The sequence below is a fragment of the Macaca nemestrina genome, chromosome 12 (assembly GCF_043159975.1).
Source record: "Macaca nemestrina isolate mMacNem1 chromosome 12, mMacNem.hap1, whole genome shotgun sequence".
Classification (NCBI taxonomy): domain Eukaryota; kingdom Metazoa; phylum Chordata; class Mammalia; order Primates; family Cercopithecidae; genus Macaca; species Macaca nemestrina.
Genome location: NC_092136.1, coordinates 82,270,429 through 82,414,607, shown reverse-complemented (window position 1 = coordinate 82,414,607; position 144,179 = coordinate 82,270,429). Strand labels below are relative to the sequence as shown.

The 144,179-nt window shown below is 41.4% G+C and overlaps 1 protein-coding gene, 1 long non-coding RNA gene and 1 other non-coding gene across 13 annotated transcripts; 2 read left to right on the top strand and 1 right to left on the bottom strand.

Annotated features, from left to right (window-relative positions):
* Nucleotides 1–41,588: 41,588 nt before the first annotated feature.
* On the bottom strand, nt 41,589–45,125 carry LOC105468832 (uncharacterized). The gene is made up of 2 exons (XR_979630.2): nt 44,985–45,125; nt 41,589–44,508 (listed from the first exon to the last, which is right to left on the bottom strand). It is a non-coding gene; the product is annotated as an uncharacterized lncRNA (long non-coding RNA).
* Nucleotides 45,126–45,233: 108 nt separating this feature from the next.
* Nucleotides 45,234–139,625, top strand: LOC105468830 (RAB30, member RAS oncogene family). Of its 11 annotated transcripts, XM_024788813.2 has the most exons (8): nt 45,234–45,440; nt 116,142–116,224; nt 117,482–117,737; nt 120,941–121,041; nt 124,407–124,490; nt 131,513–131,696; nt 134,035–134,091; nt 137,822–139,625. In XM_024788813.2, exons 4-8 carry the CDS (start codon nt 120,949–120,951, stop codon nt 138,070–138,072), a joined length of 669 nt encoding a protein of 222 aa, XP_024644581.1. In that variant the 5' UTR covers nt 45,234–45,440; nt 116,142–116,224; nt 117,482–117,737; nt 120,941–120,948; the 3' UTR covers nt 138,073–139,625. The 11 variants fall into 11 exon arrangements, with proteins under 11 accessions (XP_024644581.1, XP_070931468.1, XP_011717526.1 ...); XM_071075367.1 differs by lacking the exon at nt 117,482–117,737; XM_071075368.1 differs by lacking the exons at nt 45,234–45,440; nt 117,482–117,737 and adding an exon at nt 83,495–84,518.
* Nucleotides 77,100–77,234, top strand: LOC112424480 (small nucleolar RNA SNORA70). The gene has a single exon (XR_003015232.1). It is a non-coding gene; the product is annotated as a small nucleolar RNA SNORA70 (small nucleolar RNA).
* Nucleotides 139,626–144,179: the final 4,554 nt, after the last annotated feature.

Sequence of the window (144,179 nt, the reverse complement as noted above, 5' to 3'; positions counted from 1 at the left end):
GCCACTATTATAGACTTTCATTTTCTTCCTTCTAATGTTTCTCTCACAAACATGCTTTCATGTTTAAATTTTAAAATTTCTTTCCTATATGTTTTCTTCTGTCACAAATATAAAACAGTTCAAAACTATGATCCCTAAGAGGCCTCTCAAATTTATTTTACAAAATAAAGTCCAAACCTAAGGGTTCTATTGGGGATCATAGTTTTGTACTCTTCTATGTCTGTGGCCAAGAAAATCATTTGCAAATGTGTTTTTAGGGTCATGTTTATATTTCTGTTGTAGGTCAAGATATGTTTGTTTAAACTAAGGTCTCCAAAGCTTAACCATTGATTTATTCAGACTTTAAACTGTTTCTTTCTAAAGCAATATGAGACCTGCTCATCCCCAAGACTGTTACAGTCTTTCTAGTCCCTAACTTTAATAGTCTACCACAGTTTCTCAATTAGATGTGGGTGGCACATTTTTTTGAACTTTGGATATAATTTTCAGGGTTGAAATCTCAAGGAAGGCTCAGGTTTTTGTTTACATCCTCTCATCTTCCAATGAAGACCTTCTGTGGATTTTCCTGAAACTTTAAGGTGAGGAATGAAGTAGCAATGAAGATAGCGGGACTGCAGCAGAAATGAGTGCGGGTGCAGCTCCTGACTGGGAACATCCAGACCAGAGCTCCTGTGTGCTCACCCCTCCATTTATTTGATTAACAAGTACTTACTGAACAACTGCAGTGCCTACATACTAGCTGTACAGGAACTCTGACCATTTCCTCCTAACATATAAGGATAGACAGACAAGTCAACAGGCTGTTTTCAGTTTCTTCTTCCTACACAAAATGCCTGCAAAGAATAGAGGGTCAATACTCCTGATCTCCAGGCTGGAGACTGTTGATTTTTTTATTTTTAAGCTCACCTATGGGTTGTTACTATTTGCTTGGTGATGTACTAAACATTTTTATGTTTTTTGTGTGTTCATTTGTTTGTTTGTTTGTTTGTTTTGAGACGGAGTCTTGCTCTGTCACCCAGGCTAGGGTACAGTGGCACAATCTTGGCTCACTGCAACCTCCGCCCTCATGTTCAAATGATTCTCCTGCCTCAGCCTCCCAAATAGCTGGGACTACAGGCGCATGCCACCACGCCTGGCTAATTTTTGTATTTTTAGTAGAGACAGGGTTTCGCCATGTTGGTCAGGCTGGTCTCAAACTCCTGACCTCAAGTGATCCACCTGTCTTGGCCTCCCAAAGTGCTGGGATTACAGGCGTGAGTCACCGCCTCCTGCTGTACTAAATATTTTTATATTCATCATCCAAGATTCTGTTTCTTTCCCTGTAAAATAGAAGTAGCTCCCTCGCCGGGCGCGGTGGCTCAAGCCTGTAATCCCAGCACTTTGGGAGGCCGAGACGGGCGGATCACGAGGTCAGGAGATCGAGACCATCCTGGCTGACACGGTGAAACCCCGTCTCTACTAAAAAATACAAAAAAAAAAAACTAGCCGGGCGAGGTGGCGGGCGCCTGTAATCCCAGCTACTCGGGAGGCTGAGGCAGGAGAATGGCGTGAACCCGGGAGGCGGAGCTTGCAGTGAGCTGAGATCCGGCCACTGCACTCCAGCCTGGGCGGCAGAGAGACTCCGTCTCAAAAAAAAAAAAAAAAAAAAAAAAAAGAAGAAGTAGCTCCCTCATGGGTTTATATTAATGAGATGATGATAACAATAGCTACAATTAGTTGACAGGAACCTTGCGTCAGACACCATAGTAGGCATGGCAATTATTTCATCTAATCCTTATAAAAATCATGAGGTGGGTACCCTTGTTAGCCACATTTTGCAGATGAGCACACTGAGGGTCAGACAAATTAAGAAAATTGCCCAAGCCCATAAGGAAAATAAGTGACAAGTTTGGACTCTAATCTAGGTTGGTCAGAGGTTGAAGTCACATACTGAACTACTGAGCCATGGTGACTACATAAGAAAAGTACAAAGAGTTTCGAATGCACTGTTTGGCAATGGCTGCTGTCTGTTGTTTATCTGAAACCCATTTTGTAACACTATAGATAAATGGGTTTTAAAATCAAAATTAAACTTTTTCTCTGTTAAACAACATGGATAGGTCCGTTCTTGACCAAACAAACAGAAAATCAAGGCCATTTTTAGGGACTTAGAAACCGAAAGTGAATACATTTCCACTTCATGTTTCCTCTTTGCTTTCAATAATTCTTTTTTTTTTTTTGAGACAGAGTCTCGCTGCCACCCAGGCTGGAGTGCAGTGGCACGATTTCAGCTCACTGCAACCTCCGCCTCCCGGGTTCAAGTGATTCTCCTGCCTCAGCCTTCCGAGTAGCTGGGATTACAGTTGCGCGCCACCACGCCCAGCTAGTTTTTGTATTTTGAGTAGAGACGAGGTTTTGCCATGTTGGCCAGGCTGGTGTTTCATTAATTCTTGTTTATTTATTTATTTTTTTTCTGGTTAAAAATAGGTCTTGGTGACCTTTGGAAGTGGCCTTGAAGGGGAAAAATTCACTGAAGGGCTACGTATAGCCTGAACTGAAGGTAAGAAGGGCAGAGAGTGGGAAGATAATGAATATTTATTTATTTATGTATTTATTTTGAAATTCTGGCCTTTATCCAGATGAAGAATTAATATTTATTAAGGTCCTCTATATGCTTGTCATCTTAAGTATGTTATTCACTCATTTTGCTCAACAAGATTTATTGTTGGTGGAGGCTAGGTGTGGTGGTTCATGTCTGTAATTTCAGCACTTTGGGAGACTGAGGTGAGAGGATCACTTGAGACCAGTCCTCGAGACCAGCCAGGGCAACACAGTAAGACCCTATCTGTACAAAAAAAAATTTTTTTTTTTTTTGAGACAAGAGTCTCACTCTGTTGCCGAGGCTGGAGTGCAGTGGCACGATCTCTGCTCACTGCAACCTCTGCCTCCAGTTCAAGCGATACTCCTGTCTCAGTCTCCCAACTGGCTGGGACTACAGGCACGCACCACCACACCTAGCTATTTTTTGTACTTTTAGTAGTGGGGTTTCACTATGTTGGTCAGGCTGGTCTCGAACTCCCAACCTCAGGTGATCTGCCCACCTTTGCCTCCCAAAGTGCTGGGATTACAGACATGAGCCACCATGCCCGGCCAATAATTTTTTAAAAAAGTAGTCGAGCATGGTGACCCATGCCTGTAGTTACAGGAGGATGAGGTGGGGGGATGGCTTGAACCCAGGAGTTTGAGGCTGCAATAAGCCATGATTGTGCCACTACATCCCAGCCTGGGCAACAGAGCAAGACCCTATCTCTAAAAAAAAAAAAGAAAAAAAAGGTTTCTTGTCCCTGGAACTGTGCTGATGATGACCTATCACATTTCCACAAGAATATTGCAAAATGGTGACCCAAAGCCTTGAAGAAGTGAAGTAACTTGCCCAAGGTCACATGACTGGTTGTTGACAGAAGCTAGTTTTAAACTCAGGTTAATCTGCTTTCTATCTGCGCTATTTCCATTACACCATTCTGCTTTGTCCCAGTGATCCTAGCGAAGGAATTCTCTGAGATTCTAAGTTAATAATCCCAAAGGTTGAGTCTAAATTGATAGACTCACCTCCCCACTGTTCTTCCATTGGCTGACTCATGCTTTCAGAGAAGCTGGGAAATTAGGGGAGACCAATAAAAGAGTGTCTTTCTTACAGATTCAAGAAACTAAATATTGCTTTAAGCACTGTTCTAGAAAATTCCCAGTAACTTTAGAGTGCCCCTTAAGAGCTTTTAATGCTCTGGTAGTCTCTCAATACCAGTTTTCCAGAGGCTGGACACTGCCGTTGAGTGTAGTATTTGCAGCACATCGCAGGGGCAGGTCACTAGAGCTAGTGGGGACACGTACATCACTGACATGTGATGGGAATCCTCCAGGGGCAAACAGGCTGGGGCCAACTTCTGCTCTGAGCAGTCTAAATGGAGCTAGAAACAAGAGCTCTCTAATAAAACCTTTCACAGGATAAAGTGCAGAGTCTGTTTCACACTTAGCCTTGTCAGTTCTGTGGAGAGGCAAGTGTTTGTAGAAAGTTTTGAATTATTCTCTCATGCCCTGGAAAACCAAACACCATCAAAGAAAACAACCTGCTCCTGAATTCTGCAGCTGTAGTTTTTACACTCACGATCCTGTTTTTTCTTTCTTAAATTGCTTGGTGTGATGAGGACACAAATCAAAATAGTCTACCTTTTAGAAAAGATGGCAGATTGTGGCATTTATATCTCATAAATATCTGATTGCTTAAAGAAAATCATCTAACTGTTCAAGTCAATAAACTTTTACTGAACACTTGTCACATGCCAGTCATTGTGATAGTGGCTGATGATGAAGTGATGGGTGGCTCTTCTGCTCAAGAAGCTCTCAGTCTAATGGGGAAAGAGCATACACATGAGTGATACTTGGAATACAATGGGATATCTTTTACAGCTGAGATACTTTCCAGCCAGGCTGCAGGGAGCTGGTGCCAGATAGGCCTGGATTCATAATCCCTATTGCTTCTAACAATACATGGACCTCAACCAGACACTCAATCTCATCCATCATCAATTTGCCTCTCTGTTAGAGATAAACAATGCCATCCCACAGGACTGCTTTGAGATGCAATAGACATCGGATTGATATATGAGATTTAACAGACTCATTGTCAAGGTGATCTACCATAACTTGCTTAACCATTGCTCTGTGCCTGATGAAAAAACTTTGCCAGAGTGGTCTCTCTACCACTCTGAATCCCTTGTCCCTCACTCACATCCTCAATGGCAACCACTCCCTTTAACCCCTGTATATCACTCCAGAGATATTTTAATACTTAATATATATGTACATATTTTTTAAAATTTTATAAAAATTATAACATACTACATACACTGCTCTGCACTTCACTTTTCAACTTTATTTCAGAGCTCTTTCCATATCACTTTTTTTTCAAGACAGTTTCCTTCTGATGCCCAGGCTGGAGTGCAGTGGCGCGATCTCAGCTCACTGCAATCTCTGTCACTTGGACTCAACTGAGTCTTGTGTCTCAAGACTCCTGAGTAGCTGGGATCACAGGCGTGCATCACCACGTCCAGCTAATTTTTGTATTTTTAGTAGAGACAGGGTTTCACCATATTGCCCAGGCTGTTCTTGGAACTCCTGGCCTCAAGTGATCCACTTGCCTCGGCCTCCCAAAGTGCTGGGATTACAGATGTGAAGCAGTGCACGCAGCCTGCATTATTCTTTTTAATGGCTCTGTAGGATTACATTTTATGGATACACTGCAGTTTACATAACCATCACCCTGTTGATAGGCATTTTGGCTATTTCCCATCTTTTGGGATGCTTATGTTATGATACTGCAATGAATATTCTTTGTATATATCTTTGCATGTGTATTTCTGTAGGATAAATTAAAATGCTGAGTCAAAATTTTGGTCATGCTTGATAAATATTAAGAAATTATTCTCTAGGCCAAATGTGGTGGCTCATGCCTATAATCCCAGCACTTTGGGAGGCTGAAGCGAGGGCAGATGGCTTGAGGCCAGGAGTTTGAGGCCAGTCTGGCCAACATGGCAAAACCTTGTCTCAACTAAAAATACAAAAATTAGCCAGGTGTGGTGGTATGCACATGTGATCCCAGCTACTCGGGAGGTTGAAGCACGAGAATTGCTTGAAACTGGGAGGCAGAGGTTGCAGTGAGGTGAGATCAGGCCACTGCACTAAACCTGGGTGACAGAATGAGACCCTGTCTCAAAAAAAAAAAAAAAAAAAAAAAAAGACAAAAAAATCTGTTATCTAAAACGATGGTACCAATTTGTCTTCCTATAAACTTTGAGAATGTTTCTCCACATCCTGGCCAAAATATTTATGGTTAAACTTGTTGATCTTTGCCAAACTGATGAAAGCCAATATCTTAGTTTTAATTTGCAGATCCCTCATTTTAAGTGAACATCTTTTTCATGCGTTTTAAAGTCAGTTATAGGCTGGGCACGGTGGCTCATGCCTGTAATGCCAGCACTTTGGGAGAGCAAGGTGGGTGGATCACTTAAGGCTGGGAACTCGAAACCGGCCTGGCCAACATGGTGAAACCCATCTCTACTAAAAATATAAAAATTAGCTAGGTGTGGTGGCACACGTCTGTAATCCCAGCTCCTTGGGAAGCTGAGGCACGAGAATCTCTTGAACCTGGGAGGCAGAGGCTGCAGCAACCCAATATTGCGCCACTGTACTCCAGCCTGGGTGACAGTGCGAGACTCTGTCTCAAATAAAATAAAAAGTCAGTTATAGATCTTTTGTTCAGAAAGTTTGCTATAACCTAATCCAATCACAGAAAACATCAGAAGCTGATAGAAGGGGGTGGTAAACGTGGAACATGCTGTTTGACTATGGAGATGTAAAATGAAGGAGACAAGATCCCTGCAATATAAAGATTGGTCATTAAAATTATTTAGGCAAGAAATGTTGACTGATAATCAGAACTGTGTTTTGAGAAGGTCTGGACAGTTCGGAAGACGAATTGGAAGTGGCAAGACTAGGGGGAGTGAGAAAAATTAGTTAAAATGTCATTGCAATCCTGAACTGAGGATTCAGGAAAGAATGAAAATTATGAAACCAATATGAAAGGCATTGCAGAAGCCAAATCAAAAGAACTTGATGACACAATAAATGTCGGGTAAAGAGAGAGAGAAATTACTCATGCAGATGAATGGCTTAAAAAGAAAGGGAATACATGGTAGGGAATTTGCTCTGTGACATTACTAAACACCTACTAAGTAAGGGTTCATGTTAGTTATATATACATTTATGTATATGAAAATCAAATGAGTGAAAATAAACACATTGCATTTATCCGATTTCACAGCATCTTTATTAGGGAAATATTATTATCTATTTAAGTATGAAAAAATTAGAGAAGTAACATGTGCATAGTAAAAAACTATTAGATTTCTCCAAAACATTCATATCAGAATTCAAAGTCAGACATCTCTGATAGGATAACCAATGATTTTTATTTATTTTATTTTATTTTATTTTAGAGGCAGGGTCTCACTATGTTGCCCAGGCTGGTCTTGAATTCCTAGGCTCAAGTGATTCTCTCACCTCAGCCTCCTAAAGTGCTGAGACTATAGGTATAAGCCACCACACCTGGCCACCAATGCTCTTTATACTAGTTCAAATTACCTAGATTTAAAGAAGACATTCGGGGAGAAAAATTATATTACATCATGCGGGGAAGCAAAATGCCCACAACACTTGCACCAGGAATTATTCCCTGAGCTATCAGATCATCAGTTTAATTTAAATATGACAATTCTCAGAGGAATCCATTATAACTCACAGCAGTCTCCAATTCTGAATTGACCAGGGCTACCCTCTTTATAGAAAAATCACTCTTCTCCCCTTGTCATTTTTCTGCAACTCATTTGGGAAAACATGTCAAATTGTATTAAGACTCTTGATACTGTAAATTTAGTCCTATTCAAGTGTTTCATTAAAATGCCTCATCAAGAAGATAATATTTTCATTAAATATATTGACTGTTAAATAGGATGAGGATTTTGAACACATGATTAACATAACTATTAATACTTTGGAAGAGTAGTGGACTGTTGTCCATTTTAAAAAAGGTTGATTATTTGGAAATGGATGTTACAGTTGTGTCTGTAAAAGCAGACTTTGTATTATTGCCTATCTTGGATAAATCATATATTTCTATCTCACTTGTAACATTTATCAACATTTATCAACTTCCTTCCATATGTGTTATTACTTTTATTCTCAGACTTTTCAGTGGACAAATACTTTTGTAATGGTAACCAGCTAGTGTTTGCTGAACCTAGCAAGGTAATTGATTACATAGTTGTTTAGTATATTGTTTCCAAAGCTAGTCACACCTTGATATAATAAATTCCTAAAAAGACAGTTTGTTTTTAGTTTGGGCCTGGTGGCTCATGCCTGTAATCCTATTTGGGAAGCTGAGATGGGAAGATCGCTTGAGCTCAGGAGTTCCGTGCTGCAGAAGGCCACAATCCCACCACTGCACTTCAGCGGGAACAGAGCGAAACCTTGTCTCTAATAAAAAAATAAATAAATAAATAAACAATAACCAAAACGAAAGTATGAATTGATACCATCATTGCTCGGCCGCTTTCTGGCAGACTGGAGTTGAAGGCTGTGAGTCAGTCATTAAGGCAGATGAAGAAATTAATGAAGACTATCCAGTAGAAATTCATGAATATATGTCAATGCTTGAGAATTACATCGTTGCTGTGGATGATATGCTAAAGACTATGATGTCTGTTTCTTGAAATGAGTTGTTGCAGAAGTTGGACCCACTTAAGCAAGTGAAAGTGGATTTAGTTTCTACATACACATTAAATTTAAAGTTTTGGGTTTATTTGACAACTCAAGGAATTAATACTGAGAAACAGCTAGTAAAGCAGGAAGGAATTGGAAATAATCAGAATATATATGAACACAGTCAAGGAAATAACAGAAAAAGGCTGGCAGGCTGGACAGACGTACGTCTTCAAGATTTGTAAAAAATGTCCTTTGGGAACTGAAACCTAAAAATGCATCATAAAACTGTAGGGACAAAACTCTCCAGTTACTTAATAAGTTAGCAAAAGCTGGGTACAGTGGCTCCTACCTGTAATCCTAGCATTTTGGGAGGCTGTGATCCCAGCACTTTGGGATTGCTTTAGCCCAGGAGTTTCAGACCAGCCTGGTTAACATGATGAGACTCTGTCTCTACAAAAATTAGCTGGGCATGGTGGTGCATGCCTGTAATTCCAGCTACTTGGGAGGCCGAGGCACAACGGTTGCTTGAACCTGGAGGTTGCAGTGAGTGGAGACTGTGCCACTACATTCCAGCCTGGGTAACAGAGTGAGACCCTGTCTCAAAACAAAAAAAAAAAGTTGTCAATAGAGGCCTAGCACAGTGGCTCACACCTGTAATCCCAGTCTTTGGGAGGCTGAGGCAGGAGAATCGCTTGAGCCCAGGAGTTCAAAACTAGCCTGGACAACATAAGGAGATCCTGTCTCTACAAAAAATGGAAAAAATTAGCCAGGCATAATGGCACGTGCCTGTAGTCCCAGCTGCTGGAGAGGCTGAGGCAGGAGGATCAGTTGAGCCTGGGAAATCAAGGCTGCAGTGAGCTTTGATGGTGCCATTGCACTGTAGCCTGGGAAACAGAGTGAGACCCTGTCTCAAAAGACAAAACAAAAAACAAGAAACAAGCAAAAAGTTGTCAATAAACGAAAAAGTAAACATTTAATTTTTGGTTTTGATGTATACATATTCAAAAAGTATGTCTTTTTTTATAAAATAAATAAATAATTGTGTGGCAGTGCAAGGTTTAAATGTCTTCTATGTTGAATTCATATGGAAATTTGCAGTTTAAATTTTTGTTTGTTTTTGAGACATAGTCTGGTTCTGTCACCCAGGCTAGAGAGCAGTGGCATGAGTATACCTCACTGCAACCTTGACCTCCTTGGTTTAATTAATCCTCCTATCTCAGCCTCCCAGATAGCTTGGGCTACAGGCACATGCCACCAGGCCCAGCTAATTTTTGTATTTATGTATTTAATTCTTTTCTAGAGATGGGGGTTTCACCATGTGTTGCCCAGTCTGGTCTCCAACTCCTGGACTCAAGCGATCCGCCTGCCTTGGCCTCCCAAAGTGCTAGGATTACAGACATGAGTCACTGGTCCCAGTTACTTGAGAGGCTGAAATGGGAGGATCTCTTGAGCCCAGGAGGTTAAGGCTGCATTCTTCCATGTTTGTGCCACTGCACTTCAGTCTGGGCAACAGAGTGAGATCCTGTCTCAAGAAAACAAACAAACAAACAAAAACCACACACACAAAAACAAAAGGAAAAATAAAAACAAACCAAAACAAACAAACAAAAAACCCCAAATTAACTCACAGAAAAGTTAATAAGTAACATTCAAGCAAACAATGACCAGTTTGGAAACATAATGAAGAAAATAACTTCATCAACAATACCAACAAAAAAGATGAATGTCTAGAAATAAATTGATAAGAAGTGTACAAGATCTATATTAAAGTATTAAGTGACACAAATAATTTAAACCATTAGAAAGGTAGCCAAGCCTGAGCCACGTTGCCCAGCCAGGAAAGAGACTTTCCAAAAGAGTTGTCCCCTTCTCTGAGCTTCCCCAGAGAAGGGAGTGAATGTTCATTATCCATGTTTCCTAGGGTCCCTCACAGTACCTGACAAAGAGCAGGGTTTGTGGAGTGAATTGAATAAATGGAGTGGCTGCCATGGGAGGTAGTGAGTTCTCTACCACTGGAAGTAACCAGGAAATTGTAGTGAAACTGAGAATGCATCGGGCTAGAGACTCTTGATTATATTTATGATGTCTTCTAATAAACTATGATACTTACATTCTAAGATTTCCAAGAAGTTTCCAAATCTTTAGAATAACATGATTAACCTGTTCTCTGCCACATATTTGACCTCCAAAATATATCTCCAGTCTCTCTACTTCTCTCTACCTCTACTGCCAATCTCTCAGCCCAGGACATCATCTTTTGTTACTGGACACCTAAATGATTTTCTAGATTCCACCTTTGCAGCCAGTGTAATCTTTTGATGTTGTAATCAGATTAGATTTAAGCAAAGGAGGGCAAAAATCTCTTAACAGAAATCAGTGAAATAAAAAACAGGCAGGAAGAAGTAAATTACATGTTGTTTAAAAATTATATAAATTGCTTACCTGAGAAAAACAAGAGAATCAACTGAAAAACTATTACAAACAAGGAGAAAATTTAGTTCAGTGGTTGGATTACAGAATTAACTCACAGAATGACTGGTCACAGTGACTCATGCCTGTAATCCCAGCACTTTGGGAGGCCAAGGCAGGAGGATTGCTTGAGCCCAGGAACTTGAGACTAGCTTGGGCAATACAGTGAGACCTCATCTTTACACAAGTAAAACAAAAAAATTTGCTAGGCATGGTGGTGCACGCCTGTGGTCCCAGCTACTTGGGAGGCTGAAAAGAGAGGATCTCTTGAGCCCAGGAGGTTAAAGGCTGCATTTAGCCATTTTTGTGCCACTATACTTCAGTCTGGGCAACAGAGTGAGATCCTGTTTCAAAAAAAAAAAAAAAAAGCAAAAGCAAAAACAAAAACCAAAACAAACAAAAAACCCAAAATTAACTCACAGAAAAGTTAATAAGCAACATTCAAGCAAACAATGACCAGTTTGGAAACATAATGAAGAAAATAACTTTATCAACAGTACCAACAAAAAAGATAAACGTCTAGAAATAAATTGATATATGCACAAGATCTATATTGAAGTATTAAGTGACACAAACAATTTGAACCATTAAAAAAGTAGCCCTTGGCCAGGTACAGTGGCTCATGCCAATAATCCCAGCACTTTGGGAGGCCGAGACAGGCAGATCACCTGAGGTCCAGAGTTCGAGATCAGCTTGCCCAACATGGCAAAACTGTCTCTACTAAAAATATAAAAATTAGCCAGACATGGTGGTGCATGCCTGTAGTCCCAGCTACTCAGGAGGCTGAGGCAGGAGAATCACTTGAACCCAGGAGGCGGAGGTTTCAGTGAGCTGAGATTGTACCACTGCACTCCAGCCTGGGTAACAGAGTGAGACTCTGCTAAACAAAAACAAAAAAAAAGAAAAGAAAAAAGAAACAGAGAAAAAGATAGGAAGGCTCACCTTTTTTTTTTTTTTTTTTTTTTCTGAGACAGGGTTTCACTTTGTCACCCAGGCTGGAGTGCAATGGCACAATCTCAGTTCACTGCAGCCTTGACCTTCTGGGCTCAAGGGATCCCCCTGCCTTGGCCTCCCAAAGTGCTAGGATTACAGGTGTGAGTCACTGGACCTGTCTGGAAAGCTCAACTTTAGAAATACAATCTATAACTTAAAGCTCTCCTAATAAAAATCTAAATAGAATTTTACTTTGGAATTAGATAAGCTGATTGTCAAATTTATATGAAAAATTAAATAAGAATAGAAATATATATTCCAGAAATAAATAAGAAGATCTACCAAATATTAAAACATTTTAAAGTTACAATAACAAAACAGAAGAAAGTTCAGTGATCCAAAAAAAAAAAAAAAAAAACCCTCAAAAATGAAATCAAGGCCGGGCGCGGTGGCTCACGCCTGTAATCCCAGCACTTTGGGAGGCCGAGGCGGGTGGATCACAAGGTCAGGAGATCGAGACCATGGTGAAATCCCGTCTCTACTAAAAATACAAAAAATTAGTGGGGCGTGGTGGCAGGTGCCTGTAGTCCCAGCTACTCAGGAGGCTGAGGCAGGAGAATGGCGTGAACCCGGGAGGCAGAGCTTGCAGTGAGCGGAGATCACGCCACTGCACTCCAGCCTGGGGTACAGAGCAAGACTCCGTCTCAAAAAAAAAAAGAAAAAGAAAAAAAAAGAAATCAAATACATATAGGAATTTAATCTATTATAATGGTCTCATTTCAAATTATTGAGGAAAGATGGCTTATTTAATAACTGTTACACAAAAATCAGGATATCCATCTGGGAAAAATGTTAGCTTAGAGCTGCACTTCATACTCAGTGCTCAAAATAAACTCCAGATAAATAAATTATTTAATCATTATTTTTAAAGTACTTATAGAAAAGAAGAGACATTTTGGAATGTCAGAGTAAGGAAGAGGAAGAAATAAGCTGTCATTATTTACAAATGATATAGTTACATACATAGAAAATCCAAAAGAATCTACAGATAAATTATTAGAATTACAAAGTGAATTTAAGAAGGTTGCTGGATAAAGGACTAATAGGCAAATCAGTTATATTTCTACATACCAACAATAAACAGTTAGAACATTTTAAAAAAAGATACAATTTCCACAGCATCTGAAGTTTCAAATAGGAATAAATTCACACAAAGAAAAAGTACACAACCTGTACATAGAAAACTATAAACCCTACTGAGAGAAATTAAGGAAGAACTCAAGCTGTCTCTGCAGTGTGTTCCCAGAAGTGCTGCTGCTTGTCGTGAGCATATGGCTTCAAGGCTATGCTACAGAGCTGGAGTGCTGGCTTTGCAGACTCTGAGGGCCGATGGTTCCAGTGGGGTGGCCTTGATGTGCTCCATGGCATGTGAAGGTGGTGTTCCTACTGATGATGATGTGTCTGGACTAGAGATGTAGGTTATAATGGCTGCATGAAAGGGAATGGACCCATACAATACACTACTCCAAAAGGAAGCTTCTGGCACCAAAGAAGACGCTAATTTAGTCTCCTCCATCACCAACAAGTAAATAGTGGGCTGCATCTGTGAAGAGTACAACAGTGCTGTCCTCTAGTTTTTGCCTGCACAAAGGTGAGATCCCGCAACGCCCTAACTGTGAAATTCATTACCATCTGGTGCCCCACCAGTTGATCCACTAAGCTTCTGCACTTAGTTGCTCAAAATGTGCTGTCAAGTTTCTTCTTTCCAATAAAGACTAGACATTGAATTGGCTCCTTCTCCCCCAACCCACCTGAAAAAAAAAGAACAAATAAATAAAGGAGAGGCTATACTATATTCATGGATTGGAAGACCCAATGACACTAAAGATACTGATTCATCCCAAATTATCTATAGATGCAATGCAATTCCAATCCAAATCCCAAGAGAACTTGGTTTACGAGACTCCATAAGGTGATTCTAAAATTTATAGAAACATGGAAAGGACCTAGAATGGCAAAGAAACTTTTGAAAGGGAACAAGGTAGGAGTAATTGTCCTATTGAATATCAAGACTTACAAAGCTATAGCAATTAAGTCAGTATGGTAATGTGCAAGGTTAGAAAATAGAGCCATAGAATAGAATACTAAGCCCAGAAATGAACTTCCATAAGGACATCTAATTTATGACAAAAATAACACTTCAGAACAGTAGGAAAAACACAGTTTTTCGATAAATGATGCTGGGTCATTAGATATCCAAATGCTAAAAAAGAAAAGACAATATAAAAACCCCAGGTGTAGTATATTCCTAAATATGGAGGATAGAACAATACACCTTATAGGAGATCACATAGGAGAGTATCCACCTTGAGACAGATGATAAGTTCCTAAACATAACCCAAAAAAGCACAATACAGGAAAAGACTGATAACCTGACTACATGAAAATGAAGAGCTTTATTCATCAAGAGATAGCATTAGGAAAATGAAAAAGCAAACCAGAGTGAGAGAAGATATATGCAACACATATAATCTACTAGGACTCATATCCCTAGTATACAAGAAAAACAGTTACAAATCAATAAGAAAAAGTCTAAAAAGTCTAATTTTATAAGTGGGCAAATGTCTTGAACAGGCACTTTATAAAAGAAGATATCCAAATGGCCAATGAATGTCAGTATTCAGGGAAATGTTAATTAAAGCCACAATGAAATATGACTGTGCACCCACTCAAGAGGACAGACAATCCCAACTGCTGGAGAAGACATGGAGCAATAGTTCTCATACATTGCTAATGGGAATGTAAATTGGTATAACCAATCAGGAAAACTCTCTGTATTAGCTATGGAAGTTGAATATATACATTTCTACAACCCAGCAATTCTACTCCTAGGAATGTACTGGATAAGAATGCATGAATATGTGCATCAGGAGACATAAACAAGCATATTTATAGCAGCACTCAGCATTATTCATAGGAGCAAAAACCTGGAAACAACTAACATCATTATAAACGTAGAATGAATAAATAAAAGCTGGCATATTTTCACAACAGAACACTACAGTGGAACAATAAATACACAACAACATATTGAGCTAAAGAAGTCAAATGTAAAATAATATTACTACATGAATGATTCGATTTTTAAAATTCAAAAGCAAAAATTAAACTGTCATGTTTAGGAACTTACGTAGTAAAATTAGAAAGAAAAGCAAGAAGTTATTATCATGAAATTCAGGATGGCGGTTATGTGCTGATGGGAGTCAGGGGGCACAAGGGGACTATGAGGATGCCACCAGTTTTTTGTTTGTTTGTTTGTTTGTTTGTTTTACAAATCCTTGTGTTGAGGGCTGACTTTGAATAGATCGCAATGAGGGAGCTACTCAGCTATGTATGAAACCCCAACCCAAAAGCACATTTCTTGATATTGGTGGTGGTTACATGTGCTTGTTTTTGATCATTTATTGAGTTATATATTTTTGTCTTGTGGATTTTTCTGTATATGCATTACACTTAGCAATTTGAAAAAAGATTTTAAAAATCCTCTCTCTAGAGAGAAAGCAAATATGGCAAAATGTCAACAATTGCTGCAATAAGATGAAGGGTATATGAGTATTCTACTATTCTTCAACTTTTCTGTATGTTTGAACATTTTTTTTAAAGTTGGAGAAAAACCTCTTTTGATCTAAATTCTCCTGCGGCCGGTGACCCATTTCAAATCCCTTACCCTTACAGCACATTCCTTGAAAGTGTTGTCTATACTCTGAATCTCCAGTTTCTTTTCTCCAACTCTCTCCTGAACATATTCCTACCCAGGTTTCGTCTCCACTATAGCAGTGAAACTGCTCTTCTCAAGGTCATTGATAACTTCCCCATGGCTAAATCAAATGAACATGTGTTGGGCCAGGCACTGTGGCTCATGCTTGTAATCCCAGCAGTTTGGGAGGTCAAATGTAAAATTGAGGTGGGTGGATCACTTGAGGTCAGGAGTTGGAGACCAGCCTGGCCAACATGTCAAAACCCCGTCTCTACAAAAAAATACAAAAATTAGCTGGGCGTGGTGGCACACACCTGTAATCCCAGCTACCTGGGAAGCTGAGGCAAGAGAATTGCTTGAACCTGGTAGGTGGAGGTTGCAGTGAGCTGAGATCATGCCACTGCACTCCAGCCTGGGTGACAGAGTGAGACTCTGTCTCAACAAACAAACAAATAAAAAACAAATGATCATGTTTCAGTCCTCATGTTTATTTGCCACCTGCAGCATTTTACACAGTTGCTCTTTCTTCTCCCTGAAATATTTTCCAGCTTTCTGGACATGTGCCTAATTTTTCTTTTACTTTTTCCAATGGTCCTTGTCGTTCTCCTTTCCTGATCTTCTCCCTGACCTTTAAATACTGAAGTGGCCCAGGATTTTGCTCCTGGGCAGCACATGGACACTTCAAACCTTTACTTAAATGTAAGTTTTTCAGTGAAGCCTTATCTGGCCACTCATATCTAAAATTATAGTCCTACACTACTTAACTCCTTTCCTTGGTTTGTTATAGTCTCCTTAACACTATCTAAAATTGCTATCTATTTTACTTATTTACTTTGTTTATTATTTATCTTCCCCACTATAACTTTCAAGAGGGAAAGATTTTTATATTTTGTTACTGCTCCATGTCCAGCATCTAGAACAGTGCCTGGCATACATTAGGCACTTAATTAGTGTTTGTTGTATGCGTGATGACTTGTACTTAAAGTAAAATCTACAGTCCTAGTTTACAAAACCCTGCTTAACTTGTCTTCTGCCAACCTCTTTACTCTTCTTTCATTTCTCTAAACGTATCAAGCTCTTCTCCAACTCAGAGGCCTTGCATTTAACCTTTCCCCTGCTGAGAAACCTCTTTCCTGGCTCTTCACATAACTGGCTTCTCATTCTTCAGGACTCAGTTGAAATATTCTCTCCTCAGAAGGGTCCACTCTGACCACCCATCTCTGTCTCCCTCTCTTCCCAATTACACTATGCAGATACAGTTTCTTTATAGTACTTATCACAATTTTCTTGTTAACTTATTCGATGACGTGTTTTTTTGTCTGCCTACCATGGTGGAATGTAAGTCTGCTGGTCTTTCTCAGCGATGTATCCCCAAGATCTATCACAGGCCTGGAACATAGTTGTTGCTCAATAAACGGCTATTGAATGAATAAAGGCATATGTAAATAAATGAGCAAAACAACTTTCTCAGTGCTTAGGGCAGGGTTTGAATATACATAAAGAACCAATGCCATCACTCACTATCCAGAAGAAGACAAAGGGGATTTGTTCGGATGCATCAAGAGCCCAAGAATGAAATATTCAGCATTCCTTTAGAGCCAACTGCCTTGCAAGATTCTTTTTCTCTCTAAATAGTCTGACCAGTTACTGAAGTATAAAGAGCAAATGTGGCAATAGTCCACCTGCACCAAATGGATGCGTTTGATGTACTAATCAGAAATGGCCTGAAACGCTTGGTTATGGACAATTAAGGACAGCTGGCCTTTGAGATCCTGTAATGTGTGCTTGAAGCAATAATGGCTGTGTGGGAAGAGAAGTGGGAAGGTGGCTTCCTAGTTAGGGAGAAAGTACACTGTGTATTCTACCCACTTCTCCATTTATTTGATGATGATGATGATGATGATGATCACGATGTGTACAAGAGCAAGTTTTACAGCAAATTAAGGTCAAGCTTAAAAGGAAAAAGAAGACACGAAAGATAAAAATGCAATGTGGAGGCGGGGCGTGGTGGCTCATGCCTGTAATTCCAGCACTTTGGGAAGCCAAGCTGGGCAGATCACCTGAGGTCAGGAGTTTGAGACCACCCTGACCAACATGGAGAAACCCCACCTCTACTAAAAATACAGAATTAGCCGGGCGTGGTGGCACATGCCTGTCATCCCAGCTACTCAGGAGGCTGAAGCAAGAGAATTGCTTGAACCCGGGAAGTGGAGGTTACAGTGAGCCAAGATCACACCATTGCACTCCAGCCTGGGCAGGAGTGAAACTCCATCTAAAAAAAAAAAAAAAAAAAAAAATTCAATGTGGAGTGCAGAAGTTGTAGAGGCAGAGCACCGTATTGCTTTTGTGAGAAGAAGGCTCCATTAGGGGCCAGGTATTTCACTTATATGAACCCACTGAATCTTTATAATAACCCATCATAGAACGTATGTGTGTCATTCCTATTTAACAGATGAGAGAATGGAGGTTTAGAGATGTGAAGGATTTGTTCAAGTTCACACAGAAAGTTAGTAGCACCCTTTTTGAAATCCTGATCTCTCTGATGCCAAAGACTGTGCTTTTTCACCATACCTGATACTCTGCCCCCTCCTCCTCCCAATGAACAGTCCAGAACCCCCATACTATGAAGCCTAAGATGATTGCCACAGTTTCCTCTGCAATGCCATCTTGTGACATATTTCTTTCCATACTAGCATAGTGCCTGGAACATAGCTGGCTCTTCAATAAAAGAGTATATTGAATAAAATAATGAAAGAATGAACAAATGAACAAAGAGAAGATATTTTAAACAATATGATTTTCTTTGTGAATCATGTACTGAAAGTCAAAACACTTAGTTCCCGGGGGTCTTTCTCCCCACTGCAGTTCACCAGGAATGGGATGTGTCTTCAAGAATAGCACAAAGACCTGGCAAAAGAAGGCTATAGTCAGTCTGGTGTTGTGTCTCCTCTGCCCTGCTTTGTGGAGCACTCTGGTTGTAAAGCTCACAGGGTTATCTTCTGATGGTGTAGTAGTTGTCAATAGCAATAGCTAGCACTTATTGAACACATGCTATGGGCTAAGCACAGTGGTGAACGCTTTTTTAAAATGTTTCTTTCTTTTTTTTTTGAGACGGAGTCTTGCTCTGTTGCCCAGGCTGTAGTGCAGTGGTGCGATCTTGGCTCACTGCAATCTTCGCCTCCTGGGTTCAAGCAATTCTCTTGCCTCAGCCTCCCAAGTAGCTGGGACTACAGGTGCACACCACCACACCCAGCTAACTTTTTGTATTTTAGTAGAGACAAAGTTTCACTGTTTTGCCCAGGGTGGTCTCAAACTCCTGAGCTCAGGCAATCCACCTGCCTCTGCCTCCCAAAGTGCTGGGATTACAGTCATGAGCCACTGTACCTGGCTAATTCTCTTTTTCTTTATATTATTTAATCCTCCAAAGCCTGAGAGAGAGGCACATCTATTGTCTCAGTTTCACAGGTAAGAGAAGGGAGGTTTTGGCTTGCCTAAAAGTAGCAACTGCCAATTTGTAAGACAAATACTGTAAAGTCTCTTCTCTCTTTTTTCTCTTCTTTCCTTTCCTTCTTAAGACGTAAAAATATAATCCCTACAGAAACTCGTTTGAAAATAGAGGCACCAGCAAAAGGTTTGTGCAGTCATCCAAAATTCAGGAATCCATAAGACATTGTATTTTCCCTGGTGAATGTGGTAGGACAGGGCTGCTCTCAAAAAGAAATATTGCTTTTATAGATGAGAATGCATTGAATTTTATATCAAAGAGCCTAGTCTGAGTCCTAGCTCCATGAGTGACTGTGGGTACTGGCTGGCATTAACCTGGAAGAGTCTTAGTTTTCTCGCATATGAAATGGAGATAATACAAATTCTTTCCCCATAAGGTTGTACTAAGGGTCAAAAGAAATAATATGATTTGGATAGAGTGAACCAGTCTACAAATGCGGCCTATTCTTCTTCTGTCTGGAGAACACTCTAAGATCAGGGTCCACCATGCAGCCCCAGTAGAGTGTTCCTTGCCATCCCCGCTACTAAAAGTAACCTCGTGTCCAGGACTGGATAAAACAGTGCTGAGACTATCAGGAGCTGTTTCTGAACAGTTTTTAGTTCTTCCTTTTTTTTTTTTTGAGACGGAGTCTCGCCCTGTCGCCCAGGCTGGAGTGCAGTGGCACAATCTCAGCTCACTGCAAGCTCCGCCCCCTGGGTTCACACCATTCTCCTGCCCCAGCCTCTGGAGTAGCTGGGACTACAGGCACCCACCACCACACTCAGCTAATTTTTGTATTTTTAGTAGAGATGGGGTTTCACCGCATTAACCAGGATGGTCTCGATCTCCTGACTTTGTGATCCACCTGCCTCAGCCTCCGAAAGTGCTGGGATTACAGGTGTGAGCCACCGAGTTCTTCCTTCTTATACTGACATTTGTTTGTAGCTGACTGATCCTCCACATGGAAGAACTGGAGGCAGGAAGTTTTCTGAAGCACAGGACTTGAGTTCCAGGTAGGGTACTATACCCAGAGCAATAAAAAGCAGGGTGAAGGAGACAGTGAGTCTGAAGATGGTATATTTCCATTGACTTACTTTTTCTTTAATGTCTCTGAACAAAGTTTTAGTCTTCCATCTAGAGATATATACGTCATTTGTTAGAGTCCTAGGTACTTGATATTTTTAATGCTATGATAAATTTTCTATCTTTAAAACTTTAAAAAACTATTTGTAACTGGTATATAAAAATGCAATTGATTTTTGCATATTATCCTTGTATTCAATAAACTTTCTAAGTTTCTAATAAGTCTAATAACTTAGTTGTTTTTAGATTTCGTTTCCTCCCTTTCAATCCTTAATACCTTTTATTTATATGTATTTTGCTTTACTGAGCTGGCTAGGACCTCCAGGACAATGGTAAATAAAGAAGTCTCTTATTCTTGGTCTCAAAAGGATTTTTTTTTTCTTTTTTTCTTTTTTTTTTGAGACGGAGTCTCACTGTGTCGCCCAGGCTGGAGCGCAGAGGCGCAATCTCAGCTCACTGCAACCTCCGCCTCTTGAGTTCAAGCGATTCTCGTGCCTCAGCCTCCTGGGTAGCCGGGGTTAGAGGCATGCACCACTATGCCTGCCTGAGTTTGGTGTCAAAAGGAAATTTTTCATTCTTAAGTATAATGATATAGTTTTAATAGATACTCTATCAGTTAATAAAGGTCTGCTTTTTTTGCCATATTCTTATAGATACCCATTATCAGTTTAAGAAATCTACACTCAATTTGCCAAGAGTTTTGTTTTTAATGAACAAATGTCAAACAATTTTTTTTCTGCATCTATTGAAATGACCCTATATGTTTATGCCTTCAATCAGTTAAAGTGTAAATTACATTTTTTTTTTTTTTTTGAGACGTAGTCTCGTTCTCTCGCCCAGGCTGGAATGCAGTGGCACGATCTTGGCTCCCTGCAACCTCCTCCTCCCTGGGTTCAAGCGATTCTCTTGCCTCAGCCACCCGGTTAGCTGGGACTACAGGCGACCACCACCACGACCGGCTAATTTTTTGTATTTTTAGTAGAGATGGGGTTTCGCCATGTTGGCCAGGCTGGTCTCCAACTCCTGACCCCAGGTGATCTGCCCGCCTCGATCTCTCAAAGTGCTGGGATTACAGGTGTGAGCCACAGTGCCTGGCTGTAAATTACATTTTTAATTTTTAAAAATATTAAATGAAACTTGTATTTCTGATATACTTGGTTATGATACATACTTTGAATTTGGTTTGCTAGTATTTTATTTATGACCTTTGTACCCAGGTTCAAAAGTGACAGCAGTCTATATATCTCATTTACCTTGCAAAGTGGGTTTTACCATCTCCATTGTATTTGTGACTCCAAAGAGGTTGAATCAACTTGCCAAGGTCATGTATACCTAATTGGTGCTATGCCGGGACTGGAAGTCAGGTCTGTCTAAACATGAAGTCTGCTTGTTTCCTCTTAATGAAAAAATGGCAAACAATTTTTTTTTTCTGTGTCTGTTGAAATGACCCTATGTGTTTATGCCTTCCATCAGTTAAGGTGTAAATTACATTTTTCTGTTGTTGTTGAGATGGAGTCTCCCTCTGTCACCCAGGCTGGAGTGCAGTGGCACCATCTTGGCTCCCTGCAACCTCCATATAGCTTCCATGAACATTTATATTTATCAAGGCTTCAAAACTCACTGCCCAGGTCCTGAACGTTTCCAAAGCATAGGATTGTGGCTGCAGGTGGTAGCTAACACCTCTAATCCCAGCACTTTTGGAGACCAAGGCAGGTGGAGTCCTTAAGGCCAGGAGTTCAAGTTCAAGACCAGCCTGGGCAACATAGTGAAATCCTGTCTCTAAAGAAAAAAAAAAAAAAGTCATAGGATTGAGGGAAGTAGCATGATAAGCATGATAGCAACAGATAGTCTGGAAAGGCTGTGTTGATGTTCTGATTCATCAAAGTCAACAATAAATAATTCATCTGCATTTGAGCAAAAAATATGAACCAAGAGCCTAATTAGCTATCCAGGCAATTCCATAGAAATCAATTTTGCAAGTAAGTACGAAAAAGAGAAAAACATAGCAATATATTCTAGTTGAAAAATACGCCATGAGATCATTTAGTTTACCAAAGGTAATCCAAATAACAGGAATACAATGATTCAAGCTCAAAATATGACTCCAGCTAAGTACTGTAATGTCCTGAAAATTTGTTAGAGTAAAGGAAACTATGGGTTACGTCCAGGCCGACTTGAGGAAAAAATCTTAAACACACTTCAGCTCTTCAATCTGAATAAACACAAAACATTATTAAGGTAGAGGAAGGATTCCCAAAATTCCCAGTATAAAAAAATGCATTTATATTTGTTATTCTTTAAAAAAAAAAAAAAACCTCAGAGGAATGTGTTGAACTGATTTAGTAGGCTGTAGAGCATGAGATACTAAAGGGATCGTGTTTCCATTCATTGAGGAGTCCCCAGTGTCTGCAAAAAGCTTTGGAAAGCAGAGTGTAAATCTGTGATTCTTGACATTTTTCCACACTTTACCCAAAGGACTTTTACAGACACTTGCTCTTATCTCATGAAGGTAATCTTCATCTTCCTTAAGTTAATGATGCTTATCGCCCGTTTTATTTTACATTATCTAGCAGACACTGTAAACAATTTCTCTCTCCCTTTTCTGGGTTCTTGTCAAACCTTGCTGTATTAGTCAGTGTACGCTAACTCTTGCAACAAACAATTCTCACATCTTAATGATTTACCACAATAAAAGTTTATTTCTGGCTCACATCACAGTTCAATGCACGTTGGAAGTAGTGGGAGGAGGGAAGAGCTCTGTGCACCGAATGGTTCTGCTGAATCCTCTGGCAGATGAAGGAAGAATGAGAGCATGAAGAATGGCAAGGAAAGTTTTATGGGTCAGGGCCAGAGGTGGTATTGATCATTTCTTTCCATATTTCCATGGCTAGAACATAGTAATGTGGCTGCACTTAACTGCAAAGGAGGCCAGGAAATATAGTCCTGTGTGCTCAGGAGGAAAAGGAAAATGCTTTGGTAAACTACTTAGCCTCTACTCACTAGTATATTGAGGATTAAATAAACGCTTGTAAAGAGTTTTGCTCAGCATCTCTATGCACATAGTGAGGGGTCAATATGACCATGATACACTCTTCTTCTCAGTAAGGTAGGCATAGCGTTAATCATTCTCACTTCCAAGATGAGAAACAGGCTCCAATTGGTTGTTACTTTCCCAAAATTGCATGGCTAGTAAATAGCAGAGCTGGGATTAAATCTAAGTCAATTTTCTTAAAAACTAGAATGTATTTTGTGTGTGTGTGATTTTTTTAAAATAAAATTTTTAAATCTTTTTTTTTAATTTTTCTTACTTTTGTGGAGATGCATATCTGGGTAGAATGTTTCTTGAAGGCACGTGGACAAATGTAGATTCTGCCTTTGTATGGATAGGCCATACTCTCAAAGACTCAGATACACTTAGCTCTTCTGATTTCCTGGAAAATCATGTTGTACCTTTCTCATTTGTCACTCATAAGTGAATCCAGGCCAACCATTGCTAAAAATGGCATTATTTCCACTTTATGGCCACAAGTCTTGTTGCTGAGACTATTGATCTCCAAAGTGCAATATGCTCACTCTAGAGGTATACAAGGCAATTCACTGAAGTGTGATAAGAATTTTCATAGCTTTTACTTACGTTTATCATGAGAAAATTAAGCCCTATTAATCCATATGGATTGAGGTTGGCATCCCCACACTGTCTCTATATTTGATGCTCATGTCAGATGAGGTACAAATGGAGTTTCTTTCTTTGAGCATTAGTGACCTATTGTGGTTCAAAAGGGAATTTATGGATTTTTAAAATCTAACAAAATGAAATCTTACGAAGTGAATAATTGGTTTAAAAAATTGCTGGGAAAAAGAAAACCCTGTGAATTGAAGATGATACATAGGATCCCCCACTCTCAAATGGCAAAACTGACACTTTTACTTAGTATGATCCCTTCATCAGTCACATTATGAAGTTAAATACAATGATTATCTAACAAAATCTGACCAGCTGACCCAAAACATCCAAAACTATTAAAAAGTCTATTTGAAATATAGTATTAATTTGTATCCACTTAATAACAAGATACAGAAACCTAAGTATATATTTTCCCTGAGATAAAAGTTTATTCATTTTCATTTTATTCCTTCAAAATTTTTGTCTACATTTCATAATGTATATTTTATTTATTATTTATTTATTTATTTATTTTTTGAGATGGAGTCTCACTTTGTCACCCAGGCTGGAGTGCAGTGGCACAATTTAGGCTCACTGCAACTTCTGTCTCCCTGGGTTCAGCGATTCTCCTGCCTCAGCCTTCCAAGTGGCTGGGATTACAGGCACATGTCACCATGCCCGGCTAATTTTTGTATTTTTAGTAGAAACGGGGTTTCACCATATTGGCCAGGCTGGTCTCGAACTCCTGACCTTGTGGTCCACCTGCTTCGGCTTCCCAAAGTGCTGGGATTACAAGCTTGAGCCACCATGCCCGGCCTAATGTATATTTTATATTAGCCCAGTAGTGGATGTGTATAACTTATAAAGTAATATACATATATTGGGAGTATATACTCAAATCTGATATTTGAGATTACTGATTTAGACAAATCATTTCCACATTTCTCCAGTTAAGAGTTCTAGCCTGTGAACACAACAGTGATTAGTACCTAATGATCATGCAGTTAAGAATTGGTTGCTACTATTACTATTAGGTTTGGTTCTAAAGCCCAAGAAGGCACAGATGATTTGGATGCAGACATATCATTTATATAGAACCCCCAGCATTTTGCCTGAAGCAAACAACATAATCTCTCTCTCTGGAGACAGTTTCTTTGTCTGCAGCTATAAAATGTGCTGCAATTGTAATGCTGGATCTAAAAGGCTGTCATATTGACTTGAGGAATTCCAGAAAGGCCTCCCTGTAACCCTTTTCTTCTAGTGTGACTTAGGGAAACCCAGAAAGAACTCCCTTAACTCCTCCACCAGCAAAGGCTTCCTTCCTCATTCCCACCTGCAGCCGCATTATTATTTATTCCTGTGAATGGGACTACCTTCGCTTCACCCCTAGAGTTCACCTATTCTGTTCCATTCTCCCAAGCACCTAGTGTAAACCTCAACAACAGCACTTTGAACGTAGGTACAGTCCTTCCTCCATAACTGCAGGGAACTGGTTCCAGCACTTCACTCCCCTACTTTTAGGTACCAAAATCTGCAGTTAATCAAGTCCTATATATAAAATGGCGTAACAGCCTGGGCACCATAGTGAGACCCCATCTCTACAAAAAAATTAAAAATAAAAAATCAGCTGGATGTGATGGCACATGCCTGTAGTCTCAGCTACTTGGGAGGCTGAAGCAGGAGGATCATTCAAGTTTAGGAAAGAGTTTGAGGTTACAATCAGCTATGATAGCACTACTGTACTCCAGCCTGGGCAAAAGAGCAAGAGACTGCCTCAAAAAAAAAAAAAAAAAAAAAAAAGTATAATATTTGCATATAACATATGAACATCCTCTTGTATACTTTATTATTATTATTATTTTATTTATTTTTTTTTTTGAGACAGAGTCTCGCTCTGCCGCCCAGGCTGGAGTGCAGTGGCGTGATCTTGGCTCACTGCAAGCTCTGCCTCCCGGGTTCACGCCATTCTCCTGCCTCAGCCTCCCGAGTAGCTGGGACTACAGGCGCCCGCCACCTCGCCCGGCTAGTTTTTTTTTTGTATTTTTTAGTAGAGACGGGGTTTCACTGTGTCAGCCAGGATGGTCTCGATCTCCTGACCTCGTGATCCGCCCGTCTCGGCCTCCCAAAGTGCTGGGATTACAGGCTTGAGCCACCGCGCCCGGCCTACTTTATTATTATTTTTGAGATGGGGTCTTACTCTGTCACCCAGGCTGGAGTGCAGTGATGTGATTACAGCTCACTGCAGCCTCAATCTCTGAGGCTCAAGTGATTCTCCCACCTCACTCTCCTGAGTAGCTGGGACCACAGGCACGCACCAACACATCTGGCTAATTTTTGTATTTTTTGTGGAGACAGGGTTTCGCCTTGTTGCTCAGGCTGGTCTTAAACTCCTGGGCTCAAGGGATCCACCCACCTTGGCCTCCCAAAAAGCTGGGATTACAGGCATAAGCCACTGTGTCCAGACTCTCTTGTATACTTTAAATCATCTCTACATTACTTATAATACCTAACACAATGTAAAAGCTATGTAAGTAGTTGTTACGCTATATTTTAAAATTTGTATTTTTTAATCGTTTTGTTTTTTCCCCAAATATTTTTAATCCATTTTTGGTTGAATCCATGGATGCAGAACCTGAGGCTAGAGGGGCCAGCTGTACTTGTTTATGTGTCTGCCTGCCTGCTGTATACCATGCTTCCGTGGGGATAAATGCTACCTTATTCATAGGCTTCAGAATTAGACAGTGCTGACTATATGATCTTAGGCATGTTGCTAATCTTCTCTTGGCCCATGATCTCATCTATAACATAGGAAAATACTTCATAGAGCTGTTGTGAACATAAAATGAGACAATGTTTTTTAAAGAGTTTGGCTCATTTAAGGTGTTCAACAAAAATTATTGCTATTTTCTCCATCTGTCTACCCAACACAATAATAAATGCCTTTTGAATGTCTGGTAAAACATGATGAATCAATTTATTTTGTTTAAGTGCTGAGATCCTCTTATAAAATAGAAGTTTTCAATGAATAGTGACTATTGGATAGGAAAGTATTTGAAGGAAAAATTTAAAAAATGAGTAATGACTAATGTTTCAAGAGTGTTTACCACATCTCAGGTACTGTGGTATACATTTTTGTTTAATCCTCATGACAACCATATGAAGTAGGTACTCTACAACTAAAATCCCCATTTATGAACAAGAAAACTGAGGTCTAGTAATTTATCTACAGCTGAGTGGTGAAGTCAAGATTAGATTCCAGTTCTATCTGACTCTAGGACCCATATACTTAACTTTTGTTGTACTGCAGAATACTCGAGGTTTAAATACTCAATTTTCAGCCCTGCTTAGGGCTGGCTCTGTGTTTTATTGCCAAACTTAAAACAAGCTGTATATATTTGGATTAGAGCAAACATTGCCTAGGGCTTTCACAAACACCTCATGAAGACCATCCTGTTCCTTCCCCCATAAGACTGTGCCTTCCAATGTGCTTAGTAGCACCAGGAATCAGATCCTTTGAAGTATACAGCCCATGAAATCAACCTGCCTGGACTTTGGCCCATCTGCCAGCTCTGACTGAGTCAGTTGGCAGGAAAAAGGGCCAGAGGCTCAGAAGTAATCAATTCCTAAACAGGCCCAACCATGCCACCTCCACCTTCTTCAACTTCTCTTATCCTTCCCATCTGATTTCACCACAAGAAACCTGTTTGTGAGGGACGGCACCATATCTCTCAGAAGTGGCCCAGTGATTCCCCATTAATGCCTCCCTCACTGACTCCCTGCCATGGACAGCCATACTGAGATCATAAACAACAGAAAAGATTAATGCTCATTAATTCTGGAGGCACTGGCAGTCTACTGGAATAGAGTGCAGACTTTGGAGTCAAATCAATCAGGGTTCAAAGTCCCAGCTTTCCAATATTGATGGGCAAATTCTATAATCTCTAAATTTCAGTTTTCTTATTGACAAATTAGGGAACAAGAATATTAACAGTATTTTAAGGAGTTGTTATAAAGATTAAATGAGAAATATGAATGATGTGCACGTAATGCCCTTGGAACAGTGCCTTTGCTTATAGTAGCATTCAAATGTTAGCTACAAATGGTGTGGCTTGCGGCAAGTGAACAATGGAGATTCTATCACTCTCCATCCAGAAAGTTTATGTAAAAATTTAAGAGCCCCTGGTGTATAGTAAGTACTCAAAACATCAATCCATTTGATCAATGAACTCCCTGTTTCCCACTTTAATAATAATAGTAAACAACTGGAGTTTCTAACATCACAAACCTAGGTGAGTCAGTTTTGCAGTCATGTATAAAAGGGAAAACAAATAGCTGTTCTGGCTAGACTATATTAGGCCCTAAGGATTCTATAGCAAGGTAGGCCGGGTGCAGGGGCTCACGCCTGTAATCCCAGCACTTTGGGAGGCAGAGGCGAGCGGATCACAAGGTCAGAAGATCAAGGCCATCCTGGCTAACATGGTGAAACCCCATCTCTATTAAAAATACAAAAAAAAAAAAAAAAAAATTAGAGTGGTGGCAGGCGCCTGTACTCCCAGATACTCGGGAGGCTGAGGCAGGAGAATGGTGTGAACCCGGGAGGCAGAACTTGCAGTGAGCAGAGATTGTGCCACTGTACTCCAGCCTGGGCGACAGAGTGAGACTCTGTCTCATAAAAAAAAAAAATAAGATTCTATAGCAAGGTAAGGACCAGGTGGGTACTTAGAAAACTTTATAGTTTACACAGCACTTAGTTTTCCTTTCACCAATTTGACCTTCACAACTTTATGGGGTAGTTCTCATACCATATTTGGAATTCTTTTAGAATACTTGTTTTACATGTCATCTTCCTCCACTAAAAAAAAGGCAAGACAATTTTTTCCCTCATCTTCTTCTATCTAGATAAAATTTCACATACAAGGACAATGGCCTAGCAGAGTTCAAAGTGAGGTTTTTTTCCTTCTTCTTGAGACGGAGACTCACTCTATTGCCCAGGCTGGAGTGCAGTGGTGTGATCTCGACTCAGTGCAACCTCGGCTCACTGCAACCTCTGCCTCCCAGGTTCAAGTGATTCTCGTGCTTCAGCCTCCCGAGCAGCTAGAATTACAGGTGTGCCACCAAGCCAGGCCAATTTTTGTATTTTTAGTAGAGACGGGGTTTCGTCGTGTTGGCCAGGCTGGTCTCCAACTCCTGACCTCAGGTGATCCACTTGCCTCGGCTTCCCAAAGTGCTGGGATTACAGGTCTGATCAACCATGCTTGGCCTCAAAATGAGTTTCTGAATGGGGAGAAGTACAAAAAGAAATAGGAATCATTCTGTCTAGAAAGCCAGACATATGCTACCCATGAGATAATTTCTTTATCTGTAAAACTGCATAATTTGTACTTCAAAAAACTAAAAAAGATAAAGTATATAATGCTGATCTTTTGGTTGTAGTACATATTAATGAACCTGAAAGCAAATTGGATGCAATTTCCACTCATAAAAAGGAAGACGGAACATGACCATTTGTTAATGGTCAGGAGGCATGGTGTGATTTTCTCAAGTCTATAAAGGACCAATAAAGCATGGCAGAACCATATAGCACTATAAATTTTTTTTTTTTTTTTTTTTTTTTTTTTTGAGACGGAGTCTCGCTCTGTCACCCAGGCTAGAGTGCAGTGGCCGCATCTCAGCTCACTGCAAGCTCCACCTCCCGGGTCTACGCCATTCTCCTGCCTCAGCCTCCCGAGTAGCTGGGACTACAGGCGCCCGCCACCTCACCCAGCTAGTTTTTTGTATTTTTTAGTAGAGACGGGGTTTCACCGTATTAGCCAGGCTGGTCTCAATCTCCTGACCTTGTGATCCGCCCGTCTCGGCCTCCCAAAGTGCTGGGATTACAGGCTTGAGCCACCGCGCCCGGCCTAGCACTATAAATTAATGGAACTATGCTTTTAGTTTACCTGGATACCCAGAGATGTTTCCAGGTCTGAGTTCCTGGGTCATGTGAATGGATTACAGAGGGGCTGCAAACAGTTTAAAACCATGGGTTTTACACAAATATAGATGTGGGAATGGTTAGAGTGAGGGGAGGGACTTGGCTGTTTCCTTTTGTGTGTGGCAGGGCGGGGAGGTAACATTCTGGATGTAGTCATAGCTTTTATAAAATTTTTATAGGTCCATGGATCCAAAACATTAAGAAACACTACTATACGCATGAGAAAAATCCCTATTCAATAAACATTCACCAAATACTACATAGAGAAATTATGTTCTTTGTCCTCATAATGGAGGATAACATGCAAAACAAATATTCTGAATAATTCCAGTGATTTATGGCATGAAGTCATTTTTTTCTTCTTGTTATCAGTACAAGTGGACTCCCTATGTGATGTCTTTCTACCTGCTTATCTCAATGATCTAAAGAAGATCCATGTTATAAAGTGTCTAACATGTACTAGATCCTCAAATGTTAGTTCCTTGCCTTTCACTTATCAATTTAAAGCCACATTTATCTTCTCCCCTGCTTCCTCTCTCTAGTGTTTAATTTTTATTGAAATGAGATCCTGCTGGAGGAATATGTTATCCAGAGTCAGAGCAGGAGGCATGGTGTGATTTTACCATATCTATGCATCTATAAAGTACAGCAGCAGTACAAAAGCCCTTAAATAATGTAGGTTAAATATCAAACGTTTTGGCATATAGAAGGTACTGAATGAATAGTGGCTAATAAAAATAAACAACAAAAAAATCAAATCAGAAGAACAGCAGCTGCAGACTCGAAGTGTGAATAGAAAAAACACTGATAAGTTTTCATAGGTTTCATACTCATAAAATATGAAACTACAAGGAAGTTTAGAGTACATAAGTCATTCTATACATGAGAAGACTGAGGGTCACACAGCTCTATCCACTTGAAGCCAATTTAGATCAGCCTTAACTTTGCTATGCAACTTCTGACATCAAACTACATGAAATCTGAAGAGATCATAATGCTTGCTAGAATTCAGTTACTGATATCCCAAATGTGTCTCTCTAGTTAAAACTAGAGGACAAAACCTTAAGGGAAAAAAACTAACACATACACACAAGGGTTTTGCTTCTAGCTGGAGAACTCTGAAGTGGACCTTGGTATATACTCAGTCCAATCTTACTATTTTACAGATTATGAAACTGAGGCCCAGAAAGGGGGACTTTTTTTTTTTTTTTTTTCAGATGGAGTTTTTGCACTTGTCACCCAGGCTGGAGTGCAATGGCGCCATCTCTGTTCACTCTGCCTCCTGTTTCAAGTGATTCTTCTGCCTCAGCCTCCTGAGTAGCTGGGATTACAGGCACCCATCACCATGCCTGGCTAATTTTTTGTATTTTTAGTAGAGACAGGGTTTCACCATGTTGGTCAGGCTGCTTTTGAACTCCTGACCTCAGGTGATCCGCCCGCCTCAGCCTCCCAAAGTGCTGGGAGTACAGCCATGAGCCACTGCACCCGACTGGGGAAGTGACTTTTTAAGAGTTACTTATTCTCTGTAAGTTCAGTACAGAATCCCAGGTCTGCAGCTCCCATAGATGATTTTTTACATGAAGATCACCACTCTACAGGACTCATCTCTTTGGTGCCTACTATCTTTGAGAATCCAGGTCTCTTATATTACTCAAAACACACTACTCATATCTATCCTTCCATGCACATTGTTCCATCTCAGGCCCTAATCTCTTCCTTAAACCTTCAATCCCATCCCCTACCTAACCAAACACACACACCTTTTACCTTTTCTGAGTCCTAATTCTTTTTCTTTCATTTTTTGAGACAAGATCTTGCTATGTGCTCAGCCTGGTCTTGAACTCCTGAGCTCAGGCCTCAGCCTCCTGAGTAGGTGGGACTACTGGCTTATGCCACAATGCCAGATGGAGTCCTAATTCTCTTCAACAGTTTAAACTACAAGCTAAGGTACTAATGATCAATAATGATATAATTTAGCATTTCCTTGCTGATATTTCTACAAGGCTATTTGAAATGGCACTGTCTTAACCCAAAAAGGCATACTTTTTGAATAAGGAGTAACTATATGAAACATTTAAAGTTTCTTTTTTTTTTTTTAAGACGGAGTCTCACTCTCTAGCCCACTGACAGGGTGGAATGCAGTTGTGTGATCTCGGCTGATCGCAACCTCCACCTCCCGGGTTCAAACGATTTTCCTGCCTCAGTCTTCCTAGTAGCTGGGACTACTGGTGCACTCCAGGTGCACTGGCCCAAACGTTACTTTTTGAAAAATAACAATTTTTAACTACAAAAATTATAAATGAAACAGCTCAAGAGGATTTTTTTTTGAGGTGAATTATTTTCTATCTCAATTATGGTGGTGGTTATATGATTCTATGCATTTGTCAAAACTCATAGAATTGTATACCAAAATATGTAAACTTAAAAATTAACAAGACTTTTAAAAGAGGAAAAAAGTAATTGCATAGTCTACTGATGCCCCTTAGTTTTCCTGCCCAGGGGCAATCACAATGCAATACTGGTCTTCTAACGAATCAGCCAGGCGTGGTGGCTCACACCTGTAATCCCAGCACTTTGGGAAGCCAAGGCACGAAGACTGCTGGAGCTCAGGAGTTTGAGACCAGCCCGGGCAACATGGCAAAACTCTGTCTCTACAAAAAGTTAGCAAGGCATGGTAGCACGCATCTGTAGTATCAACTACTCGGGAGGCTGAGGTGGGAGGATCACTTCAGCCTGGGAGGCGGGGGCTGCAGTGAGCCAAGATTGCACCACCGCACTCCAGCCTGGGTGACAGAGCCAGACCCTGTCTCAAAAAGAAAAGAATTCTTTAACAGGAGAAAAAGCATACAGAATTATTTTTTTATTGACACATACATATTAGATGCATATAATTTGGGGTTCATGTGATAATTTTATACATTTATGTAAAGATCAAATCAGTGTACTAAGAATGACATTCTAATGCTAGAAATTTAGTCACTGAGGCAGACTTTTTGGACAGATGTTTTTGGAAATGACTTGTTAGTCATTGTAAGCTGGGAAATCCACTATTCTACTCAAGGTAAGGTTGGCACTTATTGAGACTAGTGGAAATGAGAAAATTAGGGAATAAGGTCTGGGGAAGGTAAGTGAGAATTAAGACTGATACTAAAATTTTAACATACAGGGACTGGAGCCAAAACAATAAATGCTTTTTAAAAAAAGATTGCATAAGAACAAAAATGTGATTGTTTTCGAAGGTTACAGATTTTACTCCAGGGCTGTGCTGAAAAAGCATCCTGATTGATAGCCTACCTAGAATCAAATATTCTCTTCCCTTCCTACTAATATTACTGATATGTCTAATTCAATTTCTATACAGTTCTTAGTGTTTTTCTCAGTGATATGTCATTCATGCCAACATATCCATTTTACCCATTTAATTGATACTGATTACTAAATGTAAAATTAATAGTTCTGTATTGTATTGCCATTACAATATTTGTATTATTCTACTGCAGCTTTTTTGGCTTGCAGATCTATTTTCCATCTCTCCCCGCCAAAACTGTCATAGACTCATATTGGCAAGTCTGTGTTTATTTATCTTGGTATCCCTAGAACCTACCTTGTATATTATCTGACACCTAGTGGATACCGAATGAATATATACTGAAGAAACAAAAGCCCTGTTTTAAGCAGAAGGAAATGTGAACACAAATATGGTTGAGCTCCTGCTTTTAAAAGAACTTAAGGGCTGGGCGCGCGGTGGCTCACGCCTGTAATCCCAGCACTTTGGGAGGCCGAGGCTGGATCACCTGAGGTCAGGAGTTCAAGACCAACCTGACCAAAATGGAGACACCCTGTCTCTACTAAATATACAAAATTAGCCACCATTGTGGCACATGCCTGTAATCCCAGCTACTCTACTCAGGAGGCTGAGGCAGGAGAATTGCTTGAACCCGGGAGGCGGAGGTTGCGGTGACCCGAGATCGCGCCACTGCACTCCACCCTGGGAAACAAGAGCAAAACTGTGTCTCAAAAAAAAAAAAAAAAAAAAAAAAGAACTTAACTTCTTAGTGGTCATGTACTGTCAATATAATTAGTAGGACACACACAACACGCATAGGTGGGTAAATAGAGGACAGAGGGTAGAGAAAGACTGAATGTAGTCCAATTACATGGCAACAACTTATCTCAACATTCTATTAGAAACATTAGTGCTGGGGTATGTAACAGGAGACCCTTTACTGTCCTTTCATAGGCCTGTGCTGATGACAGAAAACCTTACTGGGTGACAGAAAAATAGACTGGATATGGCCTATCTAAAAATGTTCTAATTGTATTTTATTTTTAAAGAAACTGAGGATGAAACAGCTGTTGACAAGACTGCATATTCTTGGAATCTGTTATCATCAAGAAGGTCCTAAAGGAAAACAATTTATTTCACTAAAAAACAAGTCTGACCGGGCGTGGTGGCCAGCACTTTGGGCCGAGGTGGGCGGATCACTTGAGGCCGGTTCAAGACCGGCCTGGCCAACATGGGGAAACCCTCTGTATCAAAAATACAAAAATTAGCTGGGTGTGGTGGCACAGTGCATAGTCCTGGCTACTCCGAAGGCTGAGGCAGGAGAATCACTTGAACCTGGGAGGCAGAGGTTGCAGTGAGCTGAGACAGCACCACTGTACTCCAGCCTGAGCAACAGAGCAAATTCCATCTCAAAGAAACAAACAAACAGGAAAAAAAATCCCCTAGTCTTTCTGGAGATATTTCACAGGCTTCCTTCAGAAGATAAGTGTTAACAGTAATGGTCTTGTGGTCATAGCGTTAACTACAGGATGACATAAAGCTCAACCATCAATACATAATGTTTTATTATGTATTGAGGACCAATACTATGGTCCTCTCCTGATCCTTTCACAGACTAGTTCTGATATACTGAGAATCAAGGACTCCAATTCAGTCTCCTGTTGAGGCGAGGTAGGATTTCATCAAGAAATGTTATATTTTCTTGATTGTCTGAAACAGTGCAGTTTGCTAGTGCAAAATCTGTCACAAAAGAAATGGATGAGTGGGAGGGGGGATGTAAATTAATTGTTAAAGGACTAAGCAATCAGTTTTAGAATTTACAACTTATTTATCCAGTAAGCAATTACTTCATGCCTACTGCGTATGTGCCAAGCAGAAGAAATAGCATATTACCTACTGGTAACAATAATATGTGGCTGCCAAGGCAGCTTAGTGGTTTATCAACCAGCAGCATTGTGCTAAAAGGGAAGGAGAGTTGGAAGGTAAAATTATTTCTTAGATGTTACAATAAGCTTTTGGGAAGCATCGTGAATTTTTTTGTTTATTTTATTTGAGAGACAAGGTCTTGCTCTGTAGCCCAAGCTGGAGTGCAGTGGCATGATCAAAGTGGCATGATCATGGCTCACTGCAGCCTCAACCTCTCGGGCTCAACTGATCCTCACCTTAGGCAGATCACAAGGTCAAGAGTTCGAGAACAGCCTGGCCAACAGAGTGAAACCCCATCTCTACTAAAAATACAAAAATTAGCCAAGTGTGGTGGCACATGTCTACAGTCCCAGCTACTTGGGAGGGTGGGGTGGGAGAATTGCTTGAACCCGGGAGGCAGAGGTTGCAGTGAGCTGAGACCACGCCATTGCACTCCAGCCTGGGTGACAGAGTGAGACTCTCTAAATAAATAAATAAATGTAGAAAATGGTTATATTACTCAGATAATACTTACCTTATCTCAATTTTTAAACTGTCAATGACAGAAGTAGACAGTTGAAGTTTATATACACACATGCAATATTTGGTATATACAGTATCATTTACTAAGATAGGTATTTTGGTAAAGTTAAAACTGAGAGGACATTGCTTTGTAACACCTAAGGTACACAAAATCATACTTCTCATGATAAAGAATGTTTTTAATAGATTATTTTCAGTTAATCCTAGTTAAAAAAAAAAGTTTTTTGGCCTCAAATAAAGTGATCTCACATGTGATATATCCATTTAATTCTTACAGCAACCTAGTGAGGAAGATTTTATCCCTACTTCACAGACAAAATGGAGGCAGAGTTAAATAACTTGCTTATAGTCAACAGTGATTGGCAGAAGTGTCATTTCAATCCTAGCTGACTGGCTCTGAAGTCTACATTCTAAGTTGCTACACCATACTACCTTCTGAGTACTTATTAAGCATTTTTCATATATTTCCTTCTTTTTTATTTAATCTCAGAATGATGAACATGCCTAAAATCATGTAATGTGTTTAGATTCAAATGCAAGATTTTTGTTGCTAAACCCACTCTTAATGACGAAACCAACTTCCCATGATCATGGAGTAACGACCTTAGGTGGCTTTATTAATCATAATGTATAGTAGTATAAATACCATGTGATAGGCTGTAGTTCTATTTTGACTTCAACTAGTACACAAATATTTTAATAGCATGTCCCTACCAGGGTTCTAAGATGAATTACTTTCCAGTTATCTGTAAATTGTTAAATGCATTTTAAGTGAAATCTATCTACCACAGCACCAAGCTATTCTTTAAAAATTTAGTGTTATCTCAAGCAACAAGGGACTATACATAGCTTTTGTGTTTCTACTTAGGTTTAGGCACGTTAAATGGACCTGTATGAAGTTTCATGTCTTACCTGACTGAGCAGATATTAAGTTAAAATTAACATTAGGTTACATGTGTGTCAAATAGCTCTCTAAATCTGGGTATAATATGGGCCTATGACAATAAACAATTACCATTAAACATTATTTTCATATCGCTCCCTCCCTTCACTGGTAAGAAGATTGCTGGACCAAAGTTTTACATTCAGCAGGAACACGCAGGCACTGGCTTGGACACAAAATTAGGTTTTAGCCTAAATTTTTGAGATTTGGGGAGTCACACTGGATGTTTGAGATTCTGCACTTAACTGAAGTTCAAAATGTGTTAACTTGTGGCAGAATAACAGAACTAGCAGGTCACATTTTGTTTTTTCTTTGAAATGCCTCAGGTTATTCCTTCTGGTGCACATCTCATGAGAGCAAATTAAATCACATTTGGACATACCGGGTTACAGGGCTACGCTCTAGTAATAAACTTCTTTTGACTTTTATTTTACTGAATCCTTACCTGTCTTGGTTACTCCCTTTTTACTAAAACAAGGCCTTACTCTTACCCAGGCTGGAGCACAATGGCACCATAATAGCTCACTGCAGCCTACGACTCCTGGGCTCAAGTGATCCTCCTGCCTCAGCCTCCTGAGTAGCTAAGACTACAGGAACATGCCACCATGCTCAGCCTTTTTTTTTTCTGAGATGGAGCCTCGTCCTGTTGCCCAGGATGGGGTGCAGTGGTGCGATCCCAGCTCACTGCCTCTGCCTCCTGGGTTTTTTTTGAGATGGAGCCTCACTCTGTCGCCCAGGCTGGAGTGCAGTGGTGCGATCTCGGCTCACTACAAGCTCCACCTCCCAGGTTCATGCCATTCTCCTGCCTTAGCCTCTGGAGTAGCAGGGACTACAGGCGCCCACCACCAAGCCCAGCTAATTTTGTTTTTGTATTTTTAGTAGAGATGGGGTTTCACCATGATAGCCAGGATGATCTCGATCTTCTGACCTCGTGATCCGCCTGCCTCGGCCTCCCAAAGTGCTGGGATTACAGGCGTGAGCCACTACGCCCGGCCTCTCCTGGGTTTTAAGTGATTTTCCTGCCTCAGCCTCCTGAGTAGCTGGGGTTACAAGCACCTGCCACTAAGCCTGGCTAATTTTTGCATTTTTAGTAGAGACGGGTTTTCACCATGTTGGCCAGGTTGGTCTTGAACTTCTGACCTCAAGTGATTTGCCTGCCTCGGCTTCCCAAAGTGCTGGGGTTATTGGTGTGAGACACCATGCTTGGTCAACTGCTCCCTTTTTACTGACTTCTTTCCATTTATTCTGCCAGTTAAATCTCTCAAGACATAAAGCAGCTTATTTACTGAATTCATATTATTTATGTTATTGGGTAATGGAATGAGAAGGACTTCAGGTAATGGACGTTAGTTCACAACTGTCAGAATTGGGTTACTTTTTATGGAGGGCTTTGTTGCCTTAAGGTGTCAGTTTCTTTCCTTGTGCATTTTTCTGTATTTATACAATTAAACCTTCTTCATGTAAGTAATCTAATGAATTCAATTATCTCAGATTTCTCTTCCTCCAGGTAATGTGTATTGATAAACATATTTGGGCAACAACACAGACAAATCCTGTTCACATTTAACACCCTGGTTCAACCGAGCATCAGTGTTCTCTAATAGTGGTGGGGAGGATCCTAGTTAGGTTTGGCAAGGAAGTATTAATGATACAGGTGTGAAAAGTAAACGCCATCTTTCAGAACCAAGTTAATTTCTCAAAAGAAGCAGAGACATTATCATCGCCATGTGTTTTTGGAATCAAGAATCTTAAATACGCACTATTCTTGCAAGTACAAGTTTGGTTAAATAGGCAGCCATGAAAAACCTGGCAAATAGGAGCTATGGGAAAGAAAAATAATCAAACAAAATCAATTATTATGTAGAAGAAAATTACAAAAGTACTTCAGAGCTCCTCTCCCTTCCTCCTGGCTAGATTTCAGGGCAGGGCAGAATTTTGTGTCCTTGAATTCTTTCACAAAGTTATCAGACTGAGGTACGGTATGATTTTTGGCCCCTAAGTAGGGAAATTTAAATATGCTTATGCCTCTTCTCCCATCTTAAATCCTTACAATCCTGCCCTCTCTAACCCATTACCTTTTTCAGAGCCAAACTTCTTAAAAGTTTACTTTAAGTACCTACTTCTTTTCTCATTCCCATTCATTCACTTCTCAAACCTCTGAAATCTGGTTTCTCCTCACTACTACATTAATTCAGTTTATCTGAAAAATGAGGCAATCCAGCAACTCTTCACAGGGAAATACACTGCCAGTTGAAAAGTAACAAAATTTGCCCATAAATTGTCTCAAGAGCAGTAAGAAACAGAAGCAAAACAATTTTAGAAAGACACATAAACATGAATACTGAAAATGGAACAGTCATAGGACTGAAACTCAAGAAAGAGGCATAATGCCCAACATTAAAGATATACAGAGTAAACAGCTGAAATGGAGACTCTTGCATTTAGACTGCCAAATGTAAAAACAAATAAATGTAAACAGTTTATCATCAAAATAACACTTTTAACTGTTAAGACTCCTTAAATGTACCAAACTACTGTTAGTATTCCATAAAAATAGCAGATGACCAGTATAAGTCATTTATATACATATGGAACATACTAGTCAGCTGCAGTATTTTAATTGCGATGAAAACACTCTGTAAGTATATCTGCAATAGTACTTTTATACATTACCACTTAAAGGCAAAAACAAAATTCTTCAGTTGCTTTATTTCAGCATATTAAAACACAAGTTTTCCTGGTTTTCTTATAGAAAATACAAAACATTCACAAGGAAATGGCTCTACATATGCTAATAATTGAGCCAAGAGAATACACACTGTGCAGTTTTACAAGGACAAGTACTAAGAAACTATAGAAGCTGCCACTTAATACTACATAAATGGCTAGAAGCCCCAGTATACACCTGTAGTCCTAGTTACTTGAGTGGCTAAGGCAGGATTGCTTGAACCCAGGAGTCTGAGGCTGTCATTTGCTATGATCATGCTTGTGAATAGCCACTGTACTCCACATGGCTAGACCCCATCTCAAATAAATAAATAAATAAATAAATAAATAAATAAAATGGCTAAAAGTTTGGTTGGAGAGGGTAGGGAAGGAGGAAAGCTGTTTTATTTTGGCTTAGTCTTAAAAAAAATGTATCACTTAGGTACTTCAAGGATTACAGTTACTGAATTTTATCTTCTGGTGCTGAAGCAGCTCAAGTCCCCAAGGTATTCAGTTTGATAAGCACCTATGCGCCACATTCATGAAATCAGCAGCTAGGTGTAAGAGGGTGACTTTGATGAGCATTCCTTAAAAGTTTTAACCTTTAAGCAAGTTTATGTATAGGCAGCACCCTCAGATTCTACATCAAATTAGGCTTCATGAATATGTACCTACTTACATAATTGCATACAGCTGAACATCTCTGCATGTTTGAATTTCCTTAAGTGGCTATATTCATGAACATATTTACGCTTGGTAAGTTCATCTTCATATATTTATCCTTGCAAAGAAATGTTTTCGGCTGGGCACGGTGGCTCACACCTGAAATCCCAGCACTTTGGGAGGCCGAGGCAGGCGGATCACGAGGTCAGGAGTTTTGAGACCAGCCTGACCAACATGATGAAACCCGTCTCTAATAAAAATACAAAAATTAGCTCGGTATGGTGGCGCACACCTGTTAATCCCAGCTACTCGGGAGGCTGAGGCAGGAGAATTGCTTGAACCCAGGAGGCGGAGGTTGCAGTGAGTTGAGATTGTACCACTATACTCCAGCCTGGGCAACAGAGACTCTACCTAAAAAAAAAAAAGTTTTCTAGTGCTCCCTTAATTATCCAAACCTGTTAAAAATTGAGAAATAAAATAATAAAGAGGACCCTCTTTTCCTGTTAATCATTACTATAGACATTTGGATTTCAAATCTTGACCTTGGGATATTTACGGCATTTATCTTCAGCAGCATATTAAGCAGCTAAAATTATGTAAATTTGTTTCAAACTCAAGCTGGGTCACTAAGACTAAAAAGCACACTTTTTATTTTCCTGAGTATTGTTAACTAAAAGTAAAAATGTTAAAAGTTTTCTCATTGTCCAGAATGAACTAAAGACTTTCCCTAGAGGACAGGCATGGTGGCTCACTCCTGTTAATTCCAGCACTTTGGGAGTCAGAGGCAGGCAGATCACTTGAGGTCAAGAGTTCGAGACCAGCCTGGCCAACATGGTGAAACCCCGTCTCTACTAAAAACACAAAAATTAGCTGGGCATGGTAGTGCCTGCCTGTAGTCCCAGGTACTCGGGAGGCTGAGGCAGAAGAATCGCTTGAACCTGGGAGGCAGAGGTTGAAGTGAGTCAAGATCGTGCCACTGCACTCCAACCTGGGCGACGGAGCAAGGCTCTATCTCCAAGAAAAAAAAAAGGTAATCTGTTAGATCTGTTAGCAAGATTATATAATGGTACACTTGATGGGAATTAGGAACATACCGATATATTCCTGTATGAACTCAAGTCACTTAACCAGTCCACTTCCTAAGCTGTAAAGAGGAAGCTTTGAATATTAAATGCTTATCTGAAACTATTTGGAAAAGCAAAGTTTATTAATACCACCCTGAAGTATCTGAAGCTCACACTCAATTATTTACATTAGGAACTTAAGCTCCTCTATTAAAAGTAAAATGTGTTTTTGGTTGAAACATAAAATATAAGCAAGTATGGAACTGCATTATACAAGAAATCAAATTCTGAGAGTATCATGACAAAAAAAATCCACTGTTTAAAGAGTAAAGAGAAACAGTGGTGAGCTTGCTGTAGCATTAAAGATACTGAACAGGTAAGATAATTGGATTCTAATTCTGCCCTGCCTTTTGCCATCAATGTACAGAGTGACCAATGGCAAGTTTTAATTTCACTTTGCGCATGCCCATTTCCTTATCTGTAAAACATGGGCTAAAGAATTTGTAAGATTTCTCAGCTCTAAAAAGGGGTCACTATGACCTAAAAGATACTCTATTATAATATCACTTGTTCAAATATCATAAACATTAAGATAACATCAATAACTTAAAAATTCAAGACTTAGGGCAGGAAAATTTTTATTTTCAGAAAATTCTAAAAAACATATTGTCTCAACTTTTAAGTTTCTCCATAACTATCATAATTTTACCACAGCATTGAGCTCTTACTAGGTGTCTCTTAACATTAGACTTCCTTAATATTAGGCCAAACCCTAATTCTAAGAAATATACAGGTTAGTCAGGATATCATGGTTGGTCCTTCTTTTTTTTTTTAGACGGAGTTTTGCTCTTATTGCCCAGACTAGAGTGCAGCAGTGCAATCTTGGATCACTGCAACCTCTGCCTTTCAGTTTCAAGCGATTCTTCTGCCTCAGCCTCCCAAGTCACTGGGATTACAGGTGCCCGCCAGTACGCCCAGCTAATTTTTTTGTATTTTTAGTAGAGACAGGGTTTCACTATGTTGGTCAGGCTGGTCTCGAACTGCTGACCTCATGATCCACCCGACTTGGCCCCAAATTGCTGGGATTACAGGCTCACATGAGCCACCGTGCCAGGCCCGGTTGGTTCTCTTAAGGCTAAAACTGATCTCACCTCATCTCTCACTCCCCTCTCCCTCCCACAACTGCCATGTGTAAACAGTTCACCAGGTAAATTCCTTATCTACACATTTTCAGAATTGATTCATGGGTATAATTAGCAATAAACCTAAAATCTTTCTCAAAGCTTTTGTTATTGTGTAACATACTGCAAAAATACAAATACAGGACGTAGAGGACTACTCCATCCAACTCTTGTAGACTCACCTATAGTTTTAAAAACACAATACTTGGATCTAACCCTGGAGATTTCAACAGGGATGGGTAGGTAATAGCCATATACTTTTAGAGCTCTCTAGGTTATCCTGACACCTCTATTGAAAAAAACCCTTGCTCTAACAGCAATTGACTTCATACTCTTAAATGAGCTACCTATAATTTTAATACAAATCAATGTCCTAATTCTCTTTTTTTTTTTTTGAGATAGGGTCTTGCTCTGTTGCCCAGGCTGGAGTACAGTGGCTCAATCTCTGCTCACTGCCCCTTCCACCTCCCCAGTTCAAGCGATTCTCCTGCCTCAGCCACCCTAGCAGCTGGTATTACAGGCGTACACCACCACACCTGGCTAACTTTTCTATTTCTTGAAGAGATGGGGTTTCCCCATGTTGGCCAGGCTGGTCTTGAACTCCTGGCCCCAAGTGATGTGCCCATCTCGGCCTCCCAAAGCACTAGGATTACAGGTGTCAGCCACTGCACCTGGCCCTAATTCTTTTTTGAGAGATGAAAAGCTTTACCTCCTCTAGACATTCCTAATTCTACTTTAACAATGTTTTCCTAACCTGCAGTGTTTCTCCAGGACACTGCGGTTATTTTTTCAGAAGCTGGCCTCCCCAACTCCTCAAATATTAATTTTATAAATAAAATCTCTAAAGAGTGCAGGATTTCTTCTATCTTTATGGTCAGATGTCTATTAGATATAAAGACAGAAAACTACTCAAACACATGACAAATTATAGAAATCACTGTATTCTACACCTATCACTTTTCAAACACAGGATTTCTTTCTTTTTTAAAAACAGACATAGTCTCACTGTTGCCCAGATTGGAGTGCAGTGACACAATCATAGCTCACTGCAGCCTGAAACTAATGGATCAAGTGATCCTCCTGCCTCAGCCTCCCAAGTAGTTAAGCCTACATGCATGCACTACCATGCCCAGCTCAGACAGAAGGTTTCTGAGTAGTTTGTAGCTCTTTTTCCCTACAATTTGTCTTCCATATAACTCAAACTGACAAGGCTATGGCTTACATAAAGAAATATATTATAAAATGAACAAACTCAAGATAAATTTACATAAGACATGAGAATACACCTGAATCACCAACCACGAAAAATAATTGAAGAGCTTGAAATTAAGCCTAAGTGTAAATCTCTATTAAGCTTACAACATTACAATAAACTGAAGGTTAGAAAGAAAATGGTAGACATTGTTCCTTTTCCTGTACTTACCACCATTACTTAGAGAAGTTTCTAAGTAACAAAAACTTTGAGCCTTTTTCATTGTGGTATTCACGGATGACACCAACACATACTACTTCTGCTTAAAAATCAAACTCATTCATCTTGACTTGTTCCCAGAAACATGACACATACAATCATTTTTTGAAAAAGTGTTTTTCTAATTACCATCTGCATACATCTGAAAGACTGTTTCTAACATGTTTTGGTCATTTTTAATCATTCTGTCTAGCCTTTCTTTGATATGAGGATCTATTTTTTATTCACTCCTAACATAGAGGTGAAGTGCATACCTTCAATGACGCAAAGTAACTAGTTAATTTTGTTTCAGAATAACGTGCAAAGGAAAGGGAGGAAACAGCCCTAAGTATATCAGTATTTTTACACATCAGACACCTTCAGGAAGAAAACACATTTCTCATCTTAGTGTGATAGACTCTGAAAAAGAACACACAGCATTGTTTCAGTGGCACAAGAAAAAAAGTACAGTTCATTTTGAGATACCGTGCGAAATCACTCAAAAGACAAGTAACTTTGGTTTCAGTCACTTAGTTAAAAAAAAAATTTATCCATGACCGATGTTACTCTGGAATCTACTGCCAGACGTCAGAAGGCTTATCATTAATAATATCCTACCCCTCCCCACTTTTCTGAGACACGGGCTCGCTCTGTCGCCCAGGTTGAAGCACAGTGGTACGATACTGGCTCACTGTAGCCTCAGCCTCCTGGGCTCAAGCAATTCTCCCACCTCAGCCTCTAGTGTAGCTGGAACTACAGGGGTACGCCACCATGCCCAGATAATTTTTTTATTTAATGTTTTTGCAGAGACGGTACGGGGTCTCCGTATATTGCCCAGGTTGGGCTTCAACTCCTAGAATCAAGCTATCCCCCTGCCTCTGCCCCCAAAGTGCTGGGATTAAAGGCATAAGAGACTGCACCCGGCCAATATCCCCTTTGAACATCTGCTTTCGCTGGTTGGTTAAAAAAAAAAAGTGTCATTTTAAATTTAGTGTTACTCCTTCAGGCTGCTCCGTCTCTTTTCTTACTTGCAGGGCCAAAGCAACGTCTCTTTCCAGCTTGGCCACCTTCCAACAACGATTTCTTCGGACGCCTTTGTTAATCATTCCTGTATGAAAAATCAGTGAATCTGAAACCTTGGGGAGAGGGAAGGGGGGTTGGAAAACAAACGGCAAAACAAAAAAGGATTTGGGAGGACTACCCCAACTCCGTGGGTGGAAATGGGCTTCTCCGAATAGAGGCGAGGGTCGCCGCCTGGGGTCCTCGCACCTCAACAAAAGACACCAACTCTCTCAACTGTATTGTTAACCGATCTAAATGATACTCCAAGCCCAAAAGTAAACCGACTCTCTCAATCTCTTAGCTAAAAAATGGAGAAGGAAGCGTAGGGCCCCATGCAACGCCTTCAGGAGCTGAGACCGAGGCTCACTGGGCCTCTTGATGCAGCTTCCAGGTGGTCCCGCCCTACATCAGTCCCCAGCACGGCCTCCACCTTCTGGTTCCCAGGTTCGTGCCCGCAGCTATCCGACCAGGTCGTCCTCCACCTCACTGTCCCCACTGAACCACCACTTGACTCCCGCATACCCCTAAAACCTCTGCCGGGCTCCGCGGAATCGTCCCAGTATTCCCAACATGGCGGCCGAGTCCCCTTTGCTCCTTCACTCTGGGCGCGTCCGACTTTGGAGCATTTTGGGCATTGTAGTTCCGGCGATTGCCTCGGTATCCCTCCAGGACGTAAGAAGACTACAGTTCCCACAAAGCACCGCCCCTGAGCATGGCTATTGGGGACGTTTGGACAGAGGGATGATGTCATTGCAAAAGCCCCACTGCATTCATTGTGCTACGGTCTCTCCACCCCCTGCTGCTGCTGGGCTTGCGATTGCCGCTCGCTCCAGCTGAGCTAAGAGTAGCAGCAGCACCAGGGCAGGGACTGACTCCAGCCCTTGGACTCAGGACATCGCAGACCTTGCCTTGCGTGCGTGACTCATTCGCATATCATTTCTGTTTATGCCTGGGGTAGGGAGAAAAATCCCAAACCAGGTGAGTTGAAGTGATTTATTCACATGCTTCTACCAAGTTATTCCTCCCGCTTAGTTCTCAAGGTTTTCTTTTGGGAAGCTGTGAGCGGTGGGGAGGTGGGGGGGATTGGGGAGAGGCTCGCAGGCGCTGCTAAGGGGAAAAGCTCTGTGCAATTTGGGTCACTGCAAAGAACAACTCCAGCAACCTTCCCCCGCCAGAGGACGGGTGCCTGCCAATTCCCTAGTCGCAACTCCTCTCAACCTTTTGGAGACGGGGTGAGGGGGCTGGGCTAGGAAGGATGTTGGGAAGTGCTCTTGGAAAATCAGAGGAAGGCAGAGGTGGGGGACTGCAGTCCTGTCACACACGGCCCGAGAGCTGAGGTTTGAGTGGGAAGGGGTGATGCGTGGGGAGAAATGGAGACAGTGATTTAATGTGGTCGCACTACTTTAGAGCATTTGTATGCCGCTGGGACGAGCACTAGTTATTAATTTTTAAGATGAACGTGCTTAAGTTTTGTGGGGCTTTATTATATGTGTGTCTGTCTATGTCGTTTGTCTCGCCTTTTCTGCTGATTTGAGGTGACAGTGTCCTTTAATGGTGCACTCCGTGCCAGTCAAAAACATTTCACGTGTCTGACGAAGGTTCTTTGAGGCTGCTGGAAGCAGCGTTTTTGTTAAATGTTTTCCGTTCTCCGACTGCTGGATTCAAGATTGTTTGGAAGTGGAGCCGACAGATTTGTGCTTGTGTGTTTTAAATTACATTGCATAGGCTCTTTGCCACTGACAATGGTACCATAATGAGCTGCTGTTTCCTGAGGCATAGTCACTACTCGCAAATAACGGTTTGAAGAGATCGATTAGGGAAGCCGGGTTCCTTTTAACACATTAGAGAAAGGGAAAGTTAGAAGCGCTGTTAACCTTCATTTGGCATTACTGAAAGGTGCCCATGGAAGAGTAATTTTGGTCAGGGGAACCAAGGAGCATAGTAGTTGTTTTGTTATTGTTGTTTTTTAAAACGAACTGACATTTAACAGGACATAAAGCATTCTGACTTATATGATGCTCTTGTAAGAGTTATAGGGATGATTAAGGCAATAAATATGTTACTTTGAGATAAACAGCTGGCTGGCTCCACAACAGATGGGGCCAGTCTTAGCTGAGAGATCTACAACCTTGGAAATGAATGGACCTGGGGTCAACCACACCCCCTCTTGGAATGTCAAAAGAAGGAGAAATGCCAGAGTATTTGCTTAACTCTAGAATGCTAAACCTTTTCATAGCTGAGTCAGACATAAGGGAAAGTCTTTACTGGTTGTCTTCTGCTGCTAAGCCAATTTTATTCATTTTAAATTCAGACCCTTAGGTCTCCAAAGTTGTAGCTATGTGATATTTCGTTAAACGCTGCTTGATGCTGAATGCAAAGGACAGTCCATTGTATGGGCTTTGTAGTAGAGTGATTTATTGGGATGCCAATGAGCAGCTTTTGGATTTGGGAAAAGATCAACAGTCAGCCTTTGCCTCTATGTCTCTCTGTTGATAACTCTCTGCTCTTCTGGACACCCTACCCTTCTCTCCTGTACTTTCCTTTCTCCCCCCCACCCCACCCCACCCCACCCACATCTCTTGAAATTCTGTTTATTTCCCTATCTCTCCATATTCAGTTTACAGTTTTCCTTTGTATTTCAAAATCCCTCCCTTATCACCAGCATATCACATCTCTTTCTCTCCATCTCTCTCCAATCTCAGAACACCCTCCCTGGTCCTCCTTCACTTCACCTGGGAACTCCTGGGTGGATGTAGACTATGTGAATATTTTTGCTGAATCCTCTTTGAGGAGAATTTCTTTGCCTTTTCTGTTTCTTGCAGTCTGTGCTTGGCAGGATGAGCAGCAATGAGCCTGACCCCTGGTCTGGTTTGTAGTTTCTGTGACAGACATAATTCAGCCCCAGCAGCGTGTGAACAATGAAATGCTGCAGTTGGGCTCATGCCACTTTTCCTTTCACTGGCACCTGTATTAGGAACTGCCTGTGGGTTAGCCAGGTTTTTAAATGCTCTACATGAAATGTTCTCATAATTCCCAAGGCATAAGTAGTCTTCAAATGGCTTGCCTTATATAATACATTTTTTCCCCCTCATCCTTGCTGCAGCTGGTGGTGGGAAGGCTGTTCTTTACCCCCTCTTCTTTCCTATTCCCTGTGCAATCCAGGTGGCCAAACTGCCCGTTTGGTTTTTTGAAGATACTTGGAGGACAACAGTTCCACTGCCCCCCACCCCCACCCCCCACCCGGTTGTTTCTTCTCCTTTGTGCAGGAAAGAGGTTTGTTATTTTATACTCTTCTCTTAAGGGGAAGAGTGTGATAGTGGCTATATTTGTTTATGTAACAGCAGTGCTCTTCTAGGTGTGGAAAGTCTAACTGCTATCCATCTGGAGGCAACTAGTGTGACAGGCAGATTCAGAAGCTGTCCTCTTAGACCTTTTATGCACCATCTTCTCATAACTTATTTTCTTCTTCTGAAATACTTCCTTACTCACCAAGGTTTCTTTTATTGTCCCAGGGAGGAGAAATGGGCTGAATGCAGCATTAGATTTGGCCTCATCACTGCTGTCTCTGTGACCTTAAATAACTATTCATTTCTTTCTGCTTCAGTTTACTTATTTACAAAGGGATAATGATCCTTGCTCTTTGGTTTACTGATGTTATAGCCCTCTATAATATGGCCCCAACCTATAATTCTGACAATTTATATTGATTGAGCAGCTACCATGGGCTAAGCACTGTGGCTACATCAGTGAGAAGAAATGCTTCCCCTGACCTCATGGAGCTTATATTCGAATAGGGGATATACTTAATAAATAATTGCAAGTGTCATGAATGCCATTTCCAAAAGGGTTGAGTAGGAGTGCCTGACATGGTACTTTCCCCTTGTCTGGGGTTATCAGGAAAGATTTCCTATAGGAAGTGACACTTGAAGAGACTTGGAGGGTAAGTGGAAGCAGTAATTCAGGATGGCAGTGGGAGATGCTTATAGTGGGACAAAGGTCTCTGGCAGAGGGAACTTCATGTTCAAAGTTCAAAGGGAAGAGTGGTGAACCTGAGGATTTGAAAGGAAGTTAGAGACAGAGCAAGAGGAGAAAGACTAGAATGAAGAATGAGGCTGGAGAGGTGGGCAGAGGCTAGAGAGTAGGCAGTTCTCTGAGCTACAGGTGAATTTTGGTCTTTATCCTAAGGGTAATGAGAACCTAGCCCGGCTTTAATAAACTAGATGAATGGCATATGTAGGATGATATTAAAGTATTATCCTGGCTGTTAAGTAGAGGAGATTGAAGGGAAGACTTGGTCAGAGTCAATGTGTAGAGACCAAGTAGCAAATAATTTTTGTTGTCTGTATGAGGGATAATGGTGCTTAGATCTAGAGTGGTGACAGAGGGTTTAGAGAGACACTAGTTTGTTGTTCTTGTTGTTGTTGTTGTTGTTGTTGTTGTTTTTGAGACGGAGTTTTGCTCTTGTTGCCCAGGCTGGAGTGCAATGGCACGATCTCGGCTCATTGCAACCTCCACCTCCCAGGTTCAAGTGATTCTCCTGCCTCAGCCTCCCTAGTGGCTGGGATTACAGGTGCCCGCCACCATGCTCAGCTAACTTTTGTATTTATTTATTTATTTTTGAGACAGAGTCTCACTCTGTCGCTCAGGCTGAAGTGCAATGGTGCAGTCACAGCAGCTCACTGCAGCCTCCATCTCTGGGTTCAAGTGATTCTCCTGCCTCAGCCTCCCAAGTAGTTGAGATTACAGGCACCCACCACACCTGGCTAATTTTTGTATATTTAGTAGAAATGGGGTCTCACCATGTTGGCCAAGCTGGTCTCTCAAACTCCTGACCTCAAATGATCCACTCACCTCAGCCTCTCAAAGTGCTGGGATTACAGTCGCGAGCCACCGTGCCTGGCAACTTTTGTATTTTTAGTAGAGACGGGGTTTCACCATGTTGGCCAGGCTGGTCTCGAACTCTTGATCTCAGGTGATCCACCTGCTTCGGCCTCCCAAAGTGCTGGGATTACAAGCATGAGCCACTATGCCTGGCCGACACTAAGTTTGAAAATTGTAATTCATAAGATTTGTTGATTGATTGGATGGGGGAATAGGGAGAAAAGGGAGTCATGAAATGACTTGAGTTTTTTCTTGAGCAACTGGGGATGACGTTTTCAGGGAAAGAGAACACTGAATGGGAACCAGATCTTTTTGTTTTCCAGAAGGGAGGACCCTTGGACATGCTGAGTTTGAGGTTCCTGGAAGACATCTAAGATCTTTCACTCTTCCTTTCCATGTGTGGGATGTGGCATGATGGAGTAGAAGAGAGCTCTGGATGAGGCTTTCTCACACTGGGCACTACTTATTTATTAGCTGTATGATGTTGGACATATTACATTTTTTTCCTGAGCTTTAGTTTCCTCATCTGTACAATTTATTCCACTAATTTATACTTATCCCCAGCATGGAAAACAACAGTATACTCAATTTACTTATTTATTATAACAGTTTTCCATGCACTATGCTAGGAAAACAACATTGAATAAGATACTGTTTACTTTGGAGGAATTCACTCAGTTGAGGGAGACAAACATAAATAATCATGTACAAGGAAGTACTTTGGCAATACTAGGCTGGGAGGTGGGGGTGAGGGGTGCGGGAGGCATCCACACCTTTGACCCTAGTCATGAAGGCAAGCAAAAGCTCTCCAGACTGTGTTTCCAGGCACCTAACAGAATGCTTCACACAAATTAGGGACTCTAAATGTTTGTAGAGTGAGTGAATTAACCTAAGTCACTAAGGGCCTATTTAGAAGCAGGAAATACCAACACATTGGAAGAGGACTATTAGTAATAATACAGATGCCAAATGTAAAATACTTTTAAGAGACCCATTAAAATGTATTCTAGGCTGTGCACAGTGACTCACACCTGTAATCCAAGCACTTTTGAGTGGCTGAGGTGGACAGATCACCTGAGGTCAGGAGTTCGAGGCCAGCCTGGCCAACGTGGTGAAACCCCATCTCTACTAAAAATACAAAATTAACTGGGTGTGGTGGTGCACGCCTGTAGTCCCAGCTACTCAGGAGGCTGAGGCAGGAGAATCACTTCAATCCGGAGGTGGAAGCTGCTGTGAGCCGAGATGGTGCCATTGCCCTCCAGCCTGGGCAACAGAATGAGACTTTGTCTCAAAACAAAAAGTATTCTTGACACTTTCAGCTTTTGAAATATTTTGTGATCACTTTTAGGGAAATTCAGAAATATTTCAGATCTGGTTTCTTTTTGGGCTGAACTTCCTTTATTCAAGTTAGTATCTCAAAAAAAATCATTCTAATTGCATAGAGTTCCCTAAATCAATGGGTCTCAGACTTTTGAATTATATAGAAAAGTAAAATTACAAAAAATAAAATTGAATGTACTGTGAACAATAGTTATTTTTCTATAGTAAATTGAAAATGCCTCCTCACTTTTATCTCATAGAAAATATATTTAGCTTTATGAAAAATTCTCTGCATTGTTTTTTTCTCATTTTGTTGCAGAAATGAAACATCAGAATAATGTAATAATTTAGGGAACCATTGCCCTGTTTTCTTGGCTGTGGTGGAAATGTGATCCATCTCCAAATAAGAGCATTTCCAAGTATGGAGGAATTTAATATGGACCACAGTTAATTTATTTTTAGTTTTTTCCCTATAGGAAGCCAACTTTTGAGAACTAGGTAGGCCTCCTCAAGATTAGCCTAATATAGCAGTTCTTAATTCATCCCTGAAAGGTCCTCAGGAAGACCAGGAACCTTTGAGATCATGTTGAATTGTATACGTGTGCATGTTTATGTGCTGGAGTTCATATGTACATGCACATATTTTTCTATCAGTATGTGTGTGTCCTTGAGCAAATTACTTAATCTCTTTGAGCCTCTGTTTCTTTGTAAGACTCTTGTGAGGTTCACATGATGAGATCATGTGTTTTAAATGTCTGACACTATGCTTGGTATAACTGGTGCTCATGGTAGCTGTTGTTAACATTATTTATCCTTTTAAACATTTTATTTATTGGATGATGCTTGTTTAGTATCCACAGTGACAAAATGAGGAAAAAGATAATTTAGTGTAAGTACACAACCTGATTCAATGGGAAGTACACATCACTAGGGTAGAAGTTTTGCCAGAAATGCTTAACTTAAATCTAACCATGGGGCTGGGCATAGTAGCTCACATGTGGAATCTTAGCACTTTGGGAGGCCACGGCAGGAAGATTACTTGAGCCCAGGAGTTCAAGACCACCCTGGGCAACACAGCGAGACTCTGTCTCTCTCTCTTTCCTTCTTTCCTTCTTTCCTCCTTTCCTCCTTTCCTCCCTTCTTCCCTCCCTTCCTTCCTTCCTTCCTTCCTTCCTTCCTTCCTTCCTTCCTTCCTTCCTTCCTTCCTTCCTTCCTTCCTTCTCTTCCTGTCTTCTTGTCTCTCCTTTCTCTCTTTCTTTCCAGAGTCTCACTCTGTTGCCCAGGCTAGAATGCAGTGGCATGATCACAGCTCACTGTAGCCTCTACTGGGCTCAAGGGATCCTCCCATCTCAGCCTCCTGAGTAGCAGGGACCGCAGGTGTGCACCACCATGCCTGACTAATTTAAAATTTTTTTGGGTACAGACAAACTGTCACTATGTTGCCCAGGCTAGTCTTGAATTCCTGGGCTCAAGTGGTCCTCCCATTTTAGCTTCCCAAGAGTTCCCAAGAACTCTACCCAGTTCTTGTCTCTATTAAAAGAAAAAAAATCTAACCATAAATAAATAATCAGATAAATCCAGATTGTGGGACATACTGCAAAATAGCTGGCTTGTGATCTTCAAAAATGTCATGCATGAAAGACAACAAAATGAAAGGTATGAGTGACAGATCTATATTAATGGAGACTAAAGAGATATGATAACCAAATGGAACATGTAATCCTAGATTGGATCCTGGACTTAAAAAAAAAAAAGCTACAAAAGACACTTTCAGGATAATTGGGGAAATTTGAATGGGAGCTACATAGTAGATAATCAGTAACAATGTTAGTTTTCTTGGATGTGATAATGATTCCATTTGTTTAACCTGACATGTTGTAGATATTGGTATTTGATCAGCTGGTGTTCCTGAATGTTGTCTTCAGGAATGTAATAGCAAAGCTAGAATACATCAAGGGCTGCTTCAGGAGCCTATGAGCTGGGATACCACTTTTTGGGACATTGTAAGTGATGTTTTATATCCTTTCTAAATACAATCCTGTATTCTGTGACTGGAAACTTCTACAGCTGGCACTCTATGCTTGACATTACTAGAGGGAGTAATGCAAGTGGAACTTTAGCTGTTTCCAAATCGAAGGGAAAAGGTACATAAATATGTATCTCACATTTGTTTTTTGATTCTAGAATTGACATAAGATTGGCTGGGTGCAGTGGCTTACGCTTGTAATCCCAACACTTTGGGAGGCTGAGGCAGGCAAATTGCTTGAGTCCAGGAGTTTGAGACCAGCCTAGGCAACATGGTGAAACTCTGTCTCTAAAAAAATACAAAGATATTTTTGTATTGTTTAGCTGGGTGTGGTGGCGCACACCTGTGTCCCAGCTGCGGGGTGGGGTGCAGCTGAGGCAGGAGGATCCCTTAAGCCCCAGAGGTCAAGACTGCCATGAGCCCTGATCATGAGACCTTGTCTTTAAAAAAGAAAAGAAAAGAAAGAAAGAACATATGATTAGTTAAAATTCATTACAGAAAAACACATGGACTGTATATGGAAAGTCCTCTTTAATTCTACCCACAAAGATAGTCAACTTTCAGATTTTGATGTGTATTCTTCTATCATTTTTCCTCATATGTGTACTAACCATATTATTGTAATACATGTAATTCTGCTTGTTCTCTTTTGCTTAATATATTTTGGGCATTTCCCCCATGTATTTGCATATTGCTCCAACTAACTGTTTTAATGGTTGTTGGGAACTGTGCCACAGTGAGCCTTTGAGTACCTCATTTTGTTATGAATTTGTGGGAATATTTCTGTAAGATATCTTTCAGGGGGTAGAGATGCTGAGTCCAAGGACACTAGCATCGCCCCCTGATTTAAATTCTTGTCAGCAATGTTGAGAGGGCTAACTCTACATACCTTTGCCAAGTCCATTAGCTACTTGGGCTGACCTCTTTTACTAAGGGAAGCTAGTTGTGAAGGGTGAACAGAATGGGGGCAAAAATTGAATTACGGAGTTCCTGCTCGTTTTTGTGATGGCGGTAATAAAGGTTGATGTATAAATATTGTAGAAATCCCTGGAAGAGAGAAATACATTATCCCTGCCTGCAACACAGTACAGTGTTTAAAAAGTGAACTGAAACAATGAAGCAGTCAAGAGTTTTCCCCAGAGAATTCTGCAGAAAAATTTTATTTTCTAGTTATGGTTAGTTAACTTCACTAAAATGTGGACGTCATCAACCTTGAAATGAAAATAATATCTTCTGCTCACTTCCTCTACATCTCAGTCATGCAACCACATTGCAAAGGGAGAATTTAACCTCTACTTTTAAAATATCTGAAGCAGGTGGTTAAAAGGCACGAGTGTTCATTTTTCTGAATTTCAGCAGAAGCAATCAAAGGGCAGATTTTGGCATTTTTCTTTAGAGAAGCAGGTGTGAGCTTAGGAGTGGTCATCAGTGAGTCACTCTGCCCTAACAGGAACCCTGGGGAAGAGATTGTGAGGATCGCAGCGGTGAATTATTTTCACTCTTTAGCCATTGTGACTGAGTGGAGCAAACAAAAAATTTGAGCTGTTTGCTACATGGACAACTTATCTTTTTTGTTTTTGAGACAGAGTCCCACTCTGTCACCCAGGCTGGAGTGCAGTGGTGCAATCTCAGCTCACTGCAACCTCCAACTCCTGGGTTTGAGTGATTATCTTGCCTCAGCCTCCCGAGCAGCTGGCATTACAGGTGCCCACCACCACACCTGGCTAATTTTTTGTATTTTCAGTAGAGACGGGGTTCCGCCATTTTGGCCAGGTGGGCCTCAAACTCCTGACCTCAGGCAATCTGCCCACCTCAGCCTCCCAAAGTGCTGGGATTATAGGCGTGAGCCACCACGCCCGGCCGACAATTTATCTTTTTAAGCCTCAGTTTCTTTATTATAAAATGGGGATTATTGTGGGGCTCAAAGGAGATGATGTATATAAAAGGGCTTTGGCAAATTTATGTGCACATAAATATATGCTGTTGTCAAAGGGCTCATGTCTCAAACTGAGCCAGTTCACACTAGTCTTTCCTTTAACTCCAATGGCCTGTGTAGGCTGAATGACTTTTTTAAAGGAATTCTGTCTCATGTTGTCTAATTGTTAGTTCTTCAACCAGTGTTTGTGTGCTAAATGCAAGGTCCTGTGCTGAGTATTCTTAGGAAAACAAAGGTGGCACCATCTGGGCGCTTTCGTTCTTCACCACTTTTATTGTAGGAAACTAGTATCTTTTAATGAGAGTCTTCAATAAAAGATGCACTACAAAGTTGCATTGTGGATGCTGTCTTATTCTCTCAATTCTAGGCAGTAGAATTTAGTTCAATTTTTTACATACAAATGAGGAAGCAAGTTTTAGTAAGGTTAAGTAAACTTGTTTTGTCTTTTGACATGGCCTAGCCGTTCCCTCTCACTCCGAAAAATGCAGATGTAGACCCTAGGTAGGCTTTCTGAAACCAAAACTATACTGTTTCTCTAGCTGCTTCCTGTTCTTGCCTTGCCTTCTAATTGAAAATATAAGCTTCATGAAGGCAGGACTGTCTGGTGGCATTTACTTGCAGATGATTCATGTTATTTTCAGGCACGGGGGAATAGTTTCCTGTAGACCTGTTGTTTACTGAAGCCATAATGTAAACTGTCATAGCATCTACTGGGTGCCAGGTGGTTTATGTTTTATTTGATTCTTTTTCCAACTTAACTCGAAACCTCTCAAACCTTTAGGGCAATTGCAAAAATAGTACAGTGAAGCCAGGCACAGTGGTGCACACTGGTAGTCCCAGCTACTCAGAAACAGGAAGAATGCTTGAGCCCAGGAATTCAAGAGCAGCCTGGGCAACATTATAAGACCCCATCTTTAAAAAAAAAAAAAAAATCCCACCGAAAAAAAAACGAACAAAAAACATTCCATGCACCTTTTATCTGGATTAATTTGCTTTTGTCTTTACACACACACACACACACACACACACACACACGCACAGACACAGATGCTTTCTCTAAACCACTTGAAAGTAAATTGCAGATATCACCATACTTTGTCTCTAGGCACTTAAGCACATATCCCCTAAGAACAAGGACATTCTCTCATGTAATCACAATACCATTACTTGGAAACCGTAATATTTTTCTGATTTCCTCAGTCATTCCAATGTCCTTTATAACATAAAAAAATTTTTCTGATCCAGAATCTTATCAAGACTACTTACACAATACAGTTGTGTTCTTTAGTTTCCTTTAATATAGCATATTACCTGTATTAGTCAGGGTTCTCCAGAGACAGAACCAATAGGATGGATGGATGGATGGATGGATGGATGGATGGATGGATGGATGGATAGACAGAGAGAGAGAGAGAGATGGGAAGAGATTTGTTAGGGCGATAGGCTAATGTGATTATGGAGATTGAGAAGTCCCATGACAGGCTGTCTATGAGCTGGAGACCCTGAGATGCTGGTAGCTTAGTTCAGTCCAAGTTGAATGGCCTCGGAAACTGGGGAAGCTGACGGTGGAACGCTCAGTTTGAGGCTGAAGACCCAGAGACTGGGGGGCTGCTGGTGTTAAGTCCTGGAGTCCAAAGGCCAGGTATCCTGGAGTTGTTGTCCAAGGACAGGAGAGGAAGAGTGTAGTGTATTTCAGCTCCAGCAGACAGCTTGACATATTCACCTTTTCTCTGCTTTTGTTTTCTCCAGGCCCCCAGCAGATTGAATGGTGCACACCGACATTGGTGGTGGATCTTCCACACCTAGTCCACTGAGACATGCTAATCTCCTCTGGAAACATTCTTGCAGACACACCCCAAAATAATGCTTTATTAGGTTTCTAGGTATTTCTTAATCTAGTCAAGTTGACCCCTAAAATTAACCACCACAATACCCTTGCCTTTTTTGCCTTTTACGATATTGAAATTTTTGAAGATTCCAAGTTTGTCGTCTTGTGAATTGGATTTGTCTGATTGTTTTCTCATTGTTAGATTGAAGTTAAACACTTGTGGTGAGAATTCTTCATAGGCGATGTTCTATCCCTCCCCATACATCATCGGTGACACCTAATATCAGTTTGTAACATCACTGGTGACATGAGGTTTGATCATTTGGTTGAGGTGGTATTGCCAGATCTCTCCATTGAAAGGGCTACCTTTTCCCTTTGTAATTAATAAAATTATCCGTGAGGTGATATCTTGAGATTGTTTGAGTATCCTGTTCCTCAATAACTTTAATTCAAAAGTTTTAACATCTATTGATAATCCTGGCCTAGGTCAATTGGTATTTATGAAGGGATGATTTTCTAATTCTCTCTTTCCTTCTATATTTATTATCTGATAGATTAGCTTTCAGCCCCCAACCCCCCAACCCCTCCTTTTTTTTTTTTTTTTTTTTTTTTTTTTATGAGACGGAGTTTTGCTTTTGTTGCCCAGGTTGGAAGGAGTGCAATGGCACGATCTCGGCTCACAGCAACCTCCACCTCCCGGGTTCAAGCAATTCTCCTGCCTCAGCCTCCAGAGTAGCTGGGATGACAGGCACATGCCACCATGCCCGGCTTATTTTTGTATTTTTAGTAAAGACGGGGTTTCACCATGTTGATCAGGCTGGTCTCGAATTCCTACCTCAAGTGATCTGCCCATCTCAGCCTCCCAAAGTGCCGGGATTACAGGCATGAGCCACCATGCCTGTCCCCACCCTCACCCCAACCCCCCTTTTTAAAAAAATATCACTTGGACTCATGGTTTCTTTTTCTCACAATGTATTATAATCTATTACTAATCTTCTTGCCTTTTTTCCCCCTCAACCTTATGCTTTCTGATATTCAAATTGTCCTAAATGTAGCTATTATGAGCCTGTCTTATCTATTTGGCCCCAAAAGCAATCTGATAAAGTAGGCGAGATTTTGCACTTACAAGTGATGAAATGAAGGCTCAGAAACTACAAGTAACTTTCCCAGGGTCATATACCTAGTTAGCAGATGTGGCCAGATGAAAACCCAGTTCTGATTAACTCAAGCGGGTCCTGCTACTTGGTTCCTGCTACTCCACACTGCATCGTGATGGACCAGGAACAGAATGTCACTTGTTGAAACCAATGTAAAAAGAAAGCACAATCCTTGCATTGTTGTTGCTAATAGCAAATAATTGGAAATAACACTAAGTGTGTATCCGTAGAGAACTGGTTAAATAAATGGGTATGTATACACAAGGGAAAACTATGAAACTGCAAACAAGAATTAAGGTGTTCTCTAAGTACAGATACGGAAAAATCTCCAAGGATATATTAAAAGAAGGAAGAAAGGTGCAGAACACTATATATTTGTGAAATAAGTTGGGGATAAGAAAATATATTCGATTTTGCACACAGAAACCCTGGAAAGAGGCCAGGCACGGTGGTTCACACCTGTAATCCCAGCACTTTGGGAGGTCAAGGCAGGCAGGTCACTTGAGCCCAGGAGTTTGAGACCAGTTTAGGCATCATGGCAAAATCCCAGATCTACAAGAATATAAAAATTAGCTGGGCATGGTGGCATGTGCCTGTAGTCCCAGCTACTTGGGAGGCTAAGGCAGGAGGATCACTTGAGCCTGGAAGGCAGAGGTTGCAGTGAGCCAAGATCGTGCCATTGCACTCCAACCTGGGCAACAGAGTGAAACTGTCTCAAAAAGACATTAGAGAAGGCTGCTTTAGCAATTGGTGGCTGGTCAGGAGACAGAGGGATGCTTTAAAAAGAGCCCAAGTGCGGGAGCCTACAAACTGGAGTTTAAATTTGTGTTATGGCATTTTCATACTGCATGATCTTGGGCAAGTCGTAACTACTCTGAGACTCAGGTTCTTCAACTATGATAGGGGATGTCTAGTCTCAAAATGTTTCTTCACAAGGTACTTATTACAAGGAAAATAGTTACAAGGAAATTACAAGTTACAAGGAAAATAGTAACTTCACAGTGGAGAAACATGGCAGACAGCACTTTAAGTGATCCAAGTTTACACCAGTGATGGGAGAAATCAACATCTGAGAAGTTCACATTGTCACTTGTGTGGCATTCCTGCCAAAAATACAGAACGTGATCTAATCAGAAATAGCTAAGGAAATATCTGATAAACCCAAATTGAGAAACATTCTACATAAATTTTTTTTTTCTGTATTTTTCAAAAAGGTAAAGGTCATGAAAAACAAAGACTGAGGAATGGTTCTAGATTTAAAGTGACTAAAAACACATTAAAAACTAAATGCAACATATGATCCTGGATTGAATCTCAGAAAAATTTTATTTTTATTTTTTTGCCATAAAGGCCATTATTTGGTCAATTGGTGAAGTTTGAATAAGGATTGAGATTAGATAATAGTATAGGATGAATTTTAATTTCCTGATTTTGATAATTATACCATGGAAACACAAGGACTGTCCTTGTTTTCTTGGAAATACTAAGTATTTCGGGGTAAAGAAATGTCCATACACGGAGGGAGAATGATAAAGATAATGTAATGATAAAGAATGATAAAGAAAATGTAAAGCATTAACAGTTGAGTAATCTGGGTGAAGGGTAATTAGTAGTTTTCTTGAAGCTTTTTGTTAAGTCTGAAATTAATTAAAAATAAAGAGGTAAAGATGGTGAGAGGGGAGATGCCAATACTTAGAGCACAAGGTTTGCTGCAAGGGTAAAACAAGGCTCAGGTCTCAGCATGGTGCCTGTCACCTGGTGTGATTCCCAGTACAGGCTGGCATTGTGGGATGGGCAAAGCCAACAGTAGCTCTTAGCCATCATGTGGGAGCCAAATTAAAATTGGCCTGTGGCATATGGTGACAGTATTGTTCTGAATCCACAATTGGAATTCGTGGTCTGACGAATACTTTTCTCTCTTATTCATAAATTCATTTAATTGCAAAGTTTCTAAAAGTACACACATCAAATCACATTTAGTTATCCACTTAACAAATCATCTCAGGATAGTGTTAAATTTGTGTGAAGCTGTGATTGTCCTAGGAAAGCTAGAGGTAATGGTCACTTTCCATCCGGGCTATTTTGGGGCCAGTACTAGCATTTGGGCAACTATCTCTGACCTTTTCTTCCCTTTCCTCTCCCTCAACCCAACACCCAGTTTCTGATTTTGTTGCAGAGAGCTATTTTAGTTAGCCATGTTAAATGTTAATTGTTTTGGCAGACAAAAGAAACTTGAATAAGCTTTTCCTTCCAAAACTCAAGAACTTTGCTTTCTAAGAGCTAACATTGGAAAGAATGTTTCTGGCCTGGAAAATTTAGGTAGCAACCTGAAAAGGAATTCATGTCCTACAGGAATTGGAAGTGGCGTAGAGAGCTCAATTTCTTTTGAGAGAGATTAAAATATATACTTCTGTCTGAAATAGTAATAAATATCTATTTTTCATCTTTTTGCTAACAGCCTCAAAATATGAATGATTAAATTCAAAATAGATTTAGCACTAAAAAAAACCAAAAACCCTCAAGTGATCCGGATTTTAAAACATTTCTGAGATATCAGAAGGACTATTTTGCTGAGTAAGAAGATCCTTAGTGTAACATTTAAGCCTGTCCCTTTGAAGTCACAAAATGTCTACCTTCTGGAGGAGCTATGGCTGTATAACTCAAGATTCCAAATTCAGTGATACAAATCTGTACTTACTGTTACTGCTGTAGAACTGTCCTGTTTTGACTATTACCTGCCACAAATTGTTTGGTCTTAGAATTCTGCATGCTTTTTGCTTTTAAAATTATGGTCAGGAAGCAATATGCAAGTATAGTAAGTTACTTTCATTCTGTAACTTTATAATAATAATATTGGCAAACTTTTTTTTTAGTTTATGACCTGCCAAGCACTATGCTAACATGTTATATCATTTAATTTTGGTAAAAATCACATGAGAAAACTGAATCTCTGAAAACTGAAGTAGGAAGCCTAAGATCATATGACTAGCTAAGAGGCAGATCCAGGACCAGAAATCAAGACTTACTGAAGAGCCTGTGCTGTGTGATTTTTCTGCTGGACAATTTGCAATTTTATGTGGAAGATGATTCATTTTTTCACCTTATAATCTTTAAAACTGTGTCCTTTTTTACTTGATAAGTATTTATTGAGAGCCCATCACATGTCAGGCACCTTGAGAACTATAGAGATGGTTGAAACACATCTTTATGATTAAGGTGTTCACCTAGCAGCATTATTCACCATAGCCAAAAGATGGAAGCACCCCAAGTGCCCATTGAAGGATGAATGGATAAGCGAAGTATGGTATTTACATACAGTGGAATATTCCTCAGCTTTAAAAAGGAAGGAAGTTGTGACACATGCTGCAACATGGATGACCTTGAAGATGTTATGCTAAGTGAAATAAAAGCCAGTCACAAAAAAGATACATTGTATGATTTCAATTATATGAGATAATTAGAGTAGTCAGACACAAAGGAACAGAAAGTAGAACGGTGGCTACCAGGGGCTGGGGGCAGGAAAGAAGTGGGAAGCTGTTTAGTGGGTGTAGAGTTTCAGTTTTACAAGATGAAAAAGTTCTATAGATTGGTTGCACATCAATGTGAATATACTTCACGCTATTGAACTGTATACTTAGAAATTGTTAAGATGGTAAATTTTATGTTATGTATATCTTACCCCAATTTAAAAAACCAAACAGATACACCTTATGTCTTAGTCCATTTGTGCTGCTATAACAAAATACGTGAAACTGAGTAATTTGTAAACAACAGAAATTTATTTCTTACAGTTCTGGAGGCTGGAAAGTCCAAGATCCAGGCACCAGCAGGCTTGGTGTCTGCTGAAGGCTACCCTCTGCTTTTCTACTCTTGTGCCCTTTGGATGATGCCTTGTTCCTGCACCCTCCAAAGGGCATGACTGCTGTGTGGTCACATACTGGAAGGGACAGAAGGACAACTCACCCTTTCAAGCCCTTTTTATAAGGTGCTAATCCCTTCATGAGGATGGAGCCCTCATGGCCTAATTACCTCCTAAAGTCCCCACCTCTAAATACAGATGCATTGGGGATTAAGTTTCAACATGAATTTTGAAAGGGACACAAACCATTCAAATCATAGCACTCCTTTACTACTTGGTAGAAAGTGATCAGTGAGACAGGAAGGACTGAGAAGTAGTAAGTGTTAGAAATGGCCTCCAAGACAGGGTAGATCTGGCTGTGCAACAGAAGATGGATAAAATTTGTGTGTCAATGAGGAAGGTGAGAAGGGCAACTCAGGGGAAGGGAACAGTGAGCAAAGTTACAGACATGCTTTAAAGTCTGGTCCTTGCAAGGAACAAATCTCCAAGTTCATGGTTCTATAATTGTGGGTGTCCCAGCCATCCTTGCTGTGGTCAGAGACCTAAAAGCAAAGTCTAAACCAGGTTCATGAAGTTGTGGTGTGCTGGACAGGTACTCATTCATGATTCATTCAGTAAACATTTACATAGTGCCAGGTACTATGCCAGGCACTTTATATATGTTGGCAGATTTAATAACCCTAACAACTCTGGAGCTATTAGCTCCATTTAATAGATGCAAATGCAGAAATTGTGACTCAGAGAGGGGAAGTAACCTGTCACATGACAGGTAGGTGGCAGAAGCAAGACTTTTCCTGTAGAGCCCATGCTGTGTCCACTAAGCCACGTGCTTCTCCTTGGGGGTGAGTGCCAAGTGATGTCTGCTTTTGAACTACAGTCAAAATGGCACCTGGCTGCTACTACTTGCCATCTTGTTGCTGCTTTTGAGGGTACCTTACATTTCTGAGGCTCAGCTTTCTTTTCTTTTTCTTTCTTTCTTTTTTATTTTTTGTTTTTGAGACAAGGTCTCATCCTGTTGCCCAGGCTGGAGTGCAGTGGCATGATCACGACTCACTGCAGCCTTAACCTCCCATGCTCAATCAATCTGCCCACCTCAGCCTTCTGAGTAGCTGGGACTACAGGTGCACACCACCACATCTGGCTGATTTTTGTATTTTTTTTTTTTTTTTTTTTTGTAGACACAGGGTCTCATTCTATTGCCCAGGCTGGTCTCAAACTCTTGGGCTCAAGTGATCCTTCCTCCTTGGCCTCTCCAGTAACTAGGACTACAGATGTGTGCCACCGTGCATGGCCTCAACTTTCTTTTTTGTTGTTGTCAATGTTGTTTTTCCTAGCCACCTAGATGACCAGGGACAGGCTCAGCTTTCTTGTCTGTGAAATGAAGGCTTGTATTAGACCAGGTTATTTCTAAAGTTTCTCCCAGATCTAAAAACCTAATTTGTTCATTCATCAAACATTAATTTTATATCTATTCTATACCAGGTACCGTGCTCATGGGTAGTAGCAATCAAGATTCGGCAGCACACTGTTTTTGACTATAAGGAGATTATAGGCTAATGAAAGAGATGTAAAAGAGATGATTATCATACAGTATGGTCATAATGCTGGCAGTGTACATACAGACAACTATTGGAGCATAGAGGAGGGGCACCTGACCCTGTCTAGGATGAGAGGATGTTAAGAAGAAATGACTCCAGGAAGATAATGAAGAAGACCACAAGAACCTCATCCTTCCTGTTGTCCATATGGTCATAAGCATGTTATTTATTTATTTATTTATTTATTTATTTATTTATTTACAGAGTCTCCCTCTGTCTGTCACCCAGGCTGGAGTGCAGTGGAATAGTCTCGGCTCACTGCAACCTCCGCCTCCCAGGTTCAAGCGTTTCTCCTGCCTCAACCTCCTGAGTAGCTGGGATTACAGGCATACGCCACCACTCCTGGCTAACTTTCATATTTTTAGTAGAGATGGGGTTTCATCATGTTGGCCATGCTGATCTCAGACTCCTGACCTCAAGTGATCCGCTCACCTTGGCCTCCCAGAGTGCCGGGATTACAGGCATGAACCATAACACTTGGTCACATATTTATTAAAGTCGTGAGAGCTTTGGCAAACTTTCTATTTTAAGTCTTGTGGAAAATTTAGTCACATATGACAGTTAAGTGCCCAGCAATATGCCAAATATCTGTAAGGTTTAGAATCTCTTCCACATTAGAGAAAGATTATAAGGTTAAAAAGGGACCTGTGGGTTAGATTTTTTTTTTTTTTGAAGGAATTTGGGAAGCACAGAGCAGATTAGTAAGAGACTCAAGGGTCCAGAGTTATTGGAGATGCTCACAACTAAAGTAACAGATGGTTATGCTTCAAAAAAGCAAGTGAAATTGCCAAGACACTGGGTAATATATGTGATTTTCTCAAAATTACTAAGTACCGCTGAGTTACTAAGGATTAGAATTACTAAATATACAATTTCAATACTAAGAAATTGAAGTGGAGGTTGAGGGGCAAAAGTTAGGCACTAACCATTAATTGAGCAGCTGTGCTATACCCTTTGCATTTATAATTTTATTTGATCCTCCCCACAATCCTGTAATTCAGGTGTTCTTATCCTTGCTTTATAACTACAAAAGCTGAGGCTCAAAGAGGTTGTGACTTGCTTAAGGTCACAGCTGGGAGGAGACTAAGCAGTGGTTTAAGGCTCCTTCCTCTACTTCGTGCTCCTTCAAAACACTAGACTTTCTATTTCTGGAAGAGCCACACCAGGGTACAGGGCATAGACGCCTCCCTTTCATCTGTGGAGCCTAGGGAATTCATGATAGTTAGGGGAGGCCAACTCTTCAACTTTTCTGACACACTTAAGGACAGCTCCAATTCCCTGTATCTTCCCTCTGAGGTGGTAGATCACCAGCTCCCAGGGATAAACGTTTTTTTACTAAAACATTAATATATTAATACTGCCTTGCACCCCACTTTCTCTTTTCCCAGGCAATGTGTGCATGTTTGATCTTGGCAGTTTGTCTTTTAGAAGTGGCTCATAAAAATCGTCTGAGAGAATGCTGACTGAGGTCAGCTAGGTTTGTAGTGGATCCCCTCTCCCTCCCCAACAAAGGAAAACTTCAGCTCATTTGCTCCAGATTCTATCTTTGCAGCTCTGAGAAACCTTGTCACCTGGTTCTTAGAGGCCTTGAACTATAAGATTATGACAGGATCACATGGAAGGCTCAGCACTTCTAATCTTCTGCCTCAGACTCCTCCTTCTCTCAAGGTCCCCTGTGGGCACAGTGTCTTGTCAGGGAATGTTTTCCCAGCTGGCTTTGGAGGCAGGCCAGACATCTCTCTCAGGCCCTTTAGCCCTTGCTGTTAAGTTCCCACACATGGCTGCACGCAACATGGAAAACTAGCTTCCAACATGGGTTGATGAATTACGGCAGTGGGGAAAAGTCTCCTCTAGCCAGGCCATTTCTCTTCCCTGGTATTCCATAGTTTGGGCTATAGTTAAATGGATAGAGGATCCGAGGTCAGAGCTCAAGTCTTGGCTGAAGTCACAAATCCTGGGGCTGTGAGCACTTGATCTGTTTGAGCCTGTTTTTATTGCTAAAAATGAAGAACTGATGACAATCCCAGCTTCATGCTGCTGTTCTGAGTCACATAACTCAATATATAGTATAAATGGGCTTTATAACAAGCCTGTAGCGTGTTTTACAGATGCCAGAGCTTGTTCTTAAAGACTAAATTTGGCTCAAAGAGAAATGTTTCTGGAAATTGAGCAGGAGGCCTGCTCTGTCATCACTGGTCTCCAGTTCCTGGCAAACCTGATTATTGCTCAAGGAGGCATTCGTGGCATCATTCTCCTGTTTATTTTTGTAATCTCATTTATGGTATTGTAAATGCTACCAGAAGCTTTGGTGATTGTTGAATATTTATCTTTGAAAACTCGAGCCAGGGTTGTACACTCATACCCAGAACTGTTTACCCCAGAGTAATTATTTGAGTTCTTAGAGCTATGTGTGATTCATTTGCCAATAAATTCTGGGACAGCAGAGCTGGCTATGTATGATAAATGAGGTATATCTCACTTGCTAGAATTCTGGATGGTTGAGAACTCCTGAAGGTATCTTAGTAGGTAAGCCCTACTTCAGGGCTATTACAACTTCATACATGCTTCTGAGAATGAAAAGAGAGTGGGGAAGAGGGCATTTTTTATTTTTATTTTTATTTTTTACTGTAAGTGCTTTATGAGTTTAAAGCTAGAAGCCCTTGGAAAGTGAAAAGGGTCTTTGTGGACTGTCATCAGTTTGTTGGAATTATTACCCTGTTCTGACAAATTTTCTAGGTGTTCCCTAGACACTTAAGGATCATTGCTTACTTCCACCTTCTTGCCACTTCAAATGATAGCTCTTCCTTCTTCCTGGCTGTGTTAGAACTCTAAGTTATGGACGGAAGCAACCCAACTCTAACTGGGGTAAAGAGGGAATTTGTGGGAAGGATACTGACGTATTTTATGTAACCATGAAAAGAACAGGTACAGCCGGAACCAGGAGGTTTTAGAGCAGGTAACTTCCCTACCAGCCCCCAAATTTCAGTGGCTCAATACAAACGAAGTTTATTTCTTGTGTGTACAGCAGTTCAACATGGTTATTCCTGGCTAGGCTGCCTTTAATGTTTCGGGCACCCAGCCTCCTTCCATCTTGTGATTCCTCTGTTCTTAGAGCTTTCCTCCTTTTAACCTGCAGACGGAGAAGGAGACGGAAGAAGGATCTCACATGGAAGGATTCCATGGGCCAGGTCTGAAAGTGGCTTATGTCATTTCTGTCCTCAATCTATCGATTATAATTTAGTTTGTGACCCCATAATTTAGTTGTGACCCAATAACAGCTGAGAAAGGCCTGTTTGCCCAGGAAGAAAACAAAATGGGTTCGGTGAGCACCTAGCTAGTTTGAACCACACAGGGACTCAAAAGCTGTTAAGATTTTGTCCCTTGCCTTTGCTTCTCTCCTACATCGCAAGGAGCATGGCCATGGATTGTTCCAGAACACTAAATCTTACTGTGGTTACCACCAGAGAGGACTGACCCACACTCACACTGGCTTCCAGTAAAAAAAATCTCAATCAGTAATGATTGGACCAGTTTGGATCCTATGACCACCCCTAGATCAATCAGCAGTGGGGCCAGAAGAGCAGGGTGATTTAGTATAGCTGTGGCCACTGGGAGCCCCTCTTGGGCTGCTGCTAGTGAAGTGAAGGTGAATCACTGTGAGATAAAGAGTTGCCCCATTTGGCCAGGTGTGGTGGCTCACACCTGTAATCCCAGCACTTTAGGAGGCCGAGGTAGGAGGATGGCTTGAGCCTAGGAGTCCGAGACCAGCCTGGGCAACATAGTGAGACCCTGTCTCTACCAAAAATAAAAATTAGACAGCTGTGGTGATGTGCTTATAGTCCCAGCTATTCAGGAGGCTGAGGTGGGAGGATCCCTTGAGCCCAGGAGTTCAAGGCTGCAGTGAACCGTGTTCATGCTACTGCAGTCCTGCCTGGGTGACAGGGCGAAACCTTATCTTTTTTTTTCTTTTTTTTTTTTTGAGACAGAGTCTCGCTCTGTTGCCCAGGCTATTATAGTGGTACGATCTCGGCTCACCGCAACCTCTGCCTCCCGGGTTCAAGCAATTCTCCTGCCTCAGCCTCCCAAGTAGCTGGGACTACAGGCGCATACCACTACGCCCAGCTAATTTTTTGTACTTTAATAGAGACAAGGTTTCACCGTGTTGCCCAGGCTGGTCTCGAACTCCTGAGCTCAGGCAATCCGCCTGCCTCGGCCTTCCAAAGTGCTGGGATTACAGGCGTAAGCCACCGCGCCTGGCCTATCTTTTTTTTTTTTTTTTTTTTAAAGTCACCCTATTTGCCATCCACTAAAAAGGCTCAACCTCTCCTTTAGTTTCTACTCTTGTGGAAAATTTAGCTCAATTTTATAGTCCTCTTTCCAACCCTTATTACCACAGCCACAACAAATGATTGCATTTCATGGAATCTATGTCACCATCATTTCTAACATGTACAGCTATTTTATGTACCACTGAGAAAACGAAAATGAGGTTCCTAATAATATCACAAAATGCTAAGATGCCATTATAAAATGCATCCTAGTTTCCAGCCTGTCAGAAATGTAAGAAAAAGTATTTTTAGAATTGATGAAGGATCATATTTATCACTTTAAAACAAAGCTCTATAATTTCATGCCTTGGTACTACTGCTCATTTAGTTTTTTCAGTCCATTTAAACAATACTTGCAGGCCAGGTAACAATGAATAAAACAAATTCAGCTTCTGCCTTCTTAAACTCTTACTGCCTCTCCCCTTTTCATTTGCAGTGATCCCCTCTCCTCCTTTTCCATCATCCTGTTGTTATGAAGTACTTGTGTGTCAGACAGTCTGTTAAACAAATACTAGGGCTCAAGAAGGATTTTGATGGTTCTTATAGAACCTCAAGGTTTTTATAGTGTCGGTAGTAAGGGCAGCGGGGTGTTAAGAGACAATCATGCAAACAAATAAGTAAATAAAGTGGTCCAGGTCCTGTTATTAAAGTCTTTTTTTTTTCAAGACATGGTCTCACTCTGTTGCCCAGGTTGGAGTGCAGTGGCTCAATCATGGCTTAGGGCAGCCTCAACCTCCCAGGCTCAAGCAGTCCTCAGCCTCCCAAGTAACTGAGGCTACAGGCATGTACCACCATGCCCAGCTAATTTTAATTTTTTATTTTTGGTAGAGACGAAGTCTTTCTATGTTGCTCAGGCTGGTCTCAAACTCTTAGGCTCAAGTGATCCTCCCACCGTAGCCTCCCAAAGCATTAGGATTATAGGCATGAGCCACCATGCCTGGCCCCATTATTAAAATCTATATAGGGTACTGTGGGCCCCAAAAGGAAGGGGAATGGCCAATTCTACTTTGAGGAGTGAGAATAGTTGTACCATTCTTATTCTTACTGTTAAAATGATTGTACACTGTTAAAAGAGTAATAGTCTCTTTGGATAATTAATGTGTAGTTATTTCCAAAGATGCCTGATAATAATCAATAAGTTGGCCAAGATGTTTTCCAAAGCCTATTTGAATCACCTCAAATTTTCTATTGAACTTTACCTTCAAAAGGTACATGTTCCAGCCTGGGCAACATAGTGAGACCCTGTCTCTACAAAGAATTAAAAAAAAAAATTAACCAGGCATGGTGGCATATACCTTGTAGTCCCAGCTACCTGGGAGGCTGAAATGAGAAGATTGCTTGAGCCCAGGAGGTTGAGGCTATAGTGAGCTGTGATCACGCCACTGTACCCCAGCCTGGGCAACAGAGTGAGACCCTGTCTCAAAAAACAAACAAACAAACAATAAAAAAAAAAAAACTGCCCGCTCCCCCTTTCCCCCCTCCAAAAAAAAAAAAAAAAAAAAAAACCAGGCACATGTTGGTCTTTTTTTTTTTTTGGTATGGAGTCTCGCTTTGTGGACAGGCTGGAGTGCAGTGGCGCGATCTCGGCTCACTGTAACCTCCGCCTCCCAGGTTCAAGCAATTCTCCTGCTTCAGCCTCCCGAGTAGCTGGGACTACAGGCGCACGCCATGACACCCAGCTAATTTCTGTATTTCTAGTAGAGACGGGGATTTCACCATGTTGGCCAGGATGGTCTTGATCTCTTTACCTCGTGATCCGCCTGCCTTGGCCTCCCAAAGTGCTGGGATTACAGGCATGAGCCACCACACCCGGCATCTTTTTGCAAACATTAATAAATAGTTTACAAGGACTTTTATAGAGACAAAACAAGGCTATATCAGATTTGTTTTATTGTAGAGGCAGTCTGCCCTTCTTTACATTAATTATCTGCCTACTTTAAAAAGATTCTTTTTAACCATGTGGTTCTTTTTCGAGCTTGAGTGGATGCTCCAGATCACATGCTCCAGCAGGGAGAAGGGCAGAGCATCTGAGAAGGGTGGAGTGCAGCCACTCAGGGACATGCTGGGGCACAGCAGCAGGACTTACAGCAATGGGATTTGGAGAGACGGTGGGTGAGGCTGTTTGGGCCTGGAATCAGCGAGCAGCTGTGGCAGGACCTTTCCTTAGAGGTCGCAGAGCTCAGACAGCATGAACCTAGTGCAGGCTCGTTACCTCTCAAACAAGGATGCAGGCTAACATTAAACTCATTTTGATTGGCTAGAAAACGTGCGAAGACAACCACAAGGTTGGAAAGTAAAGAGATTTTTTTTGAGGTTCATAGAAAGGTCAGCAGAGGGGCCAATGTTTGTCTACGTCCTCTGACTATTGGAAAAAGAAAAAGCTTACCTATTAAGTTAGGGAAAGAATTCAGATTTTAAGTGTTCGTCTCTCTTCTGGTTTATAAAGAGCTTGGAAATGAACATTATGATATTCAGGAATTTTTTTTTTTTTTTTGAAACAGGGTCTCACTGTTGCCCAGGCTGAGTGCAGTGGTATTATCACGGCTCACTGCAGCCTTGACTTCCTGGGCTCAAGTGATTCTCCCACCTCAGCCTCCTGGGTAGCTGGGACTGCAGGCATGTGCCACCACATTTGGCCAATTTCTTACTTTTTAAGGATCTCACTATGTTGCCAGGCTGGTCTCGAACTCCTGGACTTAAGCAATCCTTCTGCCTCAGCCTCTAAGTGCTGGGATTAGAGGTGGGATATTTTTTTAAACCTTCTAGGCCAGTATGTCTAGAGCAGGGTGCCTGGGGAGAGGGTGAGATTTGTGACTCCATGTCATTTTTGGGCATACGGGGCCTTGTGGAGAGAAGTGGGCATCATTTTATTTTTTGTAGAGACAGAGTCTTGCTATGTTGCTCAGGCCAATCTCAAACTCCTGGCCTCAAGCCATCCATCCTCTTATCACCCAAAGTGTTGGGATTACAGGTATGAGCCAGCATGCCCAGCCCCAAGTTGCTTCTTTAGAGGAAAGGAGAAAAGGCAGAATCTCCAGATCAACTTTGTGATTTATAAGTAACAGTATGACGACAAAGTGTGTGGTTGGAGTGTATTGTACTTGTAAATGGAGATGCTCTACTGAGGGATGCTGGAAAAGCACCCTCAGCCCTTTTTAGAACTCATTGTTAGCAATCAAAAAGAGGAAGACTGAAAGAAAAAAAAAAACATCCTTTGAAATCAGCAAGAGGTTTATACATAGCAGTGATTTATGGGTGAATAGAGGAGGAACATTAAAAGAATAATTGCTGGCTGTTTATTTTGGGAAAGTATGTGTAGTCAAGAGTCGAGGCAGGGAGCTTTATTTTTTCTTTTACCTTGCTCTATCTTCCATTAGTGTTAATAGGATCATATATTCAAGACTTTCCTTGGCTTGTTGCCCTGACATAATTGTTTGAATTCCTTGTTTTGGTATCATGTATTTTTAACAACAATAGAGGGAAAAAGAAATAATGTTGTGAGCTAAATTATTCTATATGCCTTATTGTGGATGGAATTTATTCTCTTGGGTCCATGACTATTAAGATTATCAGTTTAGATGATCTGTGTTTCTGATAGCTATTTCGACATAGCTTTATAATTTGCCCAAGGGGTTTATTCAGGGGATGGCTCCATGTATTTTTTATTTGGTGGAACAAGGTGAGTTTTAATCCTGGTTATCTGAGCTCCAGGCCCTTCCAGGTGCCACTGTCATCCAAAAGGCCAATAGAGTGGATTGTTCCTCTCACTGTGGCGTCCACTCTGGGGGCATTTATTAGGCAGTCACTTGATACACATTGACCCACTTGCCCCCTTGGTAGAGGAGTTAGTTCTTAGGGTTGCTGCTGCAGAATTCATTTATTCAGTTAGCAAATCACAGTTGAGTTCCTGTTGTGCCTTTGGTATTGTTTCAGACTTGGTACTGCTCTACGTGAAGAGCCGGAATCAGACAATTCAAGGAAACCCAGCAGAATTAGAATGCTAAAATGTCAGGGTTTAAAGGGACTTTAGAGATAATCTAATCCAGAGGCAGCAAGCTTTTTCTATTAAAAGGGCCAGAAAGTAAATATATTAGGCTTTGGGGGCCACATATGGTCTCTGATGCATATTATTCTTTGTTTTTACAATCATTAAAAAATGTAAAAATGGTCTGGGTGCTGTGACTCACAGTTGTAAACCTAGCACTTTGGCAGGCTGAGTGGGGAGGATCACTTGAAGCCAGGAGTTTGAGACCAGCTTGGGCAACAAAGTGAGACCCCCATCTCTACAAAATACAAATAAATTAGCTGGATATGGTGGTATACACCTGTAGTTGTAGCTACTCGGGAGACTAAGGTGGGAGATGGCTTGAACCCAGGAGTTCAGGGATGCAGTGAGCTATGATCACGCCACTGCACTGAAGCCTGGGCAATAGAGTGAGACCCTGTCTCTTAAAAAAAGTAGTAAAGATAATTCTAAGCTGGGGGTAGAGATATAGGCTGGATTTGGCCCATGAGCCATAGTTTGCCAACCCCTGATCTAATAGATTCCCCTCATTTTACCAGTGAGGAAACTGAAAGCCAAAAGGTGAAATACCGCCCCCCTCCCAGCCCTTTTTCTAAGTGGTGACACTTAGAAAAGGGTCCCTAGAGGTCAGGCCCACACCTTAGAGTGTCCAGTCACCTTGCATATGTATAGCTTTGGTCCTGAGGGAAGTATGAATCATAGTTAATTTTAAGACACTGGGTGCCTATCACTTTCCAGGACTGTGTTTGGGATTAAGGATGCACAATTTGATACGACAGAGTTTTAGCTCTCAGTCAGCTTAGTCTGTGCAGGCAGATGAGATGGCCATGTGGAATGTGGCATACAGAGACAAGCAGTGGGTACTGTGGAAGCACAGCAAGGCACTTCTCCCACAGTGAGATAGGATACTTCATTCATTCATTGCACACCCCCCCGCCCCCTCACTGATGTTTTGGAAGCATCTGCCCAATCTAAAGGAATGGGACAGATCGGGGTCTGGCTTCCCCCAGTTACTTGTTTCTTTCTTTGGGGACTGTTACTTATGCATATGCCATATATGCCTGGGTAAGTAATGAGGTTAAAGGAAGTAAAATGAAAGATTCAGACAACTACTGAAGAAAGGTGATTTACTTGGCAGTTGCTTTGTTTCATCAGTTTATCTGAGCAGTGTCATTGAGACACATATGAAACCGTATAAGATCAATCATAGATCCTTTTAATATTCCAGAGCTTGAAGGGATTTTAGGATCACTTAGCTATAACCTCTCATTTAACAGATGAAGAGTGTGAAGCCCAGAGATTTTAAATTACTTACTCTGGGTCACACAGCTAATTATTAGAATCTCAGGGTGGATTTTAGATACAAATAGATACCTAGTATAACCACTCAGATAATAATAAAGATTAATAATTCTAGCCAACGTTTACCTAAAGTTACTATAATATGTATAGTCATATACATAATCTCAGGTCTGATAGTAACTCAATGTAATAGGTACCCATTTTATAGCTGAGGAGACAAAACTTGGAGAGGTTAAGTCAATTTTGTCCAAAGCCACCAAGCCAATTAAGTGGTAGAGTCAGGATCTAGGCTCAAGTGTTTAACCATGGCAAAGCTCTTTATTGCAGTTTGACTAAGTGCTTGGATTGTGCTTCTCCATTAGTTTGTGACTTCCTGGTGGACAGTGGGCATGCCCTTTTCGGCTGTGTTTTTCTACTCTGGGCTTGGCATATAAAACTTGTTCAATACATGTTTACAGAGCTGGGTGTGGTAGCTCATGCCTGTAATCCCAGCACTTTGGGAGGTCAAGGCCGGAGGGTTGTTTTAGCCCAGGAGTTCGAGACCAGCTTGGGCACAATGGCAAGATCCTATCTCTAGGGAAAAAATGTATATATATGGGCACAGTGGTGGATGCCTGTAGTTTCAGTTGCTTGGGAGGCTGGGTGACAAAGCGAGACCTTGTCTCTATAAAAAAAAAATAAATGATTACAGAATAAATGAATAAATGAGTTAATCAATCCACACTTCTTTAAACAGTTGACACTTCTGGTGATGAGTGAATGGGAATTCAGTGTCTGTATTAGACCATGTCTAGATCTGCTGATGGCTAGTCCTTTCATGAGGTAGGCTAATGTGCAGATTTGGGCTAGGAGAGCCTATTGCCCTGCTGCTGTTTTTACAGTGCCCCTGACCATTTTTGAGAATTAATGTGTACAGTAGAATTCTCTTTGAACATCAAAGATACCTTGAAGACCTGATAGCCTGCTTGGTTTCTCTGAATCTGATAAAGTTTGTAGAGACAAATGAAAGATTCTCTCTGTATGTGGTACCTTCCTTTTGCACAGCCATTTTAATTTAAAGCTGTAGTTTCAAACTATATTCTGAAGCATCCTGGGGTTTGTGGGCTAGTGAATCAAGGAATTCTATAAGAAGAATGAGGCATGGATTTGGCTTTGAGCCAAATGATGCCTTTGCTGCATTAATTTTTCAGTTCTGATGAACAAGAACAACCAACTCATTAAATGTACAGTACCTGGCAGTATTTTCTTCCCTTTCTTATATAAGTTGAATGTTTTTCTCATCTGACAATGATAATACATGGGATAGCTCTACTGGACTTTTTTGAAGCCAAAGATCTTTGAACAGATTTGTAGAGATTGTTCTAAAAAACAAACAAACAAACAAACTTCCTACCTGGGTTACTGTTTTTTATATAGAGAATGGGCTTTGTTTGCCATTCACTCTAAGAATTTTTCTATATGGCATAATAAAGCTGAAGTTCTTAGATTTTAGTTCAGAAAGCCGTATCTTTTGAACCTAGGCCTCTGGGTTTGTTCACATAAGTCAATATACAGCATTAATAATTGCTGTATATGACTTGAGGGAAAAATCCAAATTAAATAAAGAAGGCTTTCATGAGGTTGTGAATAAACAGATTTAGGTTATAGTAGTAGGATTCTTTAGGGATTTTCAGGGGTAGAAATGAATACAAGATACCCTTCTCATTTGCAGGCGTTTGAGAAATCTCTTAAAATAGAGAAACACAGGAATATTTGTTTTCCAGCACAAAATAATTCAAAGACCTGCCCATGTTTCTTGCCAAAGCTTTGTTCTTTTCAAGTCCCATCCAACCCTACACAAATTTTTTTTCTGATTATATCAGAAGAAAACCTCAGTGGCTGCTTACTGTTAACACACCTCCCTTTAAACATTTCTTAGTTTCCTAATGAGTCTTTCATTTAACTATATCATAATATAAACCTAGTTTACTGCACTTTATATCTGCTCCCCTCCCCCCTCAGCAGTAGTAGTGCTGCCTCCAGTAAAAAGGGGCAGGGGGTGGGGGATGGAAATAATCTGTTCACTGCATGGTAGCTTGCTGTGTTACAGGGTAAATAGGGGTGTGTGGTTTTTTTCTATCTAATTTTTTGTTTTGAAAAATCTAAAACAAACGTATTAGTACAAAGGACAACCAAAAAACCCTTTACTTAGGTTAACTAATTGCTAACATTTTGCCACATTTGATTTATCTTTCTTTAGAAATGCATATTTACACTAGGGGGTAGGGCAGATATCATGATCCTTTATCTCTAAATATATCAGTATTCTCCTAAGTGTAAGGGGGATATTCTTCTTCATAGCCACAATACCGTTATCATGCCTTAGAAATTTAACAGTGATTCCATAATGTCATCTAATATAGAGTCCATATTTAAATTTTGCCTTTGATCAGCTAGCTGATAAACAAATCATGTCAAAACTTAGTGGCTTAAAACAACCACAGTTTATTAGTGCTCATAATTCCATGGGCCAGTTAGGTGGTTCTTCTAATGTGGATTAGGCTCAGCTGATCATCTGGGCTCCTTTATACCTCTGGAGTCAGCTGCTGGACTGACGAGGAGCTGGCTGGTCTAAGTCGGCCTCAGTTTGGATGGCTTTTCTTTGCTCCAGAGGGGTCTCTCATCCTCCAGCAATCTAGAACAGGCTTGTTTCCATGCTTATGGGCAGGCTCTAAGAGAGTGGAAAAGTGCAAAGCGTTTTAAGGCCTAGGCTTGGAATTGGCACAGCATCACTTCCACAATCTTTTGGTCAAAGCAAGTCACACGCTCCTCTTGATGGAAATAACTGCAAAGTCATATTGCTCAAGGGCATGGATACAGGGGCATGAACAATCACAGCCATGTTTGCCATCTGTCATACCCCTGTTGTCCAAATACTGTTAATAATAATGTTAATGTTATAATGTTAATCATTATAACTGTCGGTTTGTTTTTAATCCAGGATCCAAACAAGGTTACACATTAAATTTAGTTGTTATGCCTCTTTTGTCTCTTTAAATCTATAGGAGTCTCCCCCCTTATTTGTGTTTTATGATATTTTTAAGATTCCAGGTCTGTTTTCTTAACAATATCTCATGATCTGAATTTGTATAATTATTTCTGCATGATTTTATACAGATTAAATATTTTGGGCAAGAATTCTAAAGCTGAGGTTGTATGTTTCCCGTTTCATCACAAAAGGAGGCACATAATGTCAGTTTGTCCAGATCATTAGTGATGCTAAGTGGAATCACTGGCTAAAATTAGGGAGCTGCCAGATTTTGCAGTCATGAAGGTGCCATTTCCTAGAGAAAGATTTGTGGGTTTTTTTGTTTTTGTTTTTTGTTTTTATTTTATTTTTGGAGATGGAGTCTTGCTCTATCACCCAGGCTGGAGTGCAGTGGTGCGATCTTGCCTCACTGCAACCTCCGCCTCCCGGGTTCAAGCAATTCTCCTGCCTCAGCCTCCCAAGTAGTTGGGACTACAGGCGTGCACTGCTATGCCCGGCTAATTTTTTGTATTTTTTTTTTGTAGAGACGGTGTTTCACCGTGTTGCCCAGGATGGTCTTGAACTCCTTAGCTCAGGCAATCTACCCACCTTGGCCTCCCAGAGTGCTAGGATTATAGGCATGAGCCACTGCACCTGGCCTAGATTTGTTTTAAGTGTGGACATTTGGTGTTAGCCTTCTTCCAATCACATCAACGTATATTTGTTAGATACTTATTGTATATCTAGTCTGATTTAGTGCTATGGGGATCTAAAAGAATGGTAAGGAATGTTCCCTGTCTGGAGGAATATATAATTTTCTTGAGTTACTCTTTTAAAAACTGAACAAATAGGAGAGGAGTGGTGATTCTAAGTTAAAAACTCTGTCTCTACTAAAAATACCAAGAAAATATTTTTCTTTTTTTGAGACAGAGCCTTACTCTCTTGCCCAGGCTGGAGTGCAGTGCTCCCTGCACCTCCACTTCCCAGGTTCAAGCGATTCTCCTGCCTCAGCCTCCTGAGTAGCTGGGATTACAGGCATGTGCCACCACACCTGGCTAATTTTTATATTTTTACTAGAAACAGAGTTTCACCATGTTGGCCACGCTGGTCTCACACTCCTGGCCTGAAGCGAAATCTACCCAGCTCAGCCTCCCAAAGTGCTGGGATTATAGCCATGAGCCACCTCACCCTGCCTAGGTTAAACATTTTTTTTTTTAATGTTTTAAAGTTAAAGAGTTTATAAAAACCTTTTTAAAAAAAAAAAAAAAAAAAAAAAAAGCTTAATGAAGTTCACAAACTGAACACGTTAGGGTAACCAGTACCCAGATTAAGAAACAGAACATAACCAACATCTCTATAAGACTGATTTTTCTGCGGCCAATTAAGCCTTCTGAGTTCCTTTCCTCCTTGGGGCCTGGTGTGCAATAGCTGCAAACAGCAGCTTCCTTGGTAGTGTATGCAGCCTGTTTCTTGTATGGGTTGTTCTAAGGGACCTTGGAGACAGGCCTTTCTAATGTATGTTTATGTCTCTGACCTTGTACTGTCCCCAGTGTAGGCTCCAAACAGTGGAGGTGCCTTTGGAAAGCCTCAAGGAGCCTTGGCCAGGGTTCATACTGGCCAAGTCATCATGTCTATGCACACCAGGCCACAGAACCAGGAGCATGTGATTGAGGCCTGCCGCAGGGCCAAGTTCAAGTTCTTTGGCCACCAGAAGATCGACATCTGAAAGAAGTGGGGCTTTATGAAGTTCAATGCAGATGATTTTTTTTTTTTTTTTTTTTTTTTTGAGACAGAGTTTCACTCTGTCTCTCAGGCTGGAGTACAGTGGTGTGATCTCAGCTCACTGCAACCTCCACTTCCCAGGTTCAAGCAATCCTCCTGCCTCAGGCTCCCGAGTAGCTGGGACTACAGGCACCTGCCACCATGCCCAGCTAATTTTTGTATTTTTTTGGTAGAGACGGGGTTTCACCATGCTGGCCACGGTGGTCTCGAACTCCTGGCCTCAAGTCATTCACCCACCTCGGCCTCCCAAAGTACTGGGAATAAAGGCGTAAGTCACTGCACCTGACCAGGGCAGATGAATTTGAAGACATGGTGGCTCTGGGATGAGAAGTGGCTCATCCCAGATGGCTGTGGGGTCAAATACATTCCTCTGGGCCAGTGGTATGCCCTGCTTTCATGAGGGCTTCCACTGTGCTGCTCCCTCCTACTGCCCACCAATAAATCCTACTTCCTGTCCAGAAAAAAAGGATACTGATTTTTAACTGTATAGAACTTATATCCAAAATGGTGGTTGTCGTTTTCAATACCAAGTTATGAGCGATTCAAAAAAATCAATATTATTTTAAGTTCAAAAATGATGTTATTCAATTTGATCACTCTCTGTACTGTATTCAGGCTTGATTCAGAGTAACTTTTCACCATGTCCATTTGTCAAAATCTCTTTTCTTTCATTTCTGTCTTAGAGCAGAAGGTGACTTCTTTCCCAAGGGTAGCTATCCCCTCTTGACGTGCTGGGGTCTGGTCATCCTGTTTCTTTCCTGCATCTTCTGCATCTATCTTCTGTCTTCAGCTTTTCCTTTTCTTTTGGCTCTTGCTCCTTACCTTATACTCTTTATAACAGTCTTGCTGCTTCTCCTCATCAGACTACTTACTTTTCGTTCCCTTTCCCTCCTTTTATTGCTAAACTTCTTTTTTTTTTTTTTTTTTCTTTTTTTTTTTGAGATGGAGTCTCGCTCTGTTGCTCAGGCTGGAGTGCAGTGGCCGGATCTCAGCTCACTGCAAGCTCCGCCTCCTGGGTCTACGCCATTCTCCTGCCTCAGCCTCCCGAGTAGCTGGGACTACAGGCGCCCGCCACCTCGCCCGGCTAGTTTTTTGTATTTTTTTTGGTAGAGACGGGGTTTCACCGTGTTAGCCAGGCTGGTCTCGATCTCCTGACCTCGTGATCCGCCCGTCTCGGCCTCCCAAAGTGCTGGGATTACAGGCTTGAGCCACCGCGCCCGGCCTTATTGCTAAACTTCTTAAAAGAGTGCCTCATCTTCCTGTTTAACCCATTCATCCAGTTGCCCTTTGAAACTTGGTTTATTTCCCCACAGTTCCAGAGAAGTCCTTTGACAAACTCCTACTTATTAAGTCGGCCATTTTTTCAGCCTTTATTCTTTTAGATTTCTGCTTCCTTTGGAAGTCTTACTCATCTTTTCTTTGAGACTGCCTCCTTCCTCAGCTTCCATTGTTGTGTGCTCTTGTTTCTCTGCCTACTGCTCGGAGCTCTCCCCTAAGACTTTTGACTTCCCCAGGCTGGAGTACAGTGGCGTGATCTCGGCTCACTGAAGCCTCAACATTCCAGGCTTAAGTGATCCTCCCACCTCAGCCTCCCAAGTGCTGGGACCACAGACACACGCCACCACACCTGACTAATTTTTGTATTTTTTGTAGAGATGGGGTTTTGCCATGTTGCCCAGGCTGGTCTTGAACTCCTGAGCTCAAGGTATCTGCCCGCCTTGGCATCCTAATGTGCTGGGACTACAGTCGTGAGTCATGAGCGCTTAGCTGAGAATGGCATTTCTTAGGACTTTTTATCATGGACTAAGTGTTGTTAAGTTGGCAGTTTATTTGCAGTTTGAAGATTGTGGTGTTAATGGCAAACTCTCAATTAAATTGATGTACATTTTCTGTAACCCTAGTTTCTTGATGTTGTGCCTGGCAGGAACTCAATAAATGTTCTTTGGAATCATTCATTCATTCAGTTATTTATTTATATGTTTAATAAATATTTACTAAATGACTAGTTGGTGAATTGAATTGTTTGTTAATTCGACAGTAGGTAACTTTTTTTCAACTTATCTAAATATGGTTTTCTTTATCTTTTTGTTTCAACTTTGTTGAATTTGGTTTTTCCTAATTTGGGCAATTACTAATTATATGATTCTTGGATAAGTTACTTTACCTTTAGAAATCAATTTTCTGGTTTTTATAACGGAATAATAATAGTGGCTACTTTCTGGGTTGTTGTAAGGATTGGATTTTTTAAAATGCACATAGTACATGCCTAGCATATAGTTATGGATCTGTAGTAATAGATGTTAGCTATTTTTCTTCTTCTTTTTTTTTTTTTTTTTTTTTTGAGATGGAGTTTCTCTCTTCTCGCCCAGGCTGGAATGCGGTGGTGCGATCTTGGCTCACTGCAACCTCTGCCTCCCTGGTTCAAGTGATTCTACTGCCTTAGCCTCTCAAGTAGCTGGGATTACAGGCGCCCGCCACCATGCCCGGCTAATTTTTGTATTTTTAGTAGAGACGGGGTTTCACCATGTTGGCCAGTCTGGTCTCGATCTCCCAACCTCAGGTGATCTGCCCACCTCGGCCTCCCAAAGTGCTGGGATTACAGGCGTCAGCCACTGTACCCAGCCTCATTATTATTCTTAATTGAATGTATCAGGCACAAGGCGTTGGTCCTCACAGTAAACATCTTGAGGAAGGCATTGCTTTCCCCGTATTTCAAAGAAATAAACTGAGATTCAGAGGATTTAAATAATTTGCCAGAGGACACAGCGCTAATCAATTGCAGATATGTGATATCCAATTCCATAGCTTATGCCTTTCACTTATACCAAAAAGCCTTTCAACATCTTGTTTGACACTTAGAAATGAACTAGGAGTCACTTTATAGTGACTAAAATTAGCTAACATTGTTCTCATTTGCCTTCTGAGAGGTAGGACATACCAAGGGAGTTCTGCCCTGTTGGAGAAACTCCAGTCCTGAAGGTTAGATTAATTAAGATTTTATCTTTAAACCACAGAATTCCAGAGTTTAGGAGGATTTTATGTAGCATTTTCCCTATTCAATTACTGAATTCTCTCTCTAACCCTGTAGACAAGGGGTCATCTGTTTTTTTCTTTAACACTTCCAATGACAGAAAAGTCACCCTCTCCCACTCCCAAGGCAGCTCATTTCACTCTGACTATGAGACAGCCCTTTCTTACGTCAGACTGAATTCCTTTCCTATGTCTGTCTTCCACACATTGGTTCCAGTTTGGCAGTGATGGCCACATGAAGTAAGTGGAACCCCTGTTTCCTAAGGCAGCCTTTCAGATTCTTGCACTTTATTCTCTATCATAACCCCTAAACACTTTATTTTCACCAGAGTAGCAGCTTCAGGCCTTTTAATTCCTAGCTTCCCCTTGAATAAACAACTGGGGTCCACTTTTTTTTTTCTTCTTAGTGTGATATAGTTGGTTATCTCACGAGCATTTTGCTTCTCCTCCAGTCTCTGTTAATACGTGGTACCACCCTCTACCCAGTTGTTCAAGCTAGAAACCTAGGAGTTTGTTCCCTTCACCATTCACATGCCATTCATCAGCAAGTATTTTCATTATTTTTTTAAAAATTCATTCGGCTGGGTGCAGTGGCTCACACCTGTAATCCCAGCACTTTGGGAGGCCAAGGCAGGTGGATTACATAAGGTCAAGAGTTCGAGACTAGCCTGGCCAACATGGTGAAACTCTGTCTCTACTAAAAATACAAAAATTAGCCAAGCATGATGGTGGGCGCCTGTAATCCCATCTACTAGGGAGACTGAGGTAGGAGAATTGCTTGAACCCTGGAGGCAGAGGTTGCAGTGAGCCGAGATCACACCACTGTACTCCAGCCTGGGTGACAGAGCAAGACTTGCTCTAAAAAAAAAAAAAAAAAAAAATCATTTGTCTTTTTATTTTTTTACATTGTAATTAAATTTCAAAATTTTTATTTTTATTTTAAAAAAAAAACAGTTTCACCTCAAGTATTTTCTTTCTCATTCCCAAATGTAAAATCCACTCCCCTACCATTATCGTGGTCCAGGCCACCGTTCTCTCTCCCTCATTCCTGAGTCTTGCCCACTCCCTACACTCACTTCTCCACACAGCAACCAGAATTATCTCTTTAAAGCGCAAATCAGATTACACTATTTCCCTGATTAAAACTCTTCTTTGATCTCCCATTGCCCTTTGAACAAAATTCAAAGTGTTTTCCATGGTCAACAAGGCCCTGTGTCATCTCAACCGTTCTTTTTTCCCTGCTGCTCACCCAGCCTTGGTCCCTGTTCTCCTTTATGTTCCTTGGACACGCCAAGCCTTTTCCAGTAGCCAACCCTTGCACTTCTTCTATCTATTGCCTGCGCTCTTTTCCTAGCTTTGCAAATGCCTGGCTCATTCTCATCTTTCAGGTCTCAGCTCACATCTCACTTTCTCAGAGAAGCCTGACCCCATCACTCCTCTAAGGCCCCATCTCATCATTCTGTAATTATCTATCTGCATTGTCATCTATCCTCACAAGAACATTAGTTCTTTGGTGACTGGACCTACCTTACGTTAACAGTTGTATCCTCTGTAAGTGTCCCAGTAGCTGGCTCATAGATGGTGCTCAATAATTATCTGAGGAATAAATGAATGGCCTCATAATTGACTGAAAGGGTGTTGGAATCACATTAAAAATGAATTTGAGGCTGGGCGTGGTGGCTCATCCCTGTAATCCTAGCACTTTGGGAGGCTGAGGCTGGCAGATAGCTTGAGGTCAGCAGTTCGAGACCAGCCTGGCCAACATAATAAAACCCTGTCTCCATTAAAAATACAAACATTACCTGGGTGTGGTGGCACCTGCCTGTATTCCCGGCTACTGGGGAGGCTGAAGCAGGAGAATTGCGTGAACCTGGGAGGTGGAGGTTGCAGTGAGCCGTGATCGCACCACTGCACTCCAGCCTGGGAGACGGAGTGAGACTCCATCTCAAAAAAAAAAAAAAAAAAAAAGAATTTGAACCTGAGCTTTGCCACTTCCTGTGTGACTTTGGGCAAATTATGCTATCTCTCTGGGCTTTAGTTGCCTCATCTGAATAATAGCAATTCTATCTACCTTACAGAATGTAGTGCAGGTCAATTAAGACATTGACTGTGAATGTACCCACCACAGTACCTGATACATATTAGGTATTCAGTCTACCACCAGTCAAAGCCTGGCACTTAATTCTAAACATGCATAGAAGAGTTCTATCAAGTTTTAGCCTCATTAATGGAACTGTTTGTGTGTTGTGCCTGTGTGTGTGTGATCCATAAGATGCCTGTGACTTCCCTCAAGTAACACTTGCCTGGCTGGGAAGACGGTTCTAACCCAGGGTGTCAGCTGTTGCACTGAATGATACTCAATCTGATTACCCAGAGGTGCCAGGCACAGAGCCTTCACTGGAGAGCTGAACACAGACCCTAAAATCTAAATTATCAAACCGAACGTCATGTGGCCCAGTCTGGTTGTCAAGATAGATGCTGTGTCTAGACAGTCATCTCCCTTGGGAAATCACAGTTTCTCAAAGAGGAGGCACGTGGTCTCCTGTTAAGAATACAAAACAGGCCTGTGAGCTGTTGAGGAAGAGGTTGCTGCTTGAGGTTGCATGGGCCTATGGAGCAGGGCCCGGGGAAAGAAGCTGTCTGCTTCTATACTCACGTGAGTCTCTGGATCATGGTGGTGGCGTTCTCCTTCACTCATGTCGGGACAGCAGAGTCCGTGGTACATGGGAAGGTGGAAACATAGCTATCAGCTTTCCCAGAGCGAGTGATTCTGTGCCTCCACTGAAGAGTGCTGGGAGGAATTGAAAGGCAAGTCTGGAATGTGCATTACCTGCTAGGGAGGGGAGCAGAAATCTCCCTGCAACTTGCCTGCTTGGCACGATGATCTAGATGGCTCCCTTCTGAAGGCTGTTAGGGTGAGTGTTTTAAGGTGAGCACTCTGGAATTAGACAGACCAGGGTTCCAATCCTGGTGATGCAGTGACCTTGATCAAGTTATTGAATGTCTAAGCCATAGTTTGCTCATTACTAAATGGAGGTAATAATGACCTATATCTTATCTAGTTGCCGTGAGGATTAGGTGATACAGTGCATGTAAAAATATTAGCTTAGTGCCTGGCACAGCCAGTGTTCAGTAAATGGTCATTCTTTTTATTAGTCAGGACAGGTCAGGATTTTGAGTTTAGTATTTCTTTTTCTTTTTTTCTTTTCTTTTTCTTTTTTTCTGCTCTCCGCTAACAAAAAGTTTGATACTTCTGATGAGCCTCACCCACACTGAACTTTCCAATCTCGTTTCCCCTCTTGCTAACTGTGTTCCTTGGACAAGTTACGGAACCTCTCTGAGTCAGTGTTCTTATCTGTTACATGCAGTTTACAGTTCCCATCTCACAGTGAGGATGAAATGAGATCAGAGCACCTGATACATAGTAAGTGCTCAAAATACTTATTTCCTCCTGTCTTGGTTCTCGAGTATCTGAAATACGGCCCCTTTAAGCTTGTTAAGATTCCTCGCTAGCCTTGTATGCAGCTGTGGGCAGAGAGCTTTGGCAGAAGGAAAGACTTCTTGTTTTTTTTTAAATGACTGTTTCATAATCTGTTGGCTCAAATCTGCTGCTGCCACACCCTGTGCCTCTCAGGGTCCCTGGGCCCCATTGCAGTTATCATATGCCTCACCTTTAACCTAAATGACCCTGGGAATGGCTGCTATGGAAGGATTTACTGAACGCAAAATGGATTTTCTTCCCTGCTCTTTGGGGCAAAGCTGGCTCAGAGATTCTTAGCTGCAGGGGGAGGGGCTGGCAGGCCTGAACTGCAATTGGACTTAGCAGCCAGGGGTTTTCTGGTTTTCATTAAAATTCTCTGGCTGTCTTTCGGGATAGCTCCATTGGATATGACTGTGCACTGGAGCCGGTTGTGCTGTTCTCTCAGCTATACACACCCATCAAATCACAGTGCCCCTGAGGACGAGAGAAAATTGAAGGTAGGGAATAGCCTGACTGAGGGGTCTTGCTGAGCAACCTTTGTGGTAAGGGGCCTCCATTTATAACTGCAGAGCTTGAGTTTTGCAAAGTCTTAAATACAGATGGGGAGGCAGACATGGCTGAGCTGGGAATGGGTTGCAGAGAGAATCCTGTTACAGCTTGCTTTTGAGACTGGACTTGCTCTTGAGGACAGATGGAGGTTTCCTGGCAGCTGTTGGGGGTCCCCAAGTGTTATATTAATGAAAATGGCCTGATCTGATTATTCTTTTTTGTTTTTGTTTGTTTTTTCATTTGATCTGATCATTCTTTGGAGGTACTTGATACCCTCATATGCCCAAGGGGGTTGGGGTTGGGTGATGCAGTTTTCTGAGAGTGACAGGCTGAATTAAAGAGGATTGAGATTTTTATTTATTTATTATTGTTTTCTTAATTCCTAATGTGTTAGCAGAGGATTCAGTTTTGAATGTTAATTTCTGGTGGCTGAAGGAATCTCACTTGAGACTGAAACTTGAGCTTGCAAACCTAGGTTCAAATCATGGCTCTGCTGTTAACTTGCTTTATGACCTTGGGCAAGTTACTTTCCTGGATCTCAACTTCACAGTGTGGTTGTAGGGATTAAATGAGATAAATTATGTAAAGCTCTTGGCATATCGAGTGTTCTGAACAAATGAGAGATGTTATTGGAAATTGGCCTATATTTGACCTGTCACTCCAGCTTGCCAAGATATATTCTAATTCTGTCATGTAAAACATTTGTTCCGCATCCCTCCCAGCTTTGTGTCATTTAAGAACTTAAGGCAGGCCAGGCTCAGTGGCTCACACGTTTAATCCCAGCACTTTGGGAAGCCAAGGTGGGCAGATCACCTGAGGTCAGGAGTTTGAGACCAGCCTGACCAACATGGTGAAACCCTATCTCTGCTAAAAATACAAAAATTAGCTGGGTGTGGTGGCATGTGCCTGTAATCCTGGCTACTCTGGAGGCTGAGCAGGAGAATCACTTGAACCCGGGAAGCAGAGGTTGTAGTGAGCCGAGATCGCGCCATTGCACCCCAGCCTGAGCGACAGAGTGAGACTCTGTCTCAAAAAAAAAAAAAAGATTTTGAGGCAAACGTGTTCCCTAGGGCAAACTGAAACTCCTCTCCCTGGAAAAGTACATCAAAACCATATTATTATGTTCCCCAGTGAGATGTTTAAGATGTCGAGTATTTCATATTTAGGTAACTTAGAAAAGATGGATTTTTTCCTATCATTCTTGATAGATAGATTATGAGACAGCCATTTTAATTGATATTGGGTGTAAATGTTCCCTGATGTTACTTCCAAGAGAGCATGATCAAAGTTCCTATTTGCCTTTAGAGTAAACTCCTTGTCCAGTCTTTTCTCCTTTTACTCTACTCTTCAAACCCTGTGTTCTAGCTATGGTGGACTGCTTACATAAAAATAATTAATGCGAAATATACAATGGGTATGAAAGAATGTTTTAAATACATATTTTCAGTTTAAAGATGAACATTAAAATTGTGGCCAGATGCAGTGTCACATGTTTGCAATTCCAGCTACTCAGGTGGCTGAGGTTGGAGGATTGCTTGAGGCCAGGAGTTCAAGACCAGCCTGGGCAAAATAGTGGGATGCTGTCTCAAAAAATAAAAGAAAGAAAATTGTGAATGTGCCATCCAATTTATTAGATGGGTCATTATTTGTATCCTAGAAGCTGTTTGTCCACTCTCTGCCCTGAAATCATACCACCTTTTCTCCTCACCAGACATAATGATTATCCTGACTTTTATGTTCATCGTTCTCTTACTTTTCTGTACAATTTAACCACCTATGTTTGTATTACTAAAACAAATGTTTTTTAAAAAACCAAAAAGCAAGCACAAACCGAGCAAGCTTTGTCACTGTTAGATCTAAACTCTGGGTCATAATATGGCTTTAGATTCCCAGGGGGTTTAAAAGGCTCTAATGGGGAAGTCAGTGGGCAAGGATGTGAGTGAATCTTAGGAAATAAGGATCACTACTATTGAGACATCTGACAGGGTTGTAGTGCGGGCACACACTGGACGTGTGGAATATGGTCACAGAGAGTAGATGGCTCTGTCTTTTCTACTTCCAGTCTCTCTTTGGCCTCCTTTCAGCTCTCAAGGAGTAGGTCAAAGCAGAACTCTTCTGTAGGATAAAGTGAATGTCACCAGCTAGCCCAAACAAATAGTGTGGAGATGAGCAGGTACTTCATCAGCATATGGTCAAGACAAATAGAGGCAGAAAGAACCTGGACCAAGTTTACCTATGCGTTTTTTGTCAGGTTAAAAAGAGAATACGCAGGCTGGGCCTGGTGGCTCTTGCCTGTAATCCCAGCACTTTGGGAGGCCAAGGCAGGTGGATCACCTGAGGTTGGGAGTTCGAGACCAGTCTGACCAACATGGAGAAACCCCCTCTCTCCTCAAAGTACAAAATTAGCCAGGTGTGGTGGCACATACCTATAATCTCAGCTACTCGGGAGGCTGAGGCAGGAGAATCACTTGAACCTGGGAGGCAGAGGTTGCGGTGTGCCGAGATTGTGCCATTGCAATCCAGCCTGGCCAACAAGAGCGTAACTCCATCTCAAAAAAAAAAAAAAAAAAACTGTGCAGCACCACTTATGGAATATTCTTACCCAAACATTGACTCTTAAAATCTCATTAAGCCTCTAGAGCTAACTTTAATATATTGGAAAGATGGGGGAAAGGATGACAAGTTGAATTACTCTCTAAGGAAACAAACAGAAAAATTTAGAATGTAGAACATTCTGTCAGACAACTGACTTGGCTTCTGCAACAAGTCAATGACATGAAAAAATAATAAAGTGACTTAAGAATTATAACCAGATGTCATGTGTGAACCTTGTTTTGATTCGGATAGTCTGTGTGTTAGTTTGCTAGTGCTGCCATAACAAAATACCACACACTGGGTGGCTTAAGCAACAGAAATTAATATTTGCACAGTTATGGAGGCTCGAGTCCAAGATCAAGGTGCTGGCAGGATTGGTTTCCTCTGAGGCCTCTCTCCTTGGCGTGCAAATGGCTGCCCTCTTGCCACTTCCTTGCATGGTCATTTCTCTGTATATGCACACTCCCAGTGTCTGCTACATGTCCTATTCTCTTTCTATCAGGACACCAGTTAGATTGGATTAGGGCCCACCCTAAGGACCTCATTTTAATTTAATTACCTCTTTAACGGCTCTATCTCCAAATACATGAACAGTCACATTCTAAGGTACTAGGAATTAGGGTTTCAACATATGTATGAACTTGTGGGGGGACACAATGAACTTGTGGGGGGACACAATTAGGGCTTCAACATATATATGAACTTGTGGGGGGACACAATTTAGTTTAATTGCAAAGAGACTTTTTTTTTTTTTTTTTGAGATGGAGTCTTGCTCTGTCGCCCAGGCTGAAGTGCAATGGCACGATCTCAGCTCTCTACAACCTCTGCCTCCTGGTTTCAAGCAATTCTCTTGCCTCAGCCTCCTGAGTAGCTGGGATTACAGGTGTGTGCCACCATGCTCAGCTAATTTTTGTATTTTTACTGGAGATGGGGTTTCACCATGTTCGCCAGGCTGGTCTCGAACTCCTGGCCTCAGGTGATCTGCCCACCTCGGCCTCCTAAAGTGCTGGGATTATAGGCATGAGCCACCACATGCAGTCAAAAAAAGACTTTTTGTTTTTTGAAACAGGGTCTCACTTTGTCACCCAGGCTGGAGTACGGTGGCATGAACACGGCTCACCGTAGCCTTGACCTCCTGAGCTCAAGCAATCCTCCCACCTCAACCTCCCAAGAAGCTGGGATTGCAGGCATATACCACCACACCTAACAAATTTTTTAAAAAAATTTTTTGAAGAGATGAGGTCTCACCAAGTTGCCCAGGCTGCTCTTGAACTCCTGGGCTCAAGCGATCCTCCTGCTTTGGCCTCCCAAAATGTTGGGATTATAGGCATGAGCCACCACACCTGGCATTGAAAAGACATTAAAAAAAATTTATTTTTAATGACTTTTGGGTTGCAAGTGGTTTTTGGTTACATGGATAAATTCTGCAGTGGTGAATTCTGAGATTTTAGTGCACTTGTCAACCAAACAACGTACACGTACCCAATATGTAGTCTTTTTTTTTTTTTTTTTTTGAAACGGAGTCTTGCTTTGTCACCCAGGCTGGAGTGCATGGCGCTGTCTCGGCTCACTGCAAGCGCTGCCTGTCGGATTTACGCCATTCTCCTGCCTCAGCCTCCCGAGTAGCTGGGACTACAGGTGCCCACCACCACACCTAATTTTTTTTAATTTTTAGTAGAGACAGGGCTTCACTGTGTTAGCCAGGATGGTCTATCTCCTGACCTTGTGATCTGCCCGCTTCAGCCTCCCAAAGTGCTGAGATTACAGGTGTGAGCCACCGTGCCCGGCCCCCAATATATAGTCTTTTATCCCTCACTCCCCTTGCCCCTGTCCTTCCCCAGGTCCCAAATTTCATTATATTGCTCTGTATTGTTTCTGTGTCCTCATAGCTTAGTTCCAACTTAAGTGAGAAAATAAGGCATCTGGTTTTCCATTCCTGAGTTACTTCACTTAGAAGAATGGCTTCCAGCTCAATCCAAGTTTCTGCAAAAGACATTATTCTATTCCTTTTTATGGCGGAGTAGTATTCCGTGGTGGATATATACCACATTTTCTTTATCCACTCATTGGTTGATGGGCACTTAGTTTGGTTCCATATCTTTGCAGTTGTGAGGTGTGCTGCTACAAGTATGCATGTGGATGTGTGTAAAAAGACATTTTTGAGATGTTGGGGAAAATTTTATGGACTAGGTATTGGATGATATCAAGGAATTACTGTTACTTTTATTCAGGTGTGATAATAGTAGTATAATGTAAGAAGATGAATAATATACAGATGATTTCTGAGGTACACAGGGATAAAATGATATGATGTAGAATTTGTTTAAAAATACTTAAACAGCCTGGGTGCTGAGGTTCATACTTGTAATCCCAGCGCTGTGGGAGACTGAGGCAGGTGGTTTGCTGCATCCCAGAGGTTGAGGCTGCAGTGAGCCATGATGACACCACTACACTCCAGCCTGGGCAACAGAGCGAGACCCTGTCTTAAAATAATAATAATAACAATAAATAATAATAATAATAATAAAAAATATTTAAACAAAGAAAAAATGGGGGGAAGGGATAGATTAAGTTAACATGTCAAAATCTTGGTAATTGTTGAATTTTGGTGATGGATGTCAGGGGTCTACTTTTATGTATGTTTGAAAACTTTATAGTCATATATTTAAAATATTTGAACACAACACAAAAGAAGGTTTAAAGGCAGTAGGGTTGTTGATGGCTGTCTTCAATGTGTCTGTCTCTTGAGTTACACTTCTTTAGTCTGGTTGACTACTTCCTGTGGTAGTCATGTTGGGGTCCTGTTGGGGTCCTCTGTTGCTTGTCTTTGGACTAGATCTCTAGATGTTTCTTGTATACCACTTAGTGAAGGACATCCTCCAGGAGCTTTTTGTTGTTGTTGTTTTTGAGAAAGGTTCTCACTCAGTCGCCCAGGCTGGAGTGCGGTGATGTGAAACAGCTCACTGTAGCCTCAAACTCTTGGGCTCAAGTGATCCTGTCAAGTACCTGGGACCACAGGTGCATGCCTCCATGCCTGGCTAATTTTTTCACTTTTTGTAGAGATAGGGTCTCGCCATGTTGGCCAGGCTGCTCCCAAACTGCTGCGCTCAAGCAATCCTTCTGTCTTGGCCTCTCAAAGTAGGAGCTTCTTATAAAACGGTGCATGGAATATGAATTTCTGAGTCTTGTTTACTTTAAAGTATCATTGTTCTATTCTCGTGCTTTATTGGTAGTTTATCTGGGTATTGCATTCTAAGTTGAAAATCATTTTCCTTCAGATTTTAAAGGCATTGCTTTATTGTCTTTATTGTTGCTGTAGAGAAGTTGGAAGGGTTCTGATTTCTGATTCTTTATATATAACCTATTTGTCTTTCTCTCCTCTCTGACAGTCTGTAAAATCTTCTCTTTGTCTGCAACTTTCTGAAATTTCACAGTGTGCTTGGTGTGCTGGGCCCTTTCAAGCTGGCAACCTGCATCCTTCAGTTCTCTGAAATTTTATTGAATTATATTGTTATGATTTTTCTTTTTTCTGTTCTTTCCTGGGAATTTCTTACTTGGATATAGGACCTCCTGTACTGAGCCTTTAGAATATTCTTAACTTCTCTCTGCTGTTTCCATATCTTTGTCTTTTGATTTTATTCTTTAGAAGATTGCGATTTTATCTTTCAATCCTTTCACTGAAGATTTTTAAAAATTTCTGCTATTATGTTGTCAATGTCTAAGAGCTCTTTTTGTTCTCTGTGTTTCCTTTATATAGCCTCCTATTTTTGTTTCATGGATGTAGTTTTATTTCAATTTGTGAGAATATTAATGGTATTTCTGTCCTTGCATATTATCTGTTTCCTTCAAGTCTCTTTGTTGTGTGTTTGCCGTGGTCTATATCTTTAATAGAGGCTTTCCCAAGATGTCACTCTAAAATGTGATCCTTGACTGTGTTGCTCCTGATTAAGAGGAGGAGGAAAAAAAGCTGTCAAGACCTTAACATTATGCTAAGTGAAAGAAGTCACTCACAAAAGACCACACAGTGTAAGATTTCATGTATATGAAATGGCCAGGGCCGGGCGCGGTGGCTCAAGCCTGTAATCCCAGCACTTTGGGAGGCCGAGACGGGCGGATCACGAGGTCAGGAGATCGAGACCATCCTGGCTGACACGGTGAAACCCCGTCTCTACTAAAAAATACAAAAAACTAGCTGGGCGAGGTGGCGGGCGCCTGTAGTCCCAGCTACTCTGGAGGCTGAGGCAGGAGAATGGCGTGAACCCGGGAGGCGGAGCTTGCGGTGAGCTGAGATCCGGCCACTGCACTCCAGCCTGGGTGGCAGAGCTAGACTCAGTCTCAAAAAAAAAAAAAAAAAAAAAAAAAAGAAATGGCCAGAATGGACAAATCTATAGAGGCAAAAAAATAGATTAGTAGTTACTTGTGGGAGTCGGGGGAATGCAGTGACTACTAATGTGTGTAGGATTTTCGTTGGGGGAATGGAAAATGTTCTAAAATTGATTGTGGTGATGGTTGTATAACTCTGTGAATATGCTAAAAACCATTGAAATATACATTTTATTTTTCATGTAGTTCCTAGAGCAAAATTGTGTATTTTAAAAGGGTGAATTATATGCTATATGACATAAAGCTCTTTTTAAAAAGTACCATCAGGAAACTCTGAATACAGAATGGAGATAATTAGCTCTGAGCCTCACAGTAGGGTGATCTGGATGGGCTGTTTGTTGGGCTCCCCTGATGTTAGCATCTTCAGGTTTTCCCTTGGGTACATTCACCAGCAAAGAGTCTTTCACTCTTCTTCGGATGGTGGGGTTCTATCTGACTGTGCCTTGGTACTCAGAAGGAATGTGGGAACATTTGCACTCTACCTTCTGTAGACATAGTACCTTATCTATGATGTGTTTCCCCCTCAACCATGCTGGATACTGCCAGGCCAAAGACACTCTTACTTTTTATTATGGGGAGTGCTAAAGATTACAAAAGTAGGGACGGCAATACAGTGAATCCCCATCTACCCATCATTCAGGTTCACTAGTTTTCAGTTGATGGATATTTTAGTTTGCTCTGTATCCCCCAATCCCCTTCCTCAGATTATTTCAAGCAAATACTGGATATTTCTGTTTTGCGCTCTGCAGAGACAAGCCTTTGGAGTTTTGTTAATGAGGAGGGGGAATTTAGGTATCTAACTCCTTGATTAGCCTTCTCTCTTGTGTTCTTTATTCTAGCATCCTATACACCTGCTCTAGGAGTACAAGGTACTGTCAGTTCCTGTACTTTTTAAGGATTCTGTGGTTTAAATCAGCTGAATTCTGGATTTTCTGAGTATGCTAAGTCCGTTACTACTTGTTCATCTGCTTCCCAAGCTTCCAAAATTTGACACCATTGTCTTCTCTTGTCTTCTCTGTACTTGTAAGGTTTTGTTAATAAGAAGAAAGCACTTTACTGAATTTTTGTGGGATTTTTGGAATAAGTGAAATTAGATGCAGTAGTTCAGTTTGACACCTTCTCCAGACTGGCTGCTCTTTTTTTCTTTTCAATCTTGTCCTATCCTATTGTTAGTTCATTTTTGCATTACTACAAAGAAATACTTGAAGCTGGGAAAATTATAAAGAAAAGAGATTTAATTGGCTCACAGTTTTACAGGCTTTACAGGAAGCATGGTGCTGGCATCTGCTTCTGGTGAAACCTCAGAAAGCTTACAGTCAGGATAGAAGGTGACCGGGAGCCAGAATGTTACATGCAAGAGTGGGAGCAAGAGAGAGTGAGGACAGAGGTGCCACACTCTTAACCAGATCTCACATGAACTACTGGAGCCAGAATTCACTCATCACCAAGGGGATGGTGCTAACCATTCATGAACACCTCACACCAGGCCCCACCTCCAACACTGAGGATTACATTGCAACACGAGATTTGAAGGGGACAGATATCCAAATCATATCACGTATCCTATTCTACTCAGCCCTATGGCCTTATTTTTTTTTTTTTAATGTGTGTATGTGTATCTATATCTATGTCCTTTTTTTTTTTTTTTTTTTTTTTTTGAGACAGGGTCTTGCTGTGTAGCTTAGGTGGGAGGGCAGTGGCATGATCAGAGGTCACTGCAGCCTCAACCTCCCAGGCTCAAGTGATCCTCCCGTCTCAGTCTCCCTTGTACCTAGGGCTACAGGTACACACCACCATGCCTGGCTTATTTTTTAATCTTTTTGAAGAGATGCGGGTCTCACTATGTTGCCTAGGCTGGTCTCAAACTCCTGGGCTCAAGCAGTCCCCCCACCTTGGCTTCCCAAAGTGCTGGGATTAATAGATGTGAGTCACCATGCCTGGCCTTGTATCTGTATCTATATCATCTATCTATATCTATATCTATATCTCTCCGTATATTGTATTTGCCTGGAAAACTCTTTTTCAATTCTTTAAGAATGAAGAGGAGTTTTTCCTTATTTTAACGTACTTTCTTTTGACCTTAAGCCCAGGCAAAGGTTAGGAGTCCTGGCTGCTGTGTACTCCCCTCTTATTGTAGAAGTGTTTGCTTGCACTTTGCTGCATTACATTTTGTTTGCCTGTCTGCCCTGGCTTGTGAAGTAACGACTATACCTTATTTTTCTTTGTATCATGAGCACAGTGCCTCACTCCCAGTAAACATGTTAACTCTCAGACTGAATAATTCAGCATTGTAATTTCAGGAGTGGGGACAGATGAGCTGCAGTGCCCCTTTCCTTCTTGTCTTTTACAAGCACAACTGTTTGGTAAATATAAAGGAGCAAAACATGCCCTGTGGGCTTGTTGTTATGCAATGTTGTTCCCTTTGCTTTCAAGTCTGGTGTTGTTTACCCAGTCAGCAGGTTGCAGAGGGAGTGAGGGCAGCTATAAGAGTGTAAACATCCTAACAAAGAATGAATGGACTCAGTCAGAGATGTGTTGTTCCCTTCGCTTGATAAAAAGGCTTATGGTCTACACTGTGTTTCACAATGAGAAACTTCTTGGTTCTGCAGCATCTTCCATTGCTTTTTCTCTTCTGACAAAATGTCAGGAGAATTTTAAAAATTGCTGGTTGTGTTGTTAAAAAATCAGATATGAAGGTATTATCAATGTGAAGTCCTGGTAAAATGCAAATGGATAGCTTTGAAAGGGTAACATTTAACCTGTTGTTTCTTAAAGTGTGTTCTCCAAGTTGCTATACATCTAACTCCAGGGGAAAAGAAATGGGGAACTTACTAGTGTTCAAACAAACTTGGGATGCTGGGTTAAACAGAGTTATATAGGGTTCCCTACTTCAAGACACCTCAGAGCTTGAAAGATGCTATAACTCTCTCCTCCCAGGAGGAAAGAAATAGGGAATTAACTAGTAGTCAAACAAACTTGGGATGCTGGGTTCAACACAGTTAAGTAGGGTTCCTTATTTCACGCTTGTTACTGTGCATTGCAGATCTCCTAGAGGGGTACATAGTAGGCAGCATTTTCTAAATTTACTTTACTTTTCATCTGAGTAACAGTAGCATTTCGGTGTTGTGTTTTATGGAACACACATAATTCTGGAAACAGCCTCTTAGCTTTAATCCATCCTTTGTGGTCTATTTCAAATGCCACCTCCTCTAAGGCATTTCTGTCTACCCCCAGAGACGTACAACGTTTTTCTTCTTTGAATTTTACTGCCTTCACTTGTCTAATTGTCTCCTCACCCTTCCCCTACCCTATAAGAGGTCATACATTTTTTGTACGTGTTGTATCACTTTCCACTGCATCAGGGACATTGCCTTGCATAAAACTGCTCAAGAAATGTTTGCAGTACAGCATTGGTTCCTTAGTTGAGTCATCCTAGAGTCCAGAGGGCACTGGCAGGGTGGGGAAGCCTGAGGCAGATCTGGAGTTTGAGACCCTCACTATTTTGGCATGTAGATGGATGGGGAGCTTACTTGCTGTGTCGTTGCTGGAAACAGGGCCAGTGTAAGAGGCTGGTCCTGAAGGGCAGAATTGGAAAGCGAAAAACAAGAGATGCTGAGCATATAAATCAAATGTGCTGAAGGCCTATTGTATGCCTGTGGTAAGCTTTGAATACTTAATTAATGCCAGCCTTTCAAGTTGGTGATATTCTTCTGATTCTCTAGAGGAGAAAATGGGGCATCAGAAAGGCAAAGCAGAAATAAGTACTGGGGCTATAAAGATGAATAAAATCCAGTCCTTCCCCAAGAGGTCCCAGGATATGGAGTAAATAGTCTTATAAGTAAATAATTGTGAGCAGTTGGGTAACTGCACAGATCAAACTCTGTCGAGGTATTGTGGGAGAACCAAATAGGAGACTCTAACCTCTGTATGGGAGATGGGAGGGAAGGCATGGCAGGTGGTAAATCCAAGAAAGCTTTCAGAAGGAGAGTGATGCCTGAGCAAAGTGGAATAAGAATGCATGGGCTGAAGCATGGAGGTGAGACATATCATGGGGAATTCACTGTTACTGGGCTATAAAATATGAGTTTGGTGAGAGTTGAGGCTGGCAAAGTTGAGAGGATATTATAAACAGGTTGAAGAGTTCTGGACTTGATTTTGAAGTGGGAAGCCATGGTAGGGTTTTCAGTAGAAGAGCAACGAGCCAGCATATGTTTTGGATATGTATTAGCCAAGGAGGAAGTGAATCTGAGCTGGGTAGGACCCAAGGCAGGGCCATCAGCTGGAACTCTCAGCACTGGTGCAGGGGAGATAGGATGAAGTCTGACCCAAGGCAGTAAAAGGAGTGGAGGAGAGGAGGGGACTGGTTTGATAAATATTCGATAGGTAAATCAGCAAGACAGGAGTTAGGGAGCAGACAGAAGTCAAGTACAACCCTCAGGCTTTGTGCTTGTACATGCCTCTTCTTCCCTTAACCAACATTTCAAGTCTGCCCTTATCTGAGCGCTGACCTTAAGCAAATCCTATGTGAAATGTAGGTTTATGAACAATTAATTAGGAGACAGTGTTTTACAGAGAGATTGTGACATGAGATTTCTTTAAATACTATTGCCTTCAGAGCATTTATATGTTGTATATCTCAGAATTCTTATTTTTCTAACTTCAGGAACGAATCTATTGGGTAAAACAGTGGTTCCCAAGCTAGGTTATCACCAGAATCAACTGAGAATATTTTCCCCCAACTATTATTACGAAAAATTTTAATCATACTGAGAATTTGAAAGAGTAATAAATTGAACACCCAAATACCCACCAACTAAATTAAACAATTGTTAACATTTTGCCTTATTTCTCGTGTATGTATGTGTGTGTGTGTGTGTGTATATATATATGCATATATACATATATGCTGGACCATTTGAAAGTTGCAGATGTTATAACACTTCACCTGAAATTCTCATTTCAGCATGTGTGTTCTAAGAATAAAGACATTTGATGCAACATAAAATTTTATCTAAAACAAAAATCAAAATGATCATCTGATATCAGGCCATGCTCATATTTCCCCAGTTGTGGCCAGGGGATATTTTTACTTCATTATTATTATTTTTTTAATTGCCCGTTACTTATGAAAGAAATGTTTTGTAGTACTCTAGATTTCACTTCTGATTCTGGTCAGTTTTTCTTTTTTTTATTTAAAAGTTGTCTTTATTTTAAAATTATAAAATAAAGGATACTTATTTAAAAATTCAAGCAGTGCAAAAATATCTAATAAAAATATCCAAAGTAAAAATTGGAAGACCTTTCTCAGTTATTGGAAGTTAATGAAACAGATTTTCTTAATAAGAATATCTAGGGAAGGGATCTAGCAATTTTAGTTTTAAGAAGCTCTTTGGGCCAAGTGCGGTGGCTCACACCTATAATACCAACACTTTGGGAAGCTGAGGCAGGAGGATCACTTGAGGCCAGGAGTTCAAGACCAGCCTGGGCAGTATAGCAAGACCTTATCTCTAGAAAAATTTAAAATTAGCTGAGTGTGGTGGCATGTGCCTATAGTCCCAGCTACAAGGGAGGCTGAGGTGGGACAATCACCTGAGCCTGGCAGGTCCAGGCTTCACTGACCATGTTATCATGCCACTGGATTCCAGCCTGGGCTACAGAGCAAGGCCCTGTTCCCTATCTCCCCCACCCCCTTCATCCCCACCCCCAATAAAAAGAAGCTCTTTGGATGAGTTTAATGTAGTTCACCTGATACCAGCATTTAGGAAACACTGGTCTATTGTAAGGCATACCTACAGCCATGATTTTTACTTGTGATCAAACCAAGAAGTACTTAATTAAGTGCCTATGATGCATTGAGTTATGTTCTAAGAATGTGGAAGATCTAATGAAATACGTAAAATATATGATCTGTCTTCAAGAACATCTTGTTGGAGAGATAAAACTGACATTCACAAAGTCATTAGGAGGAAGGGAATTAATATTTATAGAGCATTTCCAATAGGCCAGGTACTGTGACAGATGCTTTACAAAAATATCTCATTAAATCTCACAACAGCCCTTGAGGTAGTGACATGGGATCTTGGGGTGTCGCTTTTCTGGCTGGAAACCTGTGGCCGGTGGGGCCTTTGCCCCAGTTTTGCTGAGGCCTTCTGGGCTTGTTCCGCCCACTCGGCCTGGCAGGCTGTGCTCAGCTCATGCTACCAGGCTGGATCCCATGCCTCCAAGGGAGACTGGAGTCAGGCGTGGAGCGAGAGAGTTGTGTGAGTGAGCATGGAGCCTGGCCTCTGCACAGCCAGATATGTCAGCTGCTGCTGCCAGGTGGGTAGCTCAAGGTGCTTGCATAGGTGCTAGCTCTCTATGAGGCTGCAGCTGGACCAGGTGCACCACAAGCAGCTTTCCCAGCTGGTACTGGGGAATGAGGCGGCGCCTGGAAGCTTGGAGGCACCAGGAACCACAGGGCCCCAAAGAGGGAGTCACACCCTGGATCAGGGAGCTCCCAGGTCTGGGCTTCCTAAAGGGCCACAGCTCATCTCTCCTCTTCATTCATAACCTGGTGAGCAAGGGACATGTTTCAATCCTGTTTGTGTTACAGGAACTCTTTTAGCTTCGCCATTCAGTGAGTCTCAAGTTCTTGTCCTATGACCAGGAAGAATGAGGTACACAGACAGGCGGAGGGGTAAGCAAGACAAAGAGGAACTTTATTGAGCAATAGAACAGTTCAGAGAAGACCCGCAGTGAGCAGCTCCTCTCCATGACCAGGATGTCCTGATGAGTGTTTAACTCCTAGCAGAGAGGATAGCTCCTCTCTGCAGGCAGGTTGTCCCAACAAGTGTTCAGTTCTCAGCAGAGAGAGTAGCTCCTGCTATCAGCAGAGAAGGTAACTCCTCTCTGTAGCTGGTCATCCTGTCATCTGCAGCTCTTGGCAAAGAGGAAGTGGCTCCTCTCTGCGGGCGGGTCATCCCATTGTCTCTGCAGCTCTCAGCAGAGAGGAGGCCCTAGAGTTGGTGGCTCCACTCTGCAAGCAGGTTGTCCCATTGTCTGCAGCTCTCAGCAGAGAGGGTAGCTCCTCTCTACAGCTGGTTGTTGCATCCTCCCTCTGTTCTGTGGTCTGACTGAGCCCAGGGCTTTTATGGGTCTCAGAGGGGAAGAAGTGCATGCAGCTGTTCCATGGGTGGCCATGGGCAGGCTGAAAAAGGCACCACAAATCTCCACCCTGGTTTGTGGGACTCACAGCCCAGCTCCCAGGCCTGAAGGTGGGGTCTCAACAAGGACCCGCCCCCTTCTGTCCAGGAGCTTTTCTGCCTCCTGCCTCAGTCGTGGTATCCAGGATGCTCGTGCCAACAGGCAAGTGCAGGCCAGTGCAGAGCCGCCCTCAGCCCCCACCTCGGCTTTTCCCCATGTTTGTCAGTGCCTAAAGTCTGGAGGGGGCTGAGGCAACAGAGTCCTAGCGTGAGCACACCCAGCAAGGCTGTGACAGTGCCCGAGCTTGGCCCCAACCCTGCTCTAAGATGAGAGCAGGCATAAGGAGTAGGGAGAAGCCAGGCAGTGGGAGCAGGCACCTCTGAGCCTGCACAGGCAAGCGGGGACCTTCCTGGACCCCCAAGAGTACAGGGATGCCTGGGTCTGCAGTCGTGATTTGAGTGGCTGTAGCTGTGCCCGGGAGGGTGGGGCTTCTGCCTGCTCTGTGGAGCAGGAGGCCTGGGTCTGCAGCCATGGTTTAGGTAGTTGCAGTGGCACCTGAGTAGCTCCCTCCCCAGTTCAGAAGGAGCAGAGCTCGTGCTTGTCCCTGGCACTCGCTGGCTCCATGGAACATGCAGTCCTGGCCACGCCTTCCACCTGTAGCCAGCGTGATGGCAGCGGCTGCTCCAGACAGCTCACCACTGTCATCAGTAGGCAGTATTATTCCCATTTTCTAGTTAGGGGAACTGAGTCTCAGGGAATGACTTGCCCAAAATCATTCAGCCTGTAAGAGATGGAACAGAGCCATAATTTTAACCCAAATCTATCTGAATCATTGCATTAAGCTACCTCTCACAGTAACAATAGCCAACAATTGTATTGAATTTCCTACTGAAAAAAAGTACTCTTGCTCCCACTCTGATATTTGAATCAGAGAATGATTATAAGACCAAATATGATCAAGAGCTAAATTTGTGTGTACTAGTAACTTAGTGTTACAAAGATTCAGAGATGGAGAGATCAGGGAGGACTTCCTGGGGGAGATGGCATCTCTGCTGCCCTGAAGGAAGAAGCAAACTAGAACAGTTAATGGGAAGCTAGGTGAGAGAAACATGGGGCAGGGGAGTGGGGGTTTGTGTTGCCGCATGGTAAAACAGGGTAGGCATGGAAAACAGGTGACAAGAGGCCACTTCCTAGCCATTTGCTTCCCGAGATAGCCAGGCAAAGAGGAAAGAAACAAAATGATCTGTACCTTAATTTCCATCTTCACTTTTGCTGAACATAAATGCATAATTGTTATTTTTTAAGAAAACCTTTTGGCCCAGTGTGGTGGCTCATCCATGTAATCCCAGCACTTTGGGAGGCTGAGTTGGACGGATCACTTGAGGTCAGGAGTTCGAGACCAGCCTAGCCAATGGGCAAAACCCCCATCTCTACTAAAAATACAAAAATTAGTGGGCATAGTGGCACATACCTGTAATTCCAACTACTCAGGAGGCTGAGGCATGAGAATCACTTGAACCTGGGAGGTGGAGGTTGCAGTGAGCTGAGATCATGCCACTGCACTCCAGCCTGGGTGACGGAGTGAGACTCTGTCTCAAAACAAAACACAAAACAAAAAAAAAACTTTTTATACTCAAATAAAGCCAAATACTTACAGCCAACTGATCTTCAGCAACGCAAACAAAAATATAAAGTGGGGAAAGGACACCTTGACAAATGGTGCTGGGATAATTGGCAAGCGACATGTAGAAGAATGAAACTGGATCTTATACAAGAACCAACTCAAGGTGGATTGAAAGACTTAAATCTAAGGCCTGAAATCATTAAAATTCTAGACAATATCATCAGTAAAACTCTTCTAGATGTTGGCTTAGGCAAAGAATTCATAGCCAAGAACCCAAAAGCAAATGTAACAAAAACAAAAATAAATAGATGGGACCTAATTAAACTAAAAAGCTTCTGCACAGTGAAAGAAATAATCAGCAGAGTAAACAAACAACCCACAGAGTGGGAGAAAATATTCACAAACTACGCATCTGACAAAGGACTAATATCCAGAATCTACAAGGAACTCAAACAAATCAGCAAGAAAAAAACAATCTTATCAAAAAGTGGTCAAAGTACATGAATAGACAGTTCTCAAAAGAAGATATACAAATGGTCAGTAAACATGAAAAAATGCTCAACATCAGTAATTATCAGAGAAATGCAAATTAAAACCACAATGAGATACCACCTTACTCCCGTAAGAATGGCCATAATTGAAAAATCAAAAAATAATAGATGTTGGTGCAGATGTGGTGAAAAGGAACCACTTTATTTATTTATTTTTTTTGAGATGGAGTCTTGCTCTGCTGCCAGGCTAGAGTGCAGTGGTGCAATCTTGGCTCACTGCAACCTCCGCCTCCCGGGTTCAAGCGATTCTCCTGTCTCAGCCTCCCAAGTAGCTGAGACTGCAGGCGCGTGCCACCATGCCCAGCTAATTTTTGTATTTTTAGTAGAGATGGGGTTTCACCATGTTGGCCAGGATGGTCTCGATCTCCTGACCTTGTGATCCACCTGCCTCAGCCTCCCAAAGTTCTGGGATTACAGATGTGAGCCACCACGCCCAATGGAAAATGAAACACTTCTACACTGCTGGTGAGAATGTAAACTAGTACAACCACTGTGGAAAACTGTATGGAGATTCCTTAAAGAACTAAAAGTAGAACTACCATTTGATCCAGCAATCCCACTACTGGGTATCTACCCAGAGTAAAAGGAGTCATTATATGAAAAAGACACTTGCACACACGTGTTTATAGCAGCACAATTCACAATTGAAAAAATATGGAACCAGCTTAAATGCCCATCAACAAATGAGCAGATAAAGAAAATGTGGTATATAGACACCATGATATATAACTCAGTCATAAAAAGCAATGAAATAATGGCATTTGCAGCAAGCTGCATGGAGTTGGAGATCATTATTCTAAGTGAAATAACTCAGGAATGGAAAATTAAATATCGTATGTTCTCACTTATAAGTGGGAGCTAAGCTATGAGGATGTAAAGGCATAAAAATGACATGGACTTTGGGGACTTGGAGGGAAAGGTGGGAGGGAGGTGAGGGATAAAAGACTACACATTGGGTACAGTGTACACTGCCTGGGTGACTGGTGCACCAAAATCTCAGAAATTATCACTAAAGAACTTAGCCATGTAATAAAAAACCACCTGTTCCCCAAAAAGTATTTAAATAAAAAAAAGTTAAAAAGGAAATAAAAATCTCTTTGTTACATTATTATTATTATTTTGATACAGGGTCTCACTCCTGTTGCCCAGGCTGGAGTGCACCAGCACTATCTCAGCTCACTGCACCCTCTACTTCCCAGGCTCAGATGATATTCCCACTTCACCCTCTCTAGTAGCTGGGACTAGTAGCATGCGCCAACATGCCCAGCTAATTTTTGTATTTTTTTTAGAGATAGGGTTTCATCATGTTGCCCTTTCTAGTCTCAAACTGCTGGTCTCATGGGATCTGCCTGCCTCATTCTCCCAAAGTGTTGAGATTACAGGCATGAGCTACCATGCCCAGCGCTTGTCTTTGTTTTAACCTTAGTTATTCTCTTAACAGCATTTGACAAGACTGATCACCATTTTCTTTGACACTCTACTTCTTGATTCTCTTCCTACCTCTCTAAGCTTTCTTTAGTCACCTTCTTCCCTCAATCTCTAAATGGTGATATGCCCAGGTTCTGAAATGGCCCTCTTCTCTATTTATCCAGTCTCCATAGATATCCTCTGATGATTCAATGGCTTTAAATAACATCCATTTGCTAGTGACTGTTAAGTTTGTATCTTTAGTCTCAAACTCTCTCTCTGGAACTTCAGATTCATGTCCACATAGATGTCTAAGAGTCCTTTCAAATTTAACATGGCCAAAAGAGGACTCTTGATTCAGCTCCACTCCAAAGTCGCTGTTTTCCCAGTCTTCCCAACTTCACAAAGTGGTGCCATTATCCCCCCATGTGCGCAAGTCAAATATCTAGGTATTACTTTTGATTTCTTTCTTTCTTTCCCATCCTCTTGCCAATCCTTTACCAAGTTCTATCTTCTCTATCTTCAAAAACACTCCAAAATTTATACCCTTCTCTCTGTCTCCACTACTAACACCCTGGTCCAAGCCATATGATCTCTCACCTAGACTATTTGCGTTGCCTCCTAACTGTCTGTTTGTTTCTACTGGTGTCCACACCATAATACAGAGCCTAGAAAAAATTTTAAAAATGACAATTGGTTTGTGTCACATTTCTTAAAAGCCTCTACGTGGCCTTACGTTGAACTCAGAATGAAATCCAAACTCCTTGCCCTGGCTTTCCAAGCTCTATGTGACCTGTCCCACGGCAGTCTCCCAGTTCTCTTCTTGTTGACCATGTGCTCAGCCTCAGTGTCCCTTCTTTCAGTTCCTTGAACATGCCAAGCTCATTGTCACATAGGGCCCCTGTACTTGATGATCTCTATGCCTGAAATGTACTTCTTCCATTCTTCATGTGCTTGACTCACCCCTTCCTTCCTTCCTCTTTCTTTTCTTCCTTTCCTTTCCTTTTCTTTCTCTCCCTCGCTCTCTCTTTCCTTTCAAGAGGAAAGAGGTCTTGGTCTGTTGCCTTGGTTGGAGTACACTGGCATCATCAAAGCTCACTGCAGCCTTGACCTCCTGGGCACAGGGGACCCCTCTGCCTCAGCCTCCTGAGTAGCTGGGACTACAGGTGTGTACCACCACATCCAGCTAATTTTTTAATTTTTTGTAGAGATGAGGTCTCACCGTGTTGTCCAGTCTGGTCTTAAACTCCTGGGCTTAAGTGATCCTCCTGCCTCAGCCTCCCAGAGTGCTGGGATTACAGATGTGAACCACCAAGCCTGGCCTGGCTCTTTCTTATCAATTCTCATCTTAAATATACCCACTTCAGAGAGAACTTCTGTGACAGCTATCCAGTCTTTTCCTCCTATTTTAATTCTCTACTAGCACTTATCACTGTCTGGTACTTTTCTTGTTTATTTATGTATATGCTTATTTTTCCATTCATTCATTCATTGCTCTATTATTATGCTGTATGAGAGGGGGACCTTGTCTTCTTGTTCATCATGGTATCCCCTGCTTCTGGATATGTGACTTGCGCATAGTAGATGCTCAGGACAAATGTATGAAATGAGTGAATGTTTTTCTCTCCTGTAAAATAGAAAGGCCAAGTCTCAGAGTTGTTGAGGACTTGAATTATCTAATTTGATAAACAGGTAAAGTGGACAGGTCTGTGTCTAGCACATTGTGTTTATAGAAAGTATTATTTTCTAAGTATCTGCCTTATTGTAGACGTTTGACAAAGGTTAGTTCTCTTTCTTTATTTCCTGCAGTCTGGATCACCTGCAGTATTTTATAATTAATTGACCTGCACTTTAGGTCCCCCAACACACACAGGGACACTGCATTGTAGCAAGGTTTGACTTTCTCTTGGGAAATTATAGTTTTCTTCTCTTTGGTTATATGATCTTTGCCAATTAACTCTCCTTAAGATCAAAGTGCTTTGTGGTTTGATTTCCTCATCCTAGTGTTTAGTTTCTCTGAAAAGCACTCTCAGCTTTTGTGTGTACTGATCAGTTTTTCTTTTGCATTTATTTAATATTTAGTCTACTGAAATGTCAGGCAATGAGAATACAGATAGGAATTTGCAGGAGCCTCTGTCCTTAAGGCCTAGTGGAGGAAACAGGATACATAAACCAACAAGAATAATAAAGTGTCTGGCCAGGCGCAGTGTCTCATGCCTGTAATTCCAGCACTTTGGGAGGCTGAGGCAGGCGGATCACTTGAGGTCAGGAGTTTGAGACCAGCCTGGCCAACATGGCAAAACCCCTGTCTCTACTAAAAATACAAAAATTAGCCAGGCGTGGTGGTACATGCCTGTAATCCCAACTACTAGGGAGGCTGAGGCAGGAGAATTTCTTGAACCCACGAGGCGGAGGTTGCAGTGAGCCAAAGTCACACCATTGCACTCCAGCCTGGGCAACAGAGTGAGACTCTGTCTCAAAACAATAAAAATAAAAATTAAAAAATAGGCCGGGCACGATGGCTCAAGCCTGTAATCCCAGCACTTTGGGAGGCTGAGACGGGTGGATCACGAGGTCAGGAGATCGAGACCATCCTGGTTAACACGGTGAAACCCCGTCTCTACTAAAAAATACAAAAAACTAGCCGGGCGAGGTGGCGGGCACCTGTAGTCCTAGCTACTTGGGAGGCTAAGGCAGGAGAATGGCATGAACCCGGGAGGCGGAGCTTGCAATGAGCTGAGATCTGGCCACTGCACTCCAGCCTGGGCGACAGAGCGAGACTCCGTCTAAAAAAAAAAAAAAAAATTTAAAAAAAAATTTAAAAAAAATTATTTATGGAGAAAGTCTGCAGAACATAGAGGAGGCACAAAGTAGAGAGTGACCAGTTTACAGGGAGGGTGGGTACGGTTTGAGAGATAATTGGTTGTTTACCACCCAGTAAAGAGAGATGAGCCCTGTGAGTAAAGGTGTCTAGGGGCCCATGCTCTGGGAACTTGGCAAGACTGTGTGATCGTAACAGTAGTCATAGTGGTAACAGGTTATGAGAAGCAAAGTCTGAAAGATACGTGGTGTTGGGCTGTGGAGGGCTCTGCATGCCCTGCGGGAGAATTTGAACTTTCGCCAACAGTAACAATAACAGTAGCAGCACCTAACATTTATTGAGCACTTCCTCTTTGCCAGGCCCTCTTCTTTGTACTTTATTGTATTAATTCCTTTAATCTGCACAACAGTCCTATAAGGTAAATACTGTTATTATCCCTATTTGTAAATAAATACACATAAGATAGGTATTTTATTTGTTCTTAAAAATAATAATAAATAAATATAGGCACCGAGAGGACAAGGAACTTGCCCAAGGTCACCCAACTCATCAAGAGCATTCAGAGCATTCAGAAAGAGCATTCTGAGGATTCAGACTCAGGCAGTGTGGCTCCAAAGTTTGCCCTCTTAACCAGGGCACTGTACTACTTCTTACGGACAACTTTGTGGGGGCAGCCAGAGCCCTGGAAGAGTTTTAAGTGTGGGAATGACATGATTAGATTAGTTCTTTGGAGAGACTGCAGTGGAGTCGCATTACATCTTGTACAAGTGTTCATTTCTAAAAGCATTGAAGGCAAAAAATGCCAAGTTCTATTTCTTCTTGCCTCTGAGTGAGGTTTGTTATGCTAGTGGTGGCATACCACATCTTAGACAGTCCAACACAGCAGCTTTTTTCCTCTATCCTTAGGACAGAGGGCAGAGTCTTTGGAAGACCTGCATATAATAGATGAATCATCAGTTTGTGTTGAGGGACCCTGTTGTTTGAGAAGCACAAAAGCATCACACTCCTGCAGAAACTGAGCCCCTCAGTGGTGACAACAGACTGAGCCTCCCTTCATTTAGTGCATGGCCAAGCCTGTGCATTGCTTAGTGTTTTTCCCTGCCCTTGTTTCTCTCTCTAGTCCAAAGTGATATGGGTGCGCATTAGGCCTGTGATGGTCTGCATTGCATTTGGCAGCAGAATGGAAGAAGGACAGCCTGCATGTGGGGAGGCAGAAGGAAGGCAGGGAAAACAAGCAGAACACAGCAGCTGCTGCCCAGCTACCAGAGTCTGGCCTTGGTGAAGGGAAGGGCAGGAGGCCAGGAGAGTAAAGGTATGAGAAATGTAAAGGAAGTTAAATATTCTGGACCTAATGACCAATTGAATTGGTTTCCTTCAGCTTTCTTCTGATCTGAAAACTTAGTACCTCATTGTATCTTTTTGTTTTCAGTCTGTTAAACGCCTTTCTAATTCCAACTAGGTTATGCACTCTCCAGCTTTAATACACAGTACTCGCCATGCTCTTGGCTTATGGCTACTGAAATAGGCCTAAAAGTCATCTACAGGTGTTAGGAACCTTGATTGGTCCATCTATTTTGTCATAGTGGTACAATATTCTGTTTTATTACTTACAAACTGACATTATATGAGGTCTCTTGATAGCCGCCACTATGTTATAGTACAAGATTTATATTAAGTTCTCTGGTTTCTCAAAATTGAAATGATTTTGTAACTGCTTTAAAGAATTGTTGATACGATTACCACAACGATCAAAACAAAACAAAACCAGCCGGTACATAGGAAAAAGATACTAGGAGAAACACATCAAAATGCTGACAGTGATTGCATTCGTATTGGCAATTTCATTTTTCCCTTTTCTGTGTTTCCAAAGTTCTGAAAATGTGTCTATGGTACATGCAAAATGTTAACAACTTGTTTTTTAAAAAATAACAGACTTCAAAAATAAAAGCTCTCTGTAATCTCATAATTCTAGCATAACACATTTTTACTTTTGAAATGCTCTTGTTGATATACATGCGTATTTTTCATAGCTGCAGTCCTGACAAATGCAGCTTTGTGAATTCTTTTCATTTTACAGCCTATTGTCAACACTATTTCATTTTTCTACATAGTTTTCATAATTGGCATTTCTAATGGCTGCCTTGCATTCCATGGTGTTGATGTTCTATATGGAACTTTCCTTTGGACATTTTGGTTGTTTCTAGTTCTTCACTCTTTTAGATAAGAGGTAATGAATATTTTTGTTCATTTGGCATTTTGGGTTCATTCAGTTATTTCCCTAACATGAATTCTTAGCAGTGAACTAACTGCATGAAAGGTTTGAATTCTTTTATGGCTTTTGGTATGTGCCAAGTAAGACCCTGCCTTCTAAAAGAGCCCATTGAATGTGGATGGTCACTGGCTTCATATATGTGTACCTGTCCCATGTTTCCCTCCCCACTATTGAGCCCCTAAGATATTTTAATAATGTGCATTGGAAAAGATATAAATATTTTAAAAAAGGAAAGAAGCTATTCATAATCTCACCACCCACAGGTAAGAATTTTAAAAATATATTTCCTTCTAAGTATTTATTTATTTTTGTTTTTGTTTTTTAGAGACAGGATTTCACTCTGTCTGGAGTGCAATGGCATGATCACAGTTCACTGTAATGCCTAACTTCTAGGCTCAAGAGATCTTCCCACATCAGCCTCCTGAGTAGCTAGGAACATCATATGACACCACACCTGGCTAATTTTTAAATTTCTTCTAGAGGTTGGGTCTTGCTATGTTGCCTAGGCTGGTCTCAAACTCCTGGCCTCAAGTGATCCTTCCTTCTTGCCATCCCAAAGCACTGGGATAATAGGCACAAGCCACCACACCCAGTCCAAATATTTATTTCATAATGTTGTATCATGTGGCTTCTCTATTAGCCCTTCTCTATTGCTGTATAGAGGTTTTACTTCTCCCTCCATCTTGGGGGTCCTCTTGGCCAGATGTGGTGGCCCAAACCTATAATCCCAGCACTTTGAAAGTCCAAGGTAGGAGGATCACTTGAGAGCAGGAGTTCGAGACCAGCCTGGACAACATAGTGAGAACACATCTCTACAAAAAGTAAAAGGAAGTAAATAAGTAAATCTTTGTGCACATTTAGGAAGCATTCTGTAGGAAAATTCCCAGAAGCAGAATTTTCCTCTTGCTGGGTTGAAGTGTGTGGACCTTGTGAAGACTTTTGATGAGTATTGAAAGGCTTTTGATGAGTATTGATGAGTACTGAAAAGTTGCTATTGAGGAAAGTTGTGCCTCTTTCTACTTCACCTGTTAATGTTTGGATGCCATTCCTGCCTTCAATAAGTTAACACCAGTGGCCATTTATTTATCTGTTTATCTTGAAATAAGTTTGGACCTCTCTAGTCTTTTGTTCTTTGTATTTATTTATTTATTTGTTTGTTTGTTTGTTTGTTTATTTTTGGTGTTTTTGGATCCCTGGGCATGTTGTTCCTGGGATTAAAATCCCAGAATTTATATTTTCTTTAGGATTTCCCTCATGTTCCATCTGTTGGTAAGTTTCACACATCCACATCTTCCACCCAGCCCTCAAACTGTACCCTGCAGCATGGTTACAGAATTATTGATTTCATAGACTTTTTGAAATCTAGAACTCTTTGAAAGAGACTACTTATTTTGGCTTAAAAATTTCCCCGTTTTTGGCGGAGCGTGGTGGCTCAGGCCTGTAATTCCAGCACTTTGGGAGGCCGAGGCGGGCGGATTGCCTGAGGTCAGAAGTTTGAGAACAGCCTGACCAACATGGTGAAACTGTCTGTGCTAAAAATACAAAAATTAGCCGGGCATGGTGGTGGGTGCCTGTAATCCCAGCTACTCGGGAGGCTGGGACAGGAGAATTGCTTGAACCTGGGAGGTGGAGGTTGCAGTGAGCTGGGATCTCGCCATTGCACTTCAGCCTGGATGACAAGAAACTCTGCTCAAAAAAAAAAAAAAAAAAAAAAGGTTCCTGCTTTTTGGCCGTTTCTTTAATAAATACTTGTTGAATTCAAGTTTAAGGAGCCCAGAGTTCATTGTTACGTGATGGAGTCTAAGGTATATGGGAATTGAAGAGAGGTGAATTTCGGCCAGATTATGAAAAGCCTTGTTACACCAACCTACCTAAGGAGTTTAACTGCATCCTCAAGGCTGATAATTAGTTGGCACTTTTGGGAAAACACTTCGTAGACTGGCCGCAGGGAACCTGGTTAGAAGTCCACAGGAGGCTGGATGGGGGAGAGCTGGACGAGGCCCTGAGCCATGTTGGTGCAGTAGGGACAGGGGTTAAGCAGGGGTGTATCCAAGCAGACCTTGGTGACAGATAGGTGGTTATGGTATGCTGTGTGTGTGCGTGTGTGTGTGCGTGTGTGTGTGTCCGTCCCTGTTGACGGAAAATTTGTACTCTATCTTCTGCATAAGAATTGGCCATGATGCAGGAATTTGCCAAGATAATGCACTGGAAAACACTTAGGAAACTAAAAGTGCTCTATAGATGTAAAAACATATTGATAGTGACAGTATGTAAGAAATTCTGCTCAATGGGGCTGATTCAAGGATGCAATAATGGTCTGCTGTGTGTAAAGCTCTAGACAAGTAGTCATTCTTCTGCTTGACACAGGACCTGTCACAAACTTGAGAGACAAACTTGGGAGAGTTCTTTTTTTGTCTTCATCTATTCGGGTTGCTGAGTATGTGGACACTTGCTTCCCTATCACTTTTTCTCCTGCTTCCAGTGAGGAGGGAGTCTGAACAGCTGAGGGAGGGGTCCAGCCTGGTATGACAGTCTTCCATCGGGGAGAAGACATCTCTGTTCCTGGTACGCCTCTGATCACCAGGGCAGAGGACCATCGGGGGAAAGACTTGAGCCCAGTTCTGAGCCATGGCTCTGACCTCTGGCTGCCTGGCCAGGCTGCTTTGTGTGTTCAGCCGGGGGGGAGGAGACTGAATAAGCCGATAAGAAGGTTCTTCCTGTCCAGCCAAGCAGGCGCAGGGAAGCTTCTGCAGAGGAAAGATTAGACACGGTCCCTGATTTAGAGAATACAACTGGGAGGGCAATGGGGCAAAGCTCAGAGCTCTTTGCAGTGGTATTGTTTATTGTTGGAGGACAACAGAGGGAGCCCCACCTGCTTGTGCAGAAGACAGAAACAGCGAGTTGGGTCTGCAAGGTCCTTTTTTAGGGCCGTTTAACAAACATGTTTTGCAGACAGAAGTTCTCCAACTTGGAAAGGAGTTGATGAGTGGGAGGGGTATCCTTTTTCTTCCCCCAGGAAACAAAGCAGGAGCATTTCCAGGCACATCTGAGCCTCTTTGTCAAACACCTGCTCCCAGGTGCTGTGGTACAAAACAAATTAGCCCCGCCTGGGGAGTTAACTGAGTGGGTCCTAAGCGGTGGCCTCCTCCCTTCTGCTCTCACCCATCTGTGGAAAACCAAATCTGTGCTTAGTGCAGGGATGCTCCCTATGGCCAGCTTCTCACTATGGCAGAAAGAGCACCGGAAGATAATTCAGGTGTTTGCTTGGGTTAATGCTGACAAAATGCTGCTTTGTGGAATCATTCTCATGTTTGGAATCCCAAATCTGTTTTGTATTTCTAGGAATGAGGAAAATATCAAACATAATATACAAAGAATAAAATCGAATATTTGATTGTCTTGATTTTTGAAAATAGTATTGTGGAGGTCTCAGGCCTGCTTTATTTTTCATTTTCATTTTTACTTTTTGCATATCTTAAAAAGTATTCCAAGGGCTGCTTCTGAGTTCCTTCCTCCTAACTCCACCCCCACACCATGGCATGTGTTCATGCCAGCCCCCCTGATGGTTTTGTCTGTGGCCTTGCCCAATAGGGATTTATATTTGCAGATCTTATTTGTCCTGGCAGCAGCTCTGATTTGGAGTCAGCGGACCTGTGTTTGCTCTTCTGGCTCTGTTGCTTACAAGCTGCGTGGCCTGAGTAAAGTCACTATCTTGGTTTCAAATCTCATCTCTGTACAATGGGGAGAAAAAGATGAGCTCCTTCTGCTTCCTCAGAAATGTTCTGTGTCAGAGTGAAGTGAGAGTAATTTCTAAGCTGTATGAATGTGTGAGAGTTTTGTTTTTATTCATGACACACTCAAGCTATTGTTTGATCCATTGGTTTTGGCTGCCATACTGTGGATACTTGGTTTTGAGGGAAGTCAGTGTGAAAGAATGAATCCTCCTTGTAGAGACTCACTGTGCTGAGACATGGTTTAGAGAAGGCAGTAATACACACGGTGAACTGGAAAAGCAACTCCAGAGTCTGGGTGGGACATTCCTTCTTGGGGTCTCTGTCCCATGAAGGGGTGCAGCTAGGCAGACAAAGAGAAAGACAGAAAGATTGAAACAGAGCACCCTAAATAGATCTTTTTTTAAAAAAAAGGGCCTCTCCCTGTATTAGGAAAACTTTCTTTCTTTTGAATCACTACTATAGACTGAATAAAAGGGCAGAGTATATTTTAAGAGTTGGAGGTTATCTTCTTTCCTAGAAAGAGCTAAATATTATAGCCTCCCCAGGGGCAACTACTGTTGCCAGTTTTTTTGTATCATTCCAAAAATATCTTGTGCCTATACAGATAGAGACTCACATGCCCCCACCATTTCTTCATACTATAAACACACCATTCTTTGCCTTGCTTCTTTCATTTAATATATCTTGCAGATATCCATAGCAGGCTGTGTGGTGGTCCATTGTTGTATGGCTACCTTAATCTATATAACCATTTTCTGCTGATGGACTTTTAGGTTGTTTTTGTCATTGCTATTCCAAATACTGTTGTAATAAATATCCCACTACATGTGCCTTTGTGAGTATAAATGTGATAGATTCCTAGAAGTGCAATTGCTGGGTCAGAGGGTTTGTAATAGCGTTTTTAGCTTTAAATCAATAGTGCTCTCCATAGAGGTTGCATTGATTTACCTCCCACCAGTAGTATACAAGTGCCCCATTTCTCTATACTGTCACCAGTACAGGATAAACTTGGCCAATCTGAGATGAATGGCCTCTTGTTATAACTATATATAGTTAAAATTATAATTTATAATTATAAATTTACTATAGTTTGAATTTACTTTTGTGAGTAAATTTGATCAGTTAAAAAAAATGTAAGTGCTATTTTTATTCCTTTCTTGTGAATTATCTGCTCATGTCCTTAGCCTGTTTTTTCTAGGGGGTTATTGAATTTTTCATATTCATTTTATAGGAACTTTCTATGCATGTAATCAGTTAGACCTCAATAATATATATTGCAGATATTTAGTCAGTTCTTCATTTTTACTGTTTTGCCATTTAGAATTTTGAAACATTTAATGAAATTTGTCAGTCTTTTTACTTTATAGCCTTGATTTTGAGTAATTCTTAAAAAGCCTTCTCTACTTTAAGATTTTATGTGTGTGTGTGTGTGTGTGTGTGTGTGTGTGTATAATGTTTTCTTCTAGTACTTTTATGCCTTCGGTTTTTTAGATCCAAACTTTGAATCTGTCCAGAATTTATTTTAGTATAAGGAGTGAGACAGACCTCCAACTTAATTTTTTTCCAGAAAGACCTGGGTTTTGAATCCAGTCACTTTTACTCATTAGCTGTTTGATTTTTGAACTAATTAATCTCTCTGAACCTCAATTTTTTTATCTGTATAATGGGAATAGTAACACCCATTTGATGGACTACTGAAAAGATTAAATAAGATTACATGTGGAAAACATTTAGCACCATTCCTAGCACACAGTGTGTTCAAATCATGGTCCAAATGGCCAGGAACCTGGGAACACATAGTATGTTCGGGCAGAGGAGAAATTCTAGATGGCCAGGATACCGAGGCCACCTTGTGACTCACTAGTGTGTCAGAGTAAGTCAGTAACTTCATCACCTAAACCCTCAGTTTCCTCATTTGCAAAATGATGAGAGCTTTCTCTTGAAGTTGTTGGGAGGTCCAGATTAGATAATGTCTGTGAAAGAATTTTGTAAACTATAAAGGGCCATGTAAAAATGCTGGAGTTTACAGTCTGGTGAATAAGGAGCAGCCACAGCACAGGTGGGTATTTGACATTTGTGGCCAAGGAGAATAATTAACTTGCAATAACATGAAATTAGCAGCTGATGTAAAGCAAGTGAGCTTGCAGCAGTTGATTATAGTAATAGTTAGTAATTGCCTCCTAGTGATTAAGCAATAATGAGCTTCCAGGGACAGAACCTTGTTAGGTGGAAAGATGGATCAAAGGCTTTCAATTCAACGTACACTTACTGAACACAACAGTGGGATAAGAAGAGACAGGTGTCTTGTTGAGGTACAGTCCTTGTCCTTAAGGATAGTAAGGGTGAGAGACACATATAGCATGGCTCCTTCCACGGGCCAGACGCACACGTGGGGACATACTTGGAGGAAGGTCCACAGTGCTCTGGGATCATCAAAGAGGGTGAGACTCACCTGCTGAGCCCTCTGTGCCCGTCTGAACCCACCCTCCAGAGTCTGGCCCAGATTCTAAAGAACCCCTATGATGCCTTCTTGAAATTTTACTTGCCCTTTTTTATTCCTCTGGCTGTTTTGGATTTATCAGGGATATCTTGTTTCTCATGCCCTGCCCATCACCCTCCATAGCTTCTGGGCAAGCATGGTGTTATGCCTAGGGCCTCTATTTCTACTGCGATCTGAGTACTGAGATAGGATGTCCAGTTCATTTTGAAGTTCAGATAAACAACAAACTTTAAAATATGTCTCATGCAATATTTGGAACAAATTTATATTAAAATGTATTTGTTGCCATCTGACCATCTGAAACTGAAATTTGACATGGTCAGGGTGACATGACCTGGATTTCTTATTATTTTTTTTTTTTTAACTGTGTCTGGCAACCCTACCTGGGCAGCTCTTATTTCAAATGCTATAAAATATAATAGTGTTTACTACACTGTTTCATGGAGCCCTAGTAGCAAGGCATATATAAAAGGTGTTTTATGCCCGGCTGGGTGGCTCACGCCTGTAATCCCAGCACTTTGGGAGGCCGAGGTGGGCGGATCACAAGGTCAGGAGATCCAGACTATCCTGGCTAACACGGTGAAACCCCGTCTCTACTAAAAATACAAAAAATTAGCTGGGCGCGGTAGCGGGCGCCCTAGCTGAGGCAGGAGAATGACGTGAACCCAGGAGGCAGAGCTTGCAGTGAGGGAGATCGGGCCACTGCACTCCAGCCTGGGCGACAGAGCGAGACTCCGTCTCAAAAAAAAAAAAAAAAAAGATGTTTTATATGAGAAAAGAATTCTCAGCTAAAATCATGTTTGGTAAATCCTGGATTAAATGAAGTTAACTAGCCTTCATTATGGGAAGTTTCAGAACATTTTAAACCTCCAAGATTGGGTGATAATAGTTAGTATTTCTCAGAGTTGTGTTACTGTGAAGCTATCCTCTACACCCCCCACTTACTGAGTATCTAGGGTCATATGACCAAACGTTGAATGAATTTTGAGGGTCTCTGGCAATCGGTTCTATTTGCAGACCATGAGTTCTGATTTTGGGTTTTGGGAAAATACCATTTTATCGAAAAAAATTTATATAATTCTATGATGTTTTTGTTTTTTAAATTAATAAATTTGTAATAAAATATACACATAGACATGAGTATATATAAAGAAAAAGACTAGAGCCAGGTGCAGTAGCTCACGCCTATAATCCCAGCACTTTGGGAGGCTGAGGTGGGCGGATCACCTGAGGTTGGGAGTTCAAGACCAGTATGACCAACATGGAGAAACCCTGTCTCTACTAAAAATACAAATTAGCCAGGCGTGGTGGCGCATGCCTGTAATCCCTGCTACTGGGGAGGCTGAGGTAGGAGAATCACTTGAACCCAGGAGGCAGAGGTTGCAGTGAGCCGAGATCGCGCCATTGCACTCCAGCCTGGGCAATAGGAGTGAAATTCTGTCTAAAAAGAAAAAAGAAAAAGACTAGAAGGATGTATACCAGAATGCTAACTAATTATTTCCCGGAGAAGGTCTGGGTAGGGAAGGAGATGATAGGTAATTTTCTTTTCCTTTTTGCTTGTCTGTATTTTCTGCAATCAGTATGTATGATTTTTGTCAGAATGCTGGGAAAAACTATTTATATATTTTTGAAAGGAGTACCTGTCCATATATTATCTTATTTGCCTGTCACGCAACTCAGTGGTATAGGTTCTAATATCATCCCCATTTTGTGGATAAGGAAACTACACAGTGCTCTTTAACAGACCCAGGCCCTCTGGCTTCATTGCCTACGCTGCCTCTTTGGTATGAAAGAGTAACCACACTTGCTGCCATGGGAAGGGGCCTTGTTGCCTGTTTACCCAGCCCCTCCCTTTACAGACCAAGTCAAGGCCCAAAGGACCTGCCTGAGACACACAGTTTTTGAATAAGGACAAGTCACCAAAATATTTTAGGGGACTGGGGTTGGAGGTGTGTCAGAAAGTTGGGGAGAAGACCTGGCCTCTGACTTTATCTGTTATATTGAGCCCTAAAGGGAAAGAGGAAAAATGCACAGGTGTGCAACAGTGAATACAGGCTTTTTTAAAGGCCATTTATTCACTGATTTATTGATAGAGTCCCACTGTGTTGCTCAGGGTGGAATGCAGTGGTGTGATCATGGGTCACTGCAACCTTGAACTCCTGGGCTCAAATGATCCTCCTGCCTCAGCCTTCCAAAATGCTAGGGTTACAGGCATGAGCCACCATGCCTGGTAAAGGCCACTTTTAAAGAATGGTTTAAATGTTGCCAAATTCACGTTGCTTAGAATGGTTTTTGTTTTTCTTTTCAAGCTTTTCATACTAGATTTCATTTCCTGTACCTTTTTAAAATTCATTTTTTTAATCTTGCTCATCTATTTTTCCAGTTTGAATCTTATCCATGTATCCATTTATTTACAACTGTTGTGGTGATGATGATACTGGGGATTTTGCTTGCTCATCTATGCTCCTGTTTATATTCTCTATGCCTGGTACTTACTTACAGGGATGAATGATGACTGAATTGTGAGAGTGATGCAGCTGAAGTGTGACTTCAGGTCCTGAAAGAATCCTGGGCTGGAGGGCAAGGTGAGGAGCAGCGCTTGTGTAATCTGAAGTTCAGTGTGTGGCTCCATCAGTGTGGGTGTGTTGCTTCCAGAGCAGGAAGATTCTAGAACGCTGCAGTTCAAAGGGCCTGGGGCCTCATTCAGCTGAGCCTCTAGCTCTCATGACAGAGAGACAATGTTAATTACAAGACAGAGGGTAGCAGCATCCTGTTGCAGAAAGAACTAGGCTTTGGGGTCAGATGGATCTAGGTTTGAATCCTGGTCCTGAGACTAACTAGCTGTGTGATTTTAGGATGATATCTCTGTCTCAGCTTCCTCTTCTGCAAGTTAGGGATAATAGGAGTACTTACATCATAGAGTTATGAGGATTAAATGAGCAAATACATGTAGAAGAGTACCCAAGACATAAAAAGCACCGAATATCAATGTTACCAATGTTAAGCTGTTATCAATGTTAACAATTAATAGAATATAAAATACGGCAGTAGTGTTTGGTTAGTAGCATATCTTGTGGCATGTCTGCTCCCCAGATGAGGCATGACTTTTGTTGTCAATTTAGGGCTGGGTGTAAATGCTTCTGAATGGGTTTCCCTTATTCAGGGGGAAATGCTGTCTCATCACATGTGGATTGGTGATGCCTGGGCTGTTACTTTATGTACCAAACAGAAGGGCTTCCTCAAAGAGTAGAAGTTTGCAGATAATCTTGTGATCTTTTGTTCAGTAATGTGTTTTCCATTAGAAGCAAAACAGTAACTACAACAGATAACCTGGAGTTTACAGTCCAGCTTTACCCATAGACAGCCTGCATTATTAAAGACCAATTTTTACCCAGAGGTCCATTTTAAAAACATCCAACATTTTGGCATGGTGGCTCATGCCTGTAATCCCAGCACTTTGGAAGGCTGAGGTGGAAAGATTGATGGAGGCCAGGAGTTCAAGACAAGCCTGGGCAACATAGTGAGACCCCGTCTCTACAAAAAAATTTAAAAAATTAGCTGGGCACAGTGGCTTGTGTCTGTAATCCCAGCTACTTGGGAGGCTGAGGCAGGAGGGTCGTTTGATCTGTGATCGTGCTACTGCACTCCAGCATAGGCAACAGAGCAAGATCCTGCCTCAAAAACAAAAGAAAGCAAAACAAACAAAAACACATTCAACAGAGCATTAATTTCTTATAGAAAAAGGTAATGTCTTAACTTATTCTGTAGCCTGCTCCAGGTGGTAACCACATGAGATAATGTTCACTATGACAAAGCCTTTTTTTCACTTTCTTTTTCTAAAGGTGCATCACTGGGGCACTGTGAACCTTCTTTAAGAGTCCTATTTCTAAAGTCTTTATTTTTGACATTCTCCTCTGGATTTCCTGCTTTGGTTCTTTGACCTCCAGCAAAGATGTAGAAATGAGTGTGTGTCAAACAATCTAGGCACAGAAAAAGAATGCAGTCCAGTCCTGTGTTTCCTGTTTCTTATGGGCTTATGAAAGCAGAGAGTTGTGGTCCACAGAGCCTCATGCCTTCCTGCTGCCCGTGTGCCTTTCCGTGAGTTTTATGATTTTTCTTTCTAATAGCTTTATTGAATTTTAGTTTACATATCATGTCCCTGAGTGTTTATCAGGAGTTTGACTTTGATTCTTGTTTAACTTCTACAGGGTGGTAGAGTTTTATATTTGAAGCCAGAGGGGAAGAGGAAAGAGCGATCACATTGATTAAGTGCCTGTCCTTCATCATGTAATTCATCCATCTTTCTTGAGCTTTTGCTCTGAGCCAGCATTGTGAAAGTCACTTGGGTAGTGGTTCAAGGACATGAATGCGAGAGCCAGATTATCTGGGTATGAATCTCAGCTCCACTAGTTATCAGCTGTGGGACCTTATGACTGCTTATTTAACTTCTCTTGTGTCTCAGCAGCCCCCTCTACCAAATTAGGATACTAATAGTATAGCATCCCCCTCATAGGGTTGTTTTGAGGATTAAATGACTTAGTAATATAGAATGAGATGATGATGATGGGGAGGGGTTAGGACTCTACCAGACACCTCATTGCTCTCATGCTGCTCACAGTTAGGGACTCAACCAGACACCTCATTGCTCTCATGCTGCTCACAGTCATGAGTGTACACGTGTGTAGGGCTGAAGTGCTGAGGGATGGGGCCGGAGTGTGAGATATGTGAATAATTAATTACAGGTAGCATGGTGAGTTTACAGCAGGAGAGGAGGAGGGCATTGTGGGAGCCTGGAGCGGGGAGGCCCAGGCCCTTCGTAGGTTAGAGGAGCAGACTGGAGGAAGTCATGTTGAAGCTGAGATCTAGAGGAGGCTTGGGGTGGTGGGGGAGGGTGCGAGGTTCAGTTGTGTTTTGTGTTCTATGCAGACGGAACAATATATGTGAAGGTCTGAGGAGAAAGGCAGTCCCATGGTATTTAAGCAACTGAGGAAATCCAGTGAGCCTAGAATGTGGATTATGAGGAGAGTGGTAGGAGACAGAGCTGGCAGTGACAGCAGGAACCAGATCATGGAAAATTTGAGAATCATTTTAAGGAGTTTGGGTGACAAAGAGCCAGGTACTGTCCTTAGGGGCTCCCATGCGTTCTTTCAAGCATCACAATTCTGTGGTATAGGTGTTATTAGCCCCATTTTGTTGATGGGGAAGCTGAGGTTTTGAAAAATTGTCATTTGCCCAAAGGCACAGATTTAGAAGGTCAGGGCAGCCAGGTATGAACCTCGGTCTCTCTGGCTCCATTTTTTACGATACTATATGCCTTTGGAACATGAAGTCTGGCTCTTAGCTTTATGATTTCAGGCCACCCTCTTAATTTCCTTTAACCTTAGTTCACTGACCTGTAAAATAGATAATGTGTTAGTAAATACAAACCTCGTATACTTGTAGAAACAAATGGAAATACACATAAAGGGCCAAGTATAATGCTACCACTGCTCATGGACCCAGATTCTTGTACAGAGAAATGTTTTTCCTTCACAGTCCCAGTGAACTGGGATGGAACCCCATGAGCTGCCACCTACATGTTGGCTTCGTTGTCAGTTATTTTTCCAAGGATTAATTGAAATCTACACAGGCATCATCTTTGCACACATGGAATTTTCTCCCCTGGCTAGTTGACAGATTCAGCTAATTGGGCTCTGCTCTCTGCCCTACAAGGCTACAGGCATTTGAGCTCCAGGTCTGCTGGTAGGAGTGACCCTGAGGCTTCCCTACTCTCCCGAGCACCTTTCCCCTCCTGAGCTCCCTTATTGCCCATTTCCTGTCTCTCCAGAGTCTACTGGGTCTGTTCTGCCTACACCTTAGGAAAAGAGCTCCACTGTTGGCGCAAATTGTTATTTAGCTTTTTTTTTTTTTCATTATTTAACTTTTCTCATGTTGGTCTTGAGGGCAGACATTGTTTCTTCTCTGTATTTCCTGTAGTACTGTAGTAGGCACCCAGTAGATTACAATTGCTTTTACCAGGATAGCGCTTTATGTGTATCAAGGTTTTTTGTTTTTTTTTTTTTTAGGCAGAGTCTTGCTCTGTCACCCAGGCTGGAGGGCGGTGGTGTGATCTCGGCTCACTGCAACCTCTGCCTCCTGGGTTCAAGCCATTCTTGTGCCTCAGCCTCCTGAGTAGCTGTGATTACAGGAGCGCGCCACCACACCTGGGTAATTTTTGTATAAGGTTCTTTTGTAAGTTTTTAAAAATCTTAACGGCAGTCCACTGAAGTAGACAGAGCATTCTTTTAGTATGCCCTTTTAGTCACAGTCTTTCTAGTGCAGTTGGAGAAACTAAGGCCTACACATAAGCAACATGCCCATTAACTAATTTTTTATTTCAGTAGGATAGACATTTACAAAGTGTAACTCTGTCCAGGGGCTAGGAAATAGAACTGAAAGGCATAATCCCATCTCTTAAGGATGAGGCAGATATTTGAACAAAGAATTGTATACAGCAAGTGAAGTTTTAGGACAGAGGAGTGGTGAAAGTGTTTAGCTTTATTTGGGGAAGATCAGTGAAAGATTCAAAGAGAAAGAGATGCTGGCATTGGACCTTCAAGGACTTCAAGGGGCAGAATGGGTGGAAGGGAGGGCATCCCAGGCAGAAGAAATGGCACATACCAAAGCCCAGAGGAGTGAACTTTGGGAAAAGCACTTTGGGAAAAGCACTTTGGGAGGCCCTGTAGCATCAGCATGGCTGGCAGGAGACATATAGGAGGTAGAGGGGAAAGATGGCTATGACTACCATTGGTAGGACCCTAAGACTTCCAGAAGCAGGAGACTAAAATGGCCCTTTATAGTTCCTTCCCCTTCATTCAGTCTCCCCGTCACTAGCACTTCTTTCCAGTCATATACATTCCACAAATGTCCTTTAAGCTCTGGATGGGCTCTCTATTGTCCTTGCTTTTTTGCACCCCAGCTTGCCTGCACATGGATTTGTCATCTCCTTTTCATGCTGAAAGAAAACAGATTTATTGCAGGAGGAAACTGTGACATGATAGCTTGGAGGAATAAAGGTTACCAGGTGAAAGGACATCTGCGTCATTTATTCTCTGTGGCATGAGGTAGCTGAGAAGGAATAAAGTCCGTCTGTGACCAAACACCTGTGTTTCTGTCTCGCTGGCAGGGTCACCAGAGGGGAGCTTTAAATTGCTCTTTAAATGAGTCAGACCTGTTCCCCCGGAGACGAGGCTGGTGCAGCTTGAGCTCTGTGGGCAAGTCTGACTGGGCCCTTCTCACTTTTGCCTGTGTTTGCCTTGCAGCTGTGTAAATGAGTATGGAAGATTATGATTTCCTGTTCAAAATTGTTTTAATTGGCAACGCTGGTGTGGGGAAGACGTGCCTCGTCCGAAGATTCACTCAGGTAAGGGAACTCGTAAGCCCAGGGTTGGGTTTGTCAGTCTAGCCTGAGGGGTTGGGGGAATCTGTCGAGAGAGATGACCAGTTTCAATGCCAGGGGCTTAGCTGTGGGTTCCTGATGCACCCTTTGAAAGCTCTATCTGCTTTGTAGCCTAGACAAGGGATTTTTTTTTTTCAATTTTCCCAAGATTAAATGATTATTAAAAAAGCGCGCCACACTGTATAGAAATCAACATTCTTTCCCATAATTCTGTGCATCTAGGACTACAGAAATGTCACTGTCCCTGCCCCACATCTTCAAATTAACATTTTCAGGTCCCAACAATAAGTCTTCCCAAAGGGGACCTTCCGGAAAAACAAGCTATTTCCTTGGCTCATATTCCGCTCTTTTTGTAGCACGCACCAACAATCTATCCGAGACATATTTTTTAAACCACCTCCTGGGAGCATGGCCCTGGGAGTCTCCACCAACCCTCCCACGCCTCTTCTTGCTTCCTTTAATGACAAAGGCAAGTGGTTTTGCTGTCAGTGTGCAGTATCAAAACTAAATTATTGGATAAAAGTAAGTTACTAGTTAATAATCCCCAGGTGGAAACAAATGAATCTAGACATCAAACTGAACCTAAATTTTTTAAAACTCTAATACAAATTAAACCAGTCAAATTCTGCCTAGGCCCCCTTTAATCCTCCCAGGAAACTTGAATGAATCATTTTCATTTAGGAGCAAATAGGCCAATTTTCTAAATCTCTTCAGTGGGAACGACATGAAAATAGTGAAGAATTATCTGAACTGAATTGAATGGTCCCTCTGGGTTGGATTCCATTCTTATCACATATGATCTAAGTACAAGTTCCCTTTGAGACTACCCTTTTGAGAATCACTGCTGGAGATTATTTACTGCTTTCATATGGAAACGAGTGAGAACTCATTCCGAAGTTGACCTTTTTTATGTGTTTTCCCCTAAAAATATGAATGGTACCCTTCGTAGGACCATTACATACATATCTTGAATTTTCATAAAGTATTTGTTCAGCAAGTTGGCACCTGCCCCCCTATCTAAGGCATAGGATAACCTGGCGCTGTGGAAAGAGCACTGGCTTGGGAGTTGAGACATGGGTCCTAGTCCTGGTTCTGCCCCTGGCTTGCTCTATGAGCCTGGGTAAGTTACCTCCCTTTCCTGGGGCTGCCTGTTGCGCATTAGGGGCTGGGTGAGCTCCAAGGCCCGTTCCAGCTCTGACAGTCTGTGGTTTTGTGGAGAACGAGAGAGGCAGATTGAATAACAAACAGCTAGAGGGGCCAGAGTCACTTTGGCAATGTCAGGGGTTTTCCCATGATAAGTGAATAGAACCCATGCTTTTTAAGCCGTGGCCTGCTGAAACCAAAAGTAGCAAGCTAATAGGCATCTGGGCTCAGTCAGCCGCCATGGAGATATATGGGAAACTCCAACTGGTTTTACTTCTACCTAACATTAGTCATATTTTCTGCTTTTGACAAAAGGATAAGACACAGAGATGTAGCAAAGTTTTCAATCCCTTTATCAAAAGTTTCCTTGACCTTGTCTTAGTATTGAAAGGTCACTTAGGACATTGTTCAACCCCCCTGTCTCACTTTATAGATGAAAGGTCAGATCTAGAGGGGCTAAATGCCTTGCTTAGGATCTTATATTGTGAAATTAGATAGAGTGGCAAGGCTAGGATTAGAACCCGGGTTCCAGGTTCTAAGCCTGATAATTTCTACCTCCTATACATTCTAACTTCTGAGACCATTCTCTTTAAAAGCACAAACTCTGTCATTAGATGTGAAAATGTCTCCATTTTCAACAGTAATTTTTTGCCAACAAGCACATTTTTCTTCTTTCTTATTTGTCTTTTGTGTCTACATTTTACCCCTCCCAGCCCCTCAACTCCACCATAAACTCATATTTCAGAGGCAAGATTATGTTTGTTTTTATTATTTAGCAGACAGTTAAAATGAATTGGATCTAGCTGTTTTTTAGGCACAGGGGTTGGGGAACAAAATGGTAGGTGAAACATTGGGAAGAATTTGTTTAACTTTTTGGCATTTGTTGAGGTGCAAACATCTGGAGCTATAAACTTGAAGCTTGGCAGCTTTTGTTTCTGAGCCAAACCAAAACAGAAGAAAATTGATTCAATATTTGAAAGTAAAGTTATGAATGTTTATATTTACATCTTTTGCAGACATGCAGTAGAACATTTTCTTTTGGTTTGAAGTTCAATCTTTTAAGCTAAAACTTTAATTAAATAATTCTTAATTAAAGATATCTGCATCATAGTTGCCAGAACTAATAAAGTCAATTTTACTTTAATTTCTGGAAATTCTGGAATATAAGTAAAGAGGGAAGAGAAACTGGGTGAAGAGTTCTTTCTTGACAGAATTTCTTGCTACCCCCAACTCCCTCCCTAAGCTCATAGGAAACATTATGTAATAGTAAATTGCATAAATTATACTTGTGCCTTTGTTAAAATCTCATCTTTCTGGTTAAGTTTCCAGTTTGAAGTAAAGCATTTTGTTTGTTTGTTTTAAAATGGCTTACATCAGCCTCAAACTTATTGAATTTGAGGCCCAGAGAGGGTGAGTGGTTTGTTTGAGGTTACACAGAGATTCTAAGGCTGCTGCCTCCTGGTTTAATGCTGTTTCTACCCTACTGTCTCCCTGATGACTTAATTTTCTTAGATTATCTTCCCAGTGTCATTGGCTTTGATCCATGTAATTACATATGCATGGTACATTGCACTGAGGAAAACAGTGATCACCCTGGGGCAAAGGAAAATTCAGAAGCTTCTGGAGATCCAAAAAGACAGATCCCAAAACTCTCTTATTCCTGCTTCTCATGCTGAGTTTTTATTTGTTTTTTCATATTGTTGCCCACTCCCATGGCTGTCCATGCTCAAGACTGATAACTAGTTTTAAGTACCCTTGATTTTACCTCTTAGAAAGAACCTATCTGTTTTGCCCTGACCTTTCCGATTCTGATATCATCCCTGTGGTTGCATGCCCTTCAATCTTATATTCATGTCTGATGTTTCTGTTTCATTCTTAAAATCAGGTTCCCCTGCCCTTTCTCAGTTTTCTCCTTCACCTGTCTTATCTCCTTTTCTCTGTCCTCCTATCTCTTTCCTCTTGTTTCAGCATTTCTCTCTCACACTTTCTCCCTCTTTTCTCTTTTCCTTAAGACATGCATACAGAGTTGCACAGGGCTCCCTTGAGGGTAACCAGAGTTCTCTTTTCTACCAGTCAACTCAGCTGAAGGAAGGACCTGGTGATGGGTGTTACTGGGGGAGAGGAGAAAGAATTTCATTTAATGGAAATATTTGCTTAGCTGTTCTTTTCCATTATTTCTTCTTCAGGGTCTTTTCCCCCCTGGTCAAGGAGCCACAATTGGAGTTGATTTTATGATTAAGACAGTGGAGATTAATGGTGAAAAAGTAAAGGTAAGGTGTTAAATATTCACTAAGGTTGTCATGTGCTATGTGAGAGGTTAGGGGAAGTAGTGCTTTCATAACATTTATTAAATCTCCAAATTGAAACCCACATTGAAACAATGCACTCAGCCATAGCATCTTATTTCCAGAGTTCTTCTAGTCTTTTTTTTTCTTTTTTTTTTTTTTTGAGACGGAGTCTCGCTCTGTCACCCAGGCTGGAGTGCAGTGGCCGGATCTCAGCTCACTGCAAGCTCCGCCTCCGGGTTCACGCCATTATCCTGCCTCAGCCTCCCGAGTAGCTGGGACTACAGGCGCCTGCCACCTCGCCCGGCTAAGTTTTTTGTATTTTTAGTAGAGACGGGGTTTCACCGTGTTAGCCAGGATGGTCTCGATCTCCTGACCTCGTGATCCGCCCGTCTCGGCCTCCCAAAGTGCTGGGATTACAGGCTTGAGCCACCGCGCCCGGCCTCTTCTAGTCTTTTTTATGGGGGAAGGAAGGAATTTTGGATGATGTGTTTACAGATTAGAAGACAGAAAATGGCTAAGGCAAGTTTGTCCTGTCTCCTGTCATGTCACAAGTGACGTAAAGACAAGGAAGAAATTTCTTTTTGAATCTCTTGAGCTGGGCCAATAAGCAGGTGCTACCTCCTCTAAACAGCAGCCCCATGAAAGAGGCTCCTGATTTCTATGTTTCATTATGAATCACTTATTTAAATTATCCTCTCTCCTATCATATCCTTGTCTCTAAAAAGGAAAGACACTAAATGAGGAGTATGGGAAAGGATACATGCTCTCTACCGCCTGCTTCCTTCCCCTCCAGCCTTTGTGGCTTCTGGATGGTTTGGTACCTGGAAGACGTATGGTGTGTCCAGGAACAGGACGAAGGAGAGAATGTTTATTGAGTACCTACAAATCTGCCAGTGCCTCTGCTGGGTGCTTTTACATATGTTATATTTAGTTTAGTCCTTACTGTAAACCCATGGGGTAAGTGGTATTATCCTCATTTTACTGGCTTCAGAGAGGCTAAATAACTTATCCATGGCTACACATAGATAAGTATAGGAAAGGGGACAGGCAGGATTTGAACCCATTTAACCAACCAATACACACCACTGCCTTTCTGGGGTCTCCCCTGCCATGAAAGAAGAGGGGAAGAAAGGCACACTAGGCCTATCACCTGGAGCAAGGAAAGGAGGGAGGTGATGGAAAGAAATGTGAAGTGAGACTAAATCACCTGGAAGGAGGGTAGATATACTGATGTTTGGCACTGTGCTCTACCTGCCGTCAGAGTTACTGAAGTTCCACAATTGGCTCTTCAGAGCTGGGCCTTATGGAAAGAAGTGATAGCCAAGGCCGGGTACAGTGACTCCTGCCTGTAATCCCAACACTTTGGGAGGCCAGGAGTTGGAGACATAGTGAGACTCCATGTTTTCTTTTTCTTTTTTTTTTTTTTTTGAGACGGAGTCTGGCTCTGTCGCCCAGGCTGGAGTGCAGTGGCCGGATCTCAGCTCACTGCAAGCTCCGCCTCCCGGGTTTACGCCATTCTCCTGCCTCAGCCTCCCGAGTAGCTGGGACTACAGGCGCCCGCCACTGCGCCCGGCTAGTTTTTTGTATTTTTTTTTTAATAGAGACGGGGTTTCACCGCGTTAGCCAGGATGGTCTCGATCTCCTGACCTCGTGATCCGCCCGTCTCGGCCTCCCAAAGTGCTGGGATTACAGGCTTGAGCCACCGCGCCCGGCCTCATGTTTTCAAAAGATAAAAAATTGTCTGGTCATGGTGGCATGCACCTGTAGTCCCAGCTACTCGGGAGGCTGAGGTGAGAGCATTGTTTGAGCCTGGGAAATTGAGTCTACAGTGAGCCATGATTGTGCCATTGCACTCCAGCCTGGGTGACAGAACGAGACCGTGTGTGTGTGTGTGTGTGTGTGTGTGTGTGTGTGTGTGTGTGTGTGTCTGTGCGCGCGCAGCACGTGTGTGAGAGAGAGAGAGAAAGACAGACAGATGGAGTCAGGGGGGTGTGGGGGAGGGATGGAAAGAGGGAAGGAAAGGAAGGAGAGCCCAGCCATCAGCAGCGCAATGAAAACTGGCATTTTAGAGTTCTACCTTGATTCCCAACCTAAGCATCCTATGTTTGGGTCCGTTCATTTGCATCCTTCTCCCATATGTACATGCTCTCTTTCCTTTGAGTGCCTTGGGAAGAGCAGAGAAGCTCCGTAATGCTCTTCAGCATTTTCTAGATACTTGCCATCACAGAGAAGTGTTTAGGAGGAGGTCCTTGAGTGGAGGCCAGAAGCTCTCTCAGTGTCTCTTCCAGCCCTGACTACTAAAATAGCTTGTACTGCAGAGACATTCACACCAAATACAGCAGTGAATGGGGAGCTGGAGCACTGGAAGAGGAAAGCAGGGGATGAAATCCACATAAATGCTAACTGAAAAGTGAACAAAAATAGTGTAGGGGATGGGGAGAAGGAGTTAGGCTATGGGGACAGGAAAGAGAGACAGGAGTGTGCTCAGGAGGCATTGATGGGAAGAGCCTTTTGTAGCTTTCTGTTGTCCTAGCGGAGGGGAGGTAGTTACCCAAGGAGTTGGGTAAAGATAACTACTGTTTCATGCATTTTACTTCCAGATATTTGGGTTTTCCATTCATTCATATATATATATATGAATATATATATATATATATATATATATATATATATATATATATATATGAGTTCATTTATTTGATCAGAAATGTTGGTGCCTACTACCTTCCAGGCACTGGCCATAAATAAGGGTGAATAAGGAATGGTCCCTGGTGTTAAAGAACAGGCTTATTTTTCTTTCCTAGATTCCCGGGCATAAATATTCCATTTATTCTTTCTGCAAACCTTATTTTAAAGTGCTTATTACACTCTGCAAAAATTGATATTTTTATAACATCTGACTCCACCATAAGGCCACAGGCTCCCCAAGAGCAAGGTTTGTGTTTTACTCATATTTGTATTCACAGCACACTTTCTGTCCCCAGTACCTTTTCAGGCTTCTAGAACTTTATAAAAAGTGACAGTTGGCTCATCTCCCACATCCAGTCCAAATCAACTTGCCTGTGATTCTTTCACGCCCAATATATAAAATAAAGATACAGAGTGACCCTCTTCAATCACATTAATTTAAGGGCCTCATTAACATGTAGGCATATGAGGAATAACTTCTTTAATCCTTCCTTAGAAGAGGGCAGAACTGCACAGTTGTTGTCTTACTGTCATCCTTTTTTTTTTTTTTTTTTTTTTTGAGGCAGGGTCTTGCTCAGTTGCCCAGGCTGGAGTGCAGTGGTGCAATCACAGCTCACTGCAGCCTCGATCTCCTAGGCTCAAGTGATCCTCTCACCTTGGCCTCCCAAGTAGCTGGGACTGCAGGTGTGTGCCACCATGCCCAGCTATTCATTTTTATTTTTATTTTTTGTAGAGATGGGGTCTCACTATGTTGCCATATTGATCACTCCTGGGCTCAAGTAATCCTTCTGCCTCAGCCTCCCAAAGTGCTGGGATTACAGGCGTGAGACACCACATCCAGCCTGTCATCCTTCTTCTTTAACATTTACCGAATATCTTTTCTCAGTGATGTTTAAGTGTCTTTTTGCTAGTAGTTTGCAGGCTTTCCCAGAGCCTCATAAAGTCAGTGGATAAGAGAATCCACCAGTGATTTGTATGGCATCATCCGCTTGGTGAGTGGCAGGACCACTCTCTTGACACCCTCGTCGGTGTCCTCTACAAGTATCATTCTTTCCAGGATGGCTCCCAGGATTGAAGGCAGGGAATCCAAGGTATTAGAAAGATTCTTGTAGCTATTAAGGCCAAGTAAGCACCAAATCAGTAAAAACAAAATTAATGAAGAGGCACTTCTCTTAAAATAGTCTGCATTATGAAAGTGACCCCTGGTAGAAAATATAATTAAAACATATATAGACCACTGAACTGTATGTTTAAAAGTGGTTAAAGTGATAAATTGTATGTATGTTTTAGCAGAATAAAAAATTGGAAAAAACACAGAACTTTCTCATATAATTTTTAGTCTATTATAAATTAATGAGTAATAAGCAAAATTCTAAGCTCAATTTAAACCATTTTAGCCTTAGGAGATTAATCATAATAGAAATAGAAGATTTGCTGTATCTCCTTCCAATCAGGTCTATGTTGATTGATAGGCGAGTCATCAAAATATTTGTATGTATTTGTTTCTTCAACCATCTGTCCATCCATTCATTCCTCCATCCTGTGTTATAGTAAATGTTTTGTATCAAGCACTGTGGTGGTAAAGCATCACTACCCCTTAGCAACTTACTGTCATCTAGCTCCATCTGTGAAATCTTCTTTAATACCCTACTAATCTGTTAAGTAGAATTGACCAATTCCTCCCTTGTGATTCCACAATCCTTTGTTCATTCAGTTAGCCATCATTCAAATGTTTCTACCACATACTATGTACTGTGTTAGGAAGGTACTGGGGCTGTAAGGTCAAATAGAAGACAGCCTTTGCCCTCAAAGAACTCAGTAGTAGAGTAGTAAACCAATGATTGCAGTACATTATTGTGACGGTGAGGCAATGGAGGTTAAGTAGTGGTGCAAAGAAGAGAGTAGACAAACAATGTAGCCACATGCTGCAGGTGAGAGTGGTTGGAAAGCCTGTGGCTGCAGTATTGAAAACATATTGACAGACATGAGACTAACAGCAGGAGACGCTCTCTTCCTTTTTAATAGAACATCTTGTATTCTTCTATAGTTAATTAACTGTGTGTGTCCTTCCTATAGACTGTGAGCTGTTTGAAATCAGGGATGATTTTCTTCATCTTTATATCCTCCCTGTGTTTTACTCATCTTTATATACTCCATGCGCCTAGCACAGTGCCTTGCATATGTTAATGTCCTATAGATGCTGAAAGGTGCAAATGAATTGCAGAGAATGGTGAAACCAAGTTGAGTAACAAAGGCAGTAGAATATGAATATTCTCAATAATCAACTCTCAGCTAGAAACAGGCAGCCCCCTATGAGAAGGTAACATATCTTGGCATGCTCACACAATCGCTGTTCTAGAAAATATTTCAGTGGCTTTAACCCTCGAAGCTGTTCTCAAGATGTGAGAACAAACTGATTTCTAATGCTGAACAGTACCTAAATCACAATCACAAGTGTTTTAAAGCTGCACTGAGTGCAGCTTTAAAACAATAGCCCGTTATTCTAAGACACATCCTGGCAGAGAGGAACCGTGTCCCTAGGTTTGAGGCAGAGAAGAGAAATAGCCTTTGTCCCAGCAAAAACTGTAACATCTGTACAGCGGCCTTTAGCATACACAGGCTTTCATGTGTATCATCGAAGAGCAGCTGCAACTGCAGATCAAAGGAGAGCCTTTGTGTGCTGCTGATTCATGGCAGGGACTACGGGTCACTCAGCAGTCTCTAGCTAACCTGGTATGAGCAGAGAGTGACACCAGTGGATTCATCCTCTTTGGATACAGATGCACATTTTAGTTAGTCTTTGGTGGCAACAACAGCATGGGAGCATGAAATGAGTTCTCAACTGGAAATAGAAGGCCTGGATGCCAAGTCCTAGCTTCGTGGGTAACCAGTTAGTTAGGGGACAGTTTCCATTAATATGGGGAGGTATACACTTGCCTACCTCATTGGGTTGCTGTCAAGATTAAATGAGACCATCAATAAATATTTGAGCACCTCCTGTTTGCCAAGTTCTCTATTTGCTCTAAATGGACCCTGACGTCTCCCTCATGAAGATTTCAGTTTAGTGGGAAAGATGGCTATTAAACAAATTATTACAAGTAAGTGCTACAGGCATGTCAGGTGCCATGAGGGAGAATGGCAGGATGTATTGCAAGAGAGACTGTGTGGGGTGGAGGGGTGGCTTAGTGGGAACCTAACCTAATCTGAAGGTTCTGGAAAGCCTTCCTGAGGAAGCAGTCTTATTTACTGGACATGAATACACCTGTGACCTGTAAAATTTGTGCAATTAGAAAGAAAGATTAGTATTTTCGTTGATGTTCTTATTTCTCAAGGCCTTGTGATTTATACTCTGGAGGATAGTTTGTTTTCAGTAGTTGTCTACTCTGTGCAGGGAAATTCAGGGAAATTGAGAAGTAATGCCTTCTTTGTTATTAGAATTATTAGTTATTAGGACTTAGAACTGGTTGATAACTGCAGAAAAAGTGAACCTTCATCAGGTTGTGTATTAACCACTTTTTGTAAAAAAATACTCGAAGCCCAATGAGATTAAGTGACTTGACCAAGGTCATAGAGCTTAAGAGACCTGAAGGGAAATTATATTGTTGTCTGCCATGGCATGGTTCTTGTTTTCTTTAACAAAGTTAATACCTTAATACATTCATTTGAATTTCGAACTGGAAAAGTGGTGAGGTTGGCTGTCCCTCCAGTTGCTGATTAAATGCCAGCAGTAACAGGATAACAGCTTTTTGTGTATCATGCCTTTTGTAATATGGCATTGTGTTTAAGAAAGTGGACTCTGGGACCACAATGCCTGGTTGAATTGGTTCTGGGACATACTGGCTATGAGATGCTGAACAAGTTAATTAATCTCACTGTGCCTCAGATTCTTCATGCAAGAAATGGGTATTGTAATAGTATCCACCTCATAGGGTTATTGTGAGGAATAAGTGAGTTGCCACAAGTAAAATGCTTAGAATAGAGCTTGGCACATAATAAATGCTTGACGAATTTTCTTTGTGTATTTTTTAAGAATGAAAAGGAAACTCTTAACAAAGAAAAAAAAAACACACAGAAAACAAAATAAGCCCCTCTTCCGAACCAGAAACACACCCAACAATTTTTTTTTTAAAATTTTTCAGTGCTTTTTTTTTTTCTTTAGGGCAGAAAGTAACCGTTAAATTATTTGTGTTCCCACTAAACACATTTAAACCATTAAAGGTGTTCACATTTCCAAACTAAAGCAAGGCAAAGCTTTTTTTTCTTTTTTTCTCCAACCTGATCCTTCTCCACCTGATTCTTCTGTTATGCCTTTACAGCTACAGATCTGGGACACAGCAGGTCAAGAGAGATTTCGGTCCATTACCCAGAGTTATTACCGAAGCGCCAATGCCTTGATCCTCACCTATGACATTACCTGTGAGGAATCCTTCCGTTGCCTTCCTGAGTGGCTGCGGGAGATAGAACAATATGCCAGCAACAAAGTCATCACTGTGTTAGTGGGTAAGTAAGGGCTAACCAGGAGGGAAATTGATTTGTGGGCATTAGAGGATTTATAATCACATAAAGCTCATACATTGCTACCTTCCAAGAATATAGTCTATAGCTAATAATTCATGCAGTCAACCTTTAGTTCTTCTGCAATTGAAGAGAAAATGAAATAGGTGCCATCCCATGGTGACGGTTTAGAAAAATAAAGTAGAAAACATTTTCTATCAATGTAAGCTCTAGGGAAGAAGTTGGATGGCCATGAAAGTTATGTGAGCTGCTAAAAATTTAAAAAGTCTAATTACAAGATGAAAGAAATGGCTGTTCTAGAAGAAAAATGTATCTTTTAAGTTGATTAGGAATTCATTGTTGAAGCAATTGTTTATTGCCTTAAAAATGTATTTTGGTAAATTTTTTTCCCTTCCTAACATATAGCCTGATTTGAGAAACTCTATGTTTCAGAAAGAATCTGCTAAGGGCAATGCTATAGTTTGTTTCATTTTGTAGGAGAATAAAACCTCTATTTAGTGTCGGGGAAAGCATAAAACAACCCTTGATTTTCTATCATGACTGATACATGCATTGAAATGGACCAGGTCATTAAAAACTTCTCTGTCTGTAGTGGAAAAGTGTCAGTAACCATTTGATCATTAACATATTTTCTTCCTAGAAAGGAACGTTCCTATATAGTCTAGCAATACCTGAATTTGGGAAATTTGAGTAGAGAGCCTTAGAAGCATTGTTAAGTTACAAATTATGGTTAATAATAAGCTCAGTAAACACTTTAGAATAGTGTTATAATTGGTATATGTGTGCCAGGAATGATACGAGGAACTTTATGTATCATGATCCCTGATTTACAGATCAGGAAACCACGACTCAAAGAGGTGAAGTTCTTTTCCCAAGGTCACACAGCATGTAAAATCAACTCCAAGCCCTGTAGTTGTCCAGCTGTAATATGTTACGTTGTAACAAATTGCTAGACTCTTCCTTCAAGCTGCTGGGTGAAGCATCTGTGTTTCTATGAGCTAGTGCTCCCTGTAAAACCCTTTTGGACAGTGTTGAACCTTTGCCATGAAGCATTTGAGAGGTCTACATTTGTACCTTCTGTTTTACAGAAAGCCTTCAGGAACTTGAGTCAAAGCATTACTACTTGGGATTTTATCTAAGGAAGTTAAATGAAAATTTGAGGGGAGATAATTAGTACAATATGAAAGAGGAATTGGCTTAAAAAACAATTTTACTATGGAAAATTTCAAACATAAGCAAAAAGTAGAGAAACAGTATAGTGAATCCCCTTCTACACATCTCCCGGCTTTCACAGTTACTAACTCATGACCAATCTTATTTTCTCTTCCCTAGCAATGCGTCCACCTTCTCCCTCAGATTATTTTGAAGCAAATCTCAGCTGTTGTATTAATTCATGTTTCAATATCTGTGTATATCTCTAATAGATTTTTTAAAAGAAAACCTAACCTCAGTGGCATTTTTACACCTAAAATATGTTAACAATTCCTTAGTAGCCTTAAAAACTTAGACAGAGTTCACATTTCCCTGATCAACTCATGAATTTTTTGTTTGTTTGTTCAAATTAAGATCCAAATAAGGTCCAGAAGCCAGGCACGGTGGCTCACACCTGTTTTGGGAAGCTGAGGCAGGAGGCTTGCTTGAGCCCAGCAGTTCTGACCAGCCTGGGCAATATAGCAAGATTAGCCAGGTATGATGGCATGAACCTGTGGTCCCAACTACTCAGGAAGCTGAAGCAGGAGGACCACCTGAGCCCAGAAGTTGAAGGCTGCAGTGAGCTATGATCACACCACTGCATTCAGCCTGGGTGACAGAACCAGACTCTGTCTCAAAAAAAAAAAAAGAACACCATCTAAGGTCCATACGTTGTGATTGACAGCTACATCTTTTCATTCTTTTTTCTGAAGTTTCCACTCCCATTTTTTTTTCTCTATTAGAATTTATTGCTGATGGCCGGGCGCGGTGGCTCAAGCCTGTAATCCCAGCACTTTGGGAGGCCGAGATGGGCGGATCACGAGGTCAGGAGATCGAGACCATCCTGGCTAACACGGTGAAACCCCGTCTCTACTAAGAAATACAAAAAACTAGCCGGGCGAGGTGGCGGGCGCCTGTAGTCCCAGCTACTCGGGAGGCTGAGGCCGGAGAATGGCGTGAACCCGGGAGGCGGAGCTTGCAGTGAGCTGAGATCCGGCCACTGCACTCCAGCCTGGGCTACAGAGCGAGACTCCGTCTCAAAAAAAAAAAAAAAAAAAAAAAAAAAAAAGAATTTATTGCTAATGCATTTGTTTGTCCTATAGGCTTTACAAGTCTAAATTTTGTTTTATAGCCCCTGAGGTATCATTTGATATCACCTCCATCACCTGTATTTCTTGCAGATTTGTAGGTAAGTCTAGAGGCCTGATGACAGTCAGGGTTTTTTTGGTTTTCTTTTTAGACAAAACGCTACATATATCATACTCTGAGGGGTAGTTCTCATAGGACAGGCAAGAAGAATACTTGATTCTTTTTTATTCGCCACTTTTCAAGGTAATGAGCTGGTTCTCCAGTATCTTCTAAAAGTAACTATTGACATCTGTTTATATTTTTAATATTATTATAAATTTATAGATTTAAATAAATTTGATGGACTGGGCGCAATGACTCACGCCTGTAATCCCGGCACTTTGAGGGGCCGAGGCAGGTGGATCACTTGAGGTCAAGAGTTTGAGACCAGCCTGGGCAACATGGTGAAACCCCATCTCTACTAAAATATACAAAATATTAGCCAAGCATGATGGCGTGTGCCTGTAATCCCAGCGGGAGGCTGAGGCAGCAGAATCTCTTGAACCTGGGAGGCAGAGGTTACAGTGAGCCGAGATTGCACCACTGCACTCCAGCCTGGGTGACAGAGCGAGACTCTGTCTCAAAAACTAACTAACTAACTAAATTTGATGTATTTCAGTACCTTGCAATTATTATTACTGATGCTCCCATTATTCCAACTTTACCAGTGGGAGCTTCTTCAAATGGGCTCCTGAGTCCTTTTGATATGACCCCAGGAATGTTGGATAATTTTTTTGCTTTCTGGTATAACAAGTGTTTCAGTCACATCTTGTGCATTTCCTGCCCCAGACCTGGAATTAGCCATTTGTTCAAGAAGTGCTTTATTTTCAATAGGGAGTCATATTTAGAGGCCACAACCTAGGTGTTAGGAGCCCTCCTGTTTAGCCATTGTTTTTAGGCCTTTCAGTGGACAGAGCTTGTTTGTATGTGTGCATGTGTGTGGTGGATTCTGTAGTATCCTCAGGAGAGTTTTCCTATTTTTTTTTTTTTTTGAGACGGAGTCTTGCTGTGTCACCCAGGCTGGAGTGCAATGGCCAGATCTCGGCTCACTGCAAGCTCCGCCTCCCGGGTTCACGCCATTCTCCTGCCTCAGCCTCCCGAGTAGCTGGGACTACAGGCACCCGCCACCTCGCCCGGCTAGTTTTTTTTTGTATTTTTTATTAGAGACAGGGTTTCACCGTGTTAGCCAGGATGGTCTCGATCTCCTGACCTCGTGATCCGCCCGTCTCGGCCTCCCAAAGTGCTGGGATTACAGGCTTGAGCCACCGCGCCCGGCCAGAGTTTTCCTATTATGTTCTGCTAGCATTCCGACTCACAAGACTACCATAGACCACGCATGGCATCGTGTTCACTTAGAAGGACGCAGGACAGGAAACACAGCTTCATAGCAGATCAGCATCCAGCTTCTCTCTTCAGTGGAAGTAATCCTAGTAGCAGTCCACGTAACTTTCCAGGACCTCCTACCCGGTCCCCACACCCCAGACAATTCTAGTGTGAGGGAGCAAGGTTCATGTCAAACAAATGGAGGATCTGCCTTGGCCTAGCAGCCTCAATACCCCATAGGAGCCTAAATCTATCATAGCAACTCCACAATCATAACTTTCAGGGTCTCTTCAAGTGAAGTCACCACATTCAGGGAAGCTCAGAGCTATGGCTTTCCATTAGGTATTTATAATTTGTAGATAGAATTCCCAGGCCAGAAGTAATTTATCAATGAGGGGTCATTTTTACCATAAGTGGTGTTGCCAGATAATACAATTGACACACCTTTGTCAGGTTTCCTGGAGAATTTGAGGTAGGTAGAAAACTTTTTAAAGATAAAATACATCATGAATTATTCATACTGATACTTCTATTTATAATTCAGGACTGCAGAAATTTTACTTAACCTCATTAATCTTATGTTTATATTTCATTTTTCCTATGCCAAAAGTCCCAGTTCCCAAAGATACCAGCATAACTACTAATTTGCTTTATCCCATAATACACAGATAGCAACCTCAGAATAATAATACCAACAGCACCACCACCAAGAATGATTACTGAAACAGTTCAAGATTGTTTCTTCAATTCTTTTTGTCCTTAGGCTGTATACCACTGGGGTTGCATGGAATTACTGTATTTTAAACACCTTGAAATAGTTACTCTGTTGGCCTGGCTTAGTGGCTCAATAGTCTATAATCCCAGCACTCTGGAGGCCGAGGCAGGTGGATCGCTTAAGCTCACAAGTTCAAGACCAGCCTGGACGTGGCGAAACCCTGTCTCTGCAAAAAAAAGAAAATTAGCTGGTCATGGTAGTGCACGCCTGTAGTCCCAGCTACCGGGGAGGCTGAGGTGAGACGGGATGGCTGGAGCCCACGGGACGGAGGTTGCAGCAAGTCAAGATCGCGCCACTGCGCTCCAGTCTGGGCAGTAGAGCCAGACTTTGTCTCAATTAAAAGAAAAAAAGGGTTATATTCTGTGTGGTTATTCCATACATGATAAACATGTTCATTTGCTTAATTTTGCTTTCAGTTTTTAGTGATTGGTTTTTTTGTTTGTTTGTTTGTTTGTTTTTTTTTGAGACGGAGTCTCGCTCTGTCTCCCAGGCTGGAGTGCAGTGGCCGGATCTCAGCTCACTGCAAGCTCCGCCTCCTGGGTTCACGCCATTCTCCTGCCTCAGCCTCCTGAGTAGCTGGGACTACAGGCGCCCACCACCGCGCCCGGCTAATTTTTTGTATTTTTTAGTAGAGACGGGGTTTCACCGTGTTAACCAGGATGGTCTCGATCTCCTGACCTCGTGATCCGCCCATCTCGGCCCCCCAAAGTGCTGGGATTACAGGCTTGAGCCACCGCGCCCGGCCAGGGATTGGTTTTTAGATTTAATTTTGAAATTAATTGTATAATTATATAAAGCATTTTTAAGTTCCTAAAGTAAAATCTACAAAACAAAGTATATTCAGAGAGATCGGGTTTCTGTTCCTTTCACCTCAACCCTGTTCTTTTCATAGGTAACCATTTTCTTTTAAATTAAGATTTTGATTTATTCTTCTATTAAAAAATAAAGAACTAAAATACGTGTGTAATATATGTATTCATAGCCTTCCCTTTTTCTTGGGTAGACAGTTGCATATTGTATATACTTGTTTTTTCTGCTTTGCTTTTTTTTTTTCTTAACAGCGTATCCCAATGTTTCCATTACATGGCAGTATATAGAAATACTCCTAATTGATTTTTACAGCAGCAAATACTCCATTGTGTGGATGTACCATAGTTTATTCAGTCAGTGCCCTACTGATGGACATTTGGGTTGTCTCTAGTTCTTGCCATTATGAATGGCACTCTTTTTTTTTTTTTTTTTTTTTTGAGATGGAGTCTCACTCTGTTACCAAAGCTGGAGTGCAGTGGTGTGATCTCGACTCACTGAAACCTCCGCCTCCAGGGTTCAAGTGATTCTTCTGCCTCAGCCTCCCAAGTAGCTGGGACTACAGGCACGTGTCACCACACCCAGCTAATTTTTGTATTTTTAGTAGAGACAGGGTTTCACCATATTGGCCAGGCTGGTCTCGAACTCCTGACCTTGTGATCCGCCCGCCTTGGCCTCCCAAAGTGCTGGGATTACAGGTGTGAGCCACTGTACACAGCTGGCACTCATATTTTAAAGTGAACATTTCAGTAATCACAGTCACATTTGTTTTGCTTTACTTGCCCATCTGTCTGGTTTGACTTCAGATCTGGAGTTGAATTTTGATGCTTCTCAGCCTGCAAAAAGTCAAATACTGATTCTTTATTTGATTTTACTACTGTTATAGGCAACAAGATTGACCTGGCTGAAAGGAGAGAGGTTTCCCAGCAGCGAGCTGAAGAATTCTCAGAAGCTCAGGACATGTATTATCTGGAGACCTCAGCCAAGGAATCTGATAATGTGGAGAAACTCTTCCTTGACTTAGCATGCCGACTCATCAGTGAAGCCAGACAGAACACACTTGTGAACAATGTATCTTCACCCTTACCTGGAGAAGGGAAAAGCATCAGCTATTTGACTTGTTGTAATTTCAACTAAAGGCTGAGGCACGGAGAAGCAAAAGGAATCAGCAACTGCCCTGATGGGCCATGAGATGCTGGGGAGATCTGGCGATGACTGTGGCTCCCGCTCTCGGACCTTCGGACTCCTGTGGGCTCCTGAGCTTACAAAGCATGGCAGGCCAAGGGCCTCGACCACAGGCCAGCATTAGCAGAACATATAATGGTTTCACCCTTTTGCAGTCTGGAGTTGGAGCAAGGAGAAAATTGCACTAGGCACTCCATGATCTGCAGAGCATGTTGCTTTTGTTTTTTTAAAAAGCAAGTAAAAGCGCATTCCTGAACAGAGTCCAGGGGGAAATGTACTGTAGGGATCCCTCCTGCACATCAGTGGGTGCATGTGGGAGCTGTTCTTTAGGGCTTCGGTGGTAATCATCTTGGGGCCCTGGTTTTCTTGTCTACCAGATAAACCAAAACTGGGAAGGCCAAGTACAGTCTCTGTGGTGCGTATTGACGACCCCATGGAGATTTTGAAAAGTGTTATTTCTCTTGTCCACAGGCACTTTCAAGAACTTTGGGATGTAAAAATGAAATGAAACCTTTACCCATGACCAACAGTAACAATCATTGTTTTAATAATATATACAAACTCCGTGACTCCTTTTGGTGCTAATGATTCCGCTATTTCATAGACCAAACGTTTTAGTACGTTGATGTCCTTAAATGTATTATAAAGAAATAAAAAAAAAATGGGGGAAGTCCATGAATCAATACTCTTTCTCAAAGTCTCATTACTACCTTTTTAAAGGTGGATTTTTGGGAAAAGAGAATAGTTTTCCTTTTATGTTCTTCTCTGAATCTCTACCACTTTCTTCTCTTGTGTCTCCGGCCCTTTATGTAAATGAAAAAGTTTGCAAAATGAAAAAAATAAATAAATAAATGGTTGATGACATTCTAATATAAAAACTTAGCTCTAAGACATTTTGAGTAGTATGAGGAAACAGACCAGATATGACCAAAATACTGTGGATGAATGGACTGTAGTGCAGGGCTCCAAGCAGAGCACAGTCCTCGATAGTGGGTCACGTCTTTTACTTCCTGGTACTCTCCATCTTGGACAGACCAAGGCTTAGGATTTTGTAGATTTTTTAGTATGGTAAGTGAGAATAGCAACAGATGAAAAGTCTCACAACCCGTTTTTATATCTTCTGTGATAACCTTAGAAAAATTCTGCTTGTGGAAGCAGATTGAACTGTCATTTATCCCCTCCTTCTTGTAATAATGTTACCTTCAGACGCTTAACCGTACGTTCTTTTTTTCTTTCTCCTTTCCTCTCTGTTTTTCTGGTCTCTCCTTTTCTTCTTCCCTCCCTCCCTCCTTCCCTCCCATCCTTATATGCATGTGTTACTGCAAATCTCCAATTCAAATGGAGGTGTATATGCCTTTACTTAGCCAATTTAAAAACAGGACTCAAAATGGGAGATGTGCTGCTGAATATGTGTTTCTGTTTCTTCAGTGCCATACTTTGATAGCTTCCAATTTGTTCACTGATATAAATGCAAATTGGGAAAATAATTAAACCTGTATGCTGTTGATGCTGTCAGATGTTTCTGTAGCTTGCTGCTTAGCATAACTGAGGGAGGAGTAATGGAATAAGGATATGATGTTTAATTCCACTGTTGCTGTAGATGGTGACAATCTCAGTCCTGATATGTTGATGTTTGAAAGCTATTTAATTGTAAAGAATCGAGTCATGTAAAGACACGATGTGGATAAAGCATTTCTGGCATTTCTCTAGCAGATTCCAGATTGACCAGTCTCTTGCACATGAGATTATGCATATTTTTTAAGGGACTGATACTTTTGATTGGCCTCACTGTGTTTTTCCTGATCCTATGGGAAAGAGAAAGGGATCCCAGAAGTTTGACTTGTTTTTCTTTTAGAATCTGTCTCTGCAGGAAAGAAAAGTCATTTTAATAAAAACCAAAATAATTTATAATAATTGTTGCCTTTCCCTCCCCATCCTCTCCACTAAGCCAGCAACTAAAGGTATTCAGAAAACAAGTTAATCAAGGAGGGCAGAAGAACTTTTTTTAAACTGTAAGGAAATGTTCCTAAGTTTAGATTTATTACCTGTCATTTAGGGCAAAAATCCAGTGTCCCCAGCACATGACGACCCAACTTTGTCTCACAGTAGCAAGTGTGTTGAAAATAAAGTTGCTTTGTGAACTTAGAGGAAATGGCTGTGTTAGATTGGACTGATTTAGTTGCAAAATAACACCTTTTAGGGTCACACTTGTATTATTCCCTAGGGTTTAGCCTTCTCTATATACCCTTGGCCAGACTCAGAAGGGAATTAAAAAGCTCTGATCTTGGCCTCTTTCTTCCTTGTTGCTCCTCCCAGCCTTTCCATAACTTACCCATGCACAGCCCATCAGCAGGAACACATGAGAATGTGGGACTTTGTTTCTTTTTTTCTTAGTTGTGTGAATTCCAGATTAAGCCTTACAGATGCTTGTCTACTAATATATCTCAAGTTTGAAAACAATCCCTGACAATTTTGTAGGTGCAATAAATATTAGTCAAATAAACATTTAAGTGCCAAGAAGGAGGGGTGGGGGAGGAGCTCTTTTTGATTAAACAGAAATTCCTTCAAGTAGAACTTGAGAAAGGACACTAATAACAGTCATCTTAACCCAGGCCAGAACCTAAATTTATTGGTTTGCCTAACAGTCTTATTGTCATGGCACTGTTTGCTAAGATGAGCCTTCTTTACATAAAAATGAACTCTCATCTAATGGTGGATGAAAAAAGAGAAATTGCTTTATCATAGTTTAATTTGGCTTGGACTACCAGGGTTCATGTATTCCTCCATTTTTGGTGTGATCTTTTCCTTCTTTCAATAAAGTTATTAAATATATGGCAAAACATTTTTGTTTCCAATGAAAATGCATGATACTCATGTCATGGAGTCAGGCTTGGGAAAATCTATGAAATAATAGTTTGCTGATAATGATATTTTATTATGGCTTTGTGTAGACTACATCCTCAAAGGAGTTTGTGCTTCTTTGCCCATAGAAGGCTTTTTCTCCCTTTGTATGCTTTTATTAAATCTGTTGAATTATATTAATATTTTTTGAATTTACAGGGCCAATGATCTTTTTGGTGGGTTACTTAGATTAGGCCATGGGCTCTTCCTGACCTTTCTTTTTCTCGGTCTTTTAATCATTTCACGTTTTTATCTCTCCCTGAGTAAAGTGGCAAGAAAACTAAAAATGAAAGTTAAATGGGTTGATTTGACAATGTGTCAAGTTCTGATTTAGAGTTAATAAGGAAGGTAGAAACGATTGACCAAAATAAGATATTTGGATCAGGATTATTTAAGCTGTTTAGATTTGGCCAGAGACGCCAGATTTAACAAAGGACTGGGTTCTTATCTTCTTTCATTCATGAATATATGCCTTGGGAGGACACTGGTGATTCCCACAGAATTAGGCCAATGATTTGCCACATTACCCTTTAAGTTAGCCCATAATTCTATCAGATCCCGCACCAAGTTTCAGTTCATGACTCATACTGAATAAATAGCAGTTGTAAATGATTTTGAATTGGTCTTCCTACTAAAGTGAAACATCTTCTTTTAAATCAAGCCACATGAATGAAATAGCACAATCAGAAAAATTGTTTGTTTCTTTTTTTTTTTTTTTTTTTTTTGCATATCAAACCAATGGCCTTCTCCACTAAGCCAGCAACTAAAGATATTCAGAAAACAAGTTAATCGAGGTGGGCCGAACTTTTTGAACTGTGAGGAAATGTTCCTAAGTTTAGATTTATTACCTGTCATTTAGGGCAAAAATCTAATGTCTTTTTTATTTCTTAATCCTGTAGAACTCTGTATTTCACAGTAACGAGTACTTAGGGATCATTGCTCTGTTAGCCTCTGGGAGAGATCTTCTAGGGTTTGCCATTACTTTTTTTCTATAATGTTTTTTGTTGTTGTTGTTTTAACTGCAACTGGTTACTTTTCTCAACCATGGTCCTGACATGTTTATACTATGATACTTTTGAGACTTCACTAAAGAATTAAAAGCTGTGAAACAACATTTGCTTCTCATCCTTCAGACAAAATGTGTTCCATTTAAGCAGCATGGTTAAACACTAATTTTGGGATAAGGGAGGGATATGTTTTCTTTACTTTCTTTTTGGATTTTATTTCTGTGACATAAGCCAATTTGTGTTTGGAAGGAAAGATGCCTTCCTTTACATTCTTCACACTGGCAAATTTTTCATACTGAATCAAGAAATTATCATCCCTTCAAAACACATATTAATATAGCAAAGTTAGAGTAAGGGAGATGGTGTATCATCTCTCCTCAGTCCCTTGATGTTGGAATGTTATTATCATTTCCAGGAGCCATACTTTGAAATTAAAAACAAATGGAGGCATTACCCGTCAGGTGAAGGAATTTTAAATGCAAGACATTTAAAGAATACCTGAAGGATTTGGGGAGACTTAGGTTAGGAAAAAGAGGGGATTACAATTAGTGCATTAGAACAAGATGATCTGTGGTTCAGAGGGGTGGAATGAGGCCCACTGAATGAGGCCGTAGGGACACAGATTTGGGTTCCATGTCAGGGAGACCATTCTCAAAAAGTTGGTTCACTATGGGACAGGCTGCCTCAGGTGATAGCCTCTGTCAAGAGGCAAAGATGTGGAGAGGATCCCATTGGTTGGAGATTGGAGCAGGTGACCTATTAACCTAAATTCCCATGTTGTATGTAGTACTTTGCCCCTCATAATATGTTCAATTAAATATCTGTTAATTCATAGCTAATGATTTTTTGAATGGGCCCTCATTCTTCTGCCACAGTGCATCCCACCTTCATCTTTCAGGGAAGAGGTTGGTTGCACGTTGTTAGGCCAAGAGACTGACCCTCCATTATGCCCTATGCTGGACTTGCTTTATCAGTCCGTTCGTTGATGTCCTGTTGAAATCACAAATTGGTTCTTGAGTTAAAAATCAAAAGGTATTGTTTTAGTAGAAGTTACATGAAATTATTCATTTATCACTTGCCAAACATAGGCCTTGCTCTGTTTAATAAATAATGGGTGTCTCCTTCAAGATTTTAGGATATGCCTTTTTAACAGAGCAGAATCTTTTGTTAAAGTTCTCACAAACAGACCAACAAGAAGTTTTGCAGCTCCCAAGAGAGATGGGCTGGTGGGTCACTGACATAAAGCAGTCCCCAAGATCCATTTTAGAGAAGTCTCAATGACATTTCCTTTGTTGGTTTGATTCTCTTGAGAATACTTAAGTTTAAAAGAACTGAGATCAAATTGCTTTATGTGGAAAGCAATAAAAACAAGTATTTTTGACTTGAAAATTAGAGGTAACTGTAAGCAATTTTTGCTAATGAAGCCTATGACCCAAATTATTCCACCTGCAAAATAACTTTCACCATTGCAAGGCTGATAGATAGCTCTTCACTGGTCTTTGTTTGTTTGTTTGTTTGTTTGTTTGTTTTTTAAGTCATTGGTCTTAAATCAGTATGGTGACAAATCTATTTGAGTTTGATTGAGACTTTCTTGGACTCCTTTGGACAAGAGGTCAGAGCACAAAGGCTAGTCACCACTTCTTTGACTTCTTGAGGTATGAGCCAAAATTTTACTTTTCCATTGATTTAAAGCAGAATTTTTGGAGATGCTGTGTTCTAGTTCCTGATGGAATCTTTGGTGGTTGGTGACTTTGATACTTCAGAGAGTGATGTGGGGAGTTATATAGAAGGGGAAACACTAGTTTAGGTGTGAGGAGTCCTAGTATGCCACAAATTAGCTGAGACTTTAGGCGAAGCACAATGTCTTGAGCATCAATCTTCTCATCTATGAGACAGACCTGTCAGGATTATTGTGAAAATTAGATAAGTTGAAAGTACAGTGCTTGGTAAACAGCACTCAAATATTAGTTCCTTTTCCCCTTAATTAAGAGCAGACTGAATGGTCTGATGCCAAGTGTAGATCCTTAAGAGACAAAACAAAGAAACTTTCCTGGCTTCAAAGAAAAGAACTCCATTTCTGAAAGGATGCCTTAAAAGGAAGTCATTTATCTGATCCATCCTTTTGCCTTTGGGCATTGCTGTCACCCTCCA

What these genes read in the sequence shown, in the direction of transcription:
- LOC105468830 (XM_011719224.3), top strand. Translation starts at nt 120,949, where the DNA reads ATGAGTATGGAAGATTATGATTTCCTGTTCAAAATTGTTTTAATTGGC. An exon ending in TTAATGGTGAAAAAGTAAAG is followed by an intron (nt 124,491 to 131,512) that starts GTAAGGTGTTAA and finishes ATGCCTTTACAG; the next exon opens with CTACAGATCTGGGACACAGC. An exon ending in TATTTCTTGCAGATTTGTAG is followed by an intron (nt 134,092 to 137,821) that starts GTAAGTCTAGAG and finishes CTACTGTTATAG; the next exon opens with GCAACAAGATTGACCTGGCT.